Below are 121,896 nucleotides of genomic sequence, written 5' to 3'. Positions count from 1 at the left end.
TGGCTTCAATGTCGAAATATATACATAGCATTCACACATAGGGGCTAGGCCTATTGTAAATTGCATTATGGCTGAGCATGGACATTCCTAACATAGTCAATAAGCAATATTCAATTCATTATTGATAAGGCCTAAAAAGAGAGTAAATGATTCTAATCAAATTCTAAACAAAACAACAACTTGTTTTAATAGGCTGTGTGTAAATACACTTACAGGCACCATAATTGCTCCCCGTGGGCATATAATATTAAAACGCAGACTATGGAAGGTTTTATACAACGGGGGGGTCTAATCCTGGATGCTGATTGGTTAAAACCACATTCCAGCCTGTGTCTATTCTACAAGTTACCACCGGCTAAATCTATGACGCTGAAATGCCTATTTACCACAGGAGATTGGTGGCACCTTAATTGGGGAAGACGGACTCGTGGTAATGGCTAGAGGGGAATAAATGGAATGGTATCAAATACATCAAACACATGGTTTGATGCCATTCCATTCTCGCTGTTCCAGTCACTATTATGAGCCGTCCTCCCCTCAGCAGCCTCCACTGCTATTTACTCTGTTCGATCTGACGGCTCGATCCACGATCTCATCAGGTCAGTCAAGCAATTTATATACTAGATCTACAATGTAAAAAGCATCTAGACATTATCTCCCATTTCTTTTAGATTGGCATTTGATTTTCAAAAAAACGCTGATATTTGTAACATGGTTTCAATATTGAATTTCAATCTCCATGTGTCTTATGGTAATGAACAAGTCGAGAGTCGGGACAGGACAAATCAAATCAAATCAAATTTTATTTGTCACATACACATGGTTAGCAGATGTTAATGCGAGTGTAGCGAAATGCTTGTGCTTCTAGTTCCGACAATGCAGTAATAACGAACAAGTAATCTAACTAACAATTCCAAAAAACTACTGTCTTATACACAGTGTAAGGGGATAAAGATGATGTACATAAGGATATATGAATGAGTGATGGTACAGAGCAGCATAGGCAAGATACAGTAGATGATATCGAGTACAGTATATACATATGAGATGAGTATGTAAACCAAGTGGCATAGTTAAAGTGGCTAGTGATACATGTATTACATAAGGATGCAGTCGATGATATAGAGTACAGTATCTACGTATGCATATGAGATGAATAATGTAGGGTAAGTAACATTATATAAGGTAGCATTGTTTAAAGTGGCTAGTGATATATTTACATCATCACAGATAGGCTGGCAGCTTTTGTCATCCAGTCGATGAAAGCATCATTTTTATGGATACAGAATATACAAAGAAATGTCAATAGAAAAACAGGAAATGCAGCTAGTTTGCTGTCATTCCAGCTTCAGTTTGAAGTGAATGTGTTAGGTGTGTAGTTAGCCATCTCTTCTGAGCAGTGGACTGGGTAGAGAGCAAAGTATAGTGTAGGATATGAATTAGGCCTTTTCAAATTAGCCTACTGTCCATCTCTGCAGCTGCCGCTTCCTAGTAATGTAAGTTATGTCAATTACTTGAATATGGTTTATTGTGAGGTTAATAACTCTGATAAATAGCTTAATTATGGGCAACGAAACATATTGTTTTTATTATAGCAATAGCAAGCTTACCTCCGGGTCCTCATCTTCACACTCTCCCTCTAAAACTGGGCAGGACATAGTCTGTGCGAACAGATATAGCACTTTTTAAAAACAAATAAATAAATAAATTCGGAAGAAGCATTTGACTCGCCTCTTTAGGCTGCACAGAAGGATTTACATCAACAAGAGCACGGCAGTCCAGGGCTTACGGTTGGGATAGCCTGTCCATTGCAGTGTGTAATGCAGCGTAGCCTAGTTTTATATACACCATCCCAGCAGTGCAAAAACTCGGGAAGGAAGTACATTTTCTTAGAAATACAACTTTGCCCTGTACTTCTCTGAACGTGCTCTTCATATAGCCTAGGCCTATAGCCTATTGTACAGGCTATGAATCATTTGATTGAGAACACACTAGGCACACTTGATATTGCGTGTCCATTTGAGAATCAGGGATGAGGGTCAGCATCGGGCAGAAGAGGTCTGCTATGCTAGATGCTGCAGGGCATATGTGGTTGTCTGCATTCATCTATGACTTCAACATCAACATACAGGTCAAGGAAAACAAACATTGACGCTGATGGCCTTTCCATGTCTGGCCATGGATGATGAAGATGTTCAGAAGTGTGACGAGAGAGTGGCAAGACTGACGTCCAGGACAAAGGAGGCTCCTGATTGGGATGCGGTAACACCTGAAGTTTGGGAAGCAGCCCATCGAAGGCATCACGTAAAGATCAACACACTCCTTGTCTCGGGAATAGAGGAAGATGTTGTGGAAGATCATGAAGAGCCGTATGGTGCCATTTATATATTACTCTGCAGAGAAAGTGCCATCCCAGATAGATTCAAGATGCCGAAGCCTTGGCAGCCAGCCTTACCAGGACTTATGCTGGAAGATTGGAGCCGTCTTCAGCAAGAGGGCATGACCTTGAGGGATCACCAGAACAAAAATGCTTCTTGTCCAATGGAGCTCTTGTGCATGGACTTATCAGTGGAACCAGGCTCTAGAGACGTTCGGAACATTTTGACATTGACTGACCACTTTACAAAGTATCCTTTCGTCTATCCAACAAAAGATCAGACAGCTAAAACTGTGGCAAACGACCTGTGGGAGAACGTGATTTGCAACTTCGGTTTTCCAAACAGAATACATACTGATCAAGGAGCAAATTTTGAATCAGAACTGATTTCAGAATTGTGCAATATATCAGGAACTACGTTTTGCACAACACCATATCATCCCAGGGGCATTCCAGTGGAGACATTTAACAGAACTCTGCTAGGTATGTTAGGCACTCTCTCGGATCAAAGAAAGGAAAACTGGAGGAAGTATGTTCGCCACCTTGTCCATGCGTACAACTGTGCACGTACTGACACCATAGGTTAAACACCCTTCTTTTTCATGTTTGGGAGGCAGCCTAGACTCCTGATCGATCTTTGCTTCGACATAGATCCAGCGGAACACAACCACAAGACTCAAAAGTATGTACAGGACCTCTGTCAAAGATTGAAACATGCTTACAAGTGCGCCATGGAGGAAACTGAGAGGTCACAATCCGCCAACAAAGGTGGGATTGTGGCATCAATGGAAGGAGATCGCTTGCTGATACGAAATGTCAATCTGTGTGGGAAGCAGAAGCTGGCAAACCGGTGGGAGTCTAAAGTTCACATTGTAGTCAGACAGGTCGGAGAAGATCTTCCTGTGTATATGGTCCACCCTGAAGATGATGATAGCGGACCAAAGTTCTGTTCATCGTGATTTACTCCAGCCTTGTGGTTTTATATCCAGTCAGGCAGATGATGCTAAAGTTGCTCCAGCACAGCCTGAGAGAATGAGTACAAGACAGTCAGCAAATGAGGAGAGCAAAGATGAGTTTACTCATCTTACAGGGTCCAAAGATTCCACAGACATTGTCAGGAGCTGATACCATGGAAAGTCCGATGAGTGACACTGAAGAAGCTGCAATGGAAATGAACCAAAGCAACGCTGGTGAAGAGAAACTCCACCAGAAACTCCAGTATGTCGAAGGTCAACGAGAGTGAGGAGACAACCTACTCACTTGAAGGATTTCCATGTGTTCTCTCAGATGGTCTCCATAGAAGGGACAAGTACTGTAAATGCAGTTCTTGTGAAGAAATAAGAACATGCATTCAGCAACTGCTTAATGCATTAGCAACAAGCTGTGAATGCATGACCCTTTTTATGAGCTTATAATATAAACCACAACGTGAAAGGTGCTGTTTACTTGACTTTTAATCATGTCAGCACATGTAACGGCAGTTTACAGCACTTTTTGTTGTTCCTTTTGCTTCCTCTCCACTCTTCACTTAAATGATATTGCTTTATTTCCTATGGGCTTCACCAGAGTACCCCCTAGTGGCTGGAATGCAACTGTATTAAGCCCCTTACAACACCCCCCTGCAAAAAACTAAATGTTGTCCCAAACATTTCACTGGTCTCAAAACAAACAGAGGATGTAAGTACTGGTCATGAGAACAACTGAGAAAACTGGCCTAACAGTCATATAACTATCTAGACATGTCCAGTCTACCTTTATGGGCAAAGACGCAACCCCCACTAAACGTTCTCACACTGTGATTAGTAAAGGTAAACAAGAAAATACAAACACATCTGAGCATCTCTAGTTCATATCCTGATAAAAGCTTGGCAGCCCTAAAGTGTTATAGGTTAGAATGTCTCTGGGCCTCCTCTGCCGGGCTGAACGGTGGGGCAAGGTCATGTGTGACCCCAATGAATCAGTGTCCACTTCATCATGAGAAGACTGAGTCTCTGAGCCCTCAGCTGTTTCCATATTTAACCCCGTCCTCGCTGGGCTCTCCCTGAGGACTGCTTGGCACTCCTTCACAGTGAAGTTTCTATCAGTCTGGCCCCGTTCCTCACTATTGTCTGATACTAGCTGTGTGCTACTCTGTTTGCTCTCTTCATCCCTACGTGGCCTATTAATGAACACTGGATAAGAATCCTCATTTCTCAGACTCAGCCTCTCCCCATTTTGCTGCTTTTGCTGGGGTGGTTCCCTTCTCCACAGACCTCTACTGGGTGTTTCAACAGGTTCCTCAAATGGTAGGGAATTACATGACATATTGGCATATTGTGATGCAGAACCTGTGCCCTGCCTGTACCCCTCTCGGGTTTGACCTCATAGACAGGGCTGTCATCACCTTTCCTGGTACCACCACGTGGATTTGGTCTTCCCAGTGTGATCTTAGCTTTCCCGGCCCCCCACGATCTGACATGTTCCTCACCAGTATACGATCCCCTGAGACCAGAACCGGACTCATTTTCTTCCGATCGTAGTAGGCTTTTCCCTTTGCCGTTGATTTCTCCATGTTTCTAATGGCGATGTCATAGGCTTCCGCCATCTTTTGCTGCCACTTCTTAGCACAATCCTGATATGATTTCTCCTGTTCCTTTATCTGTAACCCAAAGACAAGGTCAACAGGTAGCAGTGGAGCCCTTCCAAATAGCAGGAAATACATTGAGAACCCAGTAGCATCTCTGGTGGTACATTTCAACTCAGCAAAAAAAGAAACGTCCTCTCACTGTCAACTGCGTTTATTTTCAGCAAACTTAACATGTATAAATATTTGTATGAACATAACAAGATTCAACAACTGAGAGGAACAACATAAACTGAACAAGTTCCACAGACATGTGACTAACAGAAATTGAATAATGTTGATTTTGGTGGGGTCAAAATCAAAAGTAACAGTTAGTATCTGGTGTGGCCACCAGCTGCATTAAGTACTGCAGTGCATCTCCTCCTCATGGACTGCACCAGATTTGCCAGTTCTTGCTGTGAGATGTTACCCCACTCTTCCACCAAGACACCTGCAAGTTCCCGGACATTTCTGGGGGGGAATGGCCCTAGCCCTCACCCTCCGATCCAACAGGTCCCAGACATGCTCAATAGGATTCAGATCCTGGCTCTTCGCTGGCCATGGCAGAACACTGACATTCCTGTCTTGCAGGAAATCATGCACAGAACGAACAGTATGGCTGGTGGCATTGTCATGCTGGAGGGTCATGTCAGGATTAGCCTGCAGGAAGGGCACCACATGAGGGAGGAAGATGTCTTCCCTGTAACGCACAGCATTGAGATTGCTTGCAATGACAAGCTCAGTCCGATGATGCTGTGACACACCGCCCCAGACCAGGATGTACCCTCCAGCTCCAAATCGATCCCGCTCCAGATTACAGGCCTCGGTGTAACGCTCATTCCTTTGACGATAAACGCATATCCGACCATCACCCCTGGTGAGACAAAACCACGACTCGTATGTGAAGAGCACTTTTTGCCAGTCCTGTCTGGTCCAGCGACGGTGGGTTTGTGCCCATAGGCGACGTTGTTGCCGGTGAGGACCTGCCTTACAACAGGCCTACAAGCCCTCAGTCCAGCGTCTCTCAGCCTATTGCGGACATCCTGAGCACTGATGGAGGGATTGTGCGTTCCTGGTGTAACTCGGGCAGTTGTTGTTGCCATCCTGTACCTGTCCCACGGGTGTGATGTTCGGATGTACTGATCCTGTGCAGGTGTTGTTACACGTGGTCTGCCACTGCGAGGACGATCAGCTGTCCGTCCTGTCTCCCTGTAGCGCCATCTTAGGCGTCTCACAGTACGGACATGCAATTTATTGCCCTGGTCACATTTGCAGTCCTCATGCCTCCTTGCAGCATGCCTAAGGCACATTCACACAGATGAGCAGGGACCCTGGGCATCTTTCTTTTGGTGATTTTCAGAGTCAGTAGAAAGGCCTCTTTAGTGTCCTAAGTTTTCATAACTGTGACCTTAATTGCCTACCGTCTGTAAGCTGTTAGTGTCTTAACGACCGTTCCACAGGTGCATGTTCATCAATTGTTCATTGAACAAGCATGGGAAACCGAGTTTAAACCCTTTACAATGAAGATCTGTGAAGTTATTTGGATTTGTATAAATTATCTCTGAAAGAAAGAGGGTCCTGAAAAAGGATTGTTTCTTTTTTTGCTGAGTTTATATGCATGAATGACCTTGTTCAGATAATTCATCTAGTGTGCGCAACATTGACAACAGTGTACAGTTAAATCTCTCCACCGGATTCCCCTGTGGATGATATGGAGAGGTTCTGGAATTGGCTATTCCTGTACAGTTCTGCAAGGCTCTGAATAACTGATTTTCAAACTCTCTTCCCTGATCATGATGGATTTTTGACACAAAGCCAACTTTGGGAAAAAATTATCGAAAAGCTTTTTTTTTTTTTTTTTTTACCTCTCAGGTGAGTGTTTTTCTGTGCATTCTTCCACGTAATGTTCAGCATGCAAAGGAGAGCGTGACAGAAAGTCTGCGTCAGTGTTTACCTTTCCAGGACGATACTTCAGTGTGAGATTAAAGTCAGACAGCTCCGCCACCCAGCGATGACCGGTTGCAATTCAGCCTTGCCGTAGTTAGTACATTTGTCAAGGGTTTATTATCACTGTACACTGTCACAGAGGGAGCATAAAATAGGTACTCGACACCGCTCAGTCATTACCTGTTTGAGGGCCAATAGTTCCAGTTTCCCTGAGTGACGGTCATAGTTTCTCTCTGCTTGTGTCAGGGTGAGGGAGCCGTATCCAATGACCCCACTTTGTCGTTGGTATAACATACCCCCCAATCCCTCTTCAGAGGCATCAACATGCAGGATAAAAGGGTCCTTGAAATCTGGGTAAGCAAGCACAGGTGGATTAGTCAACACACTCACCAAGTGTTCTAATGCTCTCTGGTGAGCATCCTCCCATATAACTTTCTGGTGGGGCAGAGCCTGTCCCGACTGCATAGCTACCTTGGTCCTTCGTTTCCCGGATGCTGGGGTCTCCGACTTCACTGCTAGTAAGTCATAGAGACATTTTGCATGTTGTGAAAAGTTCTGTACATAACCCCTATAGTACCCTAGAAACCCCAGTAGTTTCCTCAGCTCTCTCATACATTCTGTAACGCTCAGCAGAAATTATTTTTCCTAAATAACGGACCTCATTCTTGAATAGGTCACACTTATCAGCCCCGAGTTGAATACCCCATTTATTTTGCTGCCTGAGTACCTGACGGACATCTTCCACATGTTGTTCAAATGACTGACTAAAAATAAGAACGTCATCCAAACATGGTATACAGATTCTACCTCTTATCCCCTCTAAACTTTCCTCCATGCTTCGTTGGAAGGCAGAGGGACTGTTTGATAAACCAAAGGGAATTCTATTCCATTCATATAAGGCCTAAGGGGTGCTGAAGGCAGTGTGTTGTCTGGACACCTCTCCCACAAAGCCTTGGTCGTCTGCCTTTCCTTGATATAAAACTGTAAACCATGAGTTTCCTCCCAAACCATCAAGTATTTCCTGTATACAGGGGATGGGATGCCTTCTAAATAAATCACAGACTGTGTCACTTCCTCCTCCGTGCTTCATGGTGGGAACCACCCATGCAGAGACCATCCGTTCACCTACTCTGCGTCTCATAAAGACAGCGGTTGGAACCAAAAATCTCAAATTTGTACTCATCAGACCAAAGGACATATTTCCACCAGTCTAATGTCCATTGCTTGTGTTTCTTGGCCCAAGCAAGTCTCTTCTTATTATTGGTGTCCTTTAGTAGTGGTTTCTTTGCAGCAATTCGACCATGAAGGCCTGGTTCACACAGTCTCCTCTGAACAGTTGATGTTGAAATGTGTCTCTTACTAGAACTCTATGAAGCAATTATTTGGCCTGCAATTTCTCAGGCTGGTAACTGTAATGAACTTATCCTCTGCAGCAGAGGTAACTTTGGGTCTTCCTTTCCTTTGGGGGTCTTCATGAGGCAGTTTCATCATAGCGCTTGATGGTTTTTGCGACTGTACTTAAAAAAACTTTCAAAGAAACTTTCCGTATTGACTGACCATGTCTTACAGCAATGATGGACTGTCGTTTCTCTTTGCTTATTTGACTTGTTCTTGCCATAGTATGGACTTGGTCTTATACCAAATAAGGCAATCTTCTGTATACCACCCCTACCTTGTCACAGCACAACTGGTCGAATCATGACGTCAATGAACTTCAGGTCAGAGCTCTAGAAAGAAGCTTGAGTCCCCGACTTGGAATTCAGAGTTGGATGACCGTTCAAAAATGTATTTTCCCAGTCTGAGCTATTTCTTTTTCCAGAGTTGCCAGTTGTCTTGAACTCACTGGAAGTCTGAGATTTCCCACTTCCCGAGATTCCAGTTGTTTTGAATGCAGCAGAAGTCATGCTGGATTGACATGGTCAATGTATTCAACCTTTTCTGGCCCAGGGTGTTGGGTGTGAATGTTTGTCCTTTTAAGCTTGGAAAAGAGACCCTTTCAGACAGATGTTTTAAACCCTTAAACCCAGACTTGGACCACACACCCTGTCCACTGAATAGCAGGCAGGGGAAGCAAAATAGTAATTGCTTTGCAACGCTTGCAGTTAGCTACTGATTCCTTCCCAACCACTCGTTGAATTTGAGATTTCCAACTTGTTGTATAATGTTTATGTCCAGTGGCCGATTAGCACCGATACCTTTTATCTATAATTTATCTTCATGTGACAAGGATTGAAAAGGATTTGCCAGTAGATTGTCGACATGATTCAGAAGGATGACTGCTTGTCTAGCTTGCTAGCAAACATGTTGAAAGTATGATGTTGACATGATCAGTCCAATCAAAGCTACGGTAGATATAACGCTCTGCTCCACCTGCCCTGAATGACGGGCCGCCACTGAGAACATAGTAAAAAAGGTTATGAGTTGTTTATTGTTTGTAAGCTATGTGCATGTTCATTGAGTGAGTCTGGTAGTGATAAACCAGGCCTGTGTATCATCACAACGCAATGAGTCATCACAGTGGGTATGTGCACCAAATGTACAGTTGAGTTCGTGGGAACCTGTGGACAAACTGAAACTGCTTCACTTTGAAAAGACATGGTGGTTTGAGTATCACTGACAGATCGGTTAGTGAAGCAATACTGGTGTGGTTTCCACGCCAGAGTTGCGTGAGAGGAGCAAGAACACCACACAGAATTGCATCCGTTCGGTTCCCACGGTACCTATGCTGCAGCAAAAAGGAAATCGCACGGGCTTTTGTTATTTGTTAAGTTCCATTGCTTCTTGTCACTTTAAAACAACTGGAATAGCCACGTTGCTATTTAGACAGCTCATTAATGCATCTCTTGGCTTTATTTTATGGAGGGAGGTTAAAGATAAGACTTGTGCTCCGGTCTCATTTGCTTTAGTGGCCATTTGTTCAGTTTCAGTTTCATTTGTTTCTCATTTCAGTGGCCATTTGTTCTCTCTGTCCAATTTGAAGCTTGTTATTGCCAATAAATAAGGCCATGTGTCTATGTCCTAAAGTAGGCCTGTGCGTTTTTAATTCCACAAATTAACTTAACAAGACACACCTGTTATTTGAAATGCATTCCACCTCATGAAGCTGGTTGAGAGAATACCAAGTGTGCAAAGCTGTCGTCAAGGCAAAGGGTGGCTATGTGTTATTTCATGGTTTTGATGTCTTCGCTTTTACTCTACAATGTAGAAAATAGTAAAAATAAAAACCCTTGAATGAGCAGGTGTCCAAACTTTGACTGCTACTATATATACCCCAAAATATATATGGAGTATTGTAAATGCAGACAATTACATTAATGGAAGAATCAATCTTTCTTATAGAGTCTGTGGCTCGACGAATTGAGGCTGTTTGGAGGGCAAACGGGGGAGGTGCAACTCAAAATTAAGGTGTTCTTAATGTTTTGTGCTCTCTGACATTATTTGGCAACAGTTAGAAGACATTAAAATGATTTGTCAATGATGCACATTTGTTCAACATGGTATATGTGGTGTAGATTTAAAGAAAGACCGATAGAGTTCTATTTGAGATGCTCAGCTATATAGAATGAATACTGAATTTATGAACACTGGAAATGTGGTCATAATTCATGCTCAGAGGAAATCCTAGATTCCCGCATTTCAATTAGATCCCTTGCAACCATACAAAAACACAAATAGTTACACAACATACATGGTTTTGTTTATATTGAACCGTTTATCAATGATCAACATAACGCAAAACCTAGCTTATGTATTGTTTAAATCTACTTTGAGTATGCAAATTGGCTTGTTCCAGTAGTGATGAGTAATGCTGTAGTGACATGTTTTGGGGATTGTGAGGTATCTATTATTTTGAAAGAAAGTGAACAAATGTGTTTAATATATTGTCTCGATCAATAACAGACTATTAAAATACTTATTGTATAATGTCTGTCCCTTAGTAATATGTAATTGGGGTTACTGCCTTGAAATTCTAAGATCAGTTCCTTGAGTATTCCCACCAGTGACACATTTCTCAGCCTATTAAAGAAACCCGTTTATTACGTCATCAGTTTGAGGATCCCATTGATAATTTGGTGAGTTGAAATCCAAAAACTCACTTGGTGTTAGTCAATTTAAATGATGGGAAATAACACTGTGAGCAACATTATTGATCACATCATTTAAGGGTTAATCGTGACTTCCATTTACAAATATCCTCAACATAAAATGTCTTATCGGTGTTACTACTCCTACTGCACAATGTTATCCAAATGGCAAACATTATTTAAAATCATTAAGCTGACAGTTGATTTAGAACGTGCCCAAATACATTTAAATAAAAATCTAGAAAAAAATGATTTATCCAAACACCACCGCAATTCAAGAACGACACAGGTAGAAAAATACTGTACAGTCTTTATTTGATTGATTTGCTGATGTTGGTATAGCCGGCTCCGACACAGGTCATCAGTACTTTGTCTCCTCCTTTCCTCTCGTCCTCCGCTGGTTTTTGAGTCTCGATCTTGAACATCATCTGGAAGAAGTCTCTCATGTGTCTGAGGAACTCAATCCTGAGAGGAGAGCGAGAGTTTAGGTGGGTTGGGCTACTCAAATACAGCAATACAACACAGGCTAACCTCAGGGAGATTATTTGTTATTTTACAACAGAGTCAAATACAAAACACCAGAGCATCCTAGAAAAAGGCTGTAAAGGCCAGAGGGAACATCAAACACTGGAATACTGAGAAGCACTGTGACCCCTGACAAGGGTGGCAGAATTCCAGGAACTTTTAATAAATTCCCTTCATTTCCCGAAATCCCTGTTGGAGGATTCCCGAAATTAGGAGGGAATAAGCAGGAAATCTGGAATCCTCCAACCAGGATTTCTGGAATTCTGGAACAAAACATTCCCGAAATTTTGCAACCCTACCCCTGACCCGGTGTGTGATGTCAGAGTAGATGACCGGGGACAAGCACTGACCGAGGACAGTGTGTGCTTTGGAATGCCTTCAAAAACACCAAACAGCAGCTCAAAGGTCTTTATGATCACCCATACACAACAACATACACACACACAACAGGAAATGGATGGACCGTCCAAACCTACTGTAGAACATCAATACTGAGAACTCAGAATCCAAAATTGGACGATCCACACTCACAGAAAGAAAAAAAAGCACAGAGCTGTAGTCCTGCCTAGCTGCCTCAGAAGGTGATCAGAGAACCATTGAGATGGCACTGCCAATCTTCAGTTATCATAGTACTGTACTTGACAGGGACACAGCACCGGTACCATGATAACTGAAAATGGACAGTTCACAGTTCATACTCTGAGAGGACTGGAACCCATTCATATTGACAATAGCATCTTCTGTTCGGGGGGAGTTTTACATATATTTTTTTAAAGATCCCTGATGCTCGTTCTGAATGTTAAAATGCATCGCTTGCGATACGGTTTTGGAAACATAACGCATCTTTCATTTTTTTATTTAACCTTTATTTAACTAGGCAAGTCAGTTAAGAACAAATCATATTTACAATGACAGCCTACCCCGGACGACGCTGGGCCAATTGTGCACCCCGCCCTATGGGACTCCCAATCACGGACGGATGTGATACAGCCTGGATTCGAACCAGGGACTGTAGTGACGCCTCTTGCACTGAGATGCAGTGCCTAAGACTGCTGCGGCACTCATATCAGAGAGAAATCATTTTACTACACACCTTTTTAGGGTTAGGGCCAAGACCAGTATTGCGGCAATGAAACAAAACACAAAGCGTTTAGCTTCTTTAGGAAAACAGCCCTAAAATGTTGGAAGCAAACATCATTATGCCGTCAATATTTTCCAAGCTATAGCACACTGTTTTACATACAGCAGGTTTTTAAAGGACCAAAGAATTTGGTCTGCTTCACATTTTCATTTTTGCCATGGATATTTTGGGGATTTGCTATCGAGCTCTCAACACGTGTGTGTACGCGTAACTGGGGAGGAAGTGTATTTCGTCAAATGAAGGTGCAAAACTGTGACAGAAAGTGTATCTTTTTTATTTGAATGATTCTTTCTTGCTGATAGGGGAGGGTAGTGCGTACGGCCCAGTACATCACTGGGGCCAAGCTTCCTGCCATCCAGAACCTCTATACCAGGCAGTGTCAGAGGAAAGCCCGAAAAATGGTCAAAGACTCCAGCCACCCTAGTCATAGACTGTTCTCTCTGCTACCGCACGCCAAGCGGTACCGGAGCGACAAATCTAGGTCCAAGAGGCTCCTAAACAGCTTCTACCCCCAGGCCATAAGACTCCAGAACAGCTAATCAAATGGCTAGCCAGACTATTTGCATTGCCCCCCCCCCTCCTATGCGGATGCTCCTCTGTTATTATCGACGCACTTTAATAACTACCTAAATGTACATATTACCTCAACACCGGTGGCCCCGCACATTGACTCTGTACCAGCACCCCGTGTGTATACCCTTGCTATTGTTATTTACTGCTGCTCTTTAATCATTTGTTATTCTTATCTCTTACTTTTTTAAGGTATTTTCTTAACTGCATTGTTGGTTAAGGGCTTGTAAGTCAGCATTTCACTGTAAAGTCCACACCTGTTGTATTCGGCGTATGTGACAAAATTTGATTTGATTTTGATCACGTGCATATCAGCATATGTTTCGAAAACCGGTTTGAAAGCGATGATTGACATTTCTAAACGGAAAAATATTGTCTGAATTGTAGTTGACATGGAGCCAACCGTGGGCGAATGTGCCCGGTAAAAACCCTGCGTGAGAAGGAGTGATGAACCCGTTGTCCCCGACAGCCACATTATCACTGCCATGCTATCAGGGGATCGAAACACACAACGACAAACATGTACAAACGTCAACACCCATGTACCAATGTTAGACAGAAGGATACCAGTTATGTACCTTTATGGCTTAGTCTTAACTCTATCACTTTAATTCATTTGGTTGGAGGAAAATTCTTGTTTACTGTGTAATTTCTCACCTGTGGTAAGTTGCAGGTGCCTACAGGGTAAAAATAGCCATTCAACCAATTTTGAAAAGAGAAATCAGAAAATATTGCTCCATTCTAAGCTGCAAGGGTGCCAATATTCTCCACCGCATCTGTAGGATATTAATGGATTGGATTTCATTGCTCAAAATGTTCTCATAAAATAATTAAATACAACATTAAAACAGATGTACCAATAAAACATTCTTTTGAAGTTCGTAGAAGAAGCAGAAGCATTCACCCTAAATGTTTTGCACAAATCGTCAAACAAAAGATTCAACAAAAATGTGGCCAAAAGTTAACCGGAAATGACAACAACTATTGTAAATAACAACTTGTTTGCTTTCCACTGTCAGGTTAGTCCCTTTTTGTTTGACCACAGCCAGATAAATTCCAGCTATAGGAGAGAACTTTGGATCACAGGTCCTACCAAACAGCTTACTGTAAAAAAAATAGAAATAAATAACTTACGTGTATGGAGAGAGGTGGCCGAGCAGCACTTTAGATACATCTTGTTGACCCAAGGTCATGTACACGAGAGCCAGGCTTTGATTGGCTGAGTCGATGCAGCCGCCCTGAAAGAGAGAGCGCAGAGTGGGGGGTGTCAGTGCGTCAGAAACAACAACATAACACACCGACGTCACAAGGGGAGAGGTCCCAAAAAGCTCAATCCCCTCTAAGATGAGACCGAATGTGGCGTCACGGCCTTACTTAGAAGATAACAAAAAGCAGATTAGACTGATCATTCTATCATTCAAAAATAAGAATTGACATAACCCAACTTGAACAATCTTAACATGGTAGAGACAACAAATACACCAACTCTAATACTGAAGTGTACTCAGTACTCAGACAGACAAGGTTACAGTCCAATCATCTCTGTCAATCCCCTTGTAGCTTCTCGACATATGACATTTTAGTACGGTTGGGCGATAGCATTGTCTATCGACGATAATTGACAGCCATCGTCGATGGTGACGACATGAGGTGACAGATGGTTTGAATTTGACTGGTGCCGCACAGTAAAAGTCTTGCAGGGCACACAGCAGAGCTGCCCAGCCCTAGAAAAAAAGAAAGGAGTTGCCCAACCCAACATCTTAGATTTACTGAAGAGCACAGAGGTTAGACAGAGAGACTAGTCTGGCTGTGAATCCTGTGCTATGTTGAGCATGCAGTGTCAACGGCCTTCTTTATGCCCAACATCTGATCATCAGCATGAATATGATTCAATCACTTAAATCGGTTTTTCAAGTAACTAAGGCAACATTGTCTCCAGTCATTATGTGTTCCATGATACTACTGGGAATCCAAAAAATTCACTGTTTGTAATCTCCAGTCAGTCTGACCCGATGATCCGTCTAGGAAAGATATGTCCTGACCCCTGATGAAAAATGTAACAGAATAAGGACATAAAATAAAATGTTTAAATCATATTAGGCATGGTCTGGACCTACCATTTAAAACAGTAACATTGCATCATGGGTAGGGCTGTGGTGGTCATGACATTTTGTCAGCCGGTGATTGTCAAGCAAATAACTGCCGGTCTCGCGGTAATTGAATGTTAATTAACCTAAACACGTTTAGCATCTCCTGGCTTCCACATTCTAAAACGTCTAATAAATCCATTTAATATAGCCTACACAATCACAATAAATCCATAATTTATCTTAGACAGGTCTAAAAGAAGCACAACGTGAAGAAAATGTATATTTCAGAAGAACAGAAAAGCATACTCTGTTCTTATGTTAGGCCCTGACCTGGCTATGCCATATGGCTGTGGGCTACACTACTTCATTTAGAAGACACGATTTTCTTACAATTCCATGTCATTACGGAAAGGCTCTGGAGCAACGAACCGCCCTTGCTGTCTCTGCCTGGCCGGTTCCCCTCTTCCCACTGGGATTCTCTGCCTCTAACCCTATTACAGGGGCTGAGTCACTGGCTTACTGGGGCTCTCTCATGCCGTCCCTGGAAGGGGTGCGTCACCTGAGTGGGTTGATTCACTGATGTGGTCATCCTGTCTGTGTTGGCACCCCCCCTTGGGTTGTGCCGTGGCGGAGATCTTTGTGGGCTATACTCTGCCTTGTCTCAGGATGGTAAGTTGGTGGTTGAAGATATCCCTCTAGTGGTGTGGGGGCTGTGCTTTGGCAAAGTGGGTGGGGTTATATCCTTCCTGTTTGGCCCTGTCTGGGGGTGTCCTCGGATGGGGCCACAGTGTCACCTGACCCCTCCTGTCTCAGCCTCCAGTATTTATGCTGCAGTAGTTAATATGTCGGGGGCTAGGGTCAGTTTGTTATATCTGGAGTACCTCTCCTGTCCTATTCGGTGTCCTGTGTGAATCTAAGTGTGCATTCTCTAATTCTCTCTTTCTCTCTCTCTCTCTCTCTCTCGGAGGACCTGAGCCCTAGGACCATGCCCCAGGACTACCTGACATGATGACTCCTTGCTGTCCCCAGTCCACCTGACCGTGCTGCTGCTCCAGTTTCAACTGTTCTGCCTTATTATTATACGACCATGCTGGTCATTTATGAACATTTGAACATCTTGGCCATGTTCTGTTATAATCTCCACCCGGCACAGCCAGAAGAGGACTGGCCACCCCACATAGCCTGGTTCCTCTCTAGGTTTCTTCCTAGGTTTTGGCCTTTCTAGGGAGTTTTTCCTAGCCACCGTGCTTCTACACCTGCATTGCTTGCTGTTTGGGGTTTTAGGCTGGGTTTCTGTACAGCACTTTGAGATATCAGCTGATGTACGAAGGGCTATATAAATTTGATTTGATTATTATTTTTGCGCTCTATCGACTACTTGTGGCGGGCCCAGGCGCCTGCAGGCTGACTTTGGTCGTCAGTTGAACTGTGTTTCCTCCGACACATTGGTGCGGCTGACTTCCGGGTTAAGCGAGTGGGTGTTAAAGAGTGCGGTTTGGCGAGTCATGTTTCGGAGGACGCATGACTCAACCTTCAAATCTCCCGAGCCCGTTGGAGAGTCGCAGCGATGAGACAAGATTGTAATTGGGAAGAAAAAGCCTCATTATCTTCGCGAGGTGATTGAAAACAGCCATGTCAATTTTAGTCCATAACTTTGAGATTTTTTTAATTACTTGAACAAAATATATTTCTCAGAGCAATTGTATTAGTATAAAATATACATTTCCCTTTTTTAAAGCATACAATATAATTCAGCATTTGTATTATTTATTTTTGTCATTTTGCTCGTCTTTATCAATGGTGTCAATAATTTCAGACCCCAGTGTATTTGGCATCTCATCAACTGGTGGAAAAGAAATGGTCAAATTCAATTATAGTAACCTAGGTCCAGAAAAATACCTTGAATGATTTTGCCTAATATTTTGAAGAAGGGAAAGGGAGTGCTACAATCCACTGTCTAAGATTCGTAGGCGTAGCCTGCCTCTGAACCACACAGAAAGGCTGACATCATGCTTGTTTGTCACCATGCATAGAAAACCATCAAAGCGCAAGACATTCTGACATTAAGGTAACATATGGGTGAGTTACTGGACGAATACTATCAAATCATCTAAAAGCGAGAGGTTGAAATTTACCTGCTTCATTTCATATTTAACAATTTGCCAAATGCATTGTATTGATTTCAACTCTAAAAGAGATGAATAACTATTCAAATATTAAAAAACCACTACTTACAGCCGCTCTCCTTGTCCCTCATCTCACCAGGCGCTCCAAAACATATCTCCCGTTTACTACAACCACTACTTACAGCCGCTCTCCTTGTCCCTCATCTCACCAGGCGCTCCAAAACACATCTCCCGTTTACTACAACCACTACGCTTGCTGCCTGCCTGCCTGCCAGCCAGCACTACTGATTAGCCACTGAACAAACACAGGTGTGCATCGCATGTCCTCCAAAAGAAACTCAACCACCCTTATATGCTTCAAACAACCATTCCCAGGAGACACCAGTGACTCTTCTATCTCCTAGTCTCACCCTTCCCTCCTCTTGGCCAATGAGGAGATTGAAGCAGTCGCTCTCCACGGGGCTAGCTTAGTAGAGAAGTGAGCAACAATATTCACCATTCAAAACAAATCATCAAATTCTTCTGGCTAACTGGATTCACATGCTCTTATGAAAGGTGGTGACCAGTGTGAGTCAGGAGGAGAAAAGTGAAGTCACAGACTCCGTGGCTTTTTTGTTGTTGATAAAGCGCCTTTTTCTTTGGGGGAGTTGTGTGCATTCTCAAAGACGTGAGGCGAGTTTTGTATCACATCGTTATCATATTACCACTTATAGATAACATTCATAATGACATAGCGTTAACCTCAATTTATAATCCATCGCCTTAACCACTTACCCAACATTAACACTTCTAGAATTGCGCTGGTTAAAGACGTGGAACATATTTATTCATGAAACTATCAACTATAAAATCACTCTCGCTACATAAAGCACTGCAGTGTAATGTTGTCTAGATTGGTACAGTCACTTTATAGACAGACTGACATAACAGACAACAGATTTTTCGTGTCTCTGACTCGTGCGTGAAAACCGACCAGGCACGGGTAATCTCATACAAGTCAAGGCTCATTTTCACAAAGCGTCTTGAAGGAGTGTTGATCTAGGATCAGTTCAGTCTTTTAAATCATAATGATTTAGAGGGGGAACCTGATCCAAGATGAGCACTGCTACTCTGAGACGCTTCGCAAATACAGGCCCAGATGTCCACAGCACATTAGGGTCTGTCAGACACATACGTCTCTGTAACACAGTTGAGGGCTTGACTCAATCACAACATGGAAACAAACAGTGTCCTGCCCGTTTACCCACATTCCCTGTAACGATGAGCTGAGTCTGAACTCTATCTGAGAGACAGATGTCTCACTCGCTCTGTGAGAGTAAACGTGTCTGGTATGTCTGGTATGTACTCAACAGCTGTAATGACCGTTAGTCTGTTTGCGTCACTGAGGGTAAATACCGCACACTGAGAATAGCAAACATTTAGCCTTAAAACAGATGGTGATTTGAATGTGTGAATTAACAAGTCCAGACACTTAATGTCCGGTATGTACTCAACCGCTGTAATGACAGTTAGACATGATAGTCCAGGTGTCCCTTGGGGAAAAAGGTCTTCTGATCTCCATGGGACCTTATGGTTAAATAAAAGGTTAAATAGTACATTTAAAGTCAACAAGAGCTTCAACTTGACTTGAGGGCTACAAGTCGATTTAAAACGTTTGACAGGAGTCCTGAGTGGCTCAGCTGGTAGAGCATGGCGCTTGCAACACCAGGGTTGCGGGTTCGATTCCCGGGTGGGACCAGTACAAAAAAAAGGGTGTACTCACTACTCTAAGTAGCTCAGGATAAGAGCGTCAGCTAAATTACTAAAACATGTCTTTAAAATAAATAAATAAAAAGGTTTTTTATTTAAGTGCACCACGCCCTTTGGCTTGGGTTTCGATTGATGGTGTGTGTGTGTGTGTGTGTGTGTGACCCACCCTGTAGATCTCCTCCAGCAGTAGCTTGGCACAGTTTCTTCCCAGGTCCTCAGGCAGCACAGGGTCTCCCTGCCCCTGGGGGGTGGACACCTGCTCTGCACTAAGGAACGTCCCGTTCAGGGTCTCAGCCACCAAGGTCAGGCCGAAGCCCGGAGACCTGAGGGAGAGAAATCGGCCGTGTTTGAACGGTTTTCTGGGGAAAACAACCTTATCAATGCGTGTATGCGTCACTAAGTGAAACGCTAGCTACTATTTGCTACTCGAAACAGTAACCTTGAAGTGGACTAGAACCACTTTTGTTAGTGCGACCATTAGCGCTGAGCGATTAACCAACATTTGTGATTTTTTCCATTTTTAAAACGAACTGACCCGACATCTGTTCCATTATCGTAATTCCATTTCGTTCCATCTTTTTCTGTGCGCAACGCGCAGTTTCTCTAGATTAATCAGATCCTACAATTTTCTACCTAGTTTAGCGCAGAAAATGCGGTAATTAACTACAATGGCCATAATCTATGACCATAATCCGCACCTGCTGGTCTGAGAGAAGGGCCAGAAAAATGCACAATCGCGAGGGAGAGAGCAGTTGTTTCGTGAGGTGCCTCTACCCAAAAATACATGATGTCAGATCGATAGTTGGTATTCAGCAGTCATAAACGTATGCCTTATTTACGTTAAGAACTACTAAAATAGTGGTTGTCAGACAGTCAGCAGCTCTATAGAGATGAGGACTTTGCTATTTTGTTTCAAGACATCAAATAGGCCTAAAACAAATGTAATATACACAACAAAAACATTTCAGTAAAGTAATGTGAATAAATGATGGTTAATAAGTGATAAGCAGTACTGGGCAGTCACTACCATCATGGGACTTTAATCATTTTATTCTGTATTGTTACAGCATTCAACCCACAATGCATTTAAATGTAAAAAAAATAATCATTTATAACTCGAATCAAAAAACTGTTATAATCGCTCAATACGAGTGATCAACATGACTGATGACAAATGTTTCCTATGATAAACAGATTGTGCCTCGTCAGAAATGCTTTGGCTGTTGATTAAGCAGTGAAAACTAAGATCATCAAAAGGGAACATTGTTCATCCATTTTGATTAAGGATGCACATTTTGGTCAATTGTAGGTGCTGTTTGTGTGGAGTGAAACGCCTAGGGAAGCCAAAAGCTCAGCCGCAAAGTGGTAGGCCACACAAGATTACAGAACGCGACTGCCGAGTGCTGAAGTGCATAGCGCCCAAAAATTGTCTGTTGCAACACTCACGAGCGAATTCCAAACTGCCTCGAAGCAACGTCAGCACAAGAACTGTTCGTCGGGAGCTTCATGAAATGGGTTTCCATGGCCGAGCAGCCGCACACAAGCCTAAGATCACCAAGCGCAATGCCAAGTGTCGGCTAGTGTGGTGTAAAGCTCGCCGCCATTGGACTCTGGAGCAGTGGAAACACATTCTCTGGAGTGATTAATCGCACTTCAACATCTGACGGATGAATCTGGGTTTGGCGGATGCCAGGAGAACGCTGCCTTGCACCAATGCATACTGCCAACTGTAAAGTTTGGTGGATGAGGAATAAATGGTCTAGGGCTGATTTGACATGGTTCGGGCTAGGGCCCTTAGTTCCAGTGAAGGGAAATCTTAACGCTACAGCATGCAATGACATTGTCTTCACCTCAACCCCCTTCGAACACCTTTGGGATAAATTGGAATGCCGACTGCGAGCCAGGAATAGTCGCCCAACATCAGTGCCCAACTTCGCCTATGCTGAATGAAAGCAAGTCCCTGCAGCAATCTTTCAACATCAAGTGGAAGACTTCCCAGAAGAGTGGAGGCTGTTAAAGCAGCAAGGGGGGGGCAACTCAATATTAATGCCCATGATTTTGGAATGAGCAGGTGTCCACATACTTTTGGTCATGTAGTGTATATTATTTAACAACTACTAATGATGCAGGCAATGTAAAACATTTGCCAAAATGCAATTCACTGGAAAACACAGTTCTAAACAGCACACCTGATGCGAGTGGTTCCACATGTGACAGAGATGAAAAGCTCCGTTAGGAACTTAGAGGGTGAATCGAACGATGCGGTGGATGGGTTGATAATATTACTAGGATTGCGGCTTTGGCTTCTGGACAGCGAAAGAAAGTTGATATGAAAACCAATAGAACGGGAGAGAAATCCTGTTTTCAATGGCATATGGAGGAAGTTAAAATAATTGCCTCCATGTTTCTTATGGTCAGATTTTGGCTAGGCTACTTTGAAGCGGGTAAGACATAGTCTCATAATTTGAAGTAAAACTTCCAGGTTTCAAACAGTGAAGTATATGTTTCGAAAATGCACACTGCCTCTAATTGCACGGTGACAGAAAACATGCCGATAGCCTGCCAAAGGTATTGCCTAGGCACTCGAATGCAGGACGGGCCTCAATTAAGAGTTGAGAAATAAAAAAATTATATCAATAGAAAGCTGGGATCCTCCTTTTCATCAAGGCCATCAAAACTACTTTTAACATGCATCTTGAATTGTTGCGGAATGACTGGGCTTATAAGAACACGTCTCACGCCAGCAGCAATCGGCTGCCGCCCTTCGCTGTTCGACAGGTGATATTATTCCACTGAATTTCCACCGTCTGGTGTGCATGTGATAAATAAGATACTAGACGAACTAACAAAAATACACACGGTTCAATTTCATTCCACTAAACTATGCAAATTAACCTATAGACCAATAAGCATGACCGGTCAAATGTATTTTTGGCAGCTAGCCGATTAACATGCCTAGTTGAGTAGTTTGCCGCCTCCTTTCTTGAAAAGTAAATCTTCCAGCGTTTCCTAACTATAGCCCCATCTAGTGGCCAAAGTCACAGCACCAGAGAAAGACCACGGTTGACTGAAACGGAGAGGGTTTACCTTCGTTTTCCTACGCTATGGACGAATGAATATGACACAGGCTGGGAGATGACTTACTTTCCAGACTTGTCCCCCTTCATGTGGTCTGTGTAGATGTAGATATCAGGAATGAATTTATTCAGTATGCTTCTGGCAGAGTCCACTATTCTGTTGGCCATCTGTGGAGAGACTCTAACAGAGTATCTGTACGACCAATGTCAAGGTGTGTAACAATTTCTGTTGTCTCCGTGTAACGGATCAATAAAGTTGTGTTATATGAGCCAGGTAAAGCAAGGTGGCAATGACAAAAAAAATACAAGAACGTAAACAAAGACAAAAAGACCTACCTTCCATACATTTTGCTGGTGTCAAGACTCTCGACAACACCATAAGAGAAAGGACAAAAGATTCAAAACATTTAATTAAGAGACTGAAAAAGATACGCTATTCCTCTGATCCGCTTGATCTTGCCAGGCTCTGACAGTTGGATGGGACGGAGAGTCTTGCGAACGGGACACGTAAACAGTACCTCACCTCCCCCACCTGGAGCCATCCCCCTTTTCACTACCTGGACACAGGAAACACAATCGTCTTCATTTATTTAACCAGGTAAAATCATTCAGAATCAATTCTTCCAAAAGCCTGGCAAGTTGCAAAAAAAATGCTATAAAACATACCAATAACACATTCCACCACATACCAACGAAGAGTCCCAGACAAAGATAGCAGTTATACTGTATGTCATATGAAGACAGGTAAACCCATACACAGTAATGCTAGGAATGTGCTTTAAAGGCCTTACCTTCAGTTCCAGCCCTTCTCCATCAATCCCAAACCTCTTCATCACAGGAATGGACGTATACTTGAGTTGGTCAACCTGGAAGAAAGGGCGAGAGAAGAGGTTTGGTTTTCCACTGATACGTTTACGAGCACGTCTCCATTCAGCATGTGTGACCGAGTGGAAATCACAACCCCCTGCATCATAACAATTTAAAGGACAATTCCGCCACTTTTCCAACTCTGTTTTACAAACAAAAACAATGCCCCCCCCCCCATTGAATTAACTTGTGGCACAGTCATAAAGGTTGAGGTATTGCCGACCACCATGGACAAGCTCACTCTCCCTAACTGTTGCAATGTTTTACGACCAAAGCCGGCTGCAGACAATGATCAGCTAGGGGAAATCCTATTTTTTATATTTTGATGCTAATTGGCAGCATCTTGTGGTGCTTTTCATGACAACTGGGAACTCTGAAAAATACTAGGTCAAATCATGAAGTCAGTGGTCTTCAGGTCAAAAAGTCAGACCTCTAGAAAGAGGCCCGAGTTGGAATACTAGGTCAAATCACGAAGTCAGTGATCTTCAGGTCAAAAAGTCAGACCTCTAGAAAGAGGCCCGAGTTGGAATACTAGGTCAAATCATGAAGTCAGTGATCTTCAGGTCAAAAAGTCAGACCTCTAGAAAGAGGCCCGAGTTGGAATACTAGGTCAAATCATGAAGTCAGTGATCTTCAGGTCAAAAAGTCAGACCTCTAGAAAGAGGCCTGAGTTGGAATACTAGGTCAAATCATGAAGTCAGTGATCTTCAGGTCAAAAAGTCATGTACAGTGGACAGTGAACATGGACAGTTATTCTAACATGTTCAAAGTGCACGTCAGAAATTCGCTAAGTTCTTTGTTTCTGGTCATTTTGAGCCTGTAATCGAACCCACAAATGCCGATACTCCTGATACTCAACTAGTCTAAAGAAAGACAGTTTCATTGCTTCTTTAACTAGCACAACAGATTTCAGCTGTGCTAACATAATTGCAAAAGGGTTTCCTAATGATTAATTAGCCTTCTAAAACGATAAATTAGCTTGGATTAGCTAACACAACGTGCCATTGGAACACAGGAGTGATGGTTGCTGATAAATGGACCTCTGTACGCCTATGTAGATATTTCATTAAAAAATGTAAAAGCTGTTTCCAGCTACAATAGTTATTTTTGTACACTGTATTCCTGATCCATTTGATATTGTTATAATGGACAAAAATGGGTTTTCTTTCAAAACAAGGGCATTTCTAAGAGACCCCAAACTTTTGAACGGTAGTATAAAATGGAAACAGCAGATAGGAGACATTTTCTAAAGATCGACAACATTTGTATTCGTTCGACAGGGGCGGATCTTTCTTTTGGCTAACATTATTGCGACAAGGTGTTTCGAATAAATGATGATTACAGAATAAGTTTGAAGGTACGCAGGGCACGCGATGTCATCATTTAACTATTAGCTCCACTTTTATTTCTAAATGCCTACTGCTTGCAAAATCATTCCCCCCCCCCCCTTCCCAACTATAAAAACCAGGCTTCTTTACAGGACACGGATTGTCCCAACCTGACTTTTAAGAACACCCAAAATGCCGGCAAGTTTCACCATCCAATCATTTCAGATCTAAAGGAGTGCAAGTTTCACCATCCAATCATTTCAGATCTAAAGGAGTGCAAGTTTCACCATCCAATCATTTCAGATCTAAAGGAGTGCAAGTTTCACCATCCAATCATTTCAGATCTAAAGGAGTGCAAGTTTCACCATCCAATCATTTCAGATCTAAAGGAGTGCAAGTTTCACCATCCAATCATTTCAGATCTAAAGGAGTGCAAGTTTCACCATCCAATCATTTCAGATCTAAAGGAGTGCAAGTTTCACCATCCAATCATTTCAGATCTAAAGGAGTGCAAGTTTCACCATGGCACGGACCGTGGCGATACATTGGCACATGAGAATTATTTGAATATTAGTCAATTATTGCATTCTATCCATGCTGGCTTTCACAGGCTACTCGAGGCATGAAACAAGATAGGCGTTTAGGGCAACTGTGCATTAATAAATTGGCGGCAGCCTATATGCCCAAACAGGTCGTGGAAACACTTCAAGCCCTACATTTTGACTCGACATTAAGTTTAAAGTGCGACGTCATTATGTCCAGCGGTTTTTCAAGATAGTTAAATGGAAATGCAACCTAGCAGGCAATTGTTGCATCTATTTTCTATGCGAACTTTCTAAATGTCCACAACAACAAAAAAACTGTACTGGACAAGTAAATGGAAACATAGCAGTATGGCGATACTCATTAATATCGTGGCAAGGAAACAAAACACATAGCGGATTTAACTGCTTTAGGAAAACTACCCTGATGTTGGAAACAAACATTATCTTGTCATCCAGTCTCACATGTATTATTTTCCAAACTATAGAACACAATATTTGACATAAATAGGTTTTTAGAGACCAAAGCATTTGATCTGCTTCATGTTTTCATTTTTTTGTCATGAAAAACATATTGCGATACTGGTATTGTCACAGCCCTAAAAACATAGCTACTTAAAACCTTGACAAACAGAAAATTCATCCCTCCCCATCTTATACCCAGTTTAGAAGGCTTGACAATCTCTGCAAGTCATTAAACTTTTTGGTGCTTTGTAGCAAAATGTCTCTTTCCATTCCTCAAAATGACCAGTGCACAGATGCTGGAATTACATGTTGGACAACCTACAGGAGACTTTTGAAGTAGCCTAATCAGATTAAAACATTGTCACTGGTTGTGTTTATGCCAAACATAAAAAGGTAATAAATGTTAAATGTTCTAGAAGTGCGAGGAATAGATGCTCGGATGGAAGAGGAGGCAGAGCAGACGGAGTGTTACTGGGAGCATGTGGCCACATTATTATATATTTTACCAGATAAGTTGACTGAGAAAACACTCCTTTACAGCAATGACCAGGGGAATAGTTACAAGGGAGAGAAGTGGGGGATGGATGAACCAATTGGAAGCTGGGCATGATTAGGTGGCCATGATGGTATCAAATCCAATCAAATGTTATTTGTCACATGCGCCGAATAGAACAGATGTACACCTTACCGTGAAATGTTTACTTACGAGCCCCTAACCAACAACGCAGTTAAAGAAATATAGTTAAGGAAATATTTACTAAATACCCTAAAGTAAAAAATAAAAAAAAGTAATAAAAAGTAATAATAACGAGGCTATATACAGGGGGTACCGGTACTGAGTCAATGTGGAGGCTATATACAGGGGGTACCGGTACAGAGTCAATGTGGAGGCTATATACAGGGGGTACCGGTACAGAGTCAATGTGGAGGCTATATACAGGGGGTACCGGTACAGAGTCAATGTGGAGGCTATATACAGGGGGTACCGGTACTGAGTCAATGTGGAGGCTATATACAGGGGGTACCGGTACTGAGTCAATGTGGAGGCTATATACAGGGGGTACCGGTACAGAGTCAATGTGGAGGCTATATACAGGGGGTACCGGTACAGAGGCAATGTGGAGACTATATACAGGGGGTACCGGTACTGAGTCAATGTGGAGGCTATATACAGGGGGTACCAGTACAGAGTCAATGTGGAGGCTATATACAGGGGGTACCGGTACAGAGTCAATGTGGAGGCTATATACAGGGGGTACTGGTACAGAGTCAATGTGGAGGCTATATACAGGGGGTACCGGTACTGAGTCAATGTGGAGGCTATATACAGGGGGCACCGGTACAGAGTCAGTGTGGAGGCTATATACAGGGGGCACCGGTACTGAGTCAATGTGGAGGCTATATACAGGGGGGCACCGGAGTCAATGTGCAGGGGTACAAGGTCATTTGTACATGTACTGTGGGTAGGGGTAAAGGGACTATTCGTAGATAATAAACAGCGAGTAGTAGTAGTGAAAAGAAAATGAAAAAAAAAGGTATTAGGGAAAGATTGGGAATTTAGCCAGGACACTGAGGTTAACACCCCTAATCTTACGATAAATGCCACGCGATATTTAGTGACCACATATTTAGTAAACAACCCATCCGTAAGACGGCACCCTACACAGGGTAATGTCCCCAATCACTGCCCTGGGGCATTTGGGATATGTTTTTTTTTTAGACCCGAAGGAAGGGTGCCTCCTACTGGCCCTCCAACACTACTTCCAGTAGCATCTGGTCTTCCATCCAGGGACCGACCAGGACCAACCCTACTGAGAAACCAGAAACAATCCAGCAGTGGGATGCAAGGGGGACGACTTGAGAGAATGATGACCCGCCACATGCGGGATTAGACTGCTAATTAGCCTATTGCAGTTCTGGACAAATGATCCATCTACCACTATTGTCACCATGAATGGTGGATAGAGAGCAGGATAGACAGTCAGAAGATATTGACAGGTGGTATTGTTAGCGCGAGGGAAAAGCGTAGTGCATAAGGGAAGTACCAAAACACCTTGATCTGCAAGCAGATGAGGAAATGTGGCTAGAGGGGAAGAAATAATATGGTAAAACTTGCAAAAAGGTGAATGTAAATCAGGGAAAACACACATTACCTTCCCCTGTGCCCAATGAATACATTTAAAAAACACACACACAAAGCAAAAATAAATATGTTTGTCAATCCTCTGCTATTTTGGACCACTCCCCCACCCCACAAATCTTTTTAACTGCCCCTAGCCAGCCGCTACACATGTATATATAAGAAAGGGAACATGGGTCTAACCGAGGGGTCAGTAGGGTCATTGGTGACCCCCTTCAGCACAGCCTTCAGAGGGTTCTTCATGAAGGGAGCCAGCATGAGTAGAGCTTCCAGGTAGTAACCCACAGACCGCTGGGTGTTACACTCATGTTCCACCACACCACCATAGAGCAGGCCCGGCTGGTAGAACAGCACCGTACCTACAGGGCAGAGAGAGGAGAGGGTTGTTTTCAGTGCGGAAAGAATCTTTTTAAACTGGATGGTAGTACATACAGTTGTCCAATGGAAGCACAGATTGTTGTTTTCCTGCTACGATGTGCCCTTATGAACATGGCCCAGGACAGGGATATCAGTTTGGCCTGCCTGGTCTCTGGGTCTAAGGAGTTGAAAAATGGACGCAGAAACACCTAGGAACAACATCAAAAGCAGACATTTGGAGCATGTAAACATATGCAACTACACCCACGCTAGCATGTGCATATCACGCCTCGCAAATGCTGTGTTCCAACATCAATGACACTGTCTCCAAAACATATGCAACTACACCCACGCTAGCATGTGCATATCACGCCTCGCAAATTCTGCGTTCCAACATCAATGACACTGTCGGGGGTGCCGCGGCGCCACGGTCTCCAAAACATATGGAAACATTTCGCAACATAAAAAAACATTAAAGAGCTGAACTGCAACATTCATGTTACAACCAGAAAAGAAAATCAGGCTCACGATTACAAAATATGACCCGTTTTCGGTAATACCATGTTCATTCTCAGTAATACCATGTTCATTCTCCTGGAAGGGCTGATGAGTTCCTTCCTGTTTTCAGTAATACCATGTTCATTCTCAGTAATACCATGTTCATTCTCCTGGAAGGGCTGATGAGTTCCTTCTTGTTTTCCCACTGTCAATAACTTGCCCCTTCAAACATGTGCTGACCTGTGTGTGTGGGTGTGTGTGACGCCGAAGACGACTGAAGTGTGTGTAAAACTGAGGTCCTGCCAAGGACAGTTTGGTGTATATGCATGCATCATGCATTCAAAAGTTAGGTGGCTGCAGAGTACAAACAAACCCAATGACATTGGAATTCAGTAGTGAGCACGACAGACGCTGGGATCTGTGTATCCATCTGCCCATGGTTTACCTGTTTGGTTGATTTCTATTCTGGTCCCATTGGTTACCTTGTCCAGAAGCCGGATGAAGCTGGCTTCAAAATCTAGAACATACACAAAAAAATATGTCAATAAAAGTGTGCTCAACCCCAATAACAACCTTATCTATTTATTAGGCACATGCAGCATTTACTTGACTGTCTACAAACAGCTATGGGATATTTTGCAGAATTAAGGGTGTGTGTTTATAGAAGCATGATTTTCTATAGAGCTGAACCAAAGGAGTGTTAAGTCTTTGGTTGAACACAAATGCTAGCTGGGTAGTGACTGCTGCCTAGCTAATGTTAACTAACAAAACCCTCAAAAAGGATCACATGAATATTCATTGTTATGTAGCTATGGTCCTACTGTATTAGATGTTGTCCAATAACTTAGCTGGTTGATTAAGTTATATGGCATTTGTGCCAAAAAGCAACAATTTAGTCTACTCTTGGGCGTGATGGAATGGATGAACTTTAACTGCGTAGTAACAGCTAGCTAGGTAATGCTAGCCATATGTAATAATGCGACGCCACATTGATGTTTTGCAGTCCACTTACCTCTAAGTCCTGGGTTATCGTCTTTAGATCGTATGTTTCTGATTTTGACTCTTTTGCCACTTAGAGTTGACAACACTAGTCGTTGTCTGAAAAAATTACAACCATCGTAAGTGAGTCCCTGGCTTGCCATGCTGTTGTTATTTCCACACGTGTGTTCAATATGGGGAGTCGAGAGAGTAAAGGGTTAACTACGGGACGCCACGAGGGACATAAAGGGCATTTTAAACGTGGTATTCGTATTAACCACCAGATGGCGCCCTAGCATTGCTTTAAACCCGTTATCTCGAGCTTTATCAAACACCACAGGACACAAAGTTCAGTCAGAGAGGGTTAATGGCTCACACTGTGACAGAAATACATCACACCGTGATGAGAAACATTTTGACTGTGGGTAAATATCAGTAATTATTCAATAATGTATTTATTCTCTGTCCAAATGGTCTTTGGTTAAAATAAAAGCCTATGTAAAAAACACATACCCTTATGGCACATTTCCATACAGGATATCCAATTGTTCTCGAGAACCCAAGACAGTAAACAAGGCATTCTGCCTTCTCCCAAGGATTCTCAGCTTTAAGCACTGTTTTTACAGTTAGAAACTTCAATAATCATCGGTTGCGATACGTTTTTGGAAACATATGGAACTTATCTTTCATATCAACAAAAAATCTGTAAAAATTAAACATATACTCTTACTGTAGCAGGTTTGCACAGATCCATCAGGTTGTGTGCCTCCAGCCGACAAACTACACTTCAAGCACGTTAGATAGGTAATTAGCACAGGTAATTAGCACAGGGAATTAGCACAGGTAATTAGCAATTTCCGTAAACGCTGTAAAATGGAGATATAGCCGTGTGGGAACACTAACCCTATAAAGGTGTGTTGTAATTTAACTTTTTACATTTTTTTTGCATATGCAGTTAGTGTCTATGAATGGGCTAGATTTACCCCAGTGTTTTTACCCAAAAGGCTCAGACTTTTCTGTTTCCATCTATGCCGGTCGAGCTCCCTGGTGTCAGAGAGAGGCCCCCCCAAAAATGTAAAAGATTCCATCCACCCAAGCCATAGACTGTTCTCTCTGCTACCGCACAGCAAGCGGTACCAGTGCACTAAGTCTGGAACCAACAGGACCCTGAACATGTTCTACCCCCCCAGGACATAAGACTGCTGAATAAGACTTCTAAATAGCTAATGAAATGGTTACCCGGACTACCTGCACTGACCCTTTTTTTGCACTAACTCGCGTGTACTGACTATGCACACACACACTGAACTCAACCCACACCCTCCCACATAGTTACACTGACACCCCAAAACACACATACACATACTACATACACCCACACACACATAAGTGCACACATGCATACTGATGCTACACACACATTCACACACACAGACACACACACACACACTCAGACACACGCACACACACACACACCACATACGCTGCTGCTACTGTCTATTATCTATCATGTTGTCTAGTCACTGTTGTCTACCCTTACCTATATGTACATAGCTACCTCAATTACCTCGTACCCCTGCACATCGACTCTGTACTGGTACTCCCTGTATATTATTATTATTGTTCATCGCCATTCATTGTGTATTTAGGCCTATTCCTCATTTCTATTATATTTTTTTCTTTATCTTTAACTGCACTGCTGCATAACATTTTTGTCTGATGAGTATTTGTCTCTGCTAAAACAGGAGTAATAAAGGCCTAGTGCACTAATTTGGTCGATTTTTGTCTTTATTTTTTTAAATTAAAATGTCTTTATATATAATATATAAATATATACTTGATCTATCAGTGGGTGCTGCAGTACCCTCAGCAGCCTTACTTCTGCGGCTATGAATCCAGGGTTTATTTCACGGTCATTGGTTTATATTGTTCATCATTGGTCTTGATGGATGTGATGTGTGGTTTGAAGCGTCCTCACGTGCCCTCGGTACAGCGCAGCCAGCCGTGCAGCGCAGCCAGCCATGCAGCCAGTCGAAGCTGTTTTCTCATTATGAACTACCGCCTCCTCTATCCGCGTAAAGGTTTTCAGGAAAAAAAAAAGGTCTAATTTGAAGGGACAAGCTAAAACTACTACAGGAGACGCCCACAGTAGGCGATTGCACGATTGCGCTCAGTGGAAAGACTTAGACATCCAAGCTCGCTTGAGCGGAAGTTTCCTTGTGTAAAATGCACAAATAACAGTTTCATGGGAAGGACAATACTTGTCTTCATATGGTGGTTACAACATTAACACAACATTGGAAAATGCTTCTACAAAGGATATTCCGGGCGGTTATCATGGGACCTCCGGGCTCGGGGAAAGGCACTGTGTCGGGGCGCATAGTAAAAAGTTTCGGATTAATGCACCTTTCAAGTGGGGACCTTTTGAGGGCCAACATTAAAGACAAAACAGGTAAGATTAGATCAGGGTGCAGTTCTAAACCAACCCACCTACGCAGATAACGGAAATGGCTGCTGTGGCTGATTTTGAAGTAATGCATAATTAGTCCGTTTCCTCGACGTAGTCAGAATATTCTAACTTGCTTGTGTCGTTCTCATGCATGACCGAAGCAGTTGTCACATTAGATAGGATATATGTTGCTATCATGTTCTTACGTTTGTGTGATTGGCTATTAATAGGGTTACTTTCAATAACCCAAATCATAAATCTAAATCAATATGAATGTATGGTTTAAAGCCGCAACAGTAGAAACAATAACAACGCGTTTTATCGCCCGTTTCAGTAAAAAACGGAGGGATTGGGGCTGGAGAAATGTAACCAAGAGCTATCGATGCAGGGCCGGCACTAGGCTTTTGGGGGCCCTAAGGCGAATATATATATATATTTATTTAAAGTAGATTTCCTTCAGTTCTACACATGTTGACATGGGAGTTGATAAAATGTTGGGGTTTTTGCATTTTAGCATGGGGTGGAGATACATTTGAGCAGTTTAAAGCTATTTTTCTGAAATTCTACACATTTTGCCATGATTTATGCCATGTTAATATGATATCTGAGTGGAGACAATCAATGGGGGCCCCCTGGAGGTCAGGCCCTGGGCTTGTGCCCTTTTTTTGTCACTGGCAATACCCCATAATATACAGATACACTATATACCCCACAATATAATGTAAATAATAATGTCAAAGTGAATTATGTCTTTTGACATTTTAATGAATTCACAATGAAAAGCTGAAATGTCTCGCGTCAATAAGTATCAAACCCTTTGTTATGGCCTAATTAAGTTCAGGAGTACAAATTTGCTTAACAAGTCACATAAGTTGCTCTCTGTGCAATAATAGTGTTTAACAGGATTTTTTGAAGGACTGCCTCATCTCTGTACCCCACACATGCAATTATCTGTAAGGTCCCTCAGTCGAGCATTGAACACAGATTCAACCACAAAGACCAGGGAAGTTTGCCTTGCAAAGAAGGGCACCTATTGGTAGATGTGTAGGAGAAAAAAAAGCTGACATGGTATGGTTGCATCATGTTATGGGTATGCTTGTCACTAGAGTGGTATTTATGATAAAAAGAAATGGAATAGAGCTAATCACAGGCAAAATCCTGTAGGAAAAAGTGGTTCAGTCTGCTTTCCAACAGACACATTAACCTTTCAGCAGGACAATAACCTAAAACACAAGGCCAAATGACCAGGATAAAGGTAAGACCAGGAAGTAGATTGTGTCGAAGTAACAATGTTTATTACAGCAACAGGAGCAAAGGTACAGTACGGCAGGCAGGCTCAGGGCCAGGTCAGGCAGAGGTTGGTAATCCAGAGACTGGGCAAAGGTACAGGACTGCAGGCAGGGTCAGGGGTAGGCAGAGGGAACAGGTGGGCGGGCTCAGGGTCAAAACCAGGAGGACGAGAAAAGAGAGACTTGGGGAAAACAGGAGCTGATACAAAAACCGCTGGTTGACTTGATAAACAAGACGACCTGGCAACAGACAAACAGAGAACACCAGTATAAATACACATGGGATAATGGGGAAGATGGGCATACTTGGAGGGGGGTGGAGACAATCACAAAGACATGTGAAACAGATGAGGGTGTGACACAAATATACACTGGAGTTGCTTACCAAGACGTCATTGAATGTTCCTGAGTGGCCTAGATACAGTTGTGACTTAAATCAGCTTGAAAATCTATGGCAGAACCTGAAAATATTTGTCTAGAAATGATCAACAACCAATTTGACAGAGATTGAATCATTTTGGAATGAATAATGGGCAAATGTTGCACAATTCAGGTGTGGAAAGCTCTTAGAGACTTACCCAGAAAGACTCACTGTCATGGTTCCACCAGAGGGCGGCAGAGACCGTCCTTGAGACATTAACGACACTCAGTTGTGTCCTATATACGCATGATGATTTCCCTGTTAAAAGAGGTGTGTTTTCTGTTGTCCTTGGCAGAAGCGTTAATTGTTTACCATGTGCGGCGGTTGTTTCCTGAGTGAGTTTTTGAGACTTAGTGTTTGTTTTTCAAGTGTACTGTGATCCTGCGGTGACTGTTTCTCAGTAAAGTATTATGTTTATCATTAACCACTGATTCCTTGTCTGGTCTCTTCTCTGCACCTGGGTCCCTCCTCACAACTTCCAGACAAATTAAACAACTTCTTTGAGCGCTTTGAAGACAATATAGTGCTATCGACGCGGCCCACTACCAAAGACTGAGCTCTCCTTTGTGGCCGATGTGAGTAAAACATTTAAGTGTGTTAACCCTCGCAAGGCTGCCGGCCCAGACGGCATCCCTAGCCGCGTTCTCAGAGCATGCGCTGACAGGCTGGTGTGTTTACGGACATATTCAATCAATCCCTATCCCAGTCTGCTGTCCCCCCATGCTTCAAGATGGCCACCATTGTTCCGATTCCCAAGAAAGCCAAGGTAACTGAACTAAATGACTAGTGCCCCGTGGCACTCACATCCGTCATCATGAAGTGCTTTGAGAGACTAGTCAAGGATCATATCACCTCCACCCTACCTGTCACCCTAGACCCACTTTAATTGACTTACAATAGGTCCACAGACGATGCCATCGCACTGCACTATCACATCTGGACAAGAGGAATACCTATGTAAGAATGTTGTTCATTGACTACAGCTCAGCATTCAACACCATAGTACCCTCAACTCCTCATCCAATAGGGCGGCACGCAATTGTCCCAGTGTTGTAAGTAAGAATTTGTTCTTAGCTGACTTGCCTAGTTAAATAAAATACAAATTTAAGCTTGAGTCCCTGGGTCTTGACCCTGCCCTGTGCAACTGGGTCCTGGACTTCCTGGTGTGCCGCCCCCCAGGTGGTGAAGATAGTTAACAACATCTCCACTCCGCTGATCCTCAACACTGGGACCCCACAAGGGTGCGTTCTCAGCCCCCTCCTGTACTCCCTGTACTCCCTGTTCACCCATGACAGCAAAGGGAGCACCCCCCCATCCACATCGACGGGACAGCGGTGGAGAAGGTGGAAAGTAGAAATAAAATAAAATGTTTTTAATTTCCTCTGAATATATAACACGACAAACTGAAATTGTCCATGCACAGACAGTGTGGTGAAGAAGTCGCAACAGCCTCACTAACTTTTACAGGTGCACAATCGAGAGCATCCTGTCGGGCTGTATCAGCGCCTGGTATGGCAACTGCACTGCCCACAACTGCAGGGCTCTCCAGAGGGTGGTGCGGTCTGCACAACACATCACAGGGGGCAAACTTCCTGCCCTCCAGGACACCTACAACACCCAATGTCACAGGAAGGCAAAAAATATCAAGGACAATAACCACCACTGCCTGTTCACCCCGCTTCCATCCAGAAGGCGAGGTCAGTACAGGTGCATCCGAAGCTGTTTTTCATTCTGTTCCAGCTTTATCTCAAGGCCATCATTGTTAAACAGACATCATTAGCACAGAGGCTGCTGCCTACTTACAGACTTGATATCATTGGCCACTTTAGTAACGACACTTACATGGGTCTTCCATAAATAATTGGGCCAATGTGTGACATTGGGATCAACATTTGAAAATGGTTTGAAACACAAGATTTTCATGCAGTTTCACATGTGAGAATAAATTGGACGTTGTTTTACCTGACTAAATAGATTGCATGCATGCCGATTATGTATTTTTCTGTAGCCTTTGGCCGACTCAGGCGCACACAAACCATGAATAGTGATAGCATTAATCTCACCGTTTGAATCTCCCCATTGCTGTTTTGATGATGAGAAAGTGGCTAAAAAACAGTTTTTTTAATGGAATGATTAAAAGAAGCTAACATTAAATGTTGTCCTCCTCATAATAACCACACACGGTTTTACCGTGACAGAGTAGCTCAACACCCTTCAAACGAAAGTAGACAAATCTCTTACAAAAACAGATCAAAAATGAAATCACATTTTATGGGAGCAGGAGAATTTATACATTGGCTACAATTACAAGAACCTTTCAAGCACCAGATTGAGGAAATGTCTGATTTTCAATGTACGCCTATTCCAGTACTTGTATTTCTGATCTCCAAGTTCATGTAGGTTACTTGAAGCCCCTTGTATTGTTTACAATTGCAGGTGTAACATGGACAACCAAAATGTATTTGTCATGTTATTTCATTACCAACTCATATTGCGAAGAAGCCCACTAGGCTATGTAATTTGTTATAATATCCAGAATAATTCATAGGAATAGCGTTGGGTGTTGCACAATAGTCTTTCCTACACAATAAGTAGACTGTGTCCAATCCGAGGCACGAAAACATGAACACATTACTTTGATGCTTTCTCTGTTAAATATAATAGGACCCTGCTGTAAATCAAGCAGACAATACCAGATGCTCAACATCAATTCGCTAGGGATATTGGATCCAACGTGGATCCAGGCACAACTGTCTTCACCAATCCTCGCAAACACCTTTCTTCCAGCACTTGGGCTGTTTTTGCATTGCATTAGCAATCACCAAAGCTGTTCCTCACTTGACTGTCATTTGGCAAATTTCTTCCCGGATCAGATGTGTGAAAATATCATGGCGTAGCTAATCAGCTGGACACCAAATGCGCAAGTATTATGCTTTATTATGGAAGAACCATGTTCATGACAGTATCAAATTAGGTTTTAAGTTTCAAGGGGACTCAATTAGAAGCATTCAGTTTTGCAATGCATAAATTATTATGGATTTGTGTGCCCATGAAAACTGTTTTCACCCCGTAACATAAGGAGAAAATAAATGTCAAGTAGTTACACTGCATTTCTGAGATCTCTATACAAAAAACTGTCTGACAGCTTGATCCAGGGTTCTTACAGGGTTCAAGTTCAATGTATAATTTAACCGACGGTGTAAGTGCTAAACTGCTTACTGACTGTACACTGTAACATTACTGCATGATTGTAGCAGGTTTACTAACGTGTTAGTTCTATTAGTTATGTTAACTATGACGTTACTTTAGCTAATATGGTGACAACGATGTATAGGCTGTGTGTAGCGGTTATGATATGGTTTGGCTTGGAAAGTTTTGTTTTGCCTGGTCACATACAGCTGATGTATTGTGCATTGAAGGGAACAGGTGAGAGGAGGAGAGTGCATTGCTGAGAGAAGGAATACAACTTGGCTGCTATGAAAGTGAACTTTGTTAATTCGTGATCAGCTGTGTATTCATTCTGCCGATTCTGTTGAAAAACTTTTCTTTAATGGAAGCATACAGAACTAAACATGATAAACATACGTGAATTTGTCCAATAGAAACTCTTGTTTGCAACAGACTAATGATTACACCCTATATCAGATACAGGCAAGAGTGTGGAAGATGGTATTGAATGTGTCACTGTCTGTCCATGTGTCTGTCGCCTCAAATGTTTATTTTGAACTGTGTCACCTATGTTGTAAACTTTCATTTATAGGCTAGGTTGTAGCAAGCTCATGGGTATAAGGGAAGTATAATTTAGTAGCCTAAACCTATCACTGTTCCATTGAACTGGGTGAATGGATTGTGAATGACAGTCATGCAATATGCTGTAATAGAAATAAGGCCATGCTCATGGAATTTTAAACGGCACTGACCCCATTGGCTATTATCACCACTATATCTTAGTGTAATGTAATGACATGAAACAAAATGGCTGATTATAATTAATGACTTATCAACAGTTGTAACAAGTTGTCCAATGTAGAAAATCCTCACTGGTACCCTCTTTTATAGAAAGACCCAAAAATAGATACATGATCAGGGGCACCCTAGTGGCCGGGGGCCCTAAGCAACCGCTATCAATCAATCAAATGTATTTATAAAGCCCTTTTTACATCAACAGATGTCACAAAGTGACATACAGAAACCCAGCCTAAAACCATAAACAGCAAGCAATGCAGCTGTAGAAGCAGGGTGGCTAGGAAAAGCTCCTTAGAAAGGCAGGAACCTAGGAAGAAACTTAGAGAGGAACCAGGCTTTGAGGGGGGGCCAGTCCTCTTCTGGCTGTGCCAGGTGGAGATTATAACAGTACATGGCCAAGATGTTCAAACGTTCATAGATGACCAGCAGGGTCAAATAATAATAATCACAGTGGTTGTAGAGGGTGCAACAGGTCAACACCTCAGGAGTAAATGTCAATTGGCTTTTCATAGCCGAGCATTCAGAGTTAGAGACTGCAGGTGTGGTAGAGAGAGAGAGTTGAAAACAGCAGTTCCTGGACAAGGTAGCACGTCCGGTGAACAGGTCAGGGTTCCATAGCCGCATGCAGAACAGTTGAAACTGGAGCAGCAGCACGGCCAGGTGGACTGGGGACTGCAAGGAGTCATCAGGCCAGGTAGTCCTAAGGCATGGTCCCGGGAGTCAGGTCCTCCGGGAGGGGAGAGAGAGAGAATTAGAGGGAGCATATTTAAATTCACACAGGACACCGGATAAGACAGGAGAAGTACTCCAGATATAACAGACTGACCCTAGCCCCCCCGACACAAACTATTGCAGCATAAATACTGGAGGTTGAGACAGGAGGGGTTAGGAGACACTTGTGTCACATGGCTAGGGGCCAGCCCTGTATGGATGCAAGGGCTGACCATCCATTATATCAAAATAATAGTTTAAACCATGTTTTGAGGCTATAATGTTTACATTTACTTTGTTCACAAACGTTGCAGTAAAACAATCCTATATTTTGCGTTCTGATGGGGTATGACCAGGCCTCTAAAGTTTGACCATATGCTCCTAGATATTTTGCTGTGTGACCTGACATTTTGTTTTGGGATCAGCAGTGCGACCAGAGAAAAACATCACCCAGATGATAATTATGGAAATAATGTTGTGAAATGATGTTATGTTGTGCTCCTATGCAGTTGTGCCTAGAGAAAAAAAGTGAGCGCAGATTCGTTCAGTCCAAAGACTACCTGTAAAGAATGCATCAGTGATTTGTATTACTTCCAACTTTCAGCATACTTAATGGTATGGGAATGCCTGTGTCTACCACTTTGTGTCGCCAGTTAGCGATGCCAAAACAGTCATTTCTAAAGGCTTTCCCAGAAAACTTTCCAAATGAAATGTTAACTGCAAAGTAGGCTTACCTGACAGAATAATGTCGACCATCATGATGATTTCTATTAAACAGGTGGTCTTTTGTTTTGTAATCTCTGCTATTGCGCATGCAGTACAGAAACACCAGACCAGACCTCAGAAGTGGTCTCCTGATGTGGTTTAAGCATGGCTGTGGACTTAGAACAACAAATGTAGTTGTTTTCCTATTAGAAAAAGTGAGATTTTGAGTGTGAAAACCTGAAAAACACTAGGGAAAATCAGGAACCTGGAAAAACTAAATAAATGTATTGGCTGGTAAGAATTGTGAGTGGCTGGCAAATTGTTTCATCTACCTGCCACAGTGGCATTCTGACTACTACATTTGTCGTCACACAGGACCACGTGCTGACACAGACCAATCACAGGCCAGCAGGCTAGGAGGAGGCTGCCGATTGACTCTCTCAGGCAGGATGAAAACGACTACATCGACCATGATCCTTTGCTAGTTACGGCCACTTTCACCATGATCTTCAGCATATTTTTTTTGTGCCACTCAGCCCCATTCGTCTTCAAAATCAAATACATAGGAATAGGTGGATGACATCTGCTCTATCACTATCTACTGGTTCTAATATCTATGAGCACAACATGTGCTTCAATAGTACCTAGAATTTATATAGGCCCAATATGCTATATCTCAATCAATGAAAAAATATATCTTCTGGTGCTCGTAGATTAGATTATTACAATAGTACCTAGAATTTATATAGGCCCGATATGCTATATCTCAATCAATGAAAAAATATATCTTCTGGTGCTCCTAGATTAGATTATTACAATAGTACCTAGAATTTATATAGGCCCAATATGCTATATCTCAATCAATGAAAAAATATATCTTCTGGTGCTCCTAGATTAGATTATTACAATAGTACCTAGAATTTATATAGGCCCGATATGCTATATCTCAATCAATGAAAAAATATATCTTCTGGTGCTCCTAGATTAGATTATTACAATAGTACCTAGAATTTATATAGGCCCGATATGCTATATCTCAATCAATGAAAAAATATATCTTCTGGTGCTCCTAGATTAGATTATTACAATAGTACCTAGAATTTATATAGGCCCAATATGCTATATCTCAATCAATGAAAAAATATATCTTCTGGTGCTCCTAGATTTTATGTTGTGCTCCTAACCTTTTTAGGTTGGGAGCGCCAGTGCTACCAATTTTTATTTAATTTATTTAGAGCCCTTGGTACGGCAGTTGAACTAAGCTATTGAAGCATTTCTACGTTATATTCTTCAAGAATATTGGGTATATATCATACATTTACAAGTCCAAAAATGAATGTGGCATCTGCCACTTTAATAGTGATGCAATCAGATTGTTTTGTATGTAAGCACAAAATGCAACATACAGAGAGAGACAAAGAGAGAGAAAAAAAGAAAGTGTCACCCACAAGATGATGCAATGAAGTGTGCAATGAAAGTCCTGGAAAAAAGCTCTGAGTTCGCACACTCCTACTATTATGGTGGGGTGGTTGCTGATCAACCGACCGCTGGGGAGAAAGATGCAGATCAACAGTTCAAAAAAGTTCAAAGTTTTTCTAATGACCCCTGGCCTAAACCCCTGGAATTTCCTGTCTAACTATTACAGAGATAAGAATAGACCAACACCTTGGAAATAAAATACTCCCCCCTACAGTAGCCAATAGTGCGTTTCTGGTCGGACTATGATAAGAAAAACAGTTCAGTCCAGTTCCACAATCATCCTGGTATCTTACTGCAGTTAGGTCGAGCCTGAAGAGGAGTGACGAGACCCCCATCACATATCATTAAGTGGAAAGAACAGTCATTGTGACAAAGAACCGCTTTAGTTTGAAACAATTCACACACCTGTATTTCACATAGACCTACAGCTAACGTAAACCTGTGCCACAGGTAACCTGGTACATAAACAAGCTGCCACCTGAGCTTTTTACAGTGAAGTTCAAGGTAGTTCTGTATGTAACTGCAACATGTTATCACACTGCTCCAGCTCTTACATTGACTGAAGTCCCATCAGATATGAGGACATCATAAACTGAAGAGTAGCCTATAGTGGACAACTGACTTCAAGGACTTCACGCCCACTCTCCCGAGCACCTTTGTATTACACTGGAATGATAAGAAGGACATAAAAGGCAATAGAGTTTTATTTCAGAACACCCAAGTGAAAACAGGACGAAAATACTCAGTTTTATTGCCCGTACCATCTTCCACAAATCTGTGATCTAGTTAGCAGTTAAATTGTACATTTTGTAAGTACACACAAGCACAGCAAGCCATGTGCCAAGTCCTCAAAGAAGGCCAATAATTCACATAATGCAAGCCTGTATATCCAAAGCACATATTTTCAGTGTGGAGTGTGCAGCCTCTCTGCTCTAGACTGAGATGAGATCCACCGTAGGCTATATTAGCATGCATATGGGTCATGCTGCACCGTCTATGGCTCTGCACAACCCCCTGCCCTGACTGTCAGGCAATTCCTTTCTGCTGTTGGACAAAGACCAATTAAGTGAAAGGCTGAGGGGGAAATGTATTCCGGCCTAAATAGGAAATGATCTACTGAAGTTTTTCGAAACCTATTAGAAATATATAGGTAACTGCCAAAATAAAGGAAACACTTGAGTAAATGAGGGATACAAAGTATATTGAAAGCAGGTGCTTCCACACAGGTGTGGTTCCTGAGTTAATTAAGCATCCCATGCTAAGGGTCAGGCTTTAAAAGGCCCAGTTGCCCATTATTTTGGCTACCATGGCTAGAAAAAGAGATCTCAGTGACTTACCATGGCTAGAAGATTTCAGTGACTATGAAAAAGGGGTCTCAAAGGAGCATAGGGGGTTTAAAGTGTGTGTCTCAGTCACCAGAACCCAACCCAATTGAACACTTATTGGGAGATTCTGGAGCGGGGCCTGAGACAAGGTTTACCACCGCCATCAACAAAACACCCAATTATGGAATTTCTCATGGAAGAATAGTGTCGCATCCCTCCAATAGAGTTCCAGACACTTGTAGAGTCTATGCCAAGGCGCATTGAAGCTGGTCTGGCGCGCCCTATTAAGACACTTTATGTTGGTGTTGCCTTTATTTGGGTAGTTACCTGTAGTTTCTTTGAGTACAGTACATTTCGTAATCAAGGCGGCAGGGTAGCCTAGTGGTTAGTGTTGGACTAGTTACCGGAAGGTTGCGAGTTCAAATCCCCGAGCTGACAATCTGTCGTTCTGCTCCTGAACAGGCAGTTAACCCACTGTTCCTAGGCCGTCATTGAAAATAAGAATTTGTTCTTAACTGGCTTGCCTAGTTAAATAAAGGTAAAATTGGGGAAATTTTGTCTTTTCTCGACTTGGTAAAGATACAGGATGTTTTTGTCCTTAGTGTACAGGTTATGTAAGATATATAACTCTGTTCTGGACAAGATAGGATTTGGTAGAATATGTTGTTAGTAGAGAATACACGGTAAAGATGACAGCTCTGAGCTGTGTGTGTTCCTGTGTCTCTTCTTTTGGCAGAACATATAAAGAGTTGGTCCCATGTTTCATGAGATGAAATATAAGATGTAGTTTTGTCACACAGCTAAATGCCACAGATGCCTCTAGTTTTGAGAGAGCGGGCAATTGGCATGCTGACTGCAGGACTGTCCACCAGAGCTGTTGCCAGACTATTGAATGATAATTTCTCTACCATAAGCCACCTCCAATGTCATTTTAGAGAATTATGCAGTACTTCCCAACCGCAGACCACATGTAACTACGCCAGCCCAGGACCTCCACATCAGGCTTCTTCACCTGCGGGATCGTCTGAGACAAGCCACCATTACAGCTGAGGAAAGAATTTGCACATCCGAAGAATTTGAGTACAAACTGTAAGAAACCGTCTCAGGGAAGCCGATCTGCACGATCTGCATGCTTATCATCCTCACCAGGGTCTTGACCTGACTGTAGTTTGGCATCGTAACCGATGGGCAAATGGTCCCCTTTGATGGCCACTGGTATGCTGGAAAAGTGTGCTATTCACAGATGAATCCTGGTTTCAACTGTACAGGGCAGAGGGCAGATGGCAGACAGTGTGTATGGCATCGTGTGGGCGAGAGGTTTGCTGATGTCAATGTTATGAACAAGTGCACCATGGTGGCGGTGGGGTTATGGTATAGACAGGCATAAGCTACGGACCACGAACACAATTGCATTTAATCTATGGCAATTTGAATGCACCGTAACGAGATCCTGAGGCCCATTGTCGTGCCATTGTTGCAAAGATCCGTACACAATTTCTGGAACCTAAAAATGTCCATGGCCTGCATACTCACCAGACAAGTCACCCATGGAGCATGTTTGGGATGCTCTGGATCGACGTGTATGACAGAATAATATCCAGCAACTACAGTTATTGAAGAGGAGTGGGACAACCTTCCACAGGACACAATCAACAGCCTGATCAACTCTTTGTGAAGGAAGTGAGTCGCGTTCCATGAGGAAAATGGTGGTCACACCAGATACCGACTGGTTTTCTGATCCATGCCCCTATCTTTTTTTAAGGTATCTGTGACCATCAGATGAACGTCTATATTTCGCAAATGTATATAAAAAAACTGATATAACATTTACATAAGTATTCAGACTCTTTACTCATTGATGAAGCACCTTTGGCAGCGATTACAACCTCGAGTCTTCTTGGATATGACGTTACAAGCTTGGCACACCTGTATTTGGGGAGTTTCTCCTATTCTTCTGTGCAGATCCTCTCAAGCTCTGTCAGGTTGGATGGGGAGGGTCGCTGCACAGCTATTTTCAGGTCTCTCCAGAGATGTTTAATTGGGTTCAAGTCCTGGCTCTGGCTGGGCCACTCAAGGACATTTATAGACTTGTCCTGAAGCCACTCCTGTGTTGTCTCGACTGTGTGCTTAGGGTCATTGTCCTGTCGGAAGGTGAACCTTCGCTCTGGAGCAGTAAGCACCTACACAATTATAAAATGTTGTCTTGTTTGGTGGCAGAACTCATTAAAATATTAACCATTGTGTAGAATTATACCCAAATATATTCAAATATATATTTCTACTTTTGTGTACCTATTTAGGATACATCACCATGAAGAGAATGACATTCATATCCATAATGCACAGTTCTTCAAGAAATGTATTTTTGTCAAATGTAAATTGTTAAAAGTAGTCCTTGTGTTAGACCATGGTTTATTAAACTTTGAAATCAATGGTTTTTGTTTGGCATATATTTGAAGTGAAATATCTTGAGTCTCATCGCAATTCTGTTATTGTGGAATTGCCCATGACAGCTTTCTGTTTTATCCTTGCAGAATTGGGTCTTCTGAGATAATAAATAGTAAAGATGACAGCTCTGATCCTTGTGTTTTTCTGTCTCTTCTCCGGACTCCTGCAGAGCTGGGTCTTCTGATGAAGTGCATAATGTGTATATGTGTAAATAGTGAAGATCACAGCTCTGAGCTTTAACTTCCTCCCGTGTCTCCTCTCCCTGCAGAGCTGGGTCTTAGCTTTGTGTTGCTCTGTGTGTCTGTGTCTCCTCTCCTGGCAGAGCTGGGTCTTCTGATGAAGTGCATAATGTGTATATGTGTAAATAGTGAAGATCACAGCTCTGAGCTTTAACTTCCTCCCGTGTCTCCTCTCCCTGCAGAGCTGGGTCTTAGCTTTGTGTTGCTCTGTGTGTCTGTGTCTCCTCTCCTGGCAGAGCTGGGTCTTCTGATGAAGTGCATAATGTGTATATGTGTAAATAGTGAAGATCACAGCTCTGAGCTTTAACTTCCTCCCGTGTCTCCTCTCCCTGCAGAGCTGGGTCTTAGCTTTGTGTTGCTCTGTGTGTCTGTGTCTCCTCTCCTGACAGAGCTGAGTCTTCTGATGAAGTGCATAATGTGTACATGTTTTAAATAAAGATCACAGCTCTGAGCTTTATTTCCCCACTGTGTCTCCTCTCCTTGCAGAGCTGGGTCTTCTGATGAAGTCATGCATTGACCAGGGTCAGCTGGTACCTGATGATGTCATCTCCCGTCTCATCCTGACAGAGATGAGGAACATAGACCAGAGCAGCTGGCTGCTGGATGGTAAGCAATAAGCACCTGCACCACACTCATTACTGCAACCGATAGAGGGGATAAAAATGGGGAAATATAGAAAAAGGTTATAATAACAAATATAGCTCTGAGCACCAATGAACAGGGTTCACGGGATGACAGAAAGGACACGAGATCAGGTGGATAACAAAGCACACACTCCATCGTGTGAAAGCATTACCATGTTTATCTCTCAACACCACAAGGTTGACACAGGTGACGTTTGACTAGTACAGTAGGTTGGTTATCTTTGAATGCAGCATCTAATCATTGTCCATTTCCTTAAAAGGCTAATTCATTGAGTCTATATACCAAATCTGGAGTCAATCTGATTTATGGTTCACGAGAAGATTTTTAAGCAGTAGCATATGTGCTAACATGCATCTCTAGATAGAATGCAGCCATATTGAATGCAGGTATGTAAACCATTAAAGACTTATGTAAGGAGTCTAAATGCAAAAACTAGAGTGAATCTGATGTATGGTTCATGAGGAGAAGATTATTGCAGATGATTTTGAGCATTAGCGTTACATATGCAAAGAATTAGCTGTTAATCTTAAGCCGACCCCCTACTTTTTCGAACATTCTGTTAAAAATCGCGCAACATTTTGGCGTCCTGCTACTCATGCCAGGAATATAGTATATGCATATGATTAGTATGTGTGGATAGAAAACACTCAGACGTTTCTAAAACTGTTTAAATCACGGCTGTGACTATAACAGAACGTCTGTTTCATCGAAAAGCGCAGGAAAATCTGATCACTGGAGATGGAAAAAAATATCCATGCGCCACTTCAACCCATTGTTAAAGGTGAACCGTATTAAATGAGGCCGAGGTTGCAGTACCTACAGCTTCCACAGGATGTATAGAGTCTTCTCATTTGATTCTGATTTGATTCTTGGTAGATCCGACCAAAGGGAACCGATTCCCTCCGACCACCAACTTGATGCATCGGCTCTGTGTTTTTCCGGACATTTTTTCCAGACGACCAGCTATCGAATTTACATCGCCTCCTGATGATTTTTATAGCTTATTAACGTGTAGTAATACCTAAAGTTGCATTAGAAAGGTATTTCGAAGTGTTTTGTGAAAGTTTATCGTCGACTTTTTAACTTTTAAAAAATGACGTTACGTTATGAAACGCTATTTTTTTCCGTTTATCACACAGTCTTCATAGATCGATATCTAGGCTATATATGGACCGATTTAATCGAAAAAAAGACCCAGTATTGATTATGGGACATCAAGGAGTGCCAAGAAAGAAGATGGTCAAAGGTAATGAATGTTTTATATTTTATTGTGCGGTTTGTGTAGCGCCGACTATGCTAATTCTTTTGTTTACATCCCCTACGGGTCTTTTGGGGTGTTACATGCTATCAGATAATAGCTTCTCATGCTTTCGCCGAAAAGCATTTTAAAAATCTGACTTGGTGCCTGGATTCACAACGAGTGTAGCTTTAATTCAATACCAGAGCTTCCGGCGACAATTCCCAGTCCAGAGCCTTCAATGACGGTCCACGGTCCGGAACCTCCAACGACGGTCCACGGTTTATAACAACTTCGTGATGTTTTTATAGATGAATAGATGTACTGTATGCTTTTTGTGGGAAAAAGCCACTATGAATAAAAATGTCTCTCAATGGGTTAAAAACCTTAGGCCACTAATATGACAACTGATATTGTATGTGATGAAGGGGAATGGACTATCTGATCAATTTATGTTCAGCCTGGCCCAAGGCGGTTTTCCATTTCAAAATGGCTGTCCAAGTGGAAGATAATGACAAATTGTATAGTCATACATGTATCATGTTTAGGGTACTATAAAGAGTTAGAATGATTTGACCTTTTACAAAGCATCTCACCAACGGAACTCTAAGCCTGGTTGTGTGGTACATGTAAATGCATTATCCTTAGCAGTTAGGCTTGGCGAGCTAGGCTCCTGGTAGGGTAGTCTGTTATAAGGTGACCTATCTTCTCTCAATGAATCTTTCCATGATTCCTCGCCTCCTTTCTTCTCGGATTCCCTGTCATCTCCTTCTCTTACGCATTGGAGGAAAAGGTCAGAGGGAAGGAACTTTGGAGCTTCTCACCGTATATGGTTAAGGAGGAGGCAAGGAGAGATGATGCAAAGAATCGTGGAAAAATGTATTGGAAAAGAGCCTGGCTCTCCTCCTTTCCTGTCAGGGTTTTTGAACTATGAAGATCTATAACATCAGCCACGCTAGTGTATTATACACTGAGTGTACAAAACATTAAGGACACCTTCCTAATATTGAGTTGCATCCCCCCCTTTTGCCCTCAGAACAGCCTCCATTCATCGGAAGAATGGACTCTACAAGGTGTCAAAAGCGTTCCACAGGGATGCTGGCCAATGTTGACTCCAATGCTTACCACAGTTGTGTCAAGTTGGCTGGATGTCTTTGGGTGGTGGACCATTATGGACACACAGGGGGAACTGTTGAGTCTGAAAAACCCAGCAGCATTACAGTTCTTGACACAAACCTACTACCATACCCCATTCAAAGGCACTTGACTCTTGTCTTGCCCATTCACCCTCTGAATGGCACACATACACAATCCATGTCTCAATTGTCTCAAGGCTTAAAAATCCTCCTTTAACCTGTCTCCTCCCCTTCATCTACACTGATTGAAGTGGATTTAACAAGTGACATCAATAAGGGCTTATAGCTTTCACCTGGATTCACCTGGTTAGTCTATCATGGAAAAAGCAGGTGTCCTTAATGTTTTGTACACTAGGCGTATATCTCTAAGGTTATGACTGGGTCTCTCCTGTCTGGCAGGGTTCCCCCGTACCGTGTCTCAGGCAGAGTCTCTGGACAACGTGTGCAGTGTGAACACAGTCATCAACTTGGACGTGCCTTACCAGACCATCAAACAGAGACTGACTTCTCGCTGGCTCCATCTGCCAAGCGGACGTGTCTACAACATAGACTTCAACCCACCCAAGATCGCTGTAAGTTGGGTCAATGAGCCACAGATGTATTTGACAGCTAGATAAAGGGTGGCAGCTAGCCTAGCCGTTAGAGCATTGGGCCAGCAACTGAAAGGGCGCTGGTTCGAATCCCTGAGCCAACAAGGTGATGAATCTGTCGTTATGGCCTTGAGCAAGGCATAAGAGCATCTGCTAAATGACTGAAATGTAGATACTACTGAGTTATAGTGAAGCTTCTGCTCTAAATGTGTATGGCCACGTTTTACACAGGTCTTAGAATGTGTAATTACACTGTAATTAGAATGTTATTAAACATGTAATAGCCATGTAACAGGATAGTAAAAACTCTGATATGGCAGCTATGTCTTGTTCAGCTGCTCTTTAAAAACACTTCATTCTCCTAATCCACCATGCAACCATCTAACACTCATGTTATCAAAATTTGGGTATTCATATAAAAAGGGTCCTTGAACGTTATTGTACTCATTTCAAACAGAAGATGTGGAATATGATAAGAATGGCGCCAGAGGGGTGTTTTTTTGCGCATTGTTTGTAACTTATTTTGTACGTAATGTTGATGCTACCGTCTCTTATGACATAAAAATAGCTTCTGGATATCAGAACAGCGATTACTCACCTCGAACGGGACAAAGATTTTTTCTTTAATGAGTCTGACGCAAAAGATATACATTTGAAGTCGGAAGTTAACATACACCTTAGCCAAATACATTTAAACTCAGTTTTTCACAATTCCTGACATTTAATCCTAGTAAAATGTCCCTGGCTTAGGTCAGTTAGGATCACCACTTTATTTTAAGAATGTGAAATGTCTTGTAATTTATTTAAGCTTTTATTTCTTTCATCACATTCCCAGTGGGTCAGAAGTTTACCTACACTCAATTAGTATTTGGTAGCATTGCCTTTAAATTGTTTAACTTGGGTCAAACGTTTCAGGTAGCCTTCCACAAGCTTCCCACAATAAGTTGGGGTAATTTTGGCCCATTCCTCCTGACAGAGCTGGTGTAACTGAGTCAGGTTTGTAGGCCTCCATGCTTTTTCAGTTCTGCCCACACATTTTCTATAGGTTTGAGGTCAGGGCTTTGTGATGGCCACTCCAATACCTTGAATTTGTTGTCCATAAGCCATTTTGCAACAACTTTGTAAGTATGCTTGGGGTCATTGTCCATTTGGAAGAGCCATTTGCGACCAAGCTTTAACTTCCTGACTGATGTCTTGAGATGTTGCTTCAATATATGCACATAATTGTCCTGCCCCATGATGCCATCTATTTTGTGAAGTGCAACAGCCTCACCTGCAGCAAAGCACCCCCACAACATAATGCTGCCATCCCCGTGCTTCACGGTTGGGATGGTGTTCTTCGGCTTGCAAGCATCCACCTTTTCCTCCAACCGGAACAATGGTCATTATGGCCAAACAGTTCTATTTTTGTTTCATCAGACCAGAGGATATTTCTCCAAAAAGTACGATCTTCGTCCCCATGTGCAGTTGCAAACCGTAGTCTGGATTTTTTTAATGGTGGTTTTGGAGCAGTGGCTTCTTCCTTGCTGAGCTGCCTTTCAGGTTATGTCAATATAGGACTCGTTTTACTGTGGATATAGATACTTTTGTACCTGTTTCCCTCAGCATCTTCACAATGTCCTTTGCTGTTGTTCTGAGATTGATTAGCACTTTTCACAGCGAAGTACATTCATCTCTAGGAGACAGAATGTGTCTCCTTCCTGAGCTGCGTGGTCCCATGGTGTTTATACTTGCATGCATACTATTGTTTGTAAAGATGAACGTGGTACCTTCAGGCATTTGGAAATTGCTCCCGAGGATGAATCGGACTTGAGGAGCTCTACACATTTTTTTCTGAGGTATTGGCTGATTTCTTTAGATTTTCCCATGATGTCAAGCAAAGAGGCACTGAATTTGAAGGTAAGCCTTGAAATACATCCACAGGTACACCTCCAATTGCCTCATTATGTTTATTAGCCTATCAGAAGCTTCTAAAGCCATGACATAATTTTCTGGAATTTTCCAAGCTGTTTAAAGGTACAGTCAACTTAGGGTATGTAAACTTCTGACCCACTGGAATTGTGATACAGTGAGTTATATGTGAAATAATCTGTCTGTAAACAATTGTTGGAAAAATTACTTGTGTCATGCACAAAGTGGATGTCCTAACCGACTTCCCAAAACTATAGTTTGTTAACAATAAATGTGTGGAGTGGTTGTAAAATGAGCTTTAATGACTCCAACCTAAGTGTATGTAAACTTCCAACTTCAACTGTAATGTTGCTCCCAGACAAAGTCCAAATCCGTCATTCGTATGAAGAAGATAAGGAAATACAAGGGGCGGATATCAGGGTGCCTTGTGAGAATTCGTCAGCAAGTGTGTAACCTGCCTTTACTATCCGTTCTATTGGCCAACGTGCAATCACTGTAGAATTAACTGGATGAGCTCTTACCAACGGGACATTAAAAACTATAATATCTAATGTTTCACTGAGTCGTGGCTGAACAACGACATGGATATGTTTGAATCCTCCTACACAGGCTCTGATGCTTGTGGATGTGGCAGGGCTTGCAAACTATTACGGACTACAAAGGGAAACCCACCCGCGAGCTGCCCAGTGACGCAAGCCTACCAGACGGGCTAAATGCCTTTTATGCTCACTTCGAGGCAAGCAACACTGAAGCATGCATGAGAGCACCAGCTGTTCCGGACGACTGTGATTACGCTCTCTGTAGCCGATGTGAGCAAGGCTGCGGGGCCAGACGGATTTCCAGGACATGTACTCAAAGCATGCGCGGACCAACTGGCAACTGTCTTCACAGACATTTTCAAACTCTCCCTTACTGAGTCTGTAATATCTACAGTGCCTTGCACAATCATTTTGCACGCCCAATTTTTCAGTTTTTGATTTGTTAAAAAAGTTTGAAATATCCAATAAATGTCGTTCCACTTCATGATTGTGTCCCACTTGTTGTTGATTCTTCACAAAAAAATACAGTTTTATATCTTTATGTTTGAAGCCTGAAATGTGGCAAAAGGTCGCAAAGTTCAAGGGGGCCGAATACTTTCGCAAGGCACTGTACACTACCGGTCAAAAGTTTAAGAACATACTCATTCAAGAGTTTTCTTTATTTTACTATTTTATACATTGTAGAATAATAGTGAAGACATCAAAATGAGGAAATAACACATGGAATCATGTAGTAACCAAAAAAGTGTTAAACTAAATATATTGAATATCTGAAGATATTTGCCCTTTGCCTTGATGACAGCTTTGCACACTCTTGGCATTTTCTCAACCAGCTTCACCTGGAATGATTTTCCAACTGTCTTGAAGGAGTTCCCACATATGCTGAGCATATGTTGGCTGCTTTTCCTTCACTCTGAGGTCAGTTGATTGTGGAAGCCAGGTCATCTGATGCAGCACTCCATCACTCTCCTTCTCGGTAAAATAGTCATTACACAGCCTGGAGGAGTGTTGGGTCATTGTCCTGTTGAAAAACAAATGATAGTCCCACTAATCGCAAACCAGATGGGATGGCGTATCGCTGCAGAATGCTGTGGTAGCCATGCTGGTTAAGTGTGCTTTGAATTCTAAATAAATCACAGACAGTGTCACCAGCAAAGCATCCCCACACCATAACACTCCCTCCTCCATGCTTTATGGTGGGAAATACACATGAGGAGATCCACACAACGGTTGGAACCAAAAATCTCAAATTTGGACTCCACATTTCCACTGGTCGAATGTCCATTGCTTGTGTTTCTTGGCCCAAGCAAGTCTCTTCTTATTATTGGTGTCCTTTAGTAGTGGTTTCTTTGCAGCAATTCGGCCATGAAGGCCTGATTCACTCAGTCCCCTCTGAGTTGTTGATGTTTAAAATATATATATATATTTCACCTTTATTTAACCAGGTAGGCCAGTTGAGAACAAGTTCTCATTTACAACTGCGACCTGGCCAAGATAAAGCCAAGCAGAGCGACACAAACAACAACACAGAGTTACACATGAAATAAACAAATGTATAGTCAGTAACACAATAGAAAACGTATATACAGTGTGTGCAAATGAGGTAAGATTAGGGAGGTAAGGCAATAAATAGGCCGTAGTGGCGAAGTAATTACAATTTAGCAATTAAACACTGGAGTGATAGATGTGCAGAAAATGAATGTGCAAAATTTAAATAAATAAAAAAGACCAATATGGGGATGAGGTAGTTGGATGGGCTATTTACAGATGGGCTATTTCTAGATGGGCTATGTACAGGTGCAGTGATCTGTGAGCTGCTGTGACAGCTGATGCTTAAACTTAGTGAGGGAGATATGAGTCTCCAGCTTCAGTGATTTTTGCAATTCGTTCCAGTCATTGGCAGCAGAGAACTGGAAGGGAAGGCGGCCAAAGGAGGAATAGGCTTTGGGGGGTGACCAGTAAAATATACCTGCTGGAGCGAGTGCTACGTTTGGGTGCTGCTATGGTGACCAGTGAGCTGAGGTAAGGCAGGGCTTTTTCAAGCAAAGACTTATAGATTACCTGGAGCTAGTGGGTTTGGCGACGAATTTGAAGCGAGGGCCAGCCAACAAGAGCATACAGGTTGCAGTGGTGGGTAGTATATGGGGCTTTGGTGACAAAATGGACTGCACTGTGATAGACTGCATCCAATTTCCTGAGTAGAGTATTGGAGGCTATTTTAGAAATGACATCGCCGAAGTCAAGGATCGGTAGGATGGTCAGTTTTACAAATGTATGTTTGGCAGCATGAGCAAAGGATGCTTTGTTGCGAAATAGGAAGCTGATTCTAGATTTCATTTTGGATTGGAGATGCTTAATGTGAGTCTGGAAGGAGAGTTTACAGTCTAACCAGACACCTAGGTATCCCCATAGAGGCTGCCAGAGATCCGGTCAACAGGCCCTCCGATTTGACACACTGAACTCTGTCTGAGAAGTAGTTGGTGAACCAGGCGAGGCAGTCATTTGAGAAACCAAGGCTGTTGAGTCTTCCGATAAGAATATGGTGATTGACAGAGTCGGAAGCCTTGGCCAGGTCGATAAAGACGGCTGCACAGTATTGTCTTTTATTGATGGCGATTATGACCAGCTCCGAAACCAGATTGCATAGCAAAGAAGGTACGGTGGGTTTCGAAATGATCGGTGATCTGTTTGTTAACTTGACTTTGGAAGACCTTAGAAAGGCAGGGTAGGATAGATATAGGTCTGTAACAGTTTGGGTCTAGAGTGTCTCCCCCTTTGAAGAGGGGGATGACCGCGACAGCTTTCCAATCTTTGGGGATCTCAGACGATACAAAAGAGAGGTTGAACAGGCTGGTAATAGGGGTTGTAACGATTGTGGCGGTTAATTTTAGAGAGTGTCCAGATTGTCTAGCTGATTTGTAGGGGTCCAGATTTTTCAACTCTTTCAGAACATCAGCTATCTGGATTTGGGTGAAGAAGAAATGGGGAGGCTTTGGCAAGTAGCTGTGGGGGGTGCAGGGCTGTTGACCGGGGTAGGGGTAGCCAGGTGGAAAGCATGGCCAACCGTAGAAAAATGCTTATTGAAATTCTCAATTATCGTGGATTTATCGGTGGTGACAGTGTTTCGTAGCCTCAGTGCAGTGGGCAGCTGGGAGGAGGTGCTCTTATTCTCCATGGACTTTACAGTGTCCCAGAACGTTTTGGAGTTTGTGCTACTGGATGCAAATTTCTGTTTGAAAAAGCTAGCCTTAGCTTTCCTAGCTGCCTGTGGATATTGGTTCCTAACTTCCCTGAAATGTTGCATATAGCGGGGGCTATTCGATGCTAATGCAGTATGCCACAGGATGTTTTTGAGCTGGTCAAGGGCAGTCAGGTCTGGAGTGAACCAAGGGCTATATCTGTTCCTGGTTCAACATTTTTTGAATGGGGCATGCTTATTTAAGATGGTGAGGAAAGCATTTTTAAAGAATAACCAGGTATCCTCTACTGACGGAATGAGGTCAGTATCCTTCCAGGATACCTGGGCCAGGTTTATTAGAAAGGCCTGCTCGCTGAAGTGTTTTAGGGAGCGTTTGACAGTGATGAGGGGTAGTCATTTGACCGCAGACCAATTAGGGACGCAGGCAATGAGGCAGTGGTCGCTGAGATCCTGGTTGAAGACAGCAGAGGTGTATTTAGAGGGCAGGTTGGTCAGGATGGTGTCTGTGTTTACAGATTTGGGGTTGTACCTCGTAGGTTCATTGATCATTTGTGTGAGATTGAGGGCATCTAGCTTAGATTGTAGGACGGCCGGGGTGTTAAGCATGTCCCAGTTTAGATCACCTAACAGTACGAGCTCTGTAGATGGGGGGCAATCAATTCACATATGGTGTCCAGGGCACAGCTGGAGGCAGAAGGTGGTCTATAACAAGCGACAACGGTGAGAGACTTGTTTCTGGAAAGGTGGATTTTTAGAAGTAGGACCTTTTTTTTTCAATTTAAAGTTTTCTTAAGTTTTCTTGTTTTTCAATCAACCAACAAAACACATTCCACATTCACAGATGTGACAGGCTTTAAGAAAAGAAAAAGTAAAAAACTAATAATACATTTGAAAAAATAAAAATACAATTAAAATGAATGATAAAGTCAAATAAAAGCATTTATTTTTCTTAATCTATTTATTTTCCTTGGGGCATATATATATATATATATACATACATACATACATACATACATACATACATACATACATACATACATACATACATACATACATACATACATACATACATACATACATACATACATACATACATACATACATACATACATACATACATACATACATACATACACACATACACACACACACACACACACACACACATACGCACACGTACTCAAAAACTAAATTAAAATAAAAACACATAACACTTGCAGCAGCACTATCAAGGTTCTTATCAGCTATTTCAAGCATTCGCTGAGACAACGGGCCAATAATTCGTTTTTAGGTTTTACAGTACCTTACACAACATGTATCTGCGCATTTCCCTAGTCACCCCGTTCACTCTGTCCAGTTTGAAATATAGTTGAATAGTGGAGACCAGAGTCTATCAAACTTGGGCTGTCTCTTGTGGAGGTCATAAGTGAGCTTTTCAAGAGGAAGAAAGTCAACAATCTGGTCAATGCATATTTTAAATGTAGGAGGGGTATTAGAGGCCCACAATAGAAGAATACATTTCTTAGCAAAGTATGTAATAGTCATAAGCAAATTTTCTCTGTCAGGATCAAGAACAAAGTCCTGCTGGGCATTAAGAAGATAGATACACGGGGTCATATCAAACTGTACCTCTAGTATTTTCTGTGCAGCAGTATGTACAGATTGAATCTGGCAATCTCTCTACAGCTCCAAAATACATGCATATAGGTTCCACTTTCAGAGGTACATCTTTTACAGTTAGGAGACATATCTGTTTTCATTCTATGGAGTCTCAAAGGAGTATAATAAAATTTGTACAAAAATGTGTAATTAGATTCATTCATTTTTACACTGGTAGAGGAGCAGTATACCCTGTCGCAAACCTCCGCCCATAACTCATCACTGATAGTCAGACCAAGGTCCTTTTCCCAGATTATTTTCAAAGGAGTAAAGGAGGAGCTTCCTTTCTCAGAAAGGAGTCTATAGATGTAAGATATTTTGCCTTTAATGGATTGTGCTGTGACAAGAAGGGTTTCAACTTCATTCAACTGAGTTCTAAACCTCCTCTTGGAGGTAAATGAGGAAATTACATGTCTAATTTGAAGATATTTAAAAAATGGGATCTTGGTACATCGAATTCACTGCAGAGCTCTTGAAAGGATTTCAGTGTAGTGGTTTTCTGAAATAGGTCTGAAAAGGTCCTGATTCCTAGAGTATGCCAAAGATTAAAGTTGGCATCCCTCAGGGCTTTTGGCAAGTCTGGGTTGCCTACTATAGGCGAGTGAGAACATATTTGGGAGGAAATGCCCAGGTATTTCTTACAGTCCCTCCACACTAGTAGGGTGCTGTAAATCACAAAGGTTTTGTTGTTGCCCACTTCACTAAAGTTATTAATGAATATAATTGAGCTTAAGGGCAATGAACCACAGGATTGGGCTTCTATCTGAATCCACGTTGACTCTTGTCTGTTTGTGATCCATGTTAGCATGTTGTGGATTTGGGCAGACCAGTAGTACAATTGAAGGGAGGGAAGGGCAAGACCACCCTTAGATTCAGGTTTCGATAGAGTGGAAAACTTGATCCTAGGTTTTTTATTGCCCCATATAAATTTGGTGATGCTTTGGTTAGTTGTTTTGAAGAAGGAAACTGGGAGATAGCATGGGAGCATCTGAAATAAGTAGTTCAGTCTAGGGAGGACGTTCATACGGATTACATTAATTCTTCCTACTAAGCTAATTGGGAGGGAGATCCAGGTTTGGAGATCGTTCTTGATTCGATCCAGGAGTGGAAGATAATTTTCCTTAAAAAGGCTATTCAGATCTGGTGTTATGAAGATCCCGAGGTATTGAAACCCCTGTGTTTTCCATTGGAAAGGACAAAGTGTCTTCATAGAGCTGGTGAGTGTAATATTGAGAGGGCAGACAGTGGATTTGTTCAAATTGATCTTATAACCTGAAAACTTGCCATACTGAGCAATTGTGTCCAAATGAGAGGGAGGGATTTCTCAGGGTTGGATATGTAGAGCAAGACATCATCCGCGTAAAGTGAAATCTTGTGCTGCAGGCCGCCTGCAGAAACACCCATAATACTTGAATTGCTCCTTATCAGCTCTGCCAGAGGCTCCGCCCCCAACAAGTAGAGCAGCGGGGACAGCGAGCACCCTTGTCTTGTGCCCCATTCCAGAGAGAATCTGTCAGAGTTCAGTCCATTAGTAGTCACCATGGCATTTGGATGAGAGTATAGTGATTTGATCCATTTAATAAAATTTGGGCCCATATTGAACTTTTCTAAGACTGAAAACAGAAAGCTCCGCTCCATCCTGTCAAACGCCTTCTCAGCATCCAGTGAAGCCAGCAGGACAGGGGTCTTCTGTGCGTTTACTTGATCAATAATATCAAAAAGACGGCGAATGTTATCAGGAGAGTATCTGTCTCTAATAAATCCAGTTTGGTCCGCTTTTATTATTTTGGGAAGAAGAGTGTTTAGTCTTTTGGCGAGCAATTTGGTAATTATTTTATAGTCAAAATCCAACAAGCTTATGGGCCGGAAGGACGAGCAGGATAGGGGGTCCTTGTCCTTTTTTAGCAACACTGTAATGCGAGCTGTGTGCATTGAGTCTGGGAGAACTCAGTTTTTGCAAAAATCCTCCAGCATTGGCATGAAGATAGGGTTGGCTGGGGCCAAAAAGCTTTGTAGAACTCTCTGGGGAATCCATCTGGGCCTGGGGACTTATTAGGTGGCATGGAGGTAATTGCCTCCAGGATCTCCTCAGGAGTGAAGGGGGAGTTGAGATCTTCTTGGTCGGTCTCTGATAGTTTAGGTAGCGAGATTCCCTCTAGGAAAGAGTGGAGTTCTGCCTCCGTGTGTTTTCTCTCAGAGGTATATAGTTTGCAGTAAAAATTATGAAAAGTTAAATTGATCTTTTTTGGGTCATATGTGACCTCGTCCTCTGCTGTTCGGATAGCCATGATTGTACGCTCTGACTGCTCCTTTTTTAATTGGTAAGCAAGCAATCTACTGGGCCTATTGCTATACTCATGGTATTTCTGTTTAGTAAAGAAAACTTTTTTTTTTTTTTATCTCCCGAGTGTAGTCCAAATTCAGTTTGGCTTTGGCTGCTTTAAGTTGACTCCAGGAGGTGCTGTCTAGGGATTGTTAATGTATTTTTTCACAGCATTCCAGCTCCATCTCAAGATCTAACCTGTATGCTTCCATTGCTTTTTTCTTAGAGGAAGCATATGCAATTAGATGACCTCTTAGTGTGGCTTTAGCAGCGTCCCACATTGTGGCCGGAGAAACAGGAGAATCTTTATTGTCTTGTGTGTAGTTGTCTATCCATGTAGTTACCAATGTATGGAACGCTTCGTTTGATAGCATGGAGGTGTTGAATTTCCAGCTCTTTGACCTCGGGATGTTTTTGCAGAGTTTTTTTTTGCAAAGCGAGTTTGGCATTTCCCACTGATGGTGTTGTTTTTCGCCGCCTGTAGGACTCGTTCCTTGTCGGTGAATCTCAGGAAACGTATGGTGATTGGGCGCGGTGGTTGTCTGGCTGCTGGTGGGGGCCTCAGTGCTCGGTGAGCTCTCTCGAGTTCTATGGGCCTGTCGGTGGACATGTGGAGCCACTCGGGAAGTTTGTCTTGCAGGTAGCGGATCAGTGACATGTTTCCCTCTTCTTTTTTGCCCAGATTGAATAGAACACAATTATTCCTTCGCCCCCTGTTTTCCAGGTCCTCTGTTTTCTCTTCCAGATGCTCGATTTTCTTTTTAGCATATGCTATTGTTTCCATGGCATCTGTCAATAAGTTTTCCATGGATAGGATTCGCCCCTCTGCCTCGTCCAGGCGCCCCGCGTTTATGGTTATCTTGTTGTTGATGTCAGGCAAAGCGTTTTCCAGGATTGTCACCTTGCCCCCTATCGCACTGAGCTGAGAGTTAATCTAATTTAGTGTTTAGTTCTGTATGTTGGGATCTCAACTCAGAAAGGATGTCTTCGACAGAGTGCGAGGTTGGCATTCGTTGTGCCTCGTGGGGGAGCGGGTTCTCTTGCTCCTGGCTAATGGCGCTAGTTTTTTCTGAAGCTAGCTTCTTCTTGGAGGCTTTTTCCGTCGCTAATACTCGAGTCTGGGTAAAAATGTCACCTGTAGTGTCGCCTTTTGTAGCTGCCATGACTTTTTCTTACTAAAGCTAAATGAGTTTGAACTTGGAGTGGAGGTAAGATTAGGAATTGGAAACTACTTGTGCGGAGCTCTTAGTTCATGCGGCCATCTCGTCCAAGGGTCACGTGATCCCCAGCCGAAGTAGAACCTTTTGAATTGTTTGGGCACAGACCTGGATAGTAATGACAGAACTCTGCAGGCTGTCTCTGCAGTAGATTGCAACTCCGCCCCCTTTGACAGTTCTATCTTGTCGGAAAATGTTATAGTTAGGGATGGAAATCTCAAGATTTTTGGTGGCCTTCCTAAGCCAGGATTCAGACATGGCTAGGACATCCGGGTTGGCAGAGTGTGTTAAAGCAGTGAGTAAAACAAAATTAGGGAGGAGGCTTCTAATGTTAACATGCATGAAACCAAGGTTTTTACGGTTACAGAAGTCAACAAATGAGAGCGTCTGGGGAATGGGAGTGGAGCTCGGCGCTACAAGGTCTGGACTAACCTCTACATCAGCAGAGGAACAGAGGAGGAGTAGGATAAGGGTACGGCTAAAGGCTATAAGAACTGGTCGTTTTGTGCGTTCGGAACAGATAGTAAAAGGAACAGGTTTCTGGGCGCGGAAGAATAGATTCAAGGCATAATGTACCGACAAGGGTAGGGTAGGATGTGAATACAGTGTAGGTAAACCTAGGCATTGAGTGATGATGAGAGAGGTTTTGTCTCTAGAGACATCATTTAGACCAGGTGAGGTCACTGCATGTGTGGGAGGTAAAACAAATGGGCTAGCTATGGCATATTGAGCAGGGCTGGAGTCTCTTCAGTGAAATAAGACAATAATCACTAACCAAAACAGCAATGGACAAGACATATTGACATTAGGGAGAGGCATGCGTAGGCATAGGTAGATCATAGGGACCAGTGGGAGGCTAGGCGAGCTGGAAACACGGCGATTCAGACAGCTAGCGGGCCGGGGATAGCAGGCTTGCAGAAGGGCCTTAGAGGGGACGTCGCAACGGAAGAAGTCTTTTGTGGCCCCCTCGGACGGTTACATCGGCAGACCAGTCGTGTTGGATTGGCAGGGCTCCGTGTAGGCAGTAAAAGGGTCCAGGCCAATTGACAAAATAGGTATTGTGGCCTAAGAAATTGTCTGATGGTCCCCTAAGCTAACAGTACGATATGCTCTAGACAGCTAGCGGGCCGCGGATAGCAGGCTAGCGGATGGGACTTCAGGGGACATCGCGACAGAGGAGCCTATTGAAACCACTTGGGCGGATTTCGTTGTTGAGATGTGTCTGTTACTTGAACTCTGTGAAGCATTTTTTGGGCTGCAATCTGAGGCTGGTAACTCTAATGAACTTATCCTCTGCAGCAGAGGTAACTCTGGATCTTCCATTCCTGTGGCGGTCCTCATGAGAGTCAGTTTCATCATAGTGCTTGATGGTTTTTACAACTGCACTTGAAGAAGCTTTCAAAGTTCTTGAAGTGTTCTGTATTGACTGACCTTCATGTCTTAAAGTAATGATGGACTGTTGTTTCTCTTTGCTTATATGAGCTGTTCTTGCCATAATATGGACTTGGTCTTTTACCAAATAGGGCTATCTTCTGTATATCCCCCTACATTGTCAAAGCACGACATGAAGCTGGTTGAGAGAATGCCAAGTGTGTGCAAATATGTCATCAAGGCAAGCAGAGGGTGGCTATTTTGAAGAATCTCAAATATAAAATATATTTTGATTTGTTTAATATTTTTTTTGTTACTACATGATTCCGTATGCGTTATTTCTACATGTATGAAATAGTAAAATAAAGAAACTCTTGAATGAGTAGGTGTTCTAAAACTTTATTATTTATTATTATTTATTTCTACATGTATGAAATAGTAAAATAAAGAAACTCTTGAATGAGTAGGTGTTCTAAAACTTTATTATTTATTATTATTTATTTCTACATGTATAAAATAGTAAAATAAAGAAACTCTTGAATGAGTAGGTGTTCTAAAACTTTATTTATTATTATTTATTTCTACATGTATGAAATAGTAAAATAAAGAAACTCTTGAATGAGTAGGTGTTCTAAAACTTTATTATTTATTATTATTTATTTCTACATGTATGAAATAGTAAAATAAAGAAACTCTTGAATGAGTAGGTGTTCTAAAACTTTTGACCGGTAGTGTACATGTATCAAGCAGACCACCATAGTCCCTATGCCTAAGAAAGCGAATGTATCCTGTCTAAATGTCTCCCGCCCGGTAGCACTCACTTCGGTAGCCATAAAGTGCTTTGAAGGGCTGGTCATGGCTCACATCAACACCATCATCCCTAGACCCACTCCAATTTGCATACCACCCCAACAGAAACACAGATGACGGAATCTCGATTGCGCTCCACACTGCCCTTTCCCACTTTGACAAAAGGAACACCTATGTGAGAATGCTGTTCATTGACTACAGTTTAGCGTTCAACATCATAGTGCCCACAAAGCTCATCACTTAGCTAAGGACCCTGGGATTAAACACCTCCCTCTGAAATTGGATCCTGTACTTCCTGACAGGCCACCCCCAGGTGGTAAGGGTTGGCAACAACACGTCTGCCATGCTGATCCTCAACAAGGGGGCCCCTCAGGGGTACGTGATTAGTCCCCTCCTGTACTCCCTTTTCACCCACAACTGCACGACTTCAACACCATCATTAAGTTTGCTGACGACACAACAGTGGTAGGCCTGACAACCGCCGAAGATGAGACAGCCTATAGGGAGGAGATCAGAGACCTGGCAGTGTAGTGCCAGGACAACAACCTCTTCCTCAACGTGAGCAAGTCAAAGGTAATGATCATGGACTACAGGAAAAGGAAGGCCGACCATGCCCCCATTCACATAGATGGGGCTGTAGTGGAGCGGGTCGAGAGTTTCAAGTTCCTTGGTGTCCACATCACCAACAAACTATCATGGTCCAAACATACCAAGAAAGTTGTGAAGAGAGCACGACAATTCCTTTTCCCCCTCAGGAGACTGTACATATTTGGCAAAGGTCCCCAGATCCTCAAAACGTTCTACATCTTCACCATCGAGAGCATCCAACCGTAAGGCACTACAGAGGGTAGTGCGTACAGCCCGCTGGGGCCAAGCTTCCTGCCATCCAGGACCTATATACTAGGCGGTGTCAGAGGACTGTTCTCTCTGCTACCACACGGCGAGCGGTACCGGATCGCCAAGTCTAGGTTCAAAAGGCACCTTACCAGCTTCTACCCCCAAGCCATAAGACTGCTGAACAGTTAATCAAATGGCCACCTAGACTATTTACATTGACCCCCCCCCCCTTTGTTTTTACACTGCTGCTACTCAGTTGTGGAAAAAGTAACCAATCTCATACTTGAGTAAAAGTGAAGATACCTTAATAGAGCATGACTAAGGTAAAGGTGAAAGTCACCCAGTAAAATACTACTTGAGTAAAAGTCTAAAAGTGTTTGGTTCCAAATTCCTGATATTAAGCAAACCAGATGGGAGAATTTGCTTGTTTGTTTAAATGTATGGATAGCCAGGGGCCCACTCCAACACTCAGATATAATTTACAAACGAAGCATTTGTGTTTAGTGAGTCTGACAGACAGAAAAGAGACAGTGGGAAAAGAGACAGTGGGATGACCAGGGATGTTCTCTTGATAAATGTGTGAATTAGATCATTTTCCTGTCCTGCTAAGCATTCAAGTACTTTTGGTTGTTAATGTACTTTTTACTCCATACATTTTCCTTATTTTCTTTAGGAATGTAGTGAATTAAAAGTTGTCAAAAATATAAATACACAAGTACAGATACCCCCCCCAAAACGACTTAAGTAGTACATTAAAGTATTTTTTACTTATGCATTGTCTCTTTACCCCTATCTACATGTATAAATTGCCTCAACTAACCTGTACCCCCACACATGGACTCGGTACCGGTACCCTCTGTATATATCCTCGTTATTGTTATTTTATTGGTTTCCTTTTTCCTTTTTTAGTTGAGTTTATTTAGTAAATATTTTCTTAACACTATTTATTGAACTGTATTGTTGGTTAAGGGCTTGTAAGAATTTCAAGTAAAGGTCTATTCGGCACAGGTGACTAATAAAATTGTATTTCATTTGATTTAACATGACAGCTGCATGTTCTAAATTCCTCAATTTAAATTGAGACCTTCCACTGATTTAATTTCTTCACATTCACAACAGTAAGCAAGAAGCTTAACATAGCCTACTTGTAAATCATTTGTAAATTACCTTGTATTTTCCTGTTACGGTGAATTAAAGTTGGCTACTCAAAACCTTGTCAGATAGGTCTATCAGAACATTTTGCTAGCATGTTAGCTACACTACATGAATGAAAGTATATGGACACCCACTCGTTGAACATCTCATTACAAAATCATGGGCATTAATATGGAGTTTGTCCCCATTTTCTGCAATAACAGCCTCCACTCTTCTGGGAAGGCTTTCCACTATGTTGGAACATTGCTGTGGGGATATTAGTGAGGTTGGACACTGATGGTGGGCGATTAGGCCTGGCTCGCAGTCTGTGTTCCAATTCATCCCGAAGATGTTTGATGAGGTTGAGGTCAGGGCTCTGTGCAGGCCAGTCAAGTTCTTCCTCACTGATCTCAACCAACCATTTCTGTATGGACCTCGCTTTGTTCACGGGGGCATTGTCATGCTAAAACAGCCAACTTTAATTCACCATAACAGGAAAATACAAGGTAATTATTTACAAATGATTTACAAGTAGGCTATGGCAAGCTTCTTACTTACTGTTGTGAACGTGAAGAAATGAAAACAGAGGTCTCAATTTAAATGGAGGGATTTAGAACATGTTAAATGCCGAATAGACCTTACCGTGAAGTGCTTACTTACAGTTGAAGTCGAAAGTTTACATACACTTAGGTTGGAGTCATTAAAACTCATTTTTCAACCACTCCACAAATTCCTTGTTAACAAACTATAGTTTTAGCAAGTCTGTTAGGACATCTACTTTGTGCATGACAGTATTTTTTTCCAACAATTGTTTAGACAGATTATTTCACTTATAATTCACTGTATCACAATTCCAGTGGGTCAAAAGTTTACATACACTAAATTGACTGTGCCTTTAAACAGCTTGGAAAATTCCAGAAAATGATGTCATGGCTTTAGAAGCTTCTGATAGGCTAATTGACATCATTTGAGTCAATTTGATGTATTTCAAGGGCTACCTTCAAACTCAGTGCCTCTTTGCTTGACATCATGGGAAAATCTAAAGAAATCAGCCAAGACCTCCACAAGCCTGGTTCATCCTTGGGAGCAATTTCCAAACGCCTGAAGGTACGAGGTTCATCTGTACAAACAATAGTATGGAGATGATGCAGCCATCATCTCTGTCTCCTAGAGTTGAATGTATTTTGGTGTGAAAAGTGCAAATCAATCCCAGAACAACAGCAAAGGACCTTGTAAAGATGCTGGAGGAAACCGGTACAAAAGTATCTATATCCACAGTAAAACGAGTCCTATATTGACATAACCTGAAAGGCCACTCAGCAAGGAGGAAGCCACTGCTCCAAAACTGCCATAAAAAAGCCAGACTACGGTTTGCAACTGCATATGGGAACAAAGATCTTTTTGCAGAAATGTCCTCTGGTCTGATGAAACAAAAATAGAACTGTTTGGCCATAATGACCATCGTTATGTTTGGAGGATAAAGGGGGAGGATAAAGGGGGAGGCTTGCAAGCCGAAGAACACCATCCCAACCGTGAAGCACAAGGGTGGCAGCATCATGTTGTGGGGGTGCTTTGCTGCAGGAGGGACTGGTGCACTTCACAAAATAGATGGCATCATGGGGCAGGACAATTATGTGCATATATTGAAGAAACATCTCAAGACATCAGTCAGGAAGTTAAAGTTTGGTCGCAAATGGCTCTTCCAAATGGACAATGACCCCAAGCATACTTCCAAAGTTGTGGCAAAATGGCTTAAGGACAACAAAGTCAAGGTATAGAAGTGGCCATCAAAGCCCTGACCTCAATCCTATAGAACATTTGTGGGCAGAACTGAAAAAGCATGTGTGAGCAAGGAGGCCTACAAACCTGACTCAGTTACACCAGCTCTGTCAGGAGGAATGGGCCAAAATTCACCCAACTTATTGTGGGAAACTTGTGGAAGGCTACCCTAAACGTTTGACCCAAGTTAAACAATTTAAAAGGCAATTTGACCAAATACTAATTGAGTGTATGTAAACTTCTGACCCACTGGGAATGTGATGAAATAAATAAAAGCTGAAATAAATCACTCTACTATTATTCTGATATTTCACATTCTTAAAATAAAGTGGTGATCCTAACTGTCCTAAAACAGGGATTAAATGTCAGGATTTGTAAAAAAACGGATTTTAAATGTATTTGCCTAAGGTGTATGTAAAGTTCCGACTTCAACTGTACAAGCCTTTAACCAACAATGCAGGTCAAGAAATAGAGCTTAAAAAATTTGCTAAACAAACTAAAAGTAAGAAAAGGGGCCTTCCCTAAACTGTTGCCACAAAGTTGGAAGCATAAAATCGTCTAGAATGTCATTGTATGCTGTAGCGTTAAGATATCCCTTCTCTAGATCTAAGGGGCCTAGCCCGAACCATGAAAAACAGCCACACACCATTATTCCTCCTCCTCCAAACTTTACAGTGGGCACTATGCATTGGGGCAGGTAGCGTTCTCCTGGCATCCGCCAAACCCAGATTCCTCCGTTGGACTGCCAGATGGGGAGTGTGATTCATCACTCCAGAGAACGCGTTTCCACTGCTCCAGAGTCCAATGGCTTTACACAACTCCAGCCGATGCTTGGCATTGCACATGGTGATCTTAGGCTTGTGTGTTGAGACAGAGGACTGGATGCTTCATAAACCTCTATATGTGTACCTATACATTGTGTCAAGACCAACTGTTTCACGTGAGTTTTGCAAACAGGATGGAACTTTAGTAGATAACAGCCTCTTAACTTTGCACTTTGAGGCTGCTTGGTCTGGGAGGTCTACACTGTAAAAATAGTAAGCCTCAAAACACCATGATTGTGTAATGAAACCATGAAACGTAGTGCATCTAACCTGATATCTGGTGTTTAGAGGGTGTTTGAATGTAAACCCAATGTACAGTGCATTCAGAAAGTATTCAGACCCCTTGACTTTTCCCACATTTTGTTACGTTACAGCCTTATTCTAAAATGTATTGTTTTTTTGTTGTCATCAATCTACATACATTACCCCATATTGACAAAGCTAATGAAACTGAGATATCACATTTACATAAGTATTCAGCACTTTGTTGAAGCCCCGTTAGCAGCGATTACAGCCTTTGTCTTCTTGGCTACAAGCTTGGCACACCTGTATTTGGGGAGTTTCTCCCATTCTTCTCTGCAGATCCTCTCAAGCTCTGTCCTGTTGGAAGATGAACCTTTGCCACAGTCTGCAGTCCTGAGCGCTCTGGAGTAGGTTTCCATCAAGGATCTCTCTGTACTTTGCTCCGTTCATCTTTCCCTTGATCCTGACTAGTCCCCCAGTCCCTGCCGCTGAAAAACATCTCCACAACAAGATGCTGCCCACACCATGCTTCACCGCAGGGATGGTGCCAGGTTTCCTCCAGGGGTGACGCTTGGCATTCAGGCCAAAGAGTTCAATCTTAGTTTCATCAGACTATAGAATCTTGTTTCTCATGGTCTGCGAGTCCTTTAGGTACTTTTTGGCAAACTCCAAGCGGGCTGTCATGTGCCTTTTACTGAGGAGTGGCTTCCATCTGGCCACTCTACCATAAAGGCCTGATTGGTGGAGTGCTGTAGAGATGGTTGTCCTTCTGGAAGGTTCTCCCATCTCCACAGAGGAACTGGAGCTCTGTCAGAGTGACCATCGGGTTCTTGGTCACCTCCCTGACCAAGGCCCTTCTCCCACAATTGCTCAGTTTGTTCGCGTGGCCAACTCTAGGAAGAGTCTTGGTGGTTCTAAACTTCTTCCATTTAAGAATGATGGAGGTCACTGTGTTCTTGGGGACCTTCAATGCTGCAGACATTTATTCGCACTCTTCCCCAGATCCGTGCCTCGACATAATCCTGTCTCACAGCTCTACGGACAATTCCTTCGGCATCGTGACTTGTTTTTAGTGAGGTCTGCACAACGCATTACAGGGGGCAAACTACCTGCCCTCCAGGACACCTAGACCACCCGATGTCACAGAAAGGCCATAAAGATCATCAAGGACAACAACCACCCGAGCCACTGCCTGTTCACCCCGCTATCATCCAGAAGGCAAGGTCAGTACAGGTGCATCAAAGCAGGGACCGAGAGACTGAAAAACAGCTTCTATCTCAAGGCCATCAGACTGTTAAACAGCCATCACTAACATTGAGTGGCTGCTGCCAACACACTGACTCAACTCCAGCCACTTTAATAATGGAAATTGATGGAAAAATGTATCACTAGCCTCTTTAAACAATGCTATTTAATATAATGTTTACATACCCTACATTGCTCCTCTCATATGCATATGCATATACTGTACTCTATATCATCTACTGCATCTTTATGTAATACATGTATCACTAGCCACTTTAACTATGCCACTTTGTTTACATACCCTACATTACTCATCTCATATGTATATACTGTACTCTATACCATCTACTCCATCTTGCCTATGCCGTTCTGTACCATCACTCATTCATATATCTTTATGTACATATTCTTTATCCCTTTACACTTGTGTGTATAAGGTAGTAGTTTTGGAATTGTTAGGTTAGATTACTTGTTGGTTATTACTGCATTGTCGGAACTAGAAGCACAAGCATTTCGCTACAGTCACATTAACATCTGCTAACCATGTGTATGTGACAAATTTGATTTGTTAGATTTTTTTCTCTGACATGCACTGTCAATTGTGCAACCTTATATAGGCAGGTGTGTGCCTTTCCAAATCATGTCCATTCAATTGAATTTACCACAGGTCGACTCCAATCAACTTGTAGGAAAATCTCAAGGATGGTCAATGGAAACAGGATGCACCTGAGCTCAATTTTGAGTCTCATAGCAAAGGGTCTGAATACTTATGTAAATAAGATTAAGATTTTATTTTGCATATATTTGCAAACATTTCTAAAAACCTGTTTTCGCTTCATCGTTATGTGGTATTGTATGTAGATTGATGAGGAAAAAATGTATTTAATCCATTTAAGAATAAGGCTGAAATGTAACAAAATGTGGAAAAAGGGAAGGGGTCTGAATACTTTCCGAATGCACTGTAAGTATTATGATATTGGAATTGTACACACTCAACCACAAAGAAAAAAAATTCTGTGATGAATTGAAATTGACTCAAAAAAACAACCAACATGTACTTAATATAAATAATGCAATTTGTTTTAATGATTTATTAATTTAACCAAAAATGTTACGAATAAATCAAACTTAATGTTTCTCAAATTGTACTGAAAGTATATTTTATATGATAACCAAAGAGAGAACATTTTGTGATTGAATTAATTAGGTCTGGTTTTAATTTCCTTGCACTTCCTATGTTTTTAGAGGATTGTGGGAAGTACATTTAAAAATATATATATTTTACACAATGTTATATGTGTAGCACATGGGGATGTGTGAAACTTACCCTTCAGCATGAAGCGTATAGCTAGCTTTTTGTGTGGCGTGTGACTGCTAAGAAGATTCATTAGGGCGGTCAGGTGCTAGCAAAGCAGAGGTCCCGAGTTCGCGCCAGGTATGGGCCAAATCGGGAGGAAGGGGTACTCGCTGTATGAAATCAAAAAAGTATACTTCTATATTAGCAGCTTGTGCCATGATGTGTAATGGATCATGATGAATGGATATCAAAACTGTCCGGCAAAATGAAGTTCAATAAGATGACCCACTCCCACATTTCCAACTTTTAATGGTAGAGGAAAATACAGTATCCTGCAATGCTTGCTGCTAAACATCCAGTTACTGCTGGCGGATTGAGCACTGTGCTCCACAGATCCTGACAGAATTGGTTAAACTGGCAAATGATCAGATACATAATCAATGAAAATACCCCAGAAGAAGGTATCTAATTGGGCATTAAACAGAACTTGAAACACCAAAATAGTGTTTAACATTTTCCGGTAGTGCTGCCAGTCCCTGGCAAGGTGTTGCACAACACTTGATTAAAGTGGTGTAACAACACACTGCTCAAGGTAAAGCAAGGTCATCATAGGTCATGTTTTGTACCAACACACCTCAGGATGTCTTTCAATACTCCAGCCAAGTTAAGGTTTTGTCTCCTTCAAGTTGGTGGCAGCTCAGTTGCCACTAGTTTTGGTGTTTCAAAGCACTTTATTTTAACAGTGTGCTCTCTCAAGGGTCTATTCACGTCTTCGAGGGGTGGGAAAAATCTTGTTGAATGTGATCACTTGTTTTGAGTGTTTTTTGTCGTCGTGGTCACACGAGGAGTTGAAAGTTTGTGGTAATTTTTTTCAGAGCTCAAGGTAAAGCAAGGTCATCATAGGTCATGTTTTGCTACTAAGTATAGGCATACAGGTTTTCCCTGCATGTCTCATAATAGGCAACACAGGCTTGGGCTGTGGTGTTTACAATTTACATACTATGGCAGTATGTTGGACACATTGACAATGGCTTAACAGCTGAATCGTTTGTCCTGCACTTGTCGCCTCTAAAGTTAATAATTGAAACTTTTTTAAAAATACAGACCTTCACTGCATTATGTTGTGCTACTAAATCGTCCACTATACCTCTTCTATACACACTCATGGACTGTTTTGGTTTGCCTACAGGGCCTTGATGACGTCACCGGAGAGCCTCTGATTCAGAGAGATGATGACACACCAGAGACCGTCACCAGGAGGCTAAAGGCATACGAGAACCAGACACGACCTGTGCTGGAGTACTACAGGTGGCATTGAAAACCTGAGCCATATAAACTCAGTAAAAAAAGAAACGTCCTCTCATTGTCAACTGCGTTTATTTTCAGCAAACTTAACGTGTAAATATTTGTTTGAACATAACAAGATTCAGCAACTGAGGCATAAACTGAACAATGTGTTCCTGAAAAAAAAAAAAGGGGGTCAAAATCTAAAGTAACAGTCAATACCAGGTGTATCAGCTGCATTAAGTACTGCAGTGAATCTCCTCCTCGTGGACTGCACCAGATTTGTCAGTTCTTTCTTTCTACCCCACTCTTCCACCAAGGCACCTGCAAGTTCCCGGACATTTCTGGGGGGAATGGCCCTAGCCCTCACCCTCCCATCCAACAGGTCCCAGACGTGCTCAATGGGATTGAGATACGGGCTCATCGCTGGCCATGGCAGAACACTGACATTCCTGTCTTGCAGGAAATCACGCACAGAACAAGCAGTATGGCTGGTGGCATTGTCATGCTGGAGGGTCATGTCAAGATGAGCCTACAGGAAGGGTACCCCATGAGGGAGGAGGATGTCTTCCCTGTAACGCACAGCGTTGAGATTTCCTGCAATGACACCAAGGTCAGTCCGATGATGCTGTGACACACCGCCCCAGACCATGAAGGAACCTCCACCTCCAAAGTAAAGGCCTCAGTGTAACTCTCATTCCTTCGACGATAAACGCGAATCCGACCATCACCCCTGGTGAGACAAAACCACAACTCTTCACAAGCACTTTTTGCCAGTCCGGTCTGGTCCAGTGACGGTGGGTTTGTGCCTACAGGCGACGTTGCCGGTGATGTCTGGTGAGGACCTGCCTTACAGCAGTCCTACAAGCCCTCAGTCCAGCCTCTCTCAACCTATTGTGGACAGTTTGAGCACTGATGGAGGGATTGTGCTTTCCTGGTGTAACTCGGGCAGTTGTTGTTGCCATCCTGTACCAGTCCTGCAGGTGTGATGTACCGATCCTGTGCAGGTGTTGTTTCACGTGGTCTGCCACTGAGAGGACGATCAGCTGTTCGTCCTGTCTCCCTGTAGCACTGTTTTAGGCGTCTCAGTACGGACATTGAAATGTATTGCCCTGGCCACATCTGCAGTCTTCATGCCTCCTTGCAGCATGCCTAAGGCACGTTCTCGCAGATGAGCAGGGACCATGGCCATCTTTCTTTTGGTGTTTTTCAGAGTCAGTAGAAAGGCCTCTTTGGTGTCATAACTGTGACCTTAATTGCCAACCGTCTGTAAGCTGTTAGTGTCTTAGCGACCGTTCCAGAGGTGCATGTTCATTAATTGTTTATGGTTCAATGAACAAGCATGAGCAACAGTTTAAACCCTTTACAATGAAGATCTGTGAAGTTTGAATTTTTACAAAATATCTTTGAAAGACAGGGTCCTGAAAAGGGGACGTTTCTTTTTTTGCTGAGAATATATATATACACATTTGATTTCTGTCCCAAACATATCAGTCTAGTACAACACATTTGATACCGTTATATTAGTAAAATGATATAAGCTGTAACTGTATAATAACGTTGTAGTGGCCCTTCTCGGGTCATTATAGTATATATCTGCCCTTTCAAAGCTGGGACATAAGGTGGCATAACAAACTGACATTCATCTCAATTAGATAGAAATGAGAAATTAAATGCATAGCTAAGTGCATTGTGTGGCAGTCAAGATTAAAATCACATCTACATATTTCACTGGCCAATTAAAAAAGCAAAAACAGTAGGCAGAGCTCCCTGTGTACATAGGATGTTATAGCGTCCAAGTTATTGATAACATAGATGTTGGGGCTCTTCGTCACTGGTAAATTGATAAAGATGAATAAACCCTACTACAGAGGCCAGTCTGAGAACTGAAATATCTTGGGACTGTAACAAAGGATTCAGGTTCAGAAATGAGACCAGACCGTGCATGCATTACACTGTACAGTACTGCCTGTCCCTTTGTTAAACAGTGAATGATCTATGTTGGCAACCTTGAAAGTATTATGTAGTTAAGAACTGGGTTACATTCAGTAGAGCATACGGCAGCAAAACATTTAGCGGAAATTTGTTCTCATTGGAGAAAAATGTAGCAGTACCTCCCCATTTCAAAACGTTTTTTATTTTTTATTTTACCTACTGAACATGACCTGGTTCACTGCTTATGTTTGTTGTGATAACTTTCATGTCTGTCATGAGGTACTAATGACTGTTTCTGACAACAGGAGTAAAGGGGTGTTGGAGACATTCTCAGGAACGGAAACCAACAAGATCTGGCCTCACATTCAGGCCCTCCTGTCCAAAAAACTCTCCCTACAAAATTAAAAAGGTTGTTGGGAAAGCATAGAATACACTCCCGGGAAAATAATGGATCAGTTTACCACAACTTTAATGGGACTCAACTCTTTGGTCCAAAATGTAACAGTATCTCAGTGCCTATATAAGACCATGTTATTTACTACTACAACATATGTGGATGAGGACCACACATTCAACTAATGTCACATTCTATCTCTGTTCATTCCATATGTAGCCTGGTCCCAGATCTGTTTGTGCTCTGGCCAACTTCTATAGTCATGCCAAACAATGACCATAGAAGTCTGTATTGTAGCTTGTTGCCAGGTGATGTGGTTTTGTATCCAATTCATACCCGTCCTTGGTCTGTCGGTGTACAGGACAACTATAATGGGGTAAATGGAAATGTGCCGTTATATTAGGTGAAGTTGCCTTGAATTCATCTTTAGGGCCAAGTGCCTATTGTTGACATGACAATATATTGTGTCTCTTAAATTATAAAAACAAAAAAGTGAATCACCATGCAAATAATGAATGATAAAAAGACAGTGCCAATGATTTCAGTGAAACACGTGTCACCAGAAATGCAGTAGTTTAGAATAGCTGTCATTTTAAGTTGTTAGCCTGGTTAAACGTTGCACTCCCGTGAAGTGAAACGTCATACAATCTATTTGGATGCCAGGCTCATAAGTTATCACAGGAGTGATAACATATTCTCAAAAAAAGCTGCAATTAGCCGATGCATAGTTTTAATTACGATATTTGTATATTTTCTCTGACTGTGGCCATGCCTTGGGAGTTTAGATTTGTAATCTGATTAATCTATACTGAAAATGTATGCTGAATGTTTTACCAGCATATTACATGCAGTATTTTTGTAGCACATTATCTGTACTTTGATGATCAGTCAAAGGAATAATTACATTAGTAAATGTATATACTTTTATGAACCTTAAACTTCTATTTCATAACAAGTGTATTATTTATTATCAAGTCTCACTTGCTGGAAGAGACTGTATTCAGGCGAACTGTTTCAAAATGTAAAATAAACTAATATAATAAAAATAAATTGTGATAAGCAACTAACAGCTTTCCATTTAATGTTGACCTTGGACACTCTGCAAAAGTCTAAGTACCCAATATGGCTGGTAGTCCTGAAGTATGAAAAGCATTTCCCCTGAACACTGTTTTAAAGCTGTTCTATTCCAAACAGAGCATCGAAGCAGAACCTAACACAGGATGTTAATCACGCTACGTCAGCCAGAAAGTTCCCATTTCATTCTATTCCCCAGTCAAGTCTGTGAGCAGGTTTAGCAGCCAAACACATATGTTTGACAAGCTTATTCTTCTGTGATGGACATAGAAAGACAGACACATTTCTTTTGAGAGTTGGTTGATGTGGAGTGACGAGCAGTAACAAAAACAAGAGTTCGGCACAGCAGTCAACTGATCACTTTGCATCGTTACGTCATCATAGCTACACCGTGGTAGTATCAATGTTTGGCCTAATGATGACAAACTGGACACACGGGAGTTAAGGAAAGTTTCTAGGAGAGTTTGGACCACATACGCTAGGTGTACATACGTCCACTGCAGAACCACAAGTCCAGGAACAGGCCTTTTGTTTCTTCAATTAAAAAAACGTGTACTTTTATTTACAACAAGAGCGTGTTTTATTCAAATGCTCAGGTTTTCCCCCTCCTGCTAGGGAAGGACTGTGCCGGGTCCAGTCAAGCCTACTGTAGATGAAAACCATTTTAAAACTCCCTTCAAGATATGACATACTTTAGCGATATAAGCAAAGATACAGTAAGCGCTTCAAAATACCTACCAATCGTCTTCCCTTAAATATTTTTGTTGTTTTGAACAAAATATAAAGTGCAGGACACATTCCAGCGCAGATTCTGCGGCAAAAATAAGTCTGTGGGAGCTCAGCCCTTCTCCCGTCCATTTTGTAATATTTCTATTGAGTGTCATGAACTGATGGGGAAATGACGGGGAGGTGGAGACATTCGTTATGTCTCCATCATGCGCAGATCGTCTGTTTCTAAAGTAGCGTCCTCCTTGGACCATCTCCCTTCTCGGTTGGTCCACAAGCCAGCCTCCAGACAGCGCTTTACATGGTACTCTGCCACCTGGAGGTACAGACAGAGACCGAACTTAAAGGGCAACTTCCAACTCCCCAGAGAATTCTAAAATAAATCATGCAAATGATTGCAGTACAGGTAGGCATAACTCGTCTAAAGAAGAAAGCAGACACACTTATACAATATGACGAGTTCATTTCTATGGGTTGGTGCTAAAAGTTGACTGCTCCAAAAGCCTTGCTCCCTGGGAAGTGTAGTTTGCGACCCTAATCCACCTGCTCTGTGGGGCATCTGAACACTGAGAAGAGGCTTGGAGAGTAGACCCGTCTGCTCTGAGTGAATGTACAAGTAACACCCTATTCCCCCTATAGTGCACTACATAGGGAAAAGGGTGCCCTTTAGGATGCATCCAGGGGTTAACACACTGATGCTCAAGTGTCTGCTCTGAGTGAATGTACAAGTAACACCCTATTCCCCCTATAGTGCACTACATAGGGAAAAGGGTGCCCTTTAGGATGCATCCAGGGGTTAACACACTGATGCTCAAGTGTCTGCTCTGAGTGAATGTACAAGTAACACCCTATTCCCCCTATAGTGCACTACATAGGGAAAAGGGTGCCCTTTAGGATGCATCCAGGGGTTAACACACTGATGCTCAAGCAGATTATAATGCTTATGTAACAGGAGTGAAATTGGCCCACATCTAGACTTCCAACTAAGCCCTTGCTGCTAACCAAGTATAATTTGTGGAGGAGAAGACATTTGTTGATTTCCCCTCCGTCTGTTAGGATTTGGCAGGAAGTCAGACTTTAGGTGGCCAGTTGCGGGTGATCTCATTCTTTAACTCGCACTCCCTCCCCCGCGCTCTCTCTCACTCTCCAGAAAGTAATTCTGTTCTAAAGCAACACACTGACTGTTAATTTACCTTCGGTTTCACACAGCTTGAACTTGAGCATGAATTTGAGTTACGGTATCTTGGGATATTTCCATCGGTTATCTCAATCAATGTTTACATAACTTTTTTTTTTTTTAAATCAACAAATAGTGTGGCTGAACAGATCTGACAGGCCTACGGTACGTGTCTGACTCTGTGGAAACTGTAGTGAGAAGTGTAGCCAATACCTGTGGATTCATGGTGCTGAGAACATTCTGGAGAATCTGCATGTCTTGCAGCTGGAATCCTGACTTCAGTTCCTGTTCCAGAATGATAGGAATAGAATCATTCATATAGTACCATATATATCAAACTTTCCACACGTGTAAATGATGTCATTCGGAATACTTACAGGGGGTAAGGATTCTAGAACTTCTCTGGGGTCCGGGCGACAGCGTGCTGTGCTGCTCTGGTGCTCTGTAAAGTTAGGGAGTGTCTCTCCTTTGCACTTGACAGTGTGCTCTTTTACCCTCTGCTTAAAGGCCTCTAGCTCAGTATGGAATACATCCAAGTACCCCTCTTGTCCTGCCTTACATAGAAAGAAATGGCAACAGCATTAAAGTATATTCACTTGATCATCCTCTGTTGCCAAGAGGAACTTGGAATCATAACGGATACAACAAATGTCTTCTAAAATGGCATATATTAAAAGTGTCAGTTATAGATAAATGTTTACAGATGAGAAATGCAACATATTTTGGCATGAAACCACTTTACAGAGGGAACTTACAATCACATCAACAAGTCAGACTGGAAATCATACAGAAATGCTTAATGTTTTCACATGAATGCAATAGTGTGTTGGCATGAAATCATGTAGCTGTATATCATTGCATTGTTTGTGTTGTAGGAATCTTTGTCTTGACTCCTGTCGCTCTAGTGGTCATCTGACCACATTACATCACTGTCCGTACACCTTCCTTGTCCACCAATTTTTTGTATTTTTACATGTTAGTTACTTAATAACAAAAAACAATGAAAAACAAGTTGTCATTAAATTACAATACAAAAAGTTGAATAATTCCTTAACCTAGCTTATCAATAACAACTGGTTAGACGGTGGGTAAACCATTTTTCTTCAAATTACTTTGTGGTATAATGACTCAGCAGACAGACCAAGGCTGATTTATAAGCCGTTTCCCCAAAACCGTCTCCTCCTCTTCATCTACAGTGATTTTTTTTGTCGGTTTAACAGGTGACATCAATAAGGAATCATAGCTGTCACCTGGTCGGTCTGTCATGGAAAGAGCAGGTGTTCCTAAGCTAAATATTTTAGCTGGGTTGTGACAGCGAAGAGAACAGTCTTGTGCTTTAAAAGTTAATTTCCTGCAATTCTGCACGTTTTGCCATAGGGTGGAGGCATATTACACACCTCCAGGCTGTATAAGGGCTATTTGACCAAGAAGGAGAGTGATGGAGGCCTGCATCAGATGACCTGGCCTCCACAATCACCTGACCTCAACCCAATTGAGATGGTTTGGGATGAGTTGAACTACAGAATGAAAGAAACGCAGCCAACACGTGCTCAGAATATGTGGCAACTCCTTCAAGACTGTTGGAAAAGCATTCCAGGTGAAGCTGGTTGAGAGAATGCCAAGCGTGTGCAAAGCTGTCATTAATGCTGGCTACTTTGAAGAATCTAAAATATATTCTGATTTATTCAACAATTTTTTGGGTTACCATATGATTCCATGTGTTATTTAATAGTTTAGATGTCTTCACTTTTATTTTACAATGTAGATTATAGTAATAAAGTAAAACCCTTGAATGAGTAGTTGTCCAAACTTATGACTGGTACTGTAAGCGCAATCGATATACCTACCTAGTATTAAGCCATTAGGCTACATCTGAGCCGGTTCAATATTCATATCTATTATGCCTATAGGCTACTATTATCTAAAAGCTCACGCATTTGACAAAGCTTAACTTGCTACCTCAGGTTTAATTATTTGAATTGTTTAAATTGTGGAATATTTGTAGGCCTACTTGAAGCTCAATTCCTGCCTGCCGTTAAGCTACAATGATTTGTTGAGCAATTATCAAAACCATTGTCATCATATCCTATTTTTTAGGTCTCATTGATATTTTCTATAGCGAACGTGTCTATATTCATTTTGGCTCACAATTCACAGAAACTGAAGAAATGCTGAATTTACATAAACATTGCATACAAAATAGCACAAGAAAACAAAAAAATACATAACACAAGGCAAACATATAATACAAACAAATACATAATAAGCTACAGAACATTTTCTCTCTTGATGGGGAAAACTAGTGTAATTATTACGATTATTTTTACATTTAAAGATGACTTTGAATAGCCATTTAATAGCTACAGCAAACTCTTACGCCGATATTCTATAATAATTTTCAGCACAGAAAAGCTCCTGTAACGACACAGTTCGGTTTCACGTCGTAACGAGCGTACTGCGCGGTCTTTTGGGAAACCGCTGCGACTTCTTTGGCCGTTGTTTTTTACGGCGCATTGTTAAAAAACACCCGTGTGCCTACGTTCCAATCACGATCAAAAAAACAGTGCCCGGGATAGATAGAGGCTTACTTTGGCTTTGTGGAAGAAGTGGCGGAAGCAGCCTCTGGGGTCCTGCTGGGAGGTGCTGGCCATCTCCAGGATAAACTGCATAACAACAGCCTGGTGAGCTACCTGCTCCATCAACGCCTCTTTCTGTGGTTGAATTAAAAACAAGAAGGGAAAAAAAGTGAATTCATCTGTATAACATAAATACAGTCTGTGTAGGATATGCTATAAAGTAAATGTTTGTAAACCTGAACTGTAAAAATTCAGGTTTATATATATATATTTTTTAGAGGCCTCTTTCTGGGAAAGTGGACAGGATGGAACCTTTCACTGTTACAATGACCTCTAACATTGGGCGGCAGGGTAGTCTAGCTTGTTAACAGTGTTAGGCCAGAAACCGAAAGGTCGCGGGTTCAAATCCACGAGTTGACTAGGTGAAAAATCTGTTGATATGCCCTTGAGCACAAGGGGTGAGGGTAGGGGGAGATGAGGCCTTTCGCCAGACTCTTGACACCCTATTCCCTTAAAACAGTGACTGTTTTTGACTGAGGCCCATAGCACTATGGGGAGTGGAGTGAAAGGCACATGCCCCAGAGACCAACTGAAACACTGTGGTTGATATTAAAATATGGAGTTCTTATCCAGATAGTCTGCGTGTGAGCTTGAGGATAAAAGGGAATGGTTATTAGACATTAGGAACAACTGACCGTATGCAGACAGTGAGTTCAACCTAGTTTCCTGACATGTTGCCCCCCCCATTATTACAGTGAGTAGCTGTCGAGGTGGGGTGAAAACACCTCGATAATGGCGCTAGACATTCCTACTTAGACAGCAGCAATTAAGATGGCAGAACGAATAGAGGGTAGCCGGAAGTCCGGGCCTGATCCACTCCACTGATGGGGGCGTTTGAGGCAGGACTTCCTGCTTAACTCACTGTGAATACATACAGAATTAGCACCCTCTGGTGGGCCTTATTGATAAACCCTCATACAATTTCAAGGCATTTATACAAATCTTACGCTGAAAATAAATGCTAATTGTAAAACAAACAAAAAAACGTTTATGCATCAACTCTGAACAGGAAACACAAGAGTGATATTGGCTGTTAGATAACATATATTGTATCAACTATTGTACACAGGACAGTGTGCGTGTGTGATTGTTCTGACCTCTTCAGCCTGTAGTCTGAAGCACCAGAGGATCAGGTAGTTGGCAGTCTCCTCACAGACGAGGTGAGGCAGGTCAGACAGGAACCGCTGGCTGTCATCCCACCTCCGCAACATGCCTGACCAATCACAAAAGACCATTGGACAAATACCACTTCCTCCCCCAGCCCCACTAGAGGGACAACACCAGCAATGCATGGGATCTGCATAACTCAATTCTGAACTATGACAAGCTGTAGATGAAACATTTCACTCACCGAAATATCTAAATTCCTGTTCATACTTCTGAACAAAGGTTTTGCTCTGGTCATGATCCTCCAATTCAACGTTTTTACTTCTTGAATTAATAATACTCTATAGGGGGGAATTTAAAAAAGAGAAACACTTGAGTCTGTAACACTCTATTCCTCACATCCTATTCAGAACCTAAGGTGTCAAGAGGACACAAGAAATCATGGAGATACAACTGAGATTCCCCTCGCAGTACGTGGAGAAAGATAACATGTGTACTAATCAGGTAGGTCGCTTTATCATGGATGCAAACCTGCGAGGGTCCAAAAGAGTTTAAAAAATAATTGTTGCATATTTTCAGAGAATAACAAGTACATAAATACATATTTGGACAAATTCAATAGTCTGGAAATGTGTTTGGTGTAGGCTGGCATTGGTTAGTTGATTAAGTCAGTCGAATTTGATCCACAGAAGTGTAGTGGGCCATATCACAACGTGTTGCTGTACTCATGAGCAGCATGGTTTATCATGTTTGAAGCGAGCCTATAGGCCTATTTGTTTGGGGAGACAGCATCTCAATATAGTAGGCTGTGTTTGTTATTTGGATCTCCATTTGCCTTTTTGTTTACGGTTAATGTAACCATCTTAAATATAGATTGCGTCATGCCTTCATCGATCTGATATTTTGTTTACTAGGCCTACTTTTTACCACTGTTCTGTTTTGTTTGCATTCGCAGTTGTGTCAGTATTCTAAGCCAAACGGCTATTTAGTATTTTTGGGCTTAAGGGTAGGCCTTGTCAAAGGCTTAAGGGTAGGCCTTGACAAAGAGGTGAGGCTTTAGGAGGGACTGAAAGATAGTGATGGACTCAGTCACAGATGGCTGGAGGGAGGGAGTTCCAGAGCAACCCTGGAGAAGGCCCTGTCGCCTAAGCTCTAACTTCGACTGGGGATGACAAGGTGGCCTGCTGTGGTGGAACGGAGTGCGCGTGTGGGTTGGTAGGGGAGAAGGTCTGAGGTAAGGGTGGGGTGGTGAAGGGCTTTGTAGGTCAGAAGGAGGATCTTGTAATCAATGCACTGGGAGACAGGGAGCCAGTGGAGTTCAGAGGAAAGGGGTGATGTGCTGCCAGAACTTAATGTGGGTGAGGAGAGGCTTCAGAGTTTTGAACCACTTGGAGCTTATGGAGGGAGCTTGAGTTGATGCCGAAGAGGAGCGTGTTCCAGTAGTCAAGATGGGAGGAGATTAATTCATGTATGAGGGTTTCCGCGGCCGGACGGGATAGGGAAGACCTGACTTTGTCAATGTTGCGGCGGTGGAAGAATGAGGATTTGACAGTGTCTTATGTGGTGGTCAAAGGACAGGGAGGAGTCCAGGATGACGCCAAGGTTGCGTGCATGGAGGGAAGGAGAGACATACAGTGGTGTTGTCAATGGTGAGGTTGCCAGCTTTGGTGAGGGTGGATTTGGAGCCTATGAGGAGGAGTTACGTTTTATCACTGTTTTGTTTTGTAGCATCCATGTTTGTATTGCAGGGAGGCAGGATTCAATGTGGGTCAGAGGTGGTTTGACATAGCAGTGGAAGTCAAGGTTGAAGTGACGGAGGATATGATTAAGGAGGAGGATGTAGATGATGAAGAGTAAGGGACCCAGCACAGGGCCCTGGGGGACACAATGAATAATTGCAGCTGAGTCTGAGTTGTGGCCATTGAGGAAAATGTTTGTGAGATACACTATATATACAAAAGTCTGTGGACACCCCTTCAAATGAGTGGATTCTGCTATTTCAGCCACACCCGTTGCTGACAGGTGTATAAATCAAGGACACACCCCATGCAATCTCCATAGACAAACATTGGAAGTAGAATGACCTTACTGAAGACCTCTGTGACTTTCAATGTGGCAACGTCATAGGATGCCACCTGGACAAAAAAATCAGTTTGTCAAATTTCTGCCCTGAGAAATCTTCCCCGGTCAACTGTAAGTGCTGTTATTGTGAAGTGGAAACGTCTAGGAGCGACAACGGCTCAGCCGCGTAGTGGTAGGCCACACAAGCTCACAGAACGGGACTGCAGAATGCTGAAGCACATAGCGCATAAACATAATCTGTCCTCGGTTGCAACAGTTCCAAACTGCCTCTGGAAGCAACGTCAGCACATTAACTTTTTCTCTGGAGCTTCGTGAAATGGGTTTCCATGGCCGAGCAGCTGTACACATGCCTAAGATCACCATGCCAAGCATCGTCTGGAGAGGTGGAAACACGTTCTTTGGAGTGATGAATCACAGTTCACCATCTGGCAGTCCGACGGACAAATGTAGGTTTGGCGGATGCCAGGAGAACACTACCTGCCCAAATGCATAGTAAACATAGTTTACAGTGCCAACTGTAAAGTTTGGTGGAGTCGAAATAATGGTTTGGGGCTGTTTTTCATGGTTAAGGCTAGTCCCCTTAGTTCCAGTGAAGGGAAATCTTAATGCTACAGCATACAATAATATTCCAGATGATTCTGTGCTTCCAACTTTGTGACAATAGTTTGGAGAAGGCCCTTTCCTGTTTCAGCATGACTATGCCCCCGTGCACAAAGCAAGGTCCATACAAAAATGATTTGTCGAGATTGGTGTAGAAGAACTTGACTTGTCTGCACAGAGCCCTGACCTCAATCCCATCGAACATCTTTGGGATAAATTGGAACGTCGATTGCGAGCTAGGCCTAATCGCTCAACATCCGTGCCTGACCTCACTAATGCTCATGGCTGAATGGAAGCAAGTCCCCACATCAATGTTCCAACATCTAGTAGAAAGCCTTCCCAGAAGAGTGGAGACTTATAGCAGCAAAGAGGGAACCAACTCTATATTAATGCCCATGATTTTGGAATGAGATGGTCAACAAACATATTTCCACATGCTTTTGGTCATGTAGTGTATGATTGTAGCCAGAAAAGTGTGGTGCCCTCAACACTCAGACCTTCAAGCCGGATCTACACGGATGACCTATTTTGAGATCAAAACAGAGAATGTCGCCGAGAAGTAGCAAGTTCACATCCCTTTTATTATTGTCAGGGACATCGAACTTGGTATTTCTATCTTGTGAAAGCGCGAACCACTGCTTTTAATCAGGGCAAGGAGACCGGAAACATGACCGAATACAAACAGTGTAGCTATTCCCTCCACAAGGCAATCAAACAAGCTAAGTGTCAGTATAGAGACAAAGTAGTCGCAATTCAATGGCTCAGACACAAGAGGTATGTGGCAGGTTCTACAGTCAATCACGGACTACAAAAAGAAAACCAGCCCCGTCGCGGACTAGGATGTCTTGCTCCCAGACAGACTAAACAATTTCTTTGCTCGCTTTGAGGACAATACTGTGCCACTGACACGGCCCGCTACCAGAACTTGCGGACTCTCCTTCACTGCAGCTGACATGAGTAAAACATTTAAACGTGTTAACCCTTGCAAGGCTGTAGGCCCAGACGTCATCCCCAGCCATGTCCTCAGAGCATGCGCAGACCAGCTGGCTAGTGTGTTTACGGACATATTCAATCAATCCTTATCCCAGTCTGCTGTTCCCACATGCTTCAAGAGGGCCACCATTGTTCCTGTTCCCAAGAAAGCTAAGTTAACTGAGCTAAATGACTCACTTCCGTCATCATGAAGTGCTTTGAGAGACTAGTCAAGGACCATATCACATCCACCCTACCGGACACCCTAGACCCACTCCAATTTGCTTACCGCCCCAATAGGTCCACAGACGACGCAATCACACTACACTACACTGCACACTGCCCGAACCCATCTGGACAAGAGGAATACCTATGTGAGAATGCTGTTCATTGACTACAGCTCAGCATTTAACACCATAGTACCCTCCAAACTCGTCATCAAGCTCGAGACCCTGGGTCTCAACCCCACCCTGTGCAACTAGGTACTGGACTTCCTGACGGGCCGCCCCCAGGTCGTGAGGGTAGGTAACAACATCTCCACCCCGCCGATTCTCAACAATGGGGCCCCACAAGGGTGCGTTCTGAGCCCTCTCCTCTACTCCCTGTTCACCTACGACTGCGTGGCCATGCACGCCTCTAACTCAATCATCAAGTTTGCAGACGACACTAGTCGTAGGCTTGAGTACCAACAACGACGAGGCGTCCTACAGGGAGGTGGTGAGGGCCATCGGAGTGTGGTGTCAGGAAAATAACCTCACACTCAATGTCAACAAAACAAAGGAGATGATTGTGGACTTCAGGAAACAGCAGCGGGAGCAGCCCCCTATCCACATCAACGGGACAGTAGTGGAGAAGGTGGAAAGTTTTAAGTTCCTCGGCATACACATCACAGACAAACTAAAATGGTCCAACCACACAGACAGCGTGGTGAAGAAGGCGCAGCAGCTCCTCTTCAACCTCAGGAGGCTGAAGAAATTTGGCTTGTCACCAAAAACACTCACAAACTTTTATAGATGCACAATCGAGAGCATCCTGTCGGCTGTATAACCTCCTGGTACGGCAACTGCTCTGCCCACAACCATAAGGCTCTCCAGAGGGTAGTGAGGTGTGCACAACGCATCACCGGGGGCAAACTACCTGCCCTCCAGGACACCTACACCACCCGATGTCACAGGAAGGCCAAAAAGATCAACAAGGACAACAACCACCCGAGCCACTGCCTGTTCAACATGCTATCATCCAGAAGGCGAGGTCAGTACTGGTGCATCAAAGCGGGGACCGAGAGACTGAAAAACAGCTTCTATCTCAAGGCCATCAGACTGTTAAACAGCCATCACTAACATTGAGTGGCTGCTGCCAACATAATGACTCAACTCCAGCCACTTTAATAATGGAAAAATGTATGTCAAAAATGTATCACTAGCCGCTTTAAACAATGCCAATTAATATAATGTTTACATACCCTACATTACTCATCTCATATGTATATACTGTACTCGATACCATCTACTGCATCTTGCCTATGCCGTCCTGTACCATCACTTATTCATATATTTGTATGTACATATTCTTATTCATTCTTTTACACTTGTGTGTATAAGGTAGTTGTTGTGAAATTGTTAGGTTAGATTACTCGTTGGTTATTACTGCATTGTCGGAACTAGAAGCACAAGCATTTCGCTACAGTCGCATTAACATCTGCTAGCCATATGTATGTGACAAATAAAATTGGAAATATCATTTGTGTTTCAATGAGTGTGTGTAGGTTTCCATAGTTACCTTGTCAAACACATCCTGGCTGCTGTCAGCACTGAGCACAGGGCTCCTGCTGCCTCCCAGCATGTTCTCCTTCCGGCGCCACTCTTGTTCCGTCTGGGAGAGCTCTGATTGGCTGGCAATGGCGCGGGCATGCTCCTGCTCAACACTTTCGGAGCCGTGCAGCTCCAGCCCACACAGCTGGTCCTGAGCCTCCACCAGCTGCCAGCTGGACACGATGGAGGCCTTCACACACTGCTGCTGACTCTGGCACAGGGACGCCATACGGTCTTCTGATGCAGAGGCCATGCACTCTTTAACGAAAACACCCTGGTCACAGAGAGGAAAAAGAGTTGTTTGTTATGAACAACTGATGGAGGCCTTAACCCACTGCTGCTGGCTCTGGCAGAGATGCCATGGACATGCAGCTGCACCCTGGGGTCACAGAGGGGAGAAGACTGATATCTTGACTAGAACCCCCAAAAATATGATCATATTACTCTGGTGCTAGCCTCTCTACACTGGCTTCCTGTTAAGGCTAGGGTTGATTTCAGGGTTTTACTGCTAATCTACAAAGCATTACATGGGCTTGCTCCTACCTATCTCTCCGATTTGATCTTGTCATATATACCTACACGTACGCTACGGTCACAAGACGCAGGCCTCCTTATTGTCCCTAGAATTTCTAAGCAAACAGTTGGAGGGAGAGCTTTCTCCTATAGAGCTCCATTTTTATGGAATGGTCTGCCTATCCATTTGAGAGACGCAGACTCTGTCTCGACCTTTAAGTCTTTACTGAAGACTCATCTCTTCAGTAGGTCCTATGATTGAGTGTAGTCTGGCCCAGGGGTGTGAAGGTGAACGGAAAGGCACTGGAACGACAAACCACCCTTGCTGCCTGGCCGGTTCCCCTCTCTCCACTGGGATTCTCTGCCTCTGACCCCACTACGGGGGCTGAGTCACTGGCGTACTGGTGCTCTTCCATGCAGTCCCTAGGAGGGTTGAGTCACTGATGTGATCTTCCTGTCCGGGTTGGCGCCCCCCTTGGATTCGTACAGTGGAAGAGAGCTTCATGGGCTATACTCAACCTTGTCTCAGGGTAGTAATTTGGTGGTCAGATGATATTCCTCTAGTGGTGTGGGGGCTGTGCATTGGCAAAGTGGGTGGGGTTATATCCTGCCTGATTGGCACCTTGACCTGTTCACAGGACGTGCTACCTTGTCCCGGACCTGCTCTTTTCGACTCTCTCTACCTCACTCGCTGTCTAACTCTGAATGCTCGGCTATGAAAAGCCAACTGACATTTACTCCCGAGGTGCTGATCTGTTGCACCCTCTACAACTACTGTGATTATTATTATTTGACCATGCTGGTCATTTAGGAACATTTGAACATCTTGGCCATGTTCTGTTATAATCTCCACCTGGCACAGCCAGAAGAGGACTGGCCACCCCTCAGAGCCTGGTTCCTCTCTACGTTTCTTCCTAGGTTCCTGCTTTTCTAGGGAGTTTTTCCTAGCCACCATGCTTCTACATCTGCACTGTTTGGGGTTTTCGGCTAGGTTTCTGCATAGCACTTGGTGACATCGGCTGATGTAAGAAGGGATTTAGAACTAAATGTGATTGGATATCAATCAATTATCTTTATATTATATTCTGCTGCTGGCTCTGGGACAGAGATGGCATGAACTCTACACCACAATGGTCACAGAGGAGAAAAACAAAATAGCTTATTATGACTGATATCAGAAAATCTGTTACATTACATTCTGCAGCAGAATATTAAAGCTACAATCATCAGGGCCTGTATTCAAAAAGTGTCTCAGAGTAGGAGTGTGTATATGAGATATGGTCCTCCCTGTAATCTTATTCGTTGTGATTTTAAAGGCAAAACTGAACCTTGAGCAGCAGTCCTAGTAGGAGATGCTTTATGAAAACGGGCTCTGGTCGGAATGAAAAGTGGGTCCGGGCTCCCAATACTGCCTGTCCTCCATTGCAGCTGAAATCTCATCCTCCTTGATGATGCAATGCAGTAACTCTGTTCGGGTGATGTGTGTACAATGGATGTGCAAACGGACATGTAAAAACACAGCTTGTGTAGTTTTGCATAACACGCTAACAATAACAACAATATGTACCACCCACTAGCTACAGCTGTCAAGACAATACTGTATGGATACTTCCGGCAAGAGGTGACACACATACTAGTTATGGGTGCTTATATCATTCATGGTACCTGAGATGGCTAAGTAGCTAGTTACTGCTTGACTGGCTAAAGCAACAATACAGCAAGTACTACTAACATCTGCTAAACGTGTATGTGACCAATACAATTAGATTTGAGAAGTATATGGTGTAACGTTAACTAGTGTTCTATGCACCAATTCGCCGTGCAATATTGGTAAGCATCTACACTACAGTGGCGAAAATGGAAATCTACAGAGGTAACGTTAGCTATCACACACAGTCTGATTTACTAGGCAAGCTAGGTAGCTAACGTTAGTTGCACTGGTCCAAAGCGAAAGAGCTAGCTAACCTAACACAGTACTGTAAGATCAGTCATTACAGATGGACTCAATACCAACTCAGACTCGTTTCCATTGTTGACTTTGTGTAATGAAATGGAATTGTTAACTAGCCAACAGCATACTGCAGCTAGTATTATCAGAGATCATTCGAATAGCTAGCAGCTATTGAGAAGCGGGGTGCCTAAACTAGCGTGCTGAGGTTTTTTTCCTTGGATGACTGACGTATCGTTAGCTCCGTCTAGTACGAATCAATTGGTAAAGTGTATTGGCCTTTAGCCCCACAATACCTGCAGTGGAGTGCTGTAAGAGCTACCGTTACTTGGTACAGCAGAGGCACTGCAGCTCTCTTCTTCGTCTGCTAACATGGGGAAGGTTATAGTCCCGAACCCCTCCATCGCTGCTGCTCCTCCTCGAGCCGCTCCAAAACACCGCCACTGAGTTCTAGAACCTGTCACACTAGAGTAAATATACTGCCTAAATTCTTCCCAAGACACGCAATGATCTAGCCAAACTAACAGCTGTGATATTTGGGTAAATCAGAACACAAAAATACAGCAACCTCTTCAATCAACTTCATCCTCCATGGTTTTTTATTCAAGTACCACGTGTTGTGGAACTTTGATCACGTGGTAAATCTGTTTTTGGTGTTTTTAAAATGTGTATTTGATGACCACGATTACTATATCAACGAGGGGGCTATGCGTTCCATGGGAAACAATGAACAACGTGGAAGGTGTGTTCCATGACGTGCTACTGGAGTGGAACTGACCTTCCACGGAATTGCATTATTTTTCAGTGAATGCATAGAGCCCCGAGTTGATTATCCATTTTATACCATGGCTATACATTAACACATTTGCTGCTATAAAAATGTGTTAAACATCCACCGAAGTAGCTGGCAAGTTAACTAGATAGCTACAGTAGTTGCCGTGGTAACCAAACAAACAGACTTGCTAGTTAAGCGAACCAAACCATAATCAGTCCTCGCTTGCCGTTATGAAAATCGAATTCAACAATGCCAATAATGTTTTCAATTTGACTTTTGCGTTCAAAAGCAGCTCCAACATAGAGCATGTAAGAATGAACTATAGCCATTGAATGCTACAGTGCAAAAATACTGCGTTATAGGGAAACAATGCACGATCTATAGTATGTTATGAACAGTGTGGACTAAGTTTTGTAGACTTTTCCCTTTGCAAAAATGTTTTTTTAAATGTCGAGTTGTTTATAAGGAGCGCAAAGGAGATGCGTTCCCTAACGGAAATATGCAACGCGGAAATAGAGTCTCGCTAGCTCGGGCTTGGCTCCGCCCACCATCACTCATTTGTTCCCATTGTAAACGACAGGCTGTGGTCTAGTCTTAAACCCCTTTGAATATACTGTACCACCGCTAAGGGCTGTTCTTAGGCAGGACGCAATGCCCTCCGTGCAGACCCTTAACCTGGAATGTTTCGTCCCATAAGCTTTCAAAAATATAGAACAAGTCCATTGTTTCGCTTTCCATTAATGAAACCTTTAAAACGTTGTAAGATAACATATGACACCTGTTGAATTCGGTTAACATTCAACCCATTATGAGGTTTCTGTGTTATGCACTATAGTCCATTACCATATATATGATTGAATATTATCTGCTGTTGGCTTGTGTGGATGTATGTATGTGTTATGCAACATAACTGACTTGAAACATTGTTAAAAATTTCAAGGCCATAGGCCCTTCTCATGATGGAAAAATACAGAAGACAGGGCACATTCAGAGCGTGGGGTTGCAGAACAAGCGGTCTTTTGTTAGATAACAGGAGCCAGGTGTGAGATAACGGTATGGAGCATGAGCGCATGGATGTTCTTCACAGCAACAGTTACATCTATCAACAGAAGCGCCAAGAGGCGGGGCCCCGCCTGAGCGCCTGCAATAGGCTGAGCGAGTTTAAACCACGCCCAGCCTCTACTGTGATAGGCCAACAGACGGGTTGGAACTGTCTATCACAGTATAAAGAATACTGTTTACATACATCTTGTCAGTTCTCTGTTTTGCCCTGCGAGGTGGGACAGTGAGCCCGTATATACGAAAATTGCATTTACCACTTATTGCTTAGCTAATAGAAAATACATAGTATACAATCGCTGACTCATTGTCATATTTATCCTGATACCAGATTCGAATTTACGCGACCCTAACACCATGTAAAAACATGGCAGATCTAACATTCACACATGAAATAAAGGCTATAAACGCTACGTAGTAGCTAGTTAGCAGCAGGCTGGGCTATCTATCTAGACATGTTCAAGGGATAGCTCTCAAACTCTAAGTGGCATTCTACCTTCTTACAGTTTCAGCCATTAGCTTTGCCCATGACTACTTCATGTGAACCACAATCCCAACGCTGTGTTTTAACATTGAGAAACGTCAATAATCATTGCTTTCGAAACATTCATCAGCGAGAAAAAATCATTCAGATAAAAAAAGATACTGTAGCAGTTTTGCACAGATCCATACAGCTAAGGGGGCCTCCATCCGACGAAACTACACTTCCGCTACACTTCCCGAGTTACCAAAGATTATGAATATACTGACAAGATTTACATGTCTCTCCAACCTAACAATGGGAGTCATTGTCCATGTAATATTCATATGTGTAAACATACTGAATTGTAAATTGGATGCATTTTACCGCCATATCATACGGTGCTATGATTGGTTAAGACCACCCAAATGGTTAGGTCATGGTCCGTTTGATCCTGGTTGGCGATACGTGAACATGCCAGTTATAGCTGGCTAATAAAGAGCTACCTTAAGAAATATCCTGTAGTACTGCATTTTATTATTTTGTACAAAGTGTCCACAAAGCGGAACGGCATGCTATCTAGCACCCGCAAATCCTTTCTTTGGATTGGTGGATACATCTCATTATTACAATCGTTTTTTAAATATTTGATGAAGGTTGTTGACAAATGCTATGCTGCTAGAGACAACTCATAAATAAAGTGATTTTTTTCAATGTTGCCGGGATGTCACAGGTCCTACTAATATCAGTACAGTTGTAACAACTTAAGCATTACGCAAATTCTATTCAATCAAATAAACCTCACGTAGCAAATAAGCCATTCATTTTTTTGTTGACCAAATTCGAGACACTCATCGACCTCCATAAAACCTGCTTGGTGGGCCAAACGAAAAAATGCCACCTGCTGGAGGGAGACAGATTTTCCCAGAGTCGGGCCTCTCTCTTCCTCTCTGGGTTAGGTTTACACACAAGTGTTTGGAGTACGCTAGATAGTGAATTAGCACAGGTCGCCTCTTGTGTTCCGCAAACAGGCGCTGTAACTATGGCGACATGGCGCACGGGGACACGAAACCCTAACGAGGTGTGTGTCAATTTAACCTTTTTTTTAATGTATTATTATTTCTCGCTGATATCCGATGTATGTTAACTTTCAGACCGAGTGCCAGAGCTCTTAACCAAAAGCTCACCGCAAAGAACATACTTTCGTCAATAGGCGCTAAAGCAGTTAGCGTCAATGAATAGGGTTGGTCGGGGACAGAGGGAACAATGAATGGAGCCAAATACAGGCAAATCCTCGACGAGATCCTGCTTCTGAGTTCAAAAGACCGTAGACTTGGACATAAATTTAAGTTCCAACAGGACAAGGACCCCAAGCATACAGCAAAAAGCAACGCTGGATTGGCTTCAGAACAAGAATGTGAAAGTCATTGAGTGGCCCAGACTTGAATTCCATTGAAAATCTGTGTAAAGACTTGAAGATTGCGGTCACCACCCATCTAATTTAACATAGTTTGAAAAAATCTGCAAGGAAGAATGGGAGAAAATCCCCAAATCCAGATGTGCAAAGTGCAAAGACATACCCAAGATGACTCAATGCTGTAATCACCGCCAAAGGTGGTATAAAGTATTTACTCAGGGGTGTGAAAACGTATGTAAATGAGATATTTCTGTATTTCATTTGGTATTTATTTTTTATTGGCAAAAATGTAAATGTTTTCACTTTTTCATTATGGGGTATTGTGTGTAGATGAGTGAGAAAACAAATGTAATCAAGAACATGTGGACTAAGTCAAGGGGTATGAATACTTTCTGAAGGCACTGCATTATTATACACTTTATTACCTCACCTAGGACCTCACCATCCTGTACTGCTCAATAGTTGCCAATAGGTGGTAGCAGAGTACAGCAGAGCGCCCTGCAGAATCCCCCACTGCTGTAGAAGTGAGCAGTGAGAGCCAAGATCCTCCCACAGGGACCAGGGAGAGAAAGGGAGAGAAACAGTCCAGACTCCAGACCTAAAAAAAACATCCTCAGCCTCAAAAGCATGTCTCATAGCCAGCTGGCAGCCTGCCCTTTCTTGGGCTGCTGTTCCCACAGGGAGGGTGTGTGCGTGTGTGTGTGTATGCGTGAGAGAGAGAGTTAGACCTTCAGGCTTAAGCGCCTGTTAATAACTTGCTCAAGAGTGAAATGATGAAATATGTAAGATGAGAGTTAAGTTAATAAATAAAAGTTTGGGAGTCTGTCAGTATTTTAGTTTTATACAGAGCCATGTACAGTGCTTTCAAAAAGTATTCAGATCCCTTCTCTTTTTCCACATTTTGTTACTATACAGCCTTTTTTCCTCATCAATCTACACACAATACCCCATAATGACAAAGCAAAAACAGGTTGTTAGAAATTTTCGAACAATGTATTAAAAATGAAAAACAGAAATACCTTGTTTATATATAGGTATACAGACCCTTTGCTATGAAACTCTAAATTGAGCTCAGGTGCATCCTGTTTCCATTGATCATCCTTGAGATGTTTCTACAACTTGATTGGAATTCACCTGTGGTCAATTCAATTGGACTGGACATGATTTGGAAAGGCAAACACCTGTCTATATAAGGTCCCATGGTTGACAGTGTATGTCAGAGCAAAAACCAAGCCATGAGGTCAAAGAAATTGTCTGTAGAGCTCAGAGAAATGATTGTGTCGAGGCACAGATCTGGGGAAGGGTACCAAAAACATTTCTGCAGCTTTGAAGGTCTCCAAGAACCCAGTGGCCTCCATCATTCTTAAATGGAAGAAGTTTGGAACCACAAAGACTCTTCCTAGAGCTGGCCGCCCGGCCAATGGGGGAGAAGGGCCTTGGTCAGCGAAGTGACCAAGAACCCGATGGTCACTCTGACAGAGCTCCAGAGTTCCTATGTGGAGATGGGAGAACCTTCCAGAAGGACAACCATCTCTGCAGCACTCAACCAATCGGCCTTTATGGTAGAATGGCCAGACGGAAGCCACTCCTCAGTAAAAAGCAGATGACAGCCCACTTGGAGTTTGCTCAAAGGCACCTAAAGGACTCTCAGACCATGAGAAACAAGATTCTATGGTCTGATGAAACCAAGATTGAACTCTTTGGCCTGAATGCCAAGCGTCACCCCTGGAGGAAACCAGCACCGCTCATCATCTGGCCAATACCATCCCTACGGTGAAGCTTAGTTGTAGCAGCATCATGCTGTGGGGATGTTTTTCAGCGACAGGGACTGGGAGACTAGTCAGGATCGAAGGAAAGATGAACGGATCAAAGTACAGAAAGATCCCCGATGAAAACATTCTCCAGAGCGCTCCCCATCCAACCTGACAGAGCTTGAGAGGATCTGCACAGAAGAATGGGAGAAACTCCCCAAATACAGGTGTACCAAGCTTGTAGCATCATACCCAAGAAGACTCGAGGCTGTAGTCGCTGCCAAAGGTGCTTTAACAAAGTACTGAGTAAAGGGTCTGAATACTTATGTAAATGTTATGTTTTGTATTGATTTGAAAACATTTCTAAAAAAACATTTTTTTGCTTTTTCATTATGGGGTATTGTGTGTAGATTGATGAATTCATCAATATTATCATAAGGCTGTAGCTTAACAAAATGTGGAAAAAGTGAAGGGGTATGCACTGTAAATGCAGCTCTTGAGATGCTCTGGAATTATACTAGTAACTATGCGGTTTAAATGAAAAAAACAATTAGAAATGTGAAAATGATTTGATGAGACACAAATCAAAAAAAGGCTGAATTTCTAATGTGGATGAAAGTGTTATAGTTTGGGATGCATAACCAAACTGAAGTCCATAATGAAATAAAAGTCCTTGGAGCCAGGAAGTGTCTCCTCATTATTATGACAATTCCCACCAATCAGGTGTGGTTATAATCTTGCCTAAAATGCCAGTCAAGGTGTGTCCCCAGTTGCCTTGGATGTTTGTATTCCACAGAACTGAGCAAGTGTTCCCGTTTTTTGCGGAACCGAACTACCGGTATGTTTTTTTTTCACAACTCTAAGTTGACGTGCTTGTCTCCCCCCACTACTGTCTCCCCCTCCCTCACTTTGTATCCCCTCCTCCCCCTCAGGAGCGTGAGACCCCTCAGACTGACAATGCAGCGCCACCCACTGGAGAGGAATGAGCCAGGCTATGCAACCAGTGGGTCAGTACTAGTAAAGCCAAACAAACATTAGTCTGGGACCTACACACATCAGTTCAGAGTCAGACACCAGGCTCAAATACACAATGTTCTGGTATGTATTTGCCTATGTTGGCGAGACAGAAAGGATAGTCATGGCAGGTGTAAAGGTCTATGAGTGGAATGACACACACACAAATAGAGGTCGACTGATTATGATTTTTCACCCCGCCGAAATTGATTATTGGAGGACCAAAAAAAGCCGATACCGATTAATCGCCTGATTTTAAAAATATTTTTATTTAATTTATTTGTAATAATGACAATTACAACAATACTGAATGAACACTTTTATTTGAACTTAATATAATACATCAATAATTTAGCCTCAAATAAATAATGAAACATGTTCAATTTGGTTTAAATAATGCAAAAACAAAGTGTTGGAGAAGAAAGTAAAAGTGCAATATGTGCCATGTAAAAAAGCTAACGTTTAAGTTCCTTGCTCAGAACATGAGAACATATGAAAGCTGGTGGTTCCTTTTAACATAAGTCTTCAATATTCCCAGGTAAGAAGTTTTAAGTTGTAGTTATTATAGGAATTCTAGGACTATTTCTCTCTATACCATTTGTATTTCATATACCTTTGACTATTGGATGTTCTTATAGGCACTTTAGTATTGCCAGTGTAACAGTATAGCTTCCGTCCCTCTCCTTGCCCCTACCTGGGCTCAAAACCAGGAACACATCGACAACAGCCACCCGCGAAGCATCGTTACCCATTGCTCCACAAAAGCTGCAGGCTTTGCAGAGCAAGGGGAACAACTACTTCAAGGTCTCAGAGCGAGTGACGTCACCGATTGAAACGCTATTAGCGCGCACCCCGCTAACAAGCTAGCCATTTCACATCGGTTACACCAGCCTAATCTCGGGAGTTGATAGGCTTGAAGTCATAAACAGCTCAATGTTTGAAGCACAGCGAAAAGCTGCTGGCAAACCCACGAAAGTACTGTTGGAATGAATGCTTACGAGCCTGCTGCTGCCTACCACCGCTCAGTCAGACTGCTCTATCAAATATCAAATCATAGACTTAATTATAACATAATAACACACAGAAATATGAGCCTTTGGTCATTAATATGGTCAAATCTGGAAACTATCATTTCGAAAACAAATGTTTATTCTTTCAGTGAAATACGGAACCGTTCCATATTTTATCTAGCGGGTGGCATCCCTAAGTCTAAATACTGCTGTTACATTGCACAACCTTCAAAGTTATGTCATAATTATGTACAATTCTGGGAAATTAATGACGGTCTTTGTTAGGAATAAATGGTCTTCACACAGTTTGCAACAAGCCACGCGGCCCAAACTGCTGCATATACCCTGATTGCTTGCACGGAATGCAAGAGAATTGACACAATTTCACTAGTTAAAAGAAATTCATGTTAGCAGGCAATATTAACTAAATATGCAGGTTTAAAAATATATACTTGTGTATTGATTTTAAAGAAAGGCATCAATGTTTATGGTTAGGTACACATTGGTGCAACGACAGTGCTTTTTTCGCGAATGCGTTTGTTGTCACCCGTTTGGCAAAGTAGGCTGTGATTCGATGAGAAATTAACAGGCACTGCATCGATTAAATGCAAAGCAGGACAAGCTAGATAAACTAGTAATATCATCAACCATGTGTAGTTAACTAGTGATTATGTTAAGATTGATTGTTTTTCACAAGATAAGTTTAATGCTAGCTAGCAACTTACCTTGGCTTCTTGCTGCACTCGCGTAACAGGTAGTCAGCCTGCCACGCAGACTCTTTGTGGAGTGCAATGTAATCGGCCACAATCGGTGTCCAAAAATGCAGATTACCGATTGTTATGAAAACTTGAAATCGTCCCTAATTAATCGGTCAACCTCTACACACAAACAAACTCACTCACTCCCAGGTGGAGTCTTCTGCTTACCTGTCACTCAGTAGCTCACCCACGCAATTCAGAAGCTACATGTTCCACATTCCTTAGCCCCCCTTATTGTTTTTCTGTGAGATTGGGATGAATGGTTGGGGGGGTATAACTGGTAGAATAGCAACATAGAAAGAAGATTTCTGTGAAGTATGCAATTCTCTACCGCCATGCATTGTGCTGTGCTTTGCTCTGGGGAGTCAGTGAAAAGTGTCTTTCCTTAGTGCAATTCATACCTGTGCTTCCCAGACATGTTCTGAGCTATGTTACAATACACACCGCTCTGTCTCTCTGCTGTTAGGCATTAGCCAGCTCCGATCTGTGAGGACCTGAGAGTTAAAGTGTGGCGAGAGAGGGAAGAGAGAAACCCTTTGCTTCCCCAGGCTGTCCGTCAGGAAGGCTGGATGTTTTACACCATGACCACCGCGTTGCCCTTTCCTGGGGATATCCGAGACAAACAGATAGCGGTGGGGAGAGGGGAATAGGAATACTCGGCCTGGGAAGGAGGGAGACAGGGGGTGGGGTGGAGGGGGGAGTCAGAGCCCACACAGCATGAAAGAGAGAGAGAGCGAGATAGGCAGGAGCATTTGGGAATGTTTAGGAACATACCCGGCCTATACCTCCCCTTGTCTCCCTTTTGTTAACAGGCCTTTTTTTAAACTCACCCCAGCCTTCCAAAAATGTGCCCTGTCTTCTCAGTGGGTGTTAGGGCTTTAAATCAAACCAAAAGCTAAGCAGAACTAGTCCAAACATTAGTCAGTATCCATCAACAACTGCTGTTAATCCTATCTCACTCTTTTGAGTTAATGATAACCCAGCTATTCTTAGCAGTGATACAAACGTTAAGGTTTAGTGACACATGTTGTGAAGTAGTAGTTAGTGAGGAATAGGCTAATGTGTGTGTGTATGTTATTTGTTCAGTTTGCCATGCATCAAGATTTAGGTGTATCTAGTGTGTGTGAAAATGGGGGGGAAAGGAAAGTGAGAAACACAATAGGATGGGTGGGTTTTTCTAGCATTGGGTGAAGGATTAGGCTGGTAACCGCATAGCCGTTGACAGGTTGGGGTGAGAGGTCAGTACTGGTCCGTGTAACCCCATATCACCTGTGTGACCTACAGGTGCTGACCCCACTGAAAGAACAACGCTGTCCTCTGGACCAGAAAAGAGTTGGAGGCGGTGAGAACGAGATGCAATTACAGCAACTTCACAGTCAGGCCCGGTGTCAGTGGAGGCTGGTGACTTGAACAATAGAGGAGGATGGTGACTTGAAAAATGGAGGAGGATGGGAGACCCACGGTATAGGCGCAGACAGCATGGAGACCACAATGCGTGTTTCAAAAATCATCAAAAACATGTTATTTGAACAAAAAACATTTAATAAAGACATGGAGGACAACCACACGACTCTCAACCAACGTGGAACCACAGGGTAAGGGAAAGCAGGTCTTCTGACATCCGGGTGCCCAGGCCGTGGTTTCCATCCTTGACCAGGAAATGGTGGGGTCGTGGAGTGGGAGCCACGGGAGGCAGAGGACGACTTTGTGTAAGGGTGCCTGGATAATGAGAAAAGGTTCTCTTGGTGCTGGGGTGCCACGGTGATGGGGAGTGGTGCTGTGATGTGTGTTCCAGATCCCCGTGGTTGGTTATCCAGCGCTTGAACCGGAAACGGAGAGGAGAGCGGGTCTGATCTTATGTTCAGGGAGGAGGCAAGGGCCTGGTCAATAAAATTCCCCACGGCACCAGAGTCCACTAGAGCTGTAGAAACAACACGAGGGACAGCCAGCTAGTGAAAATGGTACTAAAAAGGGTTTGATGGAGAGTGATGATGGAATACTCACACCTACCCCAGGAAATGGATGATCACGGGGCCGTTCCTCTGCTCTGGTGGCTCCCGTGTTGGGACGTAGCTGACACCGTTGAAGCTGGTGCCACTCTTGACCACAATAGGGACAGAGCCCCAGCTGTCTCGGAAGGCGACGCTCAGGCGCGGGAGGCGTGTGGACCCTACCTCCATGGGTTCAGAATCGGACTCAGATTGGTCGACGAATGAGGGAGAGAGTTGATGGGAGCGCTGACGCTCCCGAAGGAGGTTATCCAGATGGATGGCCACCGCGATGAGTGCGTCCAATGAGAGGGTGTCGTCTTTGCAAGTCAACTTCGTCTGGGCCTCTTCGCACAATTCTCTTCTGAATAAGGTGCGGAGTGCCGGCTCATTCTATCCTCTGGATGCTGCCACTGTACGGAAGGTGAGGCCGTACTCTGCAGCAGTCTGGTCCTCCTGCCATAGTTGGAGTAGGTGCTCAGCCCCCCGGTTGAAAATCGAAGACTCCTCTGAACAGAGCAATGAACCTCCCATAGGATCCCAGCTCTTCCTCTCCTCTCTCCCAGACGGCCGTAGCACACGCCCGCCTGGTCAGCAGGGAAATAACCATGGAAACCTTAAACCTCTCGGCGATGGGGGCTCCCGTTTGATGAGAAAAATAGAGGGAGCAGTGGAGGAGGAAGCCACGGTATTTGGATGGAGTCCCATAATATTTGTCCGGAAGGGACAAACTGGCATCACTGACCTGGGAAGACTGCTGAATGGGTTGGGGTGCTGGCTCACTGGATCGACTCATGGTAGAAGATCCTCGTTGGGGGTGACGTTCTTTGAGGAAGATCTAGATGTTGAATAACGCAGAAGACCTCATCCATAGCCATCCCTAGTTGTGCCTGCTGGTTGTGGTGTTGGCGAAGTAGGTCCCCCGGTTCGCCAACCATCTGGGAGATGTCTCAGTTGGCTGCTGCTTCCATTCTGTGAGGTAGTATTCTGTAACAGAGAGTCAGGAAGCAGGTGCAGTCGATGAGTTTAATAGGAATAAACATGGAGTGAATATAAACCAGGAGTTGAGTCTAAACAAGAAAACAGGAAACAATACTACCTAATGTGTGATACAACTGGGTGCTAGATAAAGGGGATGTAATCAGGGAGTGATGAAGTCCAGGTGTGACTCATGATGTAGCGCAAGTGTGAGTAATGATGGTTGCCAGGTGTGCATAATGATGGGTTACCAGGACCGGTGGTTAGTAGACTGGGGACAGGGAGCGGGAGTAGACGTGACACATAGCCTACAGCCATGTGTGCGTTGATGCAACAGTCTGATCTGTTGCATCAGCCTCATTGCTTTTTTAAATGCTTTAATGTGCAGTGGTTGTATGAATTTTGGATCTGTCATCCCAGAACGGCCCCAGAGTCTCTTTTTTATTGTCCCAAGGATGACTGAACGCCCTTAATATCGATCCTTGGAGGGAATTATTTTCTAAAGACATTTTGGTTGTATTTGTAATGTTGCAATATTTTATAGGCTACCAAGGGTCGCCAACCATCCTCCAAAAGAGCCTTAAAGGGGCAGTGTTGTATTTTGAGACGGGCTTAAATATGCAAAGAAGACAAAATGTAGCCTACATTTTGGTCTGATTCTCTATGGTAAAAATTTAGCAATACATTTTATTTTGTAAAGTGGTACCTTGCATCAAACAATGATGTAAAAATTGTGTTACAGACCAATTTTTGGAGGGACGAATGATGAGCTTTTGGACAAGTAAAAAATCAGTCTCCAAAAAAGGTTCATGCCAAGCCCTGCTCTAGTTCAAACACGGTGACGGATATGAGGGTTTAAATGAGACTGCTTAAAACAGTGCCACCTATAGGCCAACCAGTGTCATTTTGTCCACCTGGACAAAAGGAACACCTATATGAGAATGCTATTCATTGACTACAGCTCAGCGTTCAACACCATAGTGCCCTCAAAGCTCATCACTAAGCTAAGGACCCTGGAACTAAACACCTCCCTCTGCAACTGGACCCTGTACTTCCTGACGGGCTGCCCGCAGGTGGTAAGGGTAGGTAACAACACATCCGCCACGCCAATCTTCAACCTGGGGGCCCCTGAGGGGTGCATGCTCAGCCCCCTCCTGTACTCCCTGTTCACCCACGACTGCATGGCAAGGTACGACTCCAACACCGTCATTAAGTTTGCCGACGACATAACGGTTGTAGGCCTGATCACTGACAACGATGAGACAGCCTATAGGGAGGAGGTCAGAGAGCTGACAGTGTGATACCAGGACAACAACCTCTCCCTCAACGTGGTCAAGATAAAGGAGATGATCATAGACTACAGGAAAAGAAGGACCGAGCACACCCCCATTCTCATCGACAGGGCTGCTGTGGAGCAGGTTGAGAGCTTCAAGTTCCTTGGTGTCCAAATCACCAACAAATTATCATGGTCCAAACACACTAAGACAGTCATGAAGAGGGTACCACAAAGCCTCTTCCCCCCTCAGGAGACCGAAAAGATTTTGCATGGGTCCTCAGATCCTCAAAAGTTTCTTCAGCTGCACTGCTCTGGGTTTATTTAAGATACTCTTTGAAGACGTAGGGTTTTAGATGTTTTCTGCTGTCCTAGCTTCAGGGGGAAGCTGTTTCCACCATTGGGGTGCCAGGACAGAGAAGAGCTTGGACTGGGCTGAGCGGGGGCTGACGTCCTGTAGGGGTGGAAGGGCCAAGATACCAGAGGTGGCAGAATGGATTTACTTTGTGGTCATAAGATTAAGTAAAAATGGGCCCTGTTATTATCAATGTTATTACAATATTCTAAACATTGGCCTGTATCCTATGTGTGTGATCCCCAGATCCAGCATAGTGTTAGCAGTTGTGATAACAGTGGGGGATCTCGTGGGGTGCTGATTGTGGAGTGCCCAACAGCAGGTCCTGGGGAAATCCCTGGATAAGATGGAACAGCTGTGTAACTGGGAGAGACGACAGCAGACGCTGAGTCAGATACGATAAGGTAGGTACAGTGCATTCGGAAGGTATTCAGACCCCTTGACTTTTTCCACATTTTGTTACGTTACAGCCTTATTTATTTACTTACTTATTTATTACTTAGCAGGTTTTCATCAAGGATCTCTCTGTACTTTGCTCCATTCATCTTTCACTCGATCCTGACATGTCTCCCAGTCCCTGCCAATGAAAAACATCCCCACAGCATGATGCTGCCACCACCATGCTTTACCGTAGGGATGGTGCCAGGTTTTCCTCCAGACGTGACACTTGTTATTCAGGGCAAAGAGTTCAATCTTGGTTTCATCCGACCAGAGAATTGAGTTTTTCATGGTCTGAGAGTCCTTTCTGTGCCTTTTGGCAAACTCCAAGCGGGCTGTCATGTGCCTTTTACTGAGGAGTGGCTTCCATCTGGCAACTCTACCATAATGGCCCGATTGGTGGGGTGCTGCAGAGATGATTGTCCTTCTGGAAGGATCACCCATCTCCTCAGAGGAACTCTGCAGCTCTGTCAGAGTGTCCGTCTGGTTCTTGGTCACCTCCCTGACCATGGATCTTCTCCCCTGATTGCTCAGTTTGTTTGGGCTGCCAGCTCTAGGTTCCAAACTTCTACCATTTTAAGAATGATGGAGGCCACTTCGCTGCAGACATTTTTTCGTACCCTTCCACAGATCTCTCCCTCGACACAATCCTGTCTCAGAGCTCTATGGACAATTCCTTCAACCTCATGACTTGTTTTTTTCTCTGACATGCACTGTCAACTGTGGGACCTTATATAGACAGGTGTGTGCCTTTCCAAATCATGTCCAATGAATTTAATTTACCACAGGTGGACTCCAATCAAGTTGTCGAAACATCTCGAAGATGATCAGTGGAAACAGGCTGTACCTGAGCTCAATGTCTTATATCAGCTGATGTAAGAAGGGCTTTATAAATACATTTGATTTGATTTGAATGCCGTGTCTCATAGCAAAGGGTTTGAATACTTATGCAAATAAGGTATTTCTGTTTTTATTTTTAATAAAGTTGCAAACATTTCTAAAAACCTGTTTTCACTTTGTCATTATAGAGCATTATGTGTTTTTTGATGAGCAAACATTGCATTTAATACATTTTAGAACATGATTGTAATGTAACAAAATGTGGAAAAAGGGAAGGGGTCTGAATACTTTCAGAATGCACTGTATAGACACACACACACACACACACACACACACACACACACACACACACACACACACACACACACACACACACACACACACACACACACACACACACACGCAGGCAGGCAGGCACACACACATGGCACACACACATACACACACACTAGTTTTGCTATGCAGGCACACACACACACACACACACACACACGCAGGCAGGCACACACACATGGCACACACACATACACACACACTAGTTTTGCTATGCAGGCACACACACACACACACACTAGCTTTGCTACGCAGGTACACACGTAGGCACACACACACACACCAACTGGGAGAGACGACTGCTCCAGTACAGCCAGCCCCGCTACGCAGGTGAGCAGCCTTTTGTCATCTCCTTTAGCATTCTGTGAGAATATGTGAGAATAATTCCTGCAAAGGCCAATAAAGTGAACTTAAGCCTTGTTCTAATGACCATTATTGCTATCATACTTCTTAGAATACATGCCCGATACAGTATATGACCTCATTCTTCAGCCGTATCCTAGTGTGGACACTGAAACGTTGTCTGTCTCTGAAGAGATAGTATCGTCTGTCCCTTTATCTCTCTGTCTCTCTCTTTTGATGTTCTCTGTCTTATCTTTGTCTGTCTTATCTCTGAATCTTGTATTTTTCATAGTGTTTTTCTCTCACGCCTTCCTTCTAGCCCTCTTTCTTTTCTCCCCTCTCTTAATTTCATTCAATTTAAGGGCTTTATTGGCATGGGAAACATATGTTAACATTGCAATAGCGAGTAAACTAGATAATAAACAAAACTGAATTAAACAGTAAAAATGAACAGTAAAAATTACACTCACAAAGTTCCAACAGAATAAAGACATTACACATTTCATATTATGTGCAATTAGTTAAAGTACAAAAGGGAAAATAAATAAACATAAATATGGGTTGTGTTTACAATGGTTTTTGTTCTTCAGTGGTTGCCCTTTTCTTCTGGCAACAGGTCACAACTCTTGTTGGGTTTAGAGCCTACTCCACCACAGTGTCCAGTGGGACGGGTGTACGTTCCGCTGGAGGTTCGGGACATGCTGATCTGGTGGGCTCACAAGTCCCCCTCCTCTGGTCATCCGGGCATCGGTAGGACGGTGCGATGTCTTAATGGGAAGTACTGGTGGTCCACTTTGGCCAAGGAGATGAGGGGTTATGTGTCCTCCTGCTCGGTGTGCGCTCAGTGCAAGGCTCCTGGGCACCTGCCCAGAGGGAAGTTACAACCCCTTCCCATTCCACAGCGGCCTTTGTCACACCTGTCGGTTGACTTCCTGATCGATCTGCCTCTGTCACAGGGCAACACCACGATCCTGGACGTTGTGGATCGGTTTTCTAAGTCCTGACGTCTGCTCCCTTTGCCCGGTCTCTCTACGGCCCTACAGACAGAGGAGGCCCTGTTTACTCATGTCTTCCGGCACTACGGGGTGCCTGAGGACATTGTTTCTGATCGGGGTCCCCAGTTCATGTCCAAGGTGTGAAAGGCGTTCATGGAATGTTTGGGGGTCTTGGTCAGCCTTACCTCGGGTTTTCACCCGAGAGTCCTCAAATCAAATCAAATTTTATTTGTCACATACACATGGTTAGCAGATGTTAATGCGAGTGTAGCGAAATGCTTGTGCTTCTAGTTCCGACAATGCAGTAATAACGAGCAAGTGTCTTATACACAGTGGTAAGGGGATAAAGAATATGTACATAAGGATATATGAATGAGTCCTAGGCAAGATACAGTAGATGATATCCAGTATATACATATGAGATAAGTATGTAAACCAAGTGGCATAGTTAAAGTGGCTAGTGATACATGTATTACATAAGGATGCAGTCGATGATATAGAGTACAGTATCAACGTATGCATATGAGATGAACAATGTAGGGTAAGTAACATTATATAAGGTAGCATTGTTTAAAGTGGCTAGTGATATATTTACATAATTTCCCATCAATTCCCATGATTAAAGTGGCTGGAGTAGAGTCAGTGTCATTGACAGTGTGTTGGCAGTAGCCACTAATGTTAGTGGTGGCTGTTTAACAGTCTGATGGCCTTGAGATAGAAGCTGTTTTTCAGTCTCTCGGTCCCAGCTTTGATGCACCTGTCCTCGCCTTCTGGATGACAGCGGGGTGAACAGGCAGTGGCTGGGTGGTTGATGTCCTTGATGATCTTTATGGCCTTCCTGTAGCATCGGGTGGTGTAGGTGTTGGAGGGCAGGTAGTTTGCCCCGGTGATGCGTTGTGTCCTGGAGAGCCTTACAGTTGAGGGCGGTGCAGTTGCCATACCAGGCGGTGATACAGCCCGCCAGGATGCTCTCGATTGTGCATCTGTAGAAGTTTGTGAGTGCTTTTGGTGACAAGCCGAATTTCTTCAGCCTCCTGAGGTTGAAGAGGCGCTGCTGCGCCTTCCTCACGATGCTGTCTGTGAGTGGACCAATTCAGTTTGTCTGTGATGTGTATGCCGAGGAACTTAAAACTTGCTACCCTCTCCACTACTGTTCCATCGATGTGGATGGGGGGTGTTCCCTCTGCTGTTTCCTGAAGTCCAAGTTTTGTTGACGTTGAGTGTGAGGTTATTTTCCTGACACCACACTCCGAGGGCCCTCACCTCCTCCCTGTAGGCCGTCTCTCGTAATGGGCAGGTTGAGAGAGTGAACCAGGATGTGGGTAGATTTCTGTGGTCCTATTGCCAGGACCGGCCAGTGGGCGAAGTACAGTGGGGCAAAAAAGTAAATACTTATTTTCCACCATAATTTGCAAATAAATTCATTAAAAATCCTACAATGTGATTTTCTGGATTTTTTTTCCTCATTTTGTCTGTCATAGTTGAAGTGTACCTATGATGAAAATTACAGGCCTCTCTCATCTTTTTAAGTAGGAGAACTTGCACAATTGGTGGCTGACTAAATACTTTTTTGCCCGACTGAATATACCATGGTCAGAGATGGCCCAGAACTTACTCCGCCACTCCTCTTTGAACCTGTCGCCCTTCCAGTTCGTGTTGGGGTATCAGCCGGTCCTGGTACCATGGCATCAGAGCCAGACCGAGGCTCCTGTGGTGGATGATTGGGTGAGGCGCTCGAGGGAAACCTGGGAGGCTGCCCACGGGTAAAAAGGCAAGCGCTGACCGCCACCACAGCGAGGCCCCGGTGTTCCTCTCCCTGTTCGGGCGGCGCTCGGCTGTCGGCTTCGCCGGCCTACTAGCCATCACCGATCCTTTTTTCCTTTTCTGTTTGTTTTGTCTGTGCTTCTTTCACACATGGTTTCATTTGCCTTAATTTCTGTGTGTATATATTTACCCTGTTGTCTGCCTAGGTTTGTGTGGGATTGTTTTGTTTTGTGATTTAGCTCGGTTAGGTTGTGCCCAATTTTTTGTTTCACGCATTTAATGAGAGTGTGTTATTTTAGGAGCTTTGTTTGTTCCTCCTTGCTTGAGTAACGTGTGTCTCTGTTGTCGAGGGCGTTTGACTTTTGGATTATGCCATACCTTGGTGAACTTGCCTATTAAAAGTATGCCTTTCAGACATCTCTGCTCTCCTGCGCCTGACCTACCTCCTAACGCAACATTGTCACACCTTGGTTCCAAAAATTGGGGAAGATGCCAGCACCAAGGATGATGTTAAAGAGTATAGCCAATTGGAATTTGTGGTCTATATATTTTATCATTTCATTGAGGTTTGTATTTTGTCATGGTAGTTCATTTAATGTAATTGGAGAATCCAGTGGGTTCTGGTAGTCTTTAATAGTTGATTCTAAGATTTGTATTTGATCATGCATATGTTTTTGCTGTTTGTTCTTTGTTATAGAGCCAAAAATATTGGAGAAGTGGTTTATCCATACATCTCTGTTTTGGATAGATTACTCCTCGTGTTGTTGTTTTCATGAGTGTTTTCCGGTTTTCCCAGAAGTGGTTAGAGTCTATGGATTCTTCAATTACATTGAGCTGATTTCTGATGTGCTGTTCCTTCCTGTTCTGTAGTGTATTTCTGTACTGTTTTAGTGATTCACCATAGTGAAGGCTCAGGTTTTCTGGGTGTCTATGTTTTTGGCTGGATAGGTTTCTCAATTTCTTTCTTTGGTTTTTGCATTCTTCATCAAACCATTTGTCACTGTTGTTCATTTTCTTTGTTTTTGTGTTTGACATTTTTTGATTTGATAGAGTAGCTGAGAAGTCAAATATACTTTTAGGTTTTCTACTGCCAAGATTATACCTTCACTGTTACAGTGGAACGTTTTGTCCAGGAAGTTGTCTAAAAGGGATTGTATATGTTGTTGCCCAATTGTTTTTTAGTAGGTTTCCACACTACTTTCCTTCCATCTATAGCATTTCTTAATATTATTCAGTTCCTGATTAAGTATGATTAAGTATTGCTCTGTTCAAGTATACTGTGATTTTCCTGTGATATGATAGGGGTGTCAGTGGAGACTCTGGGTTGAGGTCAGTGATATAGTAGTCAACAGTACTACTACCAAGAGATGAGCTACAAGTGTACCTACCATAGGAGTCCCCTCGAAGCCTACCATTGACTATGTACATACCCAGCGTGCGACAGAGCTGCAGGAGTTGTGACACGTTTTTGTATTATTTAGTGGTAGTGGTGCCTAGGGGGCATATGGGGGAGGGGGAATGCTGTCACCTCCAGATAGGTGTTTGTCCCCCTGTGTGCTGAAGGTGTCAGGTTCTTGTCCAATTCTGGCATTTAGGTTGCCACAGACTAGTACATGTCCCTGGGCCTGGAAATGATTGATGTCCCCCTCCAGGAGGGAGAAGCTGTCTTCATGAAAGTATGGGGATTCTAGTGGGGGATATAGGTAGCAAACAGGAGGACATTTTTCTCTGTTGACATCATTTCCTTTTGAATTTCTAGCCAAATGTAAAATGTTCCTGTTTTGATTAATTTAATAGAGTGAGTTAGGTCTGCCTCTATACCAAATTAGCATACCCCTTGAGTCCCTTCCCTGTTTCACACCAGGTAGTTTGGTAGATGGGACTACCAGCTCTCTGTAAGCTATAGGACAACCAGTGGGTCCATCTCCTCTGTACCATGTTTGTTGTAGGATGACGATGTATGTATTTCTGATTTATGTAACACCCTGATCTGTTTCACCTGTCTTTGTGATTGTCTCTATCTCCCTCCAGGTGTTGCCCATCTTCCCCATTATCCTCAGGGTATTTATACCTGTGTTCTCTGTTTGTCTGTTGCCAGTTTGCCTTGTCTTGCCAAGTCAACCAGCGGTTTTCCAAGCTCCGGTTTTGACCTAGTCTCTCTTTTTTATCCTCCCGCTTCTGACCTTTTGCCTTCCCTGTCACTGAGCCCGCCTGCCTGACCATTCTGCTTGCCCCTGACCCCCGACTGCCTGCCGCCCTGTATCGTTTGGACTCTGACCTGGTTATGAACTCTTGCCTGTCCCAGACCTGCCTCTTGCCTGCCCCTCGTTGTTCAATAAATATCAGAGACTCGAGCCTTCTGTGTCTGCATTTGGGTCTCACCTTGTGTCGTTATAGTTTGTCTGTTGCCAGTTCATTTTGTTCGTCAAGCCTACCAGCATTTTTCCCCTTGCTCCAGTCTTATTCTAGTTCCTGTTTTCTAGTTTTCCCAGTTTTTTCTGCCTGCCCTGACCCCAAGATTGCTTGCCGTTCTGTACCTTATGGACTCTGGTCTGGATTACTGACCTCTGCCTGCCCTTGACCTGTAGTTTTGCATGCCGCCTGTTCTAGTAATAAACTTCTGTTACTTCGGCAATGTCTGCATCTGAGTCTTCTCCTGAAACGTGATAATTTCTTTGAAGTCCAGGTTCTTGCTCTTTAGGCCAAATGCAGATGACTTCAGGCCTGGGAAATTCCAGGATGGGATAGAGTGTCCAATGTTGTTAGTCGTGTGGTTTGGTCTCAGACCAGTAAGTGTCTCTCTCTCTCTTGCTCTCGCTCTCTCTCTCTCACTCAATTAAATTAAATTTAAATGCCTTTATTGGCATGGGAACACATGTTTACATTGCCTAAGCAAGTGAAGTAGATCATGAACAAAAGTAAAATAAACAATAAAAAATAAACAGTAAACATTACACTCAAAAATAAACATAAATATGGGTTGCAATTTACAATGGTATTTGTTCTTCACTGGTTGCCTTTTTCTTGTGGCAACAGGTCACAAATCATGCTGCTGTGATGGCACGCTGTGGTATTTCACCCAGTAGATATGAGTTTATCAAAATTGGATTTGTTTTCCAATTCTATGTGGGTCTGTCATCTGAGGGAAATATGTGTCTCTGATATGGTCATACATTTGGGAGAAGGTTAGGAAGTACAGCTCAGTTTCCACCTCATTTTATGACAAGTGTGCACATAGCCTGTCTTCTCTTGAGAGTTAACTCTTGAGAGTTCTCTTGAGAGTCTGCCTAAGGCAACCTCTGCCTAAGGCAACCTCTGCCTAAGGCAACCTCTGCCTAAGGCTACCTCTGCCTAAGGGAACCTCTGCCTAAGGCAACCTCTGCCTAAGGCAACCTCTGCCTAAGGCTATGCTCAATTAGTCTGTACATAGTCAAAGTTTTTCTTAATTTTATTCTGGGCCAGTTACAGTGATCAGGTATTCTGTCACCTTTGTACTCTCTATTTTGGGCCAAATAGCATTCCAGTTTGCTCTGTTTTTTGTCATTTATCTCCAATGTGTCAAGTAATTATCTTTTTGTTTTCTCATGATTTGGTTGGGTCTAATTGTCTTGCTGTTGCTGTGCTGGGGCCCTGTGGGGTCTGTTTGCATTTGTTAACAGAGCCCCAGTACCAGCTTGCTTCTCTGGGTTCATCTCTCTGTAGGCGATGGCTATGTTACAGAAGGTTTGGGAATCGCTTCTATTTAGGTGGTTGTTTAACAGTTTAACAGTTTTTTTCTGGATTTGGATTATTAGTGGTAATCGGCCTAATTCTGCTCTGCATGCATTATTTGATGTTTTACGTTGTACATGGAGGATATTTTTGCAGAAATCTGCATGCATTCTCAATTTGGTGTTTGTCCCATTTTGTGAATTCTTGGTTGGTAAGCGGACCCCAGACCTCGCAACCATGAAGGGCAATGGGTTCTATAACTCTCTCCTCTCTCTGACCCTCTTCTCTCTATCTCTTTCTCTTTTCTCTGTCTCTCTATAGCTGTCGATGCTTATGGGACGTCTACTCAGCCCTCTCCCAGTATCCAGCATGCTTTGGGCTGCCACAAGACCTCCGCTCCATCTCCTCGCTTCAGATGGAGAAGAGTAAAGAAAAGGAGAAAGAAGAGAAGAAGCAGGCCAGTCTCCGAGGGTCAGAGGTTAACTACTACTCCACATCATGACACCACTGTTTTCTTTTGTTTAGGGTGAGCCAGGATTGTCATGGCTGCAGTTTTTTGGCTACAAATTGAATACTCCCTTGATCGGAAGGCCTTCGGAAATTTACACTTTGGTGCTTCAAATACAATTAAATTACAACACAATTCATGACAAGTTTCCGCAACCAATCAATAGTCTTATTCTACAACATGGAACAAAGGAATATGAGTCTTTGGCATATGAATGTGTTATGTAAGGCTTATGACTGTGTTATGAAGTCCTTATATAGGTATCTTTCATGTAAAGTGTTACCGAATGTATTTTGTACCTGTTAGACGGCAACCTGGGAGTTTCTAGTCAGGTTTAATATGGTCTCTTTCTTTCTCCATGTTATCAGGGGTGTCAGGAGGACTCAGTGGCCCCATCCTCACCCCAAGGTCCAACGCCAAGCCTAGGCTGAAATAAGAGACCCCAGCCTGGGGAGGAGAGCCAGGGATCCCATGTCCCCCCATGGCAGCTGCGTGTGGTGTGTGACAACATGCTGCAGGGTCTGGGGCGCTACCTGCACTGTCTTGGGGTCAACGTGCTGCTACTGCAGAATTCTGACGACCACAGGGTGGCTGCACAAGAGGGATAGAAGTATAGATGCACACAGACACACACACATAGAGACATACACTGTGTGTACAAAACATTAAGAACACCTTCCTAATACTGAGTTGCACCCCCTCTTTTATTTTTATAATTTGTGGTACTTTTTACCCCCAATTTCGTGATATCCAATTGGTAGTTACAGTCTTGTCCCATCGCTGCAACTCCCGTACGGACTTGGGAGAGGCGAAGGTCGAGAGCCGTGTGTCCTCCGAAACACGACCCAACCAAGCTGTACTGCTTCTTGACACAATGCCCACTTAACCCAGAAGCCAGCCGCACCGATGTGTCGGAGGAAACACCATACACCTGGCGACTGTGTCAGCGTGCACTGCGCCCGGCCAGCCACAAGAGTCGCTAGTGCGCGATGGGACAAGGACATCCCGGCCGGGCCAAACCCTCCCATAACCCGGACGACGCTGGGCCAATTGTGTGCCGCCCCATGGGTTTCCCGGTCGCGGCCGGCTGCGTCATAGCCTGGACTCGAACCCAGAATCTCTAGTGGTACAGCTAGCACTGCGGTGCAGTGTCTTAGACCACACACAGTCTTAGACCGCTCTATGCACACCCACTAGACTCTACCCACACACTCACACATACTACACTGACACTCCAACACACACACACACAAACACACATACACACACACAGTCTTGTACAGTTAACCGTGTGGGGACACACAATTCAGTCCAATTCAAAATCCAATTTTCCCTAACTCTAACCTGTACTCTTACCCTAACCCTAACCTTAACCCAAAACCTAACCTTAACCCTAACCCTAGCTCCTAACCCTAAACCTAACTCTAGCACTAATTATAACCTTAACCCTAAACCCCTAGAAATAGCATTTTACCTTGTGGGGACCAACAAAATGTCCACACAGGAATAATTATGCACGCATGCACGCACGCACACACACACACACACACACACACACACACACACACACACACACACACACACACACACACACACACACACACACACAGTAACATGCCATACATGACGTCAGAGCCTCTCGGCTTCACAGCGCCGTAAGGGTTTTCACAGCGACAGCCCCAAAACATCACTGCTCTGGAGGAGATCTGCATGGAGGAATGGGCCAAAATACCAGCAACAGTGTATGAAAACCTTGTGAAGACTTACAGAAAACGTTTGACCTCTGTCATTGCCAACAAAGGGTATATAATAAAGTATTGAGATAAACCTTTGTTATTGACCAAATACTTATTTTCCACCATAATTTGCAAATAAATTCATTAAAAATCCTACAATGTGATTTTCTGGATTTTTTTTCCTCATTTTGTCTGTCATAGTTGAAGTGTACCTATGATGAAAATTACAGGCCTCTCTCATCTTTTTAAGTAGGAGAACTTGCACAATTGGTGGCTGACTAAATACTTTTTTGCCCGACTGAATATACCATGGTCAGAGATGGCCCAGAACTTACTCCGCCACTCCTCTTTGAACCTGTCGCCCTTCCAGTTCGTGTTGGGGTATCAGCCGGTCCTGGTACCATGGCATCAGAGCCAGACCGAGGCTCCTGTGGTGGATGATTGGGTGAGGCGCTCGAGGGAAACCTTAAAAGGCAAGCGCTGACCGCCACCACAGCGAGGCCCCGGTGTTCCTCTCCCTGTTCGGGCGGCGCTCGGCTGTCGGCTTCGCCGGCCTACTAGCCATCACTGATCCTTTTTTCCTTTTCTGTTTGTTTTGTCTGTGCTTCTTTCACACATGGTTTCATTTGCCTTAATTTCTGTGTATATATTTACCCTGTTGTCTGCCTAGGTTTGTGCGGGATTGTTTTGTTTTGTGATTTAGCTCGGTTAGGTTGTGCCCAATTTTTTGTTTCACGCATTTAATGAGAGTGTGTTATTTTAGGAGCTTTGTTTGTTCCTCCTTGCTTGAGTAACGTGTGTCTCTGTTGTCGAGGGCGTTTGACTTTTGGATTATGCCATACCTTGGTGAACTTGCCTATTAAAAGTATGCCTTTCAGACATCTCTGCTCTCCTGCGCCTGACCTACCTCCTAACGCAACATTGTCACACCTTGGTTCCAAAAATTGGGGAAGATGCCAGCACCAAGGATGATGTTAAAGAGTATAGCCAATTGGAATTTGTGGTCTATATATTTTATCATTTCATTGAGGTTTGTATTTTGTCATGGTAGTTCATTTAATGTAATTGGAGAATCCAGTGGGTTCTGGTAGTCTTTAATAGTTGATTCTAAGATTTGTATTTGATCATGCATATGTTTTTGCTGTTTGTTCTTTGTTATAGAGCCAAAAATATTGGAGAAGTGGTTTATCCATACATCTCTGTTTTGGATAGATAACTCCTCGTGTTGTTGTTTTCATGAGTGTTTTCCGGTTTTCCCAGAAGTGGTTAGAGTCTATGGATTCTTCACTTACATTGAGCTGATTTCTGATGTGCTGTTCCTTCCTTTTCTGTAGTGTATTTCTGTACTGTTTTAGTGATTCACCATAGTGAAGGCTCAGGTTTTCTGGGTGTCTATGTTTTTGGCTGGATAGGTTTCTCAATTTCTTTCTTTGGTTTTTGCATTCTTCATCAAACCATTTGTCACTGTTGTTCATTTTCTTTGTTTTTGTGTTTGACATTTTTTGATTTGATAGAGTAGCTGAGAAGTCAAATATACTTTTAGGTTTTCTACTGCCAAGATTATACCTTCACTGTTACAGTGGAACGTTTTGTCCAGGAAGTTGTCTAAAAGGGATTGTATATGTTGTTGCCCAATTGTTTTTAGTAGGTTTCCACACTACTTTCCTTCCATCTATAGCATTTCTTAATATTATTCAGTTCCTGATTAAGTATGATTAAGTATTGCTCTGTTCAAGTATACTGTGATTTTCCTGTGATATGATAGGGGTGTCAGTGGAGACTCTGGGTTGAGGTCAGTGATATAGTAGTCAACAGTACTACTACCAAGAGATGAGCTACAAGTGTACCTACCATAGGAGTCCCCTCGAAGCCTACCATTGACTATGTACATACCCAGCGTGCGACAGAGCTGCAGGAGTTGTGACACGTTTTTGTATTATTTAGTGGTAGTGGTGCCTAGGGGGGCATATGGGGGAGGGAATGCTGTCACCTCCAGATAGGTGTTTGTCCCCCTGTGTGCTGAAGGTGTCAGGTTCTTGTCCAATTCTGGCATTTAGGTTGCCACAGACTAGTACATGTCCCTGGGCCTGGAAATGATTGATGTCCCCCTCCAGGAGGGAGAAGCTGTCTTCATGAAAGTATGGGGATTCTAGTGGGGGATATAGGTAGCAAACAGGAGGACATTTTTCTCTGTTGACATCATTTCCTTTTGAATTTCTAGCCAAATGTAAAATGTTCCTGTTTTGATTAATTTAATAGAGTGAGTTAGGTCTGCCTCTATACCAAATTAGCATACCCCTTGAGTCCCTTCCCTGTTTCACACCAGGTAGTTTGGTAGATGGGACTACCAGCTCTCTGTAAGCTATAGGACAACCAGTGGGTCCATCTCCTCTGTACCATGTTTGTTGTAGGATGACGATGTATGTATTTCTGATTTATGTAACACCCTGATCTGTTTCACCTGTCTTTGTGATTGTCTCTATCTCCCTCCAGGTGTTGCCCATCTTCCCCATTATCCTCAGGGTATTTATACCTGTGTTCTCTGTTTGTCTGTTGCCAGTTTGCCTTGTCTTGCCAAGTCAACCAGCGGTTTTCCAAGCTCCGGTTTTGACCTAGTCTCTCTTTTTTATCCTCCCGCTTCTGACCTTTTGCCTTCCCTGTCACTGAGCCCGCCTGCCTGACCATTCTGCTTGCCCCTGACCCCAAGACTGCCTGCCGCCCTGTATCGTTTGGACTCTGACCTGGTTATGAACTCTTGCCTGTCCCAGACCTGCCTCTTGCCTGCCCCTCGTTGTTCAATAAATATCAGAGACTCGAGCCTTCTGTGTCTGCATTTGGGTCTCACCTTGTGTCGTTATAGTTTGTCTGTTGCCAGTTCATTTTGTTCGTCAAGCCTACCAGCATTTTTCCCCTTGCTCCAGTCTTATTCTAGTTCCTGTTTTCTAGTTTTCCCAGTTTTTTCTGCCTGCCCTGACCCCAAGATTGCTTGCCGTTCTGTACCTTATGGACTCTGGTCTGGATTACTGACCTCTGCCTGCCCTTGACCTGTAGTTTTGCATGCCGCCTGTTCTAGTAATAAACTTCTGTTACTTCGGCAATGTCTGCATCTGAGTCTTCTCCTGAAACGTGATAATTTCTTTGAAGTCCAGGTTCTTGCTCTTTAGGCCAAATGCAGATGACTTCAGGCCTGGGATATTCCAGGATGGGATAGAGTGTCCAATGTTGTTAGTCGTGTGGTTTGGTCTCAGACCAGTAAGTGTCTCTCTCTCTCTCTTGCTCTCGCTCTCTCTCTCTCTCTCTCACTCAATTAAATTAAATTTAAATGCCTTTATTGGCATGGGAACACATGTTTACATTGCCTAAGCAAGTGAAGTAGATCATGAACAAAAGTAAAATAAACAATAAAAAATAAACAGTAAACATTACACTCAAAAATAAACATAAATATGGGTTGCAATTTACAATGGTATTTGTTCTTCACTGGTTGCCTTTTTCTTGTGGCAACAGGTCACAAATCATGCTGCTGTGATGGCACGCTGTGGTATTTCACCCAGTAGATATGAGTTTATCAAAATTGGATTTGTTTTCCAATTCTATGTGGGTCTGTCATCTGAGGGAAATATGTGTCTCTGATATGGTCATACATTTGGGAGAAGGTTAGGAAGTACAGCTCAGTTTCCACCTCATTTTATGACAAGTGTGCACATAGCCTGTCTTCTCTTGAGAGTTAACTCTTGAGAGTTCTCTTGAGAGTCTGCCTAAGGCAACCTCTGCCTAAGGCAACCTCTGCCTAAGGCAACCTCTGCCTAAGGCAACCTCTGCCTAAGGCTAACCTCTGCCTAAGGCAACCTCTGCCTAAGGCAACCTCTGCCTAAGGCTATGCTCAATTAGTCTGTACATAGTCAAAGTTTTTCTTAATTTTATTCTGGGCCAGTTACAGTGATCAGGTATTCTGTCACCTTTGTACTCTCTATTTTGGGCCAAATAGCATTCCAGTTTGCTCTGTTTTTTGTCATTTATCTCCAATGTGTCAAGTAATTATCTTTTTGTTTTCTCATGATTTGGTTGGGTCTAATTGTCTTGCTGTTGCTGTGCTGGGGCCCTGTGGGGTCTGTTTGCATTTGTTAACAGAGCCCCAGTACCAGCTTGCTTCTCTGGGTTCATCTCTCTGTAGGCGATGGCTATGTTACAGAAGGTTTGGGAATCGCTTCTATTTAGGTGGTTGTTTAACAGTTTAACAGTTTTTTCTGGATTTGGATTATTAGTGGTAATCGGCCTAATTCTGCTCTGCATGCATTATTTGATGTTTTACGTTGTACATGGAGGATATTTTTGCAGAAATCTGCATGCATTCTCAATTTGGTGTTTGTCCCATTTTGTGAATTCTTGGTTGGTAAGCGGACCCCAGACCTCGCAACCATGAAGGGCAATGGGTTCTATAACTCTCTCCTCTCTCTGACCCTCTTCTCTCTATCTCTTTCTCTTTTCTCTGTCTCTCTATAGCTGTCGATGCTTATGGGACGTCTACTCAGCCCTCTCCCAGTATCCAGCATGCTTTGGGCTGCCACAAGACCTCCGCTCCATCTCCTCGCTTCAGATGGAGAAGAGTAAAGAAAAGGAGAAAGAAGAGAAGAAGCAGGCCAGTCTCCGAGGGTCAGAGGTTAACTACTACTCCACATCATGACACCACTGTTTTCTTTTGTTTAGGGTGAGCCAGGATTGTCATGGCTGCAGTTTTTTGGCTACAAATTGAATACTCCCTTGATCGGAAGGCCTTCGGAAATTTACACTTTGGTGCTTCAAATACAATTAAATTACAACACAATTCATGACAAGTTTCCGCAACCAATCAATAGTCTTATTCTACAACATGGAACAAAGGAATATGAGTCTTTGGCATATGAATGTGTTATGTAAGGCTTATGACTGTGTTATGAAGTCCTTATATAGGTATCTTTCATGTAAAGTGTTACCGAATGTATTTTGTACCTGTTAGACGGCAACCTGGGAGTTTCTAGTCAGGTTTAATATGGTCTCTTTCTTTCTCCATGTTATCAGGGGTGTCAGGAGGACTCAGTGGCCCCATCCTCACCCCAAGGTCCAACGCCAAGCCTAGGCTGAAATAAGAGACCCCAGCCTGGGGAGGAGAGCCAGGGATCCCATGTCCCCCCATGGCAGCTGCGTGTGGTGTGTGACAACATGCTGCAGGGTCTGGGGCGCTACCTGCACTGTCTTGGGGTCAACGTGCTGCTACTGCAGAATTCTGACGACCACAGGGTGGCTGCACAAGAGGGATAGAAGTATAGATGCACACAGACACACACACATAGAGACATACACTGTGTGTACAAAACATTAAGAACACCTTCCTAATACTGAGTTGCACCCCCTCTTTTATTTTTATAATTTGTGGTACTTTTTACCCCCAATTTCGTGATATCCAATTGGTAGTTACAGTCTTGTCCCATCGCTGCAACTCCCGTACGGACTTGGGAGAGGCGAAGGTCGAGAGCCGTGTGTCCTCCGAAACACGACCCAACCAAGCTGTACTGCTTCTTGACACAATGCCCACTTAACCCAGAAGCCAGCCGCACCGATGTGTCGGAGGAAACACCATACACCTGGCGACTGTGTCAGCGTGCACTGCGCCCGGCCAGCCACAAGAGTCGCTAGTGCGCGATGGGACAAGGACATCCCGGCCGGGCCAAACCCTCCCATAACCCGGACGACGCTGGGCCAATTGTGTGCCGCCCCATGGGTTTCCCGGTCGCGGCCGGCTGCGTCATAGCCTGGACTCGAACCCAGAATCTCTAGTGGTACAGCTAGCACTGCGGTGCAGTGTCTTAGACCACACACAGTCTTAGACCGCTCTATGCACACCCACTAGACTCTACCCACACACTCACACATACTACACTGACACTCCAACACACACACACACAAACACACATACACACACACAGTCTTGTACAGTTAACCGTGTGGGGACACACAATTCAGTCCAATTCAAAATCCAATTTTCCCTAACTCTAACCTGTACTCTTACCCTAACCCTAACCTTAACCCAAAAACCTAACCTTAACCCTAACCCTAGCTCCTAACCCTAAACCTAACTCTAGCACTAATTATAACCTTAACCCTAAACCCCCTAGAAATAGCATTTTACCTTGTGGGGACCAACAAAATGTCCACACAGGAATAATTATGCACGCATGCACGCACGCACACACACACACACACACACACACACACACACACACACACACACACACACACACACACACACACACACACACACACACACACACACACACACACACAGTAACATGCCATACATGACGTCAGAGCCTCTCGGCTTCACAGCGCCGTAAGGGTTTTCACAGCGACAGCCCCAAAACATCACTGCTCTGGAGGAGATCTGCATGGAGGAATGGGCCAAAATACCAGCAACAGTGTATGAAAACCTTGTGAAGACTTACAGAAAACGTTTGACCTCTGTCATTGCCAACAAAGGGTATATAATAAAGTATTGAGATAAACCTTTGTTATTGACCAAATACTTATTTTCCACCATAATTTGCAAATAAATTCATTAAAAATCCTACAATGTGATTTTCTGGATTTTTTTTTCCTCATTTTGTCTGTCATAGTTGAAGTGTACCTATGATGAAAATTACAGGCCTCTCTCATCTTTTTAAGTAGGAGAACTTGCACAATTGGTGGCTGACTAAATACTTTTTTGCCCGACTGAATATACCATGGTCAGAGATGGCCCAGAACTTACTCCGCCACTCCTCTTTGAACCTGTCGCCCTTCCAGTTCGTGTTGGGGTATCAGCCGGTCCTGGTACCATGGCATCAGAGCCAGACCGAGGCTCCTGTGGTGGATGATTGGGTGAGGCGCTCGAGGGAAACCTTAAAAGGCAAGCGCTGACCGCCACCACAGCGAGGCCCCGGTGTTCCTCTCCCTGTTCGGGCGGCGCTCGGCTGTCGGCTTCGCCGGCCTACTAGCCATCACCGATCCTTTTTTCCTTTTCTGTTTGTTTTGTCTGTGCTTCTTTCACACATGGTTTCATTTGCCTTAATTTCTGTGTATATATTTACCCTGTTGTCTGCCTAGGTTTGTGCGGGATTGTTTTGTTTTGTGATTTAGCTCGGTTAGGTTGTGCCCAATTTTTTGTTTCACGCATTTAATGAGAGTGTGTTATTTTAGGAGCTTTGTTTGTTCCTCCTTGCTTGAGTAACGTGTGTCTCTGTTGTCGAGGGCGTTTGACTTTTGGATTATGCCATACCTTGGTGAACTTGCCTATTAAAAGTATGCCTTTCAGACATCTCTGCTCTCCTGCGCCTGACCTACCTCCTAACGCAACATTGTCACACCTTGGTTCCAAAATTGGGGAAGATGCCAGCACCAAGGATGATGTTAAAGAGTATAGCCAATTGGAATTTGTGGTCTATATATTTTATCATTTCATTGAGGTTTGTATTTTGTCATGGTAGTTCATTTAATGTAATTGGAGAATCCAGTGGGTTCTGGTAGTCTTTAATAGTTGATTCTAAGATTTGTATTTGATCATGCATATGTTTTTGCTGTTTGTTCTTTGTTATAGAGCCAAAAATATTGGAGAAGTGGTTTATCCATACATCTCTGTTTTGGATAGATAACTCCTCGTGTTGTTGTTTTCATGAGTGTTTTCCGGTTTTCCCAGAAGTGGTTAGAGTCTATGGATTCTTCACTTACATTGAGCTGATTTCTGATGTGCTGTTCCTTCCTTTTCTGTAGTGTATTTCTGTACTGTTTTAGTGATTCACCATAGTGAAGGCTCAGGTTTTCTGGGTGTCTATGTTTTTGGCTGGATAGGTTTCTCAATTTCTTTCTTTGGTTTTTGCATTCTTCATCAAACCATTTGTCACTGTTGTTCATTTTCTTTGTTTTTGTGTTTGACATTTTTTGATTTGATAGAGTAGCTGAGAAGTCAAATATACTTTTAGGTTTTCTACTGCCAAGATTATACCTTCACTGTTACAGTGGAACGTTTTGTCCAGGAAGTTGTCTAAAAGGGATTGTATATGTTGTTGCCCAATTGTTTTTTAGTAGGTTTCCACACTACTTTCCTTCCATCTATAGCATTTCTTAATATTATTCAGTTCCTGATTAAGTATGATTAAGTATTGCTCTGTTCAAGTATACTGTGATTTTCCTGTGATATGATAGGGGTGTCAGTGGAGACTCTGGGTTGAGGTCAGTGATATAGTAGTCAACAGTACTACTACCAAGAGATGAGCTACAAGTGTACCTACCATAGGAGTCCCCTCGAAGCCTACCATTGACTATGTACATACCCAGCGTGCGACAGAGCTGCAGGAGTTGTGACACGTTTTTGTATTATTTAGTGGTAGTGGTGCCTAGGGGGGCATATGGGGGAGGGAATGCTGTCACCTCCAGATAGGTGTTTGTCCCCCTGTGTGCTGAAGGTGTCAGGTTCTTGTCCAATTCTGGCATTTAGGTTGCCACAGACTAGTACATGTCCCTGGGCCTGGAAATGATTGATGTCCCCCTCCAGGAGGGAGAAGCTGTCTTCATGAAAGTATGGGGATTCTAGTGGGGGGATATAGGTAGCAAACAGGAGGACATTTTTCTCTGTTGACATCATTTCCTTTTGAATTTCTAGCCAAATGTAAAATGTTCCTGTTTTGATTAATTTAATAGAGTGAGTTAGGTCTGCCTCTATACCAAATTAGCATACCCCTTGAGTCCCTTCCCTGTTTCACACCAGGTAGTTTGGTAGATGGGACTACCAGCTCTCTGTAAGCTATAGGACAACCAGTGGGTCCATCTCCTCTGTACCATGTTTGTTGTAGGATGACGATGTATGTATTTCTGATTTATGTAACACCCTGATCTGTTTCACCTGTCTTTGTGATTGTCTCTATCTCCCTCCAGGTGTTGCCCATCTTCCCCATTATCCTCAGGGTATTTATACCTGTGTTCTCTGTTTGTCTGTTGCCAGTTTGCCTTGTCTTGCCAAGTCAACCAGCGGTTTTCCAAGCTCCGGTTTTGACCTAGTCTCTCTTTTTTTATCCTCCCGCTTCTGACCTTTTGCCTTCCCTGTCACTGAGCCCGCCTGCCTGACCATTCTGCTTGCCCCTGACCCCAAGACTGCCTGCCGCCCTGTATCGTTTGGACTCTGACCTGGTTATGAACTCTTGCCTGTCCCAGACCTGCCTCTTGCCTGCCCCTCGTTGTTCAATAAATATCAGAGACTCGAGCCTTCTGTGTCTGCATTTGGGTCTCACCTTGTGTCGTTATAGTTTGTCTGTTGCCAGTTCATTTTGTTCGTCAAGCCTACCAGCATTTTCCCCCTTGCTCCAGTCTTATTCTAGTTCCTGTTTTCTAGTTTTCCCAGTTTTTTCTGCCTGCCCTGACCCCAAGATTGCTTGCCGTTCTGTACCTTATGGACTCTGATCTGGATTACTGACCTCTGCCTGCCCTTGACCTGTAGTTTTGCATGCCGCCTGTTCTAGTAATAAACTTCTGTTACTTCGGCAATGTCTGCATCTGAGTCTTCTCCTGAAACGTGATAATTTCTTTGAAGTCCAGGTTCTTGCTCTTTAGGCCAAATGCAGATGACTTCAGGCCTGGGATATTCCAGGATGGGATAGAGTGTCCAATGTTGTTAGTCGTGTGGTTTGGTCTCAGACCAGTAAGTGTCTCTCTCTCTCTCTTGCTCTCGCTCTCTCTCTCTATCTCTCTCACTCAATTAAATTAAATTCAAATGCCTTTATTGGCATGGGAACACATGTTTACATTGCCTAAGCAAGTGAAGTAGATCATGAACAAAAGTAAAATAAACAATAAAAAATAAACAGTAAACATTACACTCAAAAATAAACATAAATATGGGTTGCAATTTACAATGGTATTTGTTCTTCACTGGTTGCCTTTTTCTTGTGGCAACAGGTCACAAATCATGCTGCTGTGATGGCACACTGTGGTATTTCACCCAGTAGATATGAGTTTATCAAAATTGGATTTGTTTTCCAATTCTATGTGGGTCTGTCATCTGAGGGAAATATGTGTCTCTGATATGGTCATACATTTGGGAGAAGGTTAGGAAGTACAGCTCAGTTTCCACCTCATTTTATGACAAGTGTGCACATAGCCTGTCTTCTCTTGAGAGTTAACTCTTGAGAGTTCTCTTGAGAGTCTGCCTAAGGCAACCTCTGCCTAAGGCAACCTCTGCCTAAGGCAACCTCTGCCTAAGGCAACCTCTGCCTAAGGCTACCTCTGCCTAAGGCAACCTCTGCCTAAGGCAACCTCTGCCTAAGGCTACCTCTGCCTAAGGCTATCTCTGCCTAAGGCAACCTCTGCCTAAGGCAACCTCTGCCTAAGGCAACCTCTGCCTAAGGCTACCTCTGCCTAAGGCAACCTCTGCCTAAGGCTATGCTCAATTAGTCTGTACATAGTCAAAGTTTTTCTTAATTTTATTCTGGGCCAGTTACAGTGATCAGGTATTCTGTCACCTTTGTACTCTCTATTTTGGGCCAAATAGCATTCCAGTTTGCTCTGTTTTTTGTCATTTATCTCCAATGTGTCAAGTAATTATCTTTTTGTTTTCTCATGATTTGGTTGGGTCTAATTGTGTTGCTGTTGCTGTGCTGGGGCCCTGTGGGGTCTGTTTGTATTTGTTAACAGAGCCCCAGTACCAGCTTGCTTCTCTGGGTTCATCTTTCTGTAGGCGATGGCTATGTTACAGAAGGTTTGGGAACCGCTTCTATTTAGGTGGTTGTTTAACAGTTTAACAGTTTTTTTCTGGATTTGGATTATTAGTGGTAATCGGCCTAATTCTGCTCTGCATGCATTATTTGATGTTTTACGTTGTACATGGAGGATATTTTTGCAGAAATCTGCATGCATTCTCAATTTGGTGTTTGTCCCATTTTGTGAATTCTTGGTTGGTAAGCGGACCCCAGACCTCGCAACCATGAAGGGCAATGGGTTCTATAACTCTCTCCTCTCTCTGACCCTCTTCTCTCTATCTCTTTCTCTTTTCTCTGTCTCTCTATAGCTGTCGATGCTTATGGGACGTCTACTCAGCCCTCTCCCAGTATCCAGCATGCTTTGGGCTGCCACAAGACCTCCGCTCCATCTCCTCGCTTCAGATGGAGAAGAGTAAAGAAGAGGAGAAAGAAGAGAAGAAGCAGGCCAGTCTCCGAGGGTCAGAGGTTAACTACTGCTCCACATCATGACACCACTGTTTTGTTTTTGTTTAGGGTGAGCCAGGATTGTCATGGCTGCAGTTTTTTGGCTACAAATTGAATACTCCCTTGATCGGAAGGCCTTCTGAAATTTACACTTTGGTGCTTCAAATACAATTAAATTACAACACAATTCATGACAAGTTTCCGCAACCAATCAATAGTCTTATTCTACAACATGGAACAAAGGAATATGAGTCTTTGGCATATGAATGTGTTATGTAAGGCTTATGACTGTGTTATGAAGTCCTTATATAGGTATCTTTCATGTAAAGTGTTACCGAATGTATTTTGTACCTGTTAGACGGCAACCTGGGAGTTTCTAGTCAGGTTTAATATGGTCTCTTTCTTTCTCCATGTTATCAGGGGTGTCAGGAGGACT

General features: G+C 43.1%; 4 protein-coding genes across 4 annotated transcripts; 2 read left to right on the top strand and 2 right to left on the bottom strand.

The window, feature by feature from the left end:
* Positions 1–11,304: 11,304 nt before the first annotated feature.
* Positions 11,305–29,681, bottom strand: rcl1 (RNA terminal phosphate cyclase-like 1). The gene is made up of 9 exons (XM_024381131.2): positions 29,499–29,681; positions 28,932–29,003; positions 27,815–27,990; positions 23,081–23,155; positions 22,722–22,846; positions 22,357–22,482; positions 19,379–19,535; positions 14,382–14,485; positions 11,305–11,476 (listed from the first exon to the last, which is right to left on the bottom strand). Exons 1-9 carry the CDS (start codon positions 29,626–29,628, stop codon positions 11,323–11,325), a joined length of 1,119 nt encoding a protein of 372 aa, XP_024236899.1. The 5' UTR covers positions 29,629–29,681; the 3' UTR covers positions 11,305–11,322.
* A 1,761-nt stretch (positions 29,682–31,442) lies between these two features.
* LOC112219667 (GTP:AMP phosphotransferase AK3, mitochondrial) lies at positions 31,443–73,168 on the top strand. Its single transcript, XM_024381130.2, has 5 exons — positions 31,443–31,916; positions 44,983–45,102; positions 47,914–48,086; positions 69,682–69,800; positions 72,017–73,168. Exons 1-5 carry the CDS (start codon positions 31,736–31,738, stop codon positions 72,114–72,116), a joined length of 693 nt encoding a protein of 230 aa, XP_024236898.1. The 5' UTR covers positions 31,443–31,735; the 3' UTR covers positions 72,117–73,168.
* Positions 73,169–73,939: 771 nt separating this feature from the next.
* On the bottom strand, positions 73,940–87,380 carry LOC112219666 (hsp90 co-chaperone Cdc37-like 1). The gene is made up of 8 exons (XM_024381128.2): positions 87,048–87,380; positions 84,259–84,564; positions 79,070–79,166; positions 78,816–78,931; positions 77,671–77,793; positions 75,460–75,636; positions 75,296–75,367; positions 73,940–74,221 (listed from the first exon to the last, which is right to left on the bottom strand). The coding sequence occupies exons 1-8, from the start codon at positions 87,153–87,155 to the stop codon at positions 74,102–74,104; spliced, it is 1,119 nt and encodes a 372-aa protein (XP_024236896.1). The 5' UTR covers positions 87,156–87,380; the 3' UTR covers positions 73,940–74,101.
* A 12,555-nt stretch (positions 87,381–99,935) lies between these two features.
* On the top strand, positions 99,936–109,247 carry exd3 (exonuclease 3'-5' domain containing 3). The gene is made up of 4 exons (XM_042302810.1): positions 99,936–99,978; positions 101,443–101,530; positions 108,334–108,483; positions 108,889–109,247. The coding sequence occupies exons 1-4, from the start codon at positions 99,936–99,938 to the stop codon at positions 108,944–108,946; spliced, it is 339 nt and encodes a 112-aa protein (XP_042158744.1). The 3' UTR covers positions 108,947–109,247.
* Positions 109,248–121,896: the final 12,649 nt, after the last annotated feature.

Source organism: Oncorhynchus tshawytscha, linkage group LG20 (assembly GCF_018296145.1).
Source record: "Oncorhynchus tshawytscha isolate Ot180627B linkage group LG20, Otsh_v2.0, whole genome shotgun sequence".
NCBI classification, from domain to species: Eukaryota; Metazoa; Chordata; class Actinopteri; order Salmoniformes; family Salmonidae; genus Oncorhynchus; species Oncorhynchus tshawytscha.
The sequence above is the reverse complement of the archived record's forward strand: the minus strand, read 5'-3'. Positions and strand labels throughout refer to the sequence as shown.

What these genes read in the sequence shown, in the direction of transcription:
- LOC112219666 (XM_024381128.2), bottom strand. Translation starts at nt 87,155, where the DNA reads ATGGAGGGGTTCGGGACTATAACCTTCCCCATGTTAGCAGACGAAGAA. An exon ending in CTTACAGCACTCCACTGCAG is followed by an intron (nt 84,565 to 87,047) that starts GTATTGTGGGGC and finishes CTCTGTGACCAG; the next exon opens with GGTGTTTTCGTTAAAGAGTG. An exon ending in ACAGGAATTTAGATATTTCG is followed by an intron (nt 78,932 to 79,069) that starts GTGAGTGAAATG and finishes GTGATTGGTCAG; the next exon opens with GCATGTTGCGGAGGTGGGAT.
- exd3 (XM_042302810.1), top strand. Translation starts at nt 99,936, where the DNA reads ATGGAACAGCTGTGTAACTGGGAGAGACGACAGCAGACGCTGA. An exon ending in GAGACGACAGCAGACGCTGA is followed by an intron (nt 99,979 to 101,442) that starts GTCAGATACGAT and finishes CACACACACTAG; the next exon opens with CTTTGCTACGCAGGTACACA. An exon ending in CAGCCAGCCCCGCTACGCAG is followed by an intron (nt 101,531 to 108,333) that starts GTGAGCAGCCTT and finishes GTCTCTCTATAG; the next exon opens with CTGTCGATGCTTATGGGACG.
- LOC112219667 (XM_024381130.2), top strand. Translation starts at nt 31,736, where the DNA reads ATGGTGGTTACAACATTAACACAACATTGGAAAATGCTTCTACAAAGG. An exon ending in TCAACCCACCCAAGATCGCT is followed by an intron (nt 48,087 to 69,681) that starts GTAAGTTGGGTC and finishes GTTTGCCTACAG; the next exon opens with GGCCTTGATGACGTCACCGG. An exon ending in CCTGTGCTGGAGTACTACAG is followed by an intron (nt 69,801 to 72,016) that starts GTGGCATTGAAA and finishes TTCTGACAACAG; the next exon opens with GAGTAAAGGGGTGTTGGAGA.
- rcl1 (XM_024381131.2), bottom strand. Translation starts at nt 29,628, where the DNA reads ATGGCAAGCCAGGGACTCACTTACGATGGTTGTAATTTTTTCAGACAA. An exon ending in GAGAAGGGCTGGAACTGAAG is followed by an intron (nt 22,847 to 23,080) that starts GTAAGGCCTTTA and finishes TCCTGTGTCCAG; the next exon opens with GTAGTGAAAAGGGGGATGGC. An exon ending in AAGCGGATCAGAGGAATAGC is followed by an intron (nt 22,483 to 22,721) that starts GTATCTTTTTCA and finishes TTGGTCGTACAG; the next exon opens with ATACTCTGTTAGAGTCTCTC.